The sequence below is a fragment of the Polyodon spathula genome, chromosome 10, assembly GCF_017654505.1.
Source record: "Polyodon spathula isolate WHYD16114869_AA chromosome 10, ASM1765450v1, whole genome shotgun sequence".
Taxonomy (NCBI): Eukaryota; Metazoa; Chordata; class Actinopteri; order Acipenseriformes; family Polyodontidae; genus Polyodon; species Polyodon spathula.
The window spans coordinates 31,574,730-31,718,908 of record NC_054543.1 but is presented as its reverse complement, the minus strand read 5'-3'; the positions used below and the strand labels follow the sequence as shown (position 1 = coordinate 31,718,908).

Genomic DNA, 144,179 nt, shown 5'->3' with positions numbered 1-144,179 from the left:
AGACCCAGAATATACCCTCCGTATCTTGAATCCTATGTAGACTTGCCTGCATTCACAAAGGGTATCCCGTCGTAGGGAACGTACTGAGACTTCCACATGAGCCTGGTGGCCGGTTTGGCCAGGCTGGGAGACTGCCGGGTCCCCCACACACTCTGAGTCTGCTGCTTGTGCAGCGTCAGCACCCCCTCCAGCTCAACTTCATTCATACAGTAACCGCGGTATGAGTCACCGATTTTCTGAATTCCAGCATAAAGAAAAACAAAACATTTGGGGATTATGGATAAACAAACAGAATGCAAAATGGAGAGTAGGGCAACAGAAAGCACAAATTAACAGCCAGTATTGTATGGTCTATTCATCTGGGCCATGAAGAGACAGCAAAGTGGTTATGTTATCCAAAGTACAAAGAAGAATATGACCTTCTACAGTAAATGACACTGTCAAATGTACATGTTTATTTAAATGAACAGCAGGACATATTGCTTTGATGCAGTGTGTGCATCCTGTCTTTTTCTCAGTTAATGGGAATGCATGTGAATCATGCTTTCTGGTTGTCTGAAAGGGTGTGATGAGGGCTTATCACAGCGCATGAAACTGACCTCACAGCTCCTGAGTCTCCGGGCCCAGGCGGGTGTGTTGGGGGGGAGAGGCTTGGGAGGCACCACGAAGCAGTTATCGGCACTGTGGAAGAAATCAAAGCAAAATGAAAAGGGAAGCACGGCCTCTTTGAACCTTTTGTTTGTCACCTGTTACCGTAAGTACAGGAGCTCATTGTGGGATACGCTGGCTTGGGGCCTCCATCATACCTGGAACAGACAGGATACTGTGGGCCGTATCTGCAAAGCATTTACACTTCTGCTTTTGGGGAAAACAGGACTAACTGAACTGTAACGTAAGCAAACCAGCACGAAACTAATTAAGGTGCACGTACGATCTGTTAAATTACCGCATATGTTAGTTTTTTAAGCTTTATAAGATTGTTAAAACATGGAATGGCATTATGGGGCAAATAGAAGCCATGAACATGTTGGAACTGGTTCCTTGTTATAAAGGAATGCCTAATAAAGGGGAAGCACTATATGCAATTCTGGGGCAGGATAGCAGAGTTCAACACAACCGTATGTACGGAGACGCAACTGTAACATAAGTGCTGACTTTGTTAGTAAAAGACATACAAAACAGACTCCCACCTGGGTGCTGTGTTTTTCGGCAGGGTAAGGGAAGGCTGGGAGAGCGCCACATAGCCACTTGTGCTATCTGCTATTGCATTCAAGGAAACTGTTTGCAATTCACCAACCGACGTCTTTTCTTCACAGGAATCTGATGAAATGAAAAAGGTACTCTTTAGCGACTATATAATATCTGTTATACATTATCAGAATCGCACTGCTGCACTCTTAACATAAGATTTTACTCTGTGTGGCCGTCACTTCCAGGAGCTGTCCCTGAGGCAGCAACACCTGCGCTGATCCTAACTGCCTGGATGGAATCACATGGAAGACCTGCCCATTCTCTGATTGGCCAGTGACAATCACCTTTAGCCAGAGAAACAAACAGACGCACATTAAAAAACAATTCAGAGAAAAATAATATAATTATAAAAATGAAAGTAATACAATACAGCAATACAGAACATTGGTTCACACCATTATATATTTAAAAAAAAAAATGTTAAAAAACTTTTTAAAAATGATAATGAATTGATTTAAAGTTCCTACATAGACAATGTACACAAACATACAATGTGCACATCTACAAAGTGTGTTCTTTGTAAAAGATTCCCACAGTAAAACCCTAGCAATGTGTAATACAGCATAGTGAAAGTTTGGCAAAATAAAGACGAGTGAGGTATAGTACAGCATATTAATAAGCATGACAAACCAGAGTAAACTATGATAAATGCAAAGTATAACCATGGGAAAAACAAGGGAAAACTGCAGTAATACTGTGCAAACTTTTATAGGGGGTGTGTTCTATCCACTCTACATGACCATCCCATCCTGACCTTCAACCTCGCATGTACCCCTGGGTACACTTGCTCTTACAAAACTCTCATAAAATTTGGTAAAAATGCTTCTGTGAAATGGCCCCCAGATTTGCTGTGCTACTAACCATGCGCTCGTATTGGACAGGCTGTCCATTCTGATCGAAGATGTGGAACTGGCTGCTGGCGCTGGGCTGGCTATGGGATGCTTGCTCAGGCACATTCTCACACGCTGGGGGATTGTCTGTTATTTGCAGTGTGATCGGCAGGACTGCAGAGGAGTCTTGGTGTTCCAGGATGCGCTGGCTGGCATTGATAACAGGCAGCTGCTTGAAAACACAGGGAATGTAAAAAAAAACAGCTTTTTTGTAGAACTGAGTGCCACGGACAGGGTAACTTTTTTTTTTTTTTTTTTTTTTTTAGAGCATTTACATCTGTATAATAACCCATCTCTACTCAAGTTGAAATAGTAACTTACTCATGTTTACACTCAAATAATAGAACATATCTGTAATGCTGTCCATCCAAATGGGCTTTTTACTAACACTGAAGGATGAGCTATTCCAAAAGCCACGTCCTTTTCACCCAAAATCAATATAAAATAAGTTCTACTGCCACAAGACAATGATTAGCTTTGTATGGGATGTTTAGCATTAGAAATCTGCACCAAGCCTGTTCTTCAGAAGTCACAGAGTAGTCACTTTGGAGTCTATTCCTTGTGAAATAATATGTGCAGCATTGACTGTGGAAGCACCTGCCAACCAAAAAAGTGCCAATTCTCATCCTTCTATCAAAATGTAACTTGAACCAGAGAGATGCAGCTTTTACTATCTATCTCAGTGAATCAATCTGAAGAACAAGATCACTAGTCATGGCAAGCATTTACATAAAAGTGTGTCCCACACATCACAGGTCTTTGTCCAGACTGACTGCACACCTGGCAAACCTGCGGTGCACTCTCGGGTTCCTCTGCAATCTTGGGCTCTGCCCCCAGTAATTCATTTGCTCTCTCCATACAGATTTCATGCTCACTTGCATTCTCTTCCATGTCCCATGAACCTGGCAAAGGTAAGCATGATGTTTGAGCACTGGGCACGCACGCACGCGCACACACGCACACACACCTGGCAAGCAAATATTGTTGACTGCTTTAAGAGTGCAAATAAGAACATTTATGAAGATTTGTATGCTTTGTGGAATTATGCTTTCTGCAAATTGCACATGGCTTGCCATTAAATATGCTTCACACAACCAAACATAAATTGTCAAATAGTCAATTTACTGGATATTTAATAGGGGCCTTGCAGAAAAAAAATCTCAAAGCCTAACCAGTATCTGTTAGGTGCTCTATAATGCAAGTCATTAAAACATCTCATTGTGCTTTAAAATATCCAATTATAAATACAGGTAACAATAGAATGCCTTTACACACCAATTCACTTTAAAATCAGTCATATTTTTAGTGTCACAGCTCAGCAACATTTTGAACCTTGACGTTTTAGACACGTTCTCTATCAATGCATGGCCCCTGGGAACCCCCCTGTGTATTTTAATAATGAAACCTCTTGCTGGTCTCCACCCTTTACTACACACCTGAAGTGTAGAGCCAGTACAACAATAACAATACGGTTCAGTACTTTGGTTTTATATCTTGTGAATGTGGAGACAGTTCTGACTACTTAGAAGTACACAGGGCCTCCACTAACACAATAGGGTGTGTGTGTGTGTGTGTGTGTGTGTGTGTGTGTGTGTGTGGGTGTGTGTGTGTGTGTGTGTGTGTATGTAACCTGCCCTGAGCATCCTCAATCCTTTTAATTCACTTTACCATGTATTTGTATTTTTAAGCTTCTTCAGTGTTTTATTACGTTAACCTGTAATAAATGACACGCACATTTAACTGTTACACTGTTCTAGGTAGCAGTGTCTCCCTGTAGTATGAAATGAAACAGCTATTGGTTACATTAATAACACTATGTAACACAATTTTTGTTCCTGGGTAGTAAGTGTTATTTCCTAATTGCTTATGCCTCAAAAGTATAGAAAATGGCTATTATTCCCCACAAACTTTGCTTTTGTGACCAGGACAGTGATATTTTGAAATTTACCTATTTCCAATGAGAAAACGGGCGAATTTGTGTCTTTTCGTTCACATAAAGTCAGAAAAAAACAACATGTGAATCATGACTACAAAAGATTTAGAAGTGAGCAGTTTTTTGAGATTTACGATTATACTGTAAATCACTTTCACGAATCAGCCCCCAAATGTAGTCGCCCATCATGTTCTCGTTATACTGTCCTTGGTAGCGGCGTTCAAAGTCCAGTATATCCTGGTGGAAGCGCTCGCCTTGCTCCTCCGAGTACGCTCCCATGTTCTCCTTGAATTTATCAAGATGAGCATCAAGGATATGGACTTTGAGGGACATCCTACAGCCCCTTGTGCCGTAGTTCTTCACCAGAGTGTCAACCAGCTCCACATAGTTTTCGGCCTTGTGATTGTCCAGAAAGCCCCAAACCACTGCGACAAAGCTGTTCCAAGCCGCTTTCTCCTTACTAGTGAGCTTCTTGGGGAATTCATTGCACTCCAGGATCTTCTTTATCTGTGGTCCGACGAAGACACCGGCTTTGACCTTTGCCTCAAACTAGCTTAGGGAAGAAGTCTTGAAGGTACTTGAAGGTTGCCGACTCCTTATCTAGAGCTCTGACAAATTGTTTCATAAGGCCCAATTTGATGTGCAGTGGTGGCATCAGCACCTTCCGGGGGTCCACCAGTGGCTCCCATTTGACGTTGTTCCTCCCCACAGAGAACTCGGTCCGCTGTGGCCAGTTCCACCTGTGGTAGTGCGGCTTGGTGTCTCTGCTGTCCCAAAGGCAAAGATAGCAGGGAAACTTGGTAAAACCGCCTTGGAGACCCATCAGGAATGCCACCATTGCAGCCTCTTGATGCCATCTCAGAAAAATGCAGATATGTATCCACTTAGGCAGCTGGAACTAAACTGAACTGGTGGGCTTAAGGCCCCTGTATTTATACTACTATTTATATTACTGGAAAGTTCTAGAAGTTACTCCAAGTTTACTCAGCACTGAATCTATCTGGAATGTTCTGGAAAATAGGTAAATTTCAAAATATCACTGTCCTGGTCACAAAAGCAAAGTTTGTGGGGAATAATAGCCATTTTTTATACTTTTGAGGCATAAGCAATTAGGAAATAACACTTACTACCCAGGAACAAAAAAAAAAAAAAAAAATTGTTACACAGTGTAACCAGTAATAGTTTGGTAAAGCAATGGAGCCTTTAGGAAAAGTAATTATCTATGCAGTGGATCTAGTCAGCGACTTAGGCCTACTTACACAAAATCTGTATAAAATGAGAACCCTCATAAGCGCACGTGCTAATTATGCACTGTAGTCTAATTGAATCTGAAACCACGAGGATTATCACTGTGTCTATATCGGTTGTTAAAAATATCCGTATGACCTACAATTAATAATAGTAATTAATAATGAGTCAAATACTAACCCCTGAAATATTGTAGCAACATACCGGTGCAAACTAAATAACTCTAAACTATCACCTTAATTACTGTCTTTAATTGTATTCTGCAGATTTTCTTTTTGTATCATACTAAATAAAGGAAACAAAAGCATCACATAAAAGGGAATTTAAAAAAAAAAATCTATAAAATACAATTTCTATACAACATTCTATTTGAGGGGCAGATTATTACAAGGTCTACATAATAACTCAATCGTGGATTCAAAGCTAATGAAACGCCTTCCTTTATTTGCATTTAATACACCACACTTTTACAAGAACGCCATATTGGATGATGCAGGAATAAAGACATTCTTAAACACTTAATTTAAAACGAATTCCCCCCAAAAAACAACAGCTGTTTTTTTTTTTAATTATTATTATTCAAACCACGTTGTGCCTGCCCTGCCTCTTTAAACTGCTTCATATCTGGAGTTCAGAATGGAATTAAACCTAGGAAGGACAGAAAATTCAAAACGAGTCTACTCAACCTCGTCTTCACCCCGGACTTCACTTGTTACCACCATGGAGACAAAGCGTAGTTCGCGTAGTACCGTACCGCTGGCAAAGTAAACAACACTGGCACTCGCAAGCCACCGTAATTCGACCCGGAAAGTTAAAAAAAAAAAAACCTACTACAGCAGTCATGATGCCCCTTTCGTTTGAAGCAGAGAAATAATCATACCTCACTATCGGCATAAATAGTTAAGTCGTGGATGAGATATTAGACGACCTGCATAATACTAAAGGTCAGAAATTGCACCAAAAAGTTACAGACCTCTCTGTCAGACTTTAGTTGCACTTTCTTACCGTTGCTCAGGTACGTCACCTGTCAAGTTGTCTTTACACTTAAAAAAAGGGGGGCTAAGACCATGCAGTGCTATTTTTACAGAAAACGTGACAAGAAACATGGTTAAGCTCAGTTTAACCCTAACCCAACCAAGTCCTAAAAATGTATATTACCCCTTTAAGACCAGAATGTACTAATCAACCGCCATCAATCGATAGCTCTGTGCTTGATGCATATTCGCTTGCAACGCATGCTGGTCAGGGAACCACATGGCATCACTCACTTCTGCTGTGAGCAGTGTTATTTTGTACCATAAATAGGTATAGTTAAATAAGAGTCAATTTTAAACAAGAGGTTTTCATCCACGTAGCGGAAATGTCGCAGGTACAAGCTAGGTTCTTCACAGAGAATAAAAAGTAAGTGTGTAACGACAGTGTTTTTTTTTTTTTTTTAAATGGTAACCTTTGCTGTCCTGCTTTGTAAAATTAATGTTGTGATTTAAGATGTATTTTGTTTTAGCATCATCTCCATATTAGTACGTATATTGCAAAATGTAAATTCAGGCATATTTTACAGTGCAAATTGAACTGTGACAAACGTATACAGTCCAGCAAACAGGTAGGACTGTACTATGATCACAGCGATTCAATTATGCAAAGTTTATTTTTATTTTTGTATTACGTTTTCTTTTAAGGTATACAATAGATGATGTCCCCTTCTCAATCCCAGCCTCCTCTGAAATTGTTGATCTCAGCAACGTCATTAACAAACTCCTGGAAGCTAAAAATGGTAAGATTTTACTCCTGTAGAGCTGTTTCTTTGTGCTGACCCAGTGAATGTGCACAGGTCAGTATGTAATGTAATTCTAATCAGTTTTTACACTGAAATATACATTATAGTTTGTGACAGTTTACAAGTCTTTTTTTCATAGTTAAACCTCCAATGCACTCCACTTGTCTGGACATTTGCCAGCGCTGTAGGGACACTAGTTATGCTCCTGATAAAACTTTCAGTAGTAGGAATTATATTTAAGCTCAAAAGAAATACAAACTAGGATTGTCTTTTTGTTATCCAAACAGTATTTTTATTAATACTAAATAACGAGAAAGTATAAAATACTTGTATAACTTTTAATTAAAATCGTGGTGAAACAATATATTAAACCAGGCCACCATGCGCATCAAGATTTAAAGATCAAAATAAACGCAGTGCTACATTGTATGATGTGAAAAAAGATTCACAATTAGATACAATGATCATTAATGGTGAAACACTTGGAGCTTAACATAAGGTTAAACTTACATGAGATAGAGGGAGCACATCTTCATAACAACTATTATTTTTTGCTTCAGAGGTCCACCAACATGTGGAGTTTGACTTTCTCATCAAGGGTCAGTTCCTGCGCACAGCTCTGGCTAAACACATGGAGACTGAGAGCATGTCAACGGTATGTTCCTTTACACAGATTAGGATGTGATCTTTGCATGGCGTCATGGAGTCTTTCCAGACAAAAACACCACAGTTAACAACCAGATGTTAAAAATCATTACATGGCAGATTAATCAAAAGTTCCCTCCCAGTGAAAGCTAATTGGTTGAATTTAGGTTTTGCATAGAAGTCAATGGGCTTGCCGTCTTGGATGGAGTTCACCTGGATCTTCATCTAAGAGACTTGTTGTGCAGTTAATTGTGTGGTGTGGTGGGCAGTTGAAATAGCTGACAACCAGAATGCACCCCAAGGGTTGTAAACTTCTTTTATAGAACTGCTGGAATCTCATTCACTTTTATACTTTTATTAGGATTCAGAATTCTTTTATCCTGTAGTAATAAACCAATGCACAGATCCCTTTGACAGTATTGAGGTTAGCACAGCAACCTGTCATTGAATGACCGATTCAGTTGAAGTCAGACTCGGAGCGCACAACTTTTGAAAAAACTAAAATGCAGAATGTAAGAAAAAAAAAGAAAGATCAAAATGCATGTTAACTAGAGGACACATCAAGTATATACAGGTAAAAAAACCTTGAGTCCATCTCAGATTTTACAAGACAGTGTGGTCCAGTGGTTAAAGTCCAGAGCTTGTAACCAGAAGGTCACTGGTTCAAATCCCATCTCTACCACTGACTGACTCACTGTGTGATCCTGAGCAAATCACTTAACCTCCTTGTGCTCCATCCTGCAGATGAGATGTTAAATCAGCGTCCTTTTGTAAGTGACTCTGCATATAATGCACAGTTCACAGCCTATTTTATCCACTGTTATTGCTTTAGTGTATGTATCTGAATTTTTCACTGAAGAATTTCACTAATTTCAAATGAGAGGTTTGCTATTGAATACTGTATGTGATAACCGACCTAATGAAGTGTTGGATACTGTGTTACTAGGAGGGCTACCTTGTTCTGTGCTTTGCTGTTGCAGGAAGACGTGGTTGAGATCGAGTATGTGGAGAAGTACACAGCCCCTCAGCCCGAGCAGTGCATGATGCACGATGACTGGGTCAGTGCTGTAGAGGCTGATGGAGAATGGTAAGTAGTCTTTATATAATTGGCCCCAGTTTACTGTTAGTAATCAGTTTGCCCATTTAAAGGAATACTAACAAAGTATTTAAAATCCATTAGCAATCTAATCACCCCTCCCTTCTGTTATTTTTGTGTTTAGTACAGCAGTTTGGAACTCCTCTTTCCTTCAAACTCACAGCAGTAGAAATTTTTAAATGTGTCCATTTTTTTCCAGGATTTTGACTGGCTCCTATGATAAAACTGCCCGAATCTGGTCATCAGAGGGAAAGGCTATCATGACTATCGCTGGGCACACTGAGGTTGTGAAAGATGTGGCTTGGATTAAACGAGGCGAGATTCGTTGTTTTATTGATTTTTTTCTTTTATAAGCAGCAAAATGCAGGCGTTTGCAAAATACATGCAAAAGCCTGTATGTGCTTCTGCAACGCAAACAAGTGCATATGGCTGCCAAAAATGCATTAAATCCCATTAACTGGTGTTTGAACATCCTGAGTGGAATTTACTATTTGTTCAAGAAGACCCCACTTGTTCACGGTGTATCGTATCTGTCATTACATTTCCTTAAGCAGTCACTTTGGTGCTGGTATATTTTCTGTTGTAAAAAAATTCCTCTCAACAGTCTATAAAATAATGAAGATAGTGGGTTTTAAAGTAATTCAGGCAAGGTAGCATGCAATGTCAAGGTGTGCATTTATTTCCTATTTCCCATTCATTTGACTTCATAGCCATATTATGTTATTGTGGCAGTGTGCCCCACCCCTGTGTGTGTGTTGTTATTTTGTGTGTGGAGTATTAATGTTGGTGTGTATGTGTTGGTGCATAGGATATAATGTGTTGTTATGTAGCACAAGTTATACACAATATATTTGTATTTAGACACGAGGATGGCACAATCACTTCACATGCAGATTAAAAGGGGTGTTTGTATGTAAGCACTGGAAGTGCACAAAGTAGTTCATCTGCAGATGTACCAAGATTCCAATTGAATGATTCATTAGCAATCCAATCTTGGTACAGCTGCATGAAAGGGTGAATGTTTCACTCACTCACTCACTCAGAGAGAGAGAGAGAGAGAGAGAGAGAGAGAGAGAGAGAGAGAGAGAGAGAGAGAGAGAGAGAGAGAGAGAGAGAGAGAGAGAACAATTGCTATTGTGCTGGAGGGCCGTTACTTTTGGGTTGGACGAATTCAAAAGTAACGGCCCTCCAGCACAATAGCAATTGTTAGTTTGTTAGTGTCTGTCTGTTTTGGCCAAAGTGACATTTTGTATCAGTGTTTGTGTTTTGTGTTCAAACCTTTTGTTTTATTCATTTATTATTTACAATAATAAAAGCGCAAGCAGCACATTTATTACTCCAGTCTGCTGTGTATTTCCCTTCCTTTCACCGTATCACCTCGCAGTGCTGTATCTCTTCTGCCTCTGACGTCATTACACAGCGTGGCTTGCCACAGTTATATACAATTACCATAGTAACTTTTAAGGTGTGTTCGTCAAGTAAAACAGGTGGATCAGTTTCGTAATGCGTGATAGCAGTCTTTCTGACCCCTCCCCCTATCTCTACCAGACGGCTTCACTTCCCTGCTCCTCAGCGCCTCCATGGATCAGACCGCTATCCTGTGGGAATGGAATTCCGAGAGGAACAAGATGAAGGCTCTGCACTGCTGCCGAGGGCATGGAGGAAGCGTGGATTCCATCGCCGTCGACAACACCAGAACCAAAGTAGGTTTTCTATGTGTATGTATATATATATATATATATATATATATATATAATATATATATATATATATATATTTATTATGTTTAAAAATCCTAATACTGAAGATTTTCTTTTCCTTAGTTTTGCAGTGGATCCTGGGACAAAATGCTGAAGGTTTGGTCTGCAGGTATTTTTTAAATCTGTTTATTAAGTCTGTCGGTCCCAAATCAGTTTACATTTTAAGTCAGCATGGCACATTAAGTGTAATTTGCAGCTTCTGGGGTTTTATTTTATTTACTAGGAAGGGGGGGATGGGACTAATTAATTAATTTCCTGTAACAAGTGTTGTCACAGTTGACTGTAGGACAAGGGTGGTGGGTGAAAAGATCTTGTATACTGTAAAATAAAGGTGTCATTTCTCATTGCTGGTCTCCATTCTCCTATCGCCTTAGTTCCAACAGATAAAGAGGATGACATTGAAGACGCAGCAGCCAGACCAAGGAAGAAACAGAAAATTAAACAAATGGGGTTAACTAGGGTAAGGATGTAGAGTACTTTAACTGCCAGAATGGCAGTGCATAGCATTTTGAAATATTAGGGGTTAAGGGTTTTACTAAGAGCATTATAAGGTCCACCTGATATTTTTTTTTTGATCGTGTGGTTTGTCTCATTTAAAAACCCTGAAATAGCTCAATTCAGATCCGACAGACCAAAATTATTAAAGTAAACTGAGCTCTATTTAGTTATCTGGTAGGTTTTGGCGCACATGTAAATAGACAGTGTTCTTCTTTTATAACCTTGCCAGACACCCCTGATGACCTTGTCTGGCCACAGCGAAGCCATTTCCTCTGTACTTTGGTCTGACACTGAAGAAGTATGCAGTGCATCATGGGATCACACCATCAAACTGTGGGACGCAGAGACTGGAGGGCTTAAAGCCACATTGGTGAGTTACAGAAATCCTCTCTTAGCTTGCTTTACTTGAACAACAAATTTTGTGTGTAAGAATTTGGCACTGGATAGAGATGCTAAAAAAAAAAAAAAAAAAAAAAACACTGGCGCCATCATAAACTTATTTAATTACAATAATAAAATCCAAACTGAGATCTGAGATCTGGAAGGGTACCTACCTAGTTGAGTTTTCATTCCATACATTTTGATTTCTGTTTTCCATCAAAATCCTGTTACTGTAACACTTGTGTTTACTTTCTGTTCCAGACAGGAAACAAGGTGTTCAACTGCATCTCATTCTCTCCACTTTGCAAGAGGCTGGCTTCAGGCAGCACAGACAGGCACATCCGGCTCTGGGATCCACGCACAAGAGGTTTTTTCTTTCTTCCCCCTCATTGCTACCAGCTTTGCATTCTTACACTGTGTCCAGCAGTACAAGGCAACACCATACTGCAGGACAATGTTGTCTCATTTAATTATTGCACTTAAAATTCGATAAAGATACTGACCAGTAAAATTAACAAACCACATATTGGGACTTTGCATTTAATACAGTGCTGCCGTCTGTATATACATATGTATGCCACACTTTAGAGTTTTTGCATATATGGTTAGGACATTCTTAACAGAAGTCATTGAACATCATAATCTGTGAATTTTGTGAAAGGACATAAGTCTTAATTAATATACCATATTACTTTGTTGTAGACGCCACTCTCAGTAATGAAACATGTACATTTTTTCCCCTAACCCAGCTCAAATACAGTACTTAATAAAGAAATGCATACAAATCACAGTATGACAAAGCATTACAAATAGAAACAAAATTCTGTATTTAAAGGAAACTCGAGCATATTTTACTGTAAAGTTTATGGAACCCAAACAAAAAAGAATAGGTACCCAGTACTGTACCCCACGACTTCTTCGCCGTCCAGATCAAATTGCATCCTCAGAAATAAACTTCAGTATACGCCTCCCTCAATTTAATTGAAAGTAATACAGTATATTGCCATCACTGAGGGACTTTTTCCGATCTAAAAGTTATGAACGTGTATATGATTTTTTTTTTTTTTTTTTTTTTCAAAAACCATTTTGATCTTGCTAATCTTTAATTGTATGTTTCTTTAGATGGCTCCCTGGTCCTGCTCTCTCTCACCTCCCACAATGGCTGGGTTACAGCAGTGAAATGGTCACCAGCACACGAACATCAGCTTGTATCAGGATCTTTGGACAACATTGTTAAGCTGTGGGATACAAGAAGGTTTGTAGCACCCGCTCTTCTTCAAGTGCAAATCCTGGGACAGCAGCCACTTGCATTAAAGTAACATAAAATAAAATGCAGTGATAGAAACGTCTTTGAAGCAGACTGAGAATCAGCTCATTGTACCTACAGTAGCAGAGTTCAACGGCATATTGAAATTCCAGGACAAATTTTGCAAAATTCAGTGACAAAGTGAAGACATTGAGAAAGAAATCCGGCATTGAATTTTACAAAGCTTCTTTAGGTATTTCTTGATTTACCACTGTTTTGCTGGTCCTGCAACATTGTTAATTTTTGGCAGAGGGTTAGGGTTAATAAAAACCTGATTTAATTTGCTAAACATTACTACAGTAACAATTTGAACCGATTTCAATCATATGATCGACTGGGTATTGATCATCCATAGGGCTCTGGTGTTTGATTGATCATCCATAGGGCTCTGGTGTTTGCAGTTTTAGCTGGCCTATTATATATTATTTACTAACAGTTAACAGAAAATAAATAATGTACATTAAGATGTTTTGTTAGTTGTTTGTTAACAGTTAATAAACAAAACAACAAGCAGCGGCCCTTAAAATAAAGCGTGACCATTTTGTTTTATAGTTATGGGTGAACTCTAACTCCATGTTGCTTAGGCAGAAGCACACTGAAGGACCTGCCAGGCTATTGTAACCACTTACTGGTGGCAACACTCCTTACTTTATTATGGCTGGCTAATAAAAGGAAATGTAGCAGGAGGAGGAATCAAAATGCAACCCCAAACCAACAGCAATGAAATGGGTTGAATGAAAGTTATAGCAATTACCAATACTCATTCTCAGTTCTAGTCTTTATGTAATGAAAGGACAACTGCAAAGCAAAAAGTCAATTCTGCTAAACAAATGATTAGTTTCAGTGTCTTCTATGGAATAGAAAATGTACATAGGGGCATAGCCAAGACTGGGCTTGGTTAACTGGTCTGCTGTCCTGAGTTATATTTCCAAGACCTCTTCTTAGGTCTGCAATATTTAAAGTGTTAAATAACTTTTGGGGAATCCATTGTGTGCGATATGTACTATGAGTAGGTATTTGTTATAAGATGCTGTTCCAGGGTGATCTACCACAGCGCTGACCCCTTTGTTTGCTGCGATTTGTTAAGAGTTTTCTTACTGTTTCAGTTCCAAGGCTCCTCTGTACGACCTGGCAGCTCACGAAGACAAAGTCCTCTGTGTGGACTGGACAGAGAGAGGGGTAAGGACCAGGGCCATAACCAGAGCTGACATTTCACCGAGGTCACACTTCGCTTTTCAAGCCATAGCTAGCAGTATTTATACGACTGCTAGGTATTTACTATTCAACCTCCAAATCTGTCACACGGCAGACCAACAGAGAAAATTAAGAATTTCTACATGAACATCAACATTGGTGATGCAAAAAAACAAGAAAGGACATGACCTTAGTGTCCTCATAGCTAGTTATGGCCATGGTAAGGACACAGTGTTTTATCAGGAGTTTTAGCTAGTTGAAAGTGTGTTGCAATCGTTTTCTGGAGATCCTTAGTTTGCACTGCATATATCTCCTAATGACTAGAGCAGCTTCAGATTGCCCTTGAGTCTTTGTCTGCACAAGACCAGTTACTAGTCTAATGGCTGACTTAAACGTTTCTTAAATACTCCCTTATACTCTGATCAATACCTTACCTCCCATGTGTGAGTGCTATCCTTAATATCGGTCCACCACGGTAAATTGTTGGGAAATATGAGAATGGCCTCATCCTTGGGTATACACTGTTTTAATTTGGTTTCATATACAGTATAAGCCATTGCATCCATGTTTGAGAATAAGTGCCCCACAACTGAAGATAAGTGCACATATATAGCGGTTTAGACTGGTAATATGTGTAGAAGACCATATTAAAATCTTGCATGTGGATTTCTAATATTTTTTCACTTTCATTTTTCTATTCAACTCTTTACAAACTAGTCCAGCACATTTGCTCGATGGTAGATGGTGTGAAATGGATTATGAAATTTCTAACAAGCCTTTTCTTTTCTGGTTTTTAGTTGTTGCTAAGCGGAGGAGCAGACAACAAATTGTACACCTACAAATACTCTGCTCCCACTTCTGACGAGGGCGCGTAAAGCAGTCAGGAGGTTGCTGGGAGGCCCATGTCTTCTACATTTCCAGCTGTGGATTTTATCCAGTAGGAACTGAAGATTCTAGAACACATTAATTTTTAATGAAGCCTGAAGTATTTACCCCCATAAAAAAAAAAAAAATATATATATATCAATATATATATATATATATATATATATATCTATATATATATATATATATATATATATATATATATATATATATATACTATATATATATATATATATATATTATATATAATCATATATAAGACCCTTCCAAACAAAATGAGATTGGATTTCAAGACCCATGTGATTTGACTAACACATTTCTGATTTATTTTTTAATTTTTTTATGTACTGTACCTGCTTCCGAGTGGACCAATGGTTATTCAACCTCCTACATCAATTAATTATTGTTTTATTGTTGGAAAGTCTTTAAAACATTATTTCAAATGATAGTTATAGTACTGTATTTCTAGGTCATCACCAACAGTTAAGGCGTGGTCAAAATCATCAAAATGGGCACTTTTACCACAGGGATGTAAAAAAGACCCGTTGTATAGCAGTTTGATCCATTCCTGGTTTCACTGAGTTTAATAAGATCCACCTGATCTTATTCCTCTATGCTGATGCTAATCAGATTTGTAGTAAAACCTAGAATGGGTGAAACTGCTATGCAATATGAGTCTAATTTCAATCCCTGTACCACTTTCAGACAAGTTCTCACCATTTTTTTTAAATACATCTTTGCAAAGCTAACTGAAATACATGTTTGTTTGGGTTTTTTTTTTTGTTTTTTTAGAATTAGGCTTTTAGTGATCGCATCAGTAATGATGTGTGGAAAATGGTTGTTGTTATTTTCACATTAACGTGAGTCCGGTCTGGTAAATAAGAGATTTTTTTATTTCTACATGTTGAGTAAAAGCTTGTGTTGATTATGCAAATGTCTCATTAGTAGACAATTTTTACAAGTCCCTTAAGATTTTGCAAGATGTTTAGTGTATTTTCATTTTTAAGCTGACATCTGGCAGTACTTTTGGTTAAAGGAAGTACAGTTTCTAAGCCTTATTCACAAGTTATCTGTTTGCACTTGCACTTCCTGAGTAATTTCACCTCAGCAGTGTATTCTGGGTCAAAACATGCCAATCAATAGGGGAAAGCAGCTGATTGGTTATTGACAGGAAAGAAGCAATTTCTTCCTGCAGATGAAAAGACCCTGGGAGTACAAGAAGGTCTAAAAGCATTACTTGCAAACAGATTTCTTTAACGTAGAGAAGTACCAGGTATCATTCTTAAAATAAAAAGATATGTTAAAACATGTGTTTCTTTTTAAAACTGCACATTTGAGACCTATAACATGAATGGATTTGCATGTCGGGTAAAATGTATGGAACTGTTTTGTAGCTACAATTACATAAGTATTAAATAGTATTTTTTGTAATGTAACCTTTGTGTTAACTATGGTGTAATAGTTACATCAATGTTATTTGTATGCCTGTATATGCATTATTTATATAGTAGTGTGTTGGTAAAGGTTCATTGTTTTACCATTTTAGATCTCTACTTGTTATATAAACTGTGTATATAGTTGTGTGAGTATTCATTTTGTGGCTTTTATAGTGCTGCTCTGCTTTGACTCTTACCCAGACATGCTGCTTCTTGTGTTATCTCTCTCTATGTCTATTGACAGTTTTCATATTGCATTTCTAAATTATTTGCTAGGTTAATACTATGGAGAGAGAGAGAGAGAGAGAGAGAGAGAGAGAGAGAGAGAGAGAGAGAGAGAGAGAGAGAGAGAGAGAGAGAGAGAGAGAGAGAGAGAGAGAGAGAGAGAGAGAGAGGAGAGAGAGAGAGAGAGAGAGAGAGAGAGAGAGAGAGAGAGAGAGAGAGAGAGAGAGAGAGAGAGAGAGAGAGAGAGAGAGAGAGAGAGAGAGAGAGTAAAAAAAAAAATTAAAAAATGTCTTTGTGGAACTTTTCTATGAATGCAGGTATTGTATCTAGAGCTTAATTTCTTGTTAATTGACCCTGTTCCACAATTCAGTTATGTTTTTGAAGAATTGCAGTTGAAAATGAGCTGTATGTTATATGTGCGTGGCTCATTTATTGAATGTTTAGGTGAAAAGAAATAAAGGATTGCATGAACCAATACTGTATATCTATTAAAAGAAAACAATTTAGATGTTTATTAAATATGGCAGGAGTGCCTTTGGAAGATTAAGCATGGTTCTGAAAGGGAAGCTACCCTTATGCCTCAAGAGGAACGTCTTCGACCAGTGCTGCCAGTGCTAACCTACGGATAGAAAACCTGGACCCTCAATGCAAACATGACTCAATGGAGTATGGAAAGATACATGCTGGGAATAACAAGAAGAGACACGAAACGGAAGGAAAGGATAAGAGCACAAACAAAAGTATGCAATGTTATTATAAGAGTGAAAAAACTGAAACTGAAATGACAGTGGGCCAGACGAGTAGCAAGAGGAACAGACCATCACTGGACCAAGGAGATACTAGACTGGATGCCAAGAGATACAAAGCTACCAAGAAGACCCCTAGGCAGATGGCAAAATGAAATTAGGAAACACACCGGAGCAACATGGATGAGGGACACTACAGACAGGCTTTTGTGGAAGAATCTTAGGGAGGCCTTCATCCAGCAGTGGATTTAAAAAGGCTGAAGATGCTGAAGATGATTTTATATATATATATATATATATATATATATATATATATATATATATATATATATATATATAGAGAGTAACATTTCAGTGGCACTGCCATATAAGGGGTAGTGCCAAATTCAGTAGGTTCCAAAACCTTTTATGATTTTTTTTTTTTTTTTTTTTTTTTTTTTAACTACATGTAGGACAACACTCACAAAGCTTAAATTCATGAGTTATTTAAAGACATTTTTATGAATTAAAAAGTTTGATATTCATGAAACTGTTCTAGATCAGTAGTAGGCAACTGCTCCTGGACTGATGTTTAATAGCAAGTTAATCATTTGGTTAAGTACCTGTTTCCTGGGTACCTGCCTGTGCTTATTTATCTACCTAAGATATATCTTCCTCAGACCTGAGGGTCCCCTGTTAGTTTTTTTTCCCCAATAAATGTTACTTTCTTGAGTTTAAGTGAGTTGAAAGATGTGTCATTAAATGTATATGTTATTTTTTAGGGGGGGAAGAGATCCCTAAAATCAGGGACAGGTAACTTTGGTTCTACCAATCTATTCCACTCCAGGACTTTGTTCCAACAGACCCTTAGTTGTTTAATGGATCCTGTTGAAGGTCAATTCAATCATTAAGGGTCTGGTTGGAACAAAGTCCTGCAGTGGAATAGATTGGAAGGGTCATGGTTACCTGTCCCTGATTTAAAGGGACAAGCTTGCCATACTTCAGTCTATCCAAAGATTAACACAAACACTGTTTAATACAATATAAAACCTACAGTTTATAATTTATACTTAAAATCCAATCTTCCATTTAAATCGATACAGAGACTGAGGAGAATAAATAACTTGTCATACTTGCTGGACAAGATAATTCTGAACGTTCTTCCCTGCTCACAGCAATTCATCTGTTTGGATGAATATCAGAGCCAGGGCTCCAGCTAGTGGTGTGGAAGAATCATTTGCTACAGCCTGTCACTGGCTGGACAGGATACACAACAGACAGGTGTTGTATCAGTTTACACAGATCATATCTTTAAATATTATTTTGCTTCAGCCTTAAATGTGAACATGTAATTAGCGATACAACAGATAGCGTGTATGTAGTTTATTAATCTTGACGTTAATCTGTCAGATTTGGGTTAGTTACTGGCTGGTATGGTATTGTTTTCATTCTGAATAACACCTGCATTTTGTACAGCTACATTTTTCCTTTAAAAAATTATGTACAATGTAAACATTGGTTTTATTTAATTGGGTAACTTAAATGTTAGACAGTTGTATTTCTATGTTAATTATTTAACGTGTTTTTTTTCAGTGGGTTGTAATCAAAATGATAATTTAAATACACTGTGGGCCTTTGGAACAGGTAGTTTTTATATACGCCGGCAAGACGCGAAGTTCGTTGTGCAATAAAATTAGAGAGAGAGAGAGAGAGAAGGAGGAAGGGAGGAAGGGGGTCATTTTTCGTTTTTGAGCCGAGGCCTTAATCATCGACTTTTCCTGTAGCCTTTTCAGCGTTGCTAGGCTCTTATACGGTTGGCAAGTTACATCATTTTCCTGACTCCTGGGAGCTGGTTCACCTCTGATAAGTCGTCTATCCGATACGATCATTGAATCCATTAAAAATTATTCGCAACAATACCTGTCGAGTGGCAGGCCATTTTCGCTATTTATTTGAGGTCAATGATATTTTCCGAACCTCCTCGCTTCTCTCGGAGTAGTATTAGAATATGGATATTAATGGACCTGTAACTAATCTTTTACTTAACGACGTGTTTCTGCGATGTAATTGTTACTTACTTTTTGTTACCAGATATGGTAAAAGTGTATCGCTGTTGGTGAAGTATTTACAAAATTAATATAAATGTTTATTACTTTTAAGAAGCAAATATAATAAAATGCGACGATTTGTAAAACAACAATATTATTGTATGTACAATTAGATATTTTCCCCACCAAGTCTGAAATGCCAAAAGTTGGAAGTATGGTAATGGAGCTGTTGAACATTGTTTTCTTCAGAAATAAATATTTATTCATTTTTTGCATATAATGGAAATTGTATACAAATAAATAGAAAACGACTGCACATTAAAAAGCCGGTGTAATTTGATAGTTGAATTCAGTTTGGATTTGCTACACTCAATATAATTCTTCTTTATTTTTAGGAACTACGTAATGTGTGACGATATAAAGCTACTTTTGTAGGTAATGTGTGGTACAATTATTCCTTTTTATGATTTAGGGTTTCTTATTAGCCATTCAACAATTACAGTAATACTGTTTTTCCTACACAGAATCGAAAAACTGCAGTTCATAGAACATGGATAATCAATATGGGTAAGTTGCTTTTGGTGTCTTGCATTTGTGGAAGAAATTTACAATTTTTCATCAATTTGCCTTAACTATAGTAGCCAAATGGTGGAAGCAACGTGGTCAAAAGGCTAAAAAATAAAGATTGGAATCCAGAAAATCATGTTCTTTAATCTAAATTCAAAGTTGTCCAGCAAGTTGCTGTTCAAGCGAGTGAACATTGCCCTACAACCCATGGCTTGGTGACTGTCTCAGCCCTGGGGTCACTTAGTGCTGTCTAGTTTAGAAATGTAAAGCAATAGGGATGCTTCTGCTCTTTACAGCCTGTGATCAAGCCCCTGTCCGCCTCTACTTCAATGCTGCAACTACAGGGCAGGGAGTGGTCTAAGCAGGAGGAGAATATGAGGAATCTCCTTGGTTCCCCTGGGTGATTCATCTCTTATTCCCAACCACTTGGTTTGATCCCTGCCTCCCATAGTTAAATGTATTTACAATTGTGTATCTTTGCTGAATGAAAGTTATTTGCTTGTTATGCTTCAGACCAAGGTCTACAAACTTTTTGCTTTCAATGTTTTAGGGAGTTTGTTTGAATCTTTACCAAAGATTCTGTCAAAACTTTGGTGTCTGCTCTATTTAGTGTGGTACAGTCAGCACTCGGATATCCGTTACCGAGATATGTCAGTCGTGTTTTCCCGCCCTTCTATTAAGAATAAAACCAATCCCCATTATATATAGATATATATATATATATGGTATATATCCTTCTTATATATATATATATATATATATATATATGTGTGTGTGTGTGTGCAACAAATTAATGCACTTACCTGTCACACTAGATTTTTGTCACCAGTTTTCTGATACAAAGCCCATCTCTTCAGTGTTATATATTGAAATATCCGTCACAGTCCGCGTTTTTTTTTGTCTGAAGCAGTTGCCATTAATTAATAGATACAGACAATAAATCTACCCGCTACTAAAACACACCCCAGTCTTGACTGTTCACGAATATGCATGACAGTTGCAAATTTATTTATATTTTATCTTTATCTTCAATTAAATCTTTGTTGTATTTTGCTTTATATTTGACTGTGGTTTTGTTTTTGCGGTAAATAGTGAGACTGCAATTACATACTGACAAAAATGCAGCCAAAACAAAACTACAAAAGATTTAGAAGTGAGTAGTTTTTCGAGATTGTAAATACAGTATAATTGTAAATCTCGAAAAACTACTCACTGCTAAATCTTTTGTAGTCATCTTTGTATTACTTTAGTATAAATATATGTTAATTTGGATTCATATGTTGTTTTTTTCTGACTTTATGTGAATGAAAAGACACACATTTGCCCATTTTCCCATTGGAAATAGTGATATTTTGAAATATCACTGTTCTGGTCACAAAAGCAAAGTTTGTGGGGAATAATAGCCATTTTCTATACTTTTGAGGCATAAGCAATTAGGAAATAACACTTACTACCCAGGAACAAAAATTGTGTTACATAGTGTAATCATATCGTTCAGAATTAAAGTACTTCTGTTGAAAATATAGTACTGTACCAACAAAACCAATACAGTACATCTAAACGGATGCCTACTTATTTTAAAACAGTCTTTTCGTTTATGCGTTTTTGATATTGTTATATTTTTGTGTTCCCTGAAAAAGTCAAGGGTTAAACGGGCCAAAATGAAATAATCAGATATGCGTCACACACGTTTCCACCAGTGTAGTCAAAATTTTATAGGGTCGGATATGTGAGTGCTGACTGTAAATACAATGTATTAAACATAGGATCCACGTGATGTTTGCTGCTTCTAATTTGTAATACATTTTCTCAAGGTATTCCGGTGACACGTACAACCGGCATGTTCTCGGGGAGGACAGCTCTGTAATGGCTCGCATGCAGAAGAAGTTCTGGAAAACTAAGCAGGTTCTCATCAAAGCAACAGGGAAGAAAGAAGATGAATATGTGGTGGCATCAGATGCAGACCTAGATGCAAAACTGGAGGTTAGCATTTTACTAAATTTATTTATATTGCAGAGTTGGTAATGGTACAAACTACTACTTTGATTTGAATGTGTTGATATCATGAAGGGATGCTCCAGGCAGTGTAAAAGCAGCAGCAAGAATTCTCATCCGTATACTGCATTGTCTGTTGCTGCAGGACCTCGCTGTATACAATTCAACTAAAAAAGGCAGCAACAGTAATTATAATTTTTTTCTATACAAAAAACAACAACAATGGATCACATTGTGGAAGAAAACTGTTTAAAAAGGTCACCGGCATTATGCTTAAGGAAATATATTTTAATTGTATTTATTGTACATTCAGATCACAAATGAACATATTTCCCTTTTTTAAACATTAATTTTTACAAGTTATTAATTGTATCCTCCTGTGCACATTGCCCTAAAATGCACCCCAGCTCAAATTCTGTAAATTTCATATATTTAAAAAAAAAGATCTTTAAATAAGAAATCTAAAATAAACATTACATTTGTTTTTGCTTTTAGACCTTCTACAAACCCATCGAAGTCAAAATCTTGCTGTTTTTACAAGTTTCTTTATTTTATTTTTACTTCTTTACTTAGATATGTTTTTTTGTTTTTATTATTTACATCATCAGCACTTTCAATTTAATGCAGAGTGCATCAATATAATTTTACAATGTTATTGTAAGTGGAAGTTTCTGAAGCAGTTACAATGCGCAGCCGCACATGGCATTTTTCACACCAGACTGGTTTGCCGGCTGGTCTTTCACATGCGGTGTATCCCCGGAGATATGTACAATTAAACTTAATGTAAACTAAATAAGCATATTTTTTATTGTCTTTAATATGACCATGTGTACTGATTGCTTAAAAATAGAATTTGAAATGTATTGCACTTTTATCATGTGAAAAAATATATAAAAAATTTCAGCTTATCACTCTGCTGTCCCCACATGGACGAGAAGCAGCCATGACATTAGTCGATCAGGCCTGATGAGTCGATAACTGAGAAGCAGGTGCTAGAGACTTTGCATGGATGCTAAATGGAATGTATATTGTGGGATCCAAATCATAGTTTGTGTTCAAACAAAGATACATGACAGAGAGTGCACTAAGGAGGGTGTATCCTGTGGTGCACAGAATCCAGCAGAGTACACTGAACTGAAATGTAGACTGCACAAGGCAGTACAGATCAAGGTTAGAACAGGAGAATGGGGTGACATTGCTTTGTGTACAAGCTTTGTCCACATGGGGGAGCTCTGTGATTTGGACCACGTTTTAAGGATATTTTTTAATCCAGTCAGACTACCTGTAAAAGTTCCAAGTTGTACTGCATTATGGAATATAGCCTATTTAAAACTTGACCTGGTGTATCAAGCATAAGTGAGTTATAGCTGTTTAACTAAATATGTAGCTAATCTTCGGTTTGTGTGGAAAACTGACAAAACTACACTTCTGGTCAATTTACTGTGTTAACCTAAAAGCCTTTTAAGAAGGTTACCACATGACTAGTTGAGAAACAGAAGGGCAAAGGTCTAAATTAAATTAGGATTTAGTTTATATGGGAGTTGCATTTGAAATGTCATCCATAACAACCAGTAAAGCAGCACAGCTTTATATTGCCATGCATATTGCTCCAAATATAAATAAAATAAATACTGGACACACATGGGATTTTGTTCTGCTTTAACCATTTTTTTAAAAATAAACTGTGTCTGCTGTAGTGGTATGTTTTCCTTATAGGTTAGAAATAGAAATGCAGTTTGTGTTTTTGTTCTACCAAGGAGAAGTGTGTACCTTTTTAAGGCTAGTTTCTGTAGCACATGGTGATTAATCGTAGATAATTCCACCAGACAAATAATGGAATGATTCCAGGAAGTGACGGAAAATCGATTTAAAGGCCAAGAATTATGGCTTGTTGCAAAAACATTTAACAAACTTCAAACAGTGCCTCGGGACGACATAACAAACAGCAGCTGTTTAAAAGAAATCCAGAACTCTCAAACCGTCTCGAGGTCTTTCTGTTCCATTAGATAGGCTGGATAACATTTCAGTGTACTAGGAATATCTGCATCTACTTCACCCATTTCCTTCCTAGAGCTCAGTTTTAAGTAATAATAGTTGTGTTGCTGTTAGGTACACAGCCTAAGTGTCTTGCCCTAGATAACAATTTTGCTAGCTGCAACATAAGAAGTGCAAACGCAACTGTTTTAAAATGTTATACTAATGAACAGAATACTTTTAATGGCAGTAGTTTTCTGACCAGCTGATCAGCAAAAAACAAACAAACAAACAAAAAAAAAAAAAAACATTTTGGTCTTTCAGTTGTCCCCACTTTTTTTTATTTTTTTTTCATTATTTTTTTTAATGTTGCCTAACTACTAGTAATGATCCCCAAGGGTTTCTTTAGGGACTTAGTTTTTTAGTTTTGTAACTGAGGCTGTAAATCTGCCTTTTAAAAGAAGAAACATTTAAGCCTTTTGAATGTATTGCTGTTTTCTGATTACATTTCATAGTAGTATTCATGTCTTGCTTTACATTAATTTACACATACAGTATTAAACTACAGTGGTGTACAAGAGCATATCAGGATTAATTCAAGATCATATATAATTTTTTTTACAAGATAAAGTCCACCATCATTTTTTTAATTAAAGGCACAAACAGAAACAAAATCGGACTGTAATGCTCAGTTTACACTGTCTAATGATTGAGGAAACGAATGGCTGCTTGACTAGAAAAGCAACAACATACCTGTAGTGTGCTGTACATTCACAGTAATAATAATAAGGTTATTGGGAGTTTTTTTCAAGTGTACTCCCAACCTAGAAAGTCAAGTGTAATTTAATACCACCTGAGATATATATTGCACACAAGGCAGACATTGTTATGCATACAACACCTAAAACATTGTCCAATAGCAATATCATACCATGCTGCCAAAGCAGTACATATTATATCACCTTGTATTCTTGGCCTGGTGTCGGAGTTAGTTTTATAAAGACAAAGGTGATGCAGTGTGATTGTTATAAGACTTCACTTTACACCTTCATTATTAAGTTTTTTTTTTTTAAGAAATACTGTATTTTAATTTTTGAAATTGTATTTTTTTTTTTATTTTAGTTTTTTGGATCTGTTCAGACTACTTGCACAGAACTTCTGAGGGTTATTGAGAAGTACCAGCAGAGAATAAACTGTGAGTATTTGTATTTTTTTGCTTCACATGTGCATCATCAGTCCTTATAATGAGGCTAACACATAGGGTAATGCAACTATATGTTTCTTATTGCACATGCTAGCTGATGTTATCAGTTACATTTTTGTGGGGAAAACTGTATAATGGCAAAATGAGATGGTTTAGACCAGGTGCAGTATAAGCTTGGCGTTCTGCATTTCCGGTTTATTCAGAATTCAGCCCTGCACTGTACCCTAGGATACAGCAAGTATGTTTAGAGGTCAGGGCTGGGTTGCACCAGCTGTGCTTATGTTATTACTTGGCTTAAAGTGTAAGTCTTTCCTAATGTTGATTTTAAACCCTTGTTACACGAGTCAATTTACTAGCAACTTTTATCGCCTGCGACCAAATCCCGTGAGGATTGCCTCATGTAACAGCCCTGACAACGTAGTGTCAACGTTCTGGCAACGCGATTGCTTAAGTGGACAGCAATCCAACTACAGGCAACAGGTTCCAGGCAATATCCAATCAGAGCACTGGGGTGTGTCACGTGATTCTGCCTGCCAATGTGAAAACAATAGTTGAAATGGACATGAAAGCCAGTTACCTAGACTCGGGAGAAAGAAATACTTCTCATAGAGTTTTATGAAGGTTGGTCAATTGTGTTCAAGCTCTGTGTGATTTTATTGGAAAGTGTTAATCCTTAACATTAAATTTCACGTTTATAAAAAAAAAAAAAATGCATTTATCGTTTTAATTCGAATAAATAATTACATATTTTGACCTAGCTCCAACACCGTACTTCCTGTCCTTTTTTTTTTTTTTTTTTGAAAGAAAAAAAATTCTGAATTGAACTAAGCTCTTCGATTAAATGGTTTTAAAAAAAATGGTGTTGATCCGAAACCAAAATGGCTGTTTGATGCATTTTTTTTTTTTTTAACTAAACTCGCTTCTTCCAGTAATTGCTTAAGTGTTTGGTACTGGTACTGGGGCTTGGAAGCCGTAAAACTGTCTGGCAGTTCTAGTTATTATTATTATTATTATTATTGTTAGTTATATTGATCAGTAATTTACAAATTTCACTAAAACTTTGACTTTTTATATCGATAGATAGATAGATTCATAAAAGAAACGCAACACTCTGGTCAAATGGATTTAATCAAACAGTCAAACAAAAAATACAGATCAACTGTCAAAATGAAAACATTACAACGTTAGTATCGGGTATGACCTCCCTGAACATTAACACAAGCCTCTGGATAGACTGATGTGGGATGTTCCACCACTCATCCTGTGCAGATGCATTCAGATAGTGAAGGTTGGCTGGTGGTGGTTTCATGTGGATGGCACTGGTGATTTGGACCCACAGATAGTCTAATGGACTCAGGTGAGGAGAAAAAGCTGACCACAGCAAGACCGTGACATTGTTTTCTTGAAGTCGTGCAGTTGGAATCCTAGCACTGCAGTCTTGCATTGTACTGCTGGAAAATCGACACTTGCATTGGCTTGTAGGAACGAGAAAACTGTTGCCTCAAGGACATCGTCAATGTATCGTGAGCAGTAAGGTTGCCCTCAATCTGCATCAAAGGCTAAAGGTGTTAAAGGAGATTCCTCCCACATGATCCCACTTCCACGCCCCCACTGGTTGGCTTGAACATCGCAGCAGTCAGTATAACGCTCGCCACGACGTCTCCACACATGTTGTCTTTCGTCAGGTCTGTCGACAGCAAAACATCATTCATTGTGAGTAAAACGCTCCACCTCTCTCTCTGCCGCCACCACAGATGTTCTCAGATGCATCATATCCCTCTGACCCCTACTCACCTAAGCCCAGCTTACTTACCATCCTTTACATCAACATTGCTTTCTTTCTGCTGTGCATGAAATCCCCACCAGAATCTTTTTTCTGCCAGCATTTTCCAGTCTCTAGCAGCTTCCACTTATCCTAGTCGAGTTTTAGTTTTAATACCTTTTCTTGGCGGTTGCTCCCTGGACGGAGGAATGTTATTCTTCTTGGTGGCAACATGTTGTTCATTCTGTGCCTGTCTTCCAATGCTAAGGCCAAACATCGCAGTGCCTGGTCTTGACACAAAGTAAACCGTTTTCAACACGGGTGCTGCCTCCCTCAGACATTTGTCCCATGACTCTGCCAATGTCATTTCCAATCAAAGCCTGGTGCACTTAAACTCCTCGGTTAGAGCTCTCACTGGCAGCTGCAGTATCCCTTTACAGTACAGTCCCACTCTGCTGAGGCAGCATGGAACTCCTAACCATTTCCTGACGTATGAACTGATTTAACACTTCCAGCTTCTCTACTGTTGTCAAGGAAACCTCGTACACAGTGAGTGGCCACAGAAGTCTTGGCAGTAGACAAAACTGAGATCACCAGAGTTTGTTTGCCCAGTAAAGCGCTGCTGTCTAAGCTCTTCAACCCTTGCACTGCTTGTGTTACTCCTCCCACATGAGCTAAATGACTGCCTATCACCGACAATCTTACTCTTAATATTTGACAGAAAGTGATGATGCTTTAGTTGATAAACTTATGCCGGGATGCATTGTGTTCAAGGTGGTTTTTAACGCATCTCCCGATGCTTTGGACTGTCCAGTTCTGTCAGTTTTTTCTTTCTTTTTATAATTTAAAGGTGAATAAACCTGCCTTGTTTTGCGCTGATGTGCTGCTTGCTCAAACGTTTGCAAAGTATCAGCTAATGAGGACATTAAACTTAATCAGAAACCTGAACTGCTACACGTCCTATTCCACAATGTAAAGTGTGTATACTGTGAGATTTTTTTTCCCCTATTTTTTAATTCAATTAAACTAATTTCTACCTTTTTTTATTTAATCCGTATTAGAATGTTAAGATAAACGAAAATGCAGAATGCTAAGTATAGGTAATGATTTTGCTCATTTCTTTTGCAGGTTTATCCCAGGAGGAGAACGAGCTGGGGTTGTTTCTCAGGTTTCAGGCAGAGCGGGACAAAACCAAGGCAGCCAACATTATGGATGCCACCAGCAAGGCATTGTGTGCATCAGCAAAGCAAAGGTACAGCTTTTTACTCGTAATAATGTAATCTTTTAAAATTGTACATCAGTGCACTGTTTTGGACAAAGCATAATTAATTCAACTTAATGGAATTTTCTGTTCTAAGTAAAAGCTTATTTTAATTTTTAAACATTATAAAATGGTGCTTTAGACTACTCCTTTCAAGGATAATTAATTTAATAATAATAACGGTGCTTTGTCTAGCTAGGCTTGTATTGTTTTAGATGACTTTACATGTTCCAACAAGTTTTCTTTTAAGCTTCTTTTTCTTCTGTAGCCACTCAAGCATTAAAACACCATTGTTGTTGTATCCATTAGTTTAATGATAGGGCTGGAAAAAAGACTTCAGTCAGGCTTAAATTAGCCCCCCAGTGATTCATACTGTAAATAAATACAGTACATTTGTGTTCAGCTGCAAAATACATCATAAACAGTGCCTTTAAAGGAGTACTAACCAAAGTATGAGAATCCATTTTCAAATACCATATTAGGACTAGCAATAGAAACACATTCCAATGATCATTGCAGTTAGACCATGTTAGACCTGCAGTAGTTTATCTATAGCATTGTGCAACACAAATGTTGTCACTGTACAAAAAATATGTAAACGTCATGTCTTTCTTACAAAAGGTCTTTGGTTCGTAATCGGAGGATTCGGATAGACATTGCTTCATACACCACCTTACAAAATACATGTGTGCTTGAGTTCAAAGCATTATTCTGTAGTCCAGATTGGTATATTAGTGTTGAGGGCAAATATAATTTGTATAATTAAACGCTGTAAGATGACGTTTTACCAAGCACATTATCTCCAAGCAAAGCGGAAAGCACACTTGTTGCCTTTTTACATACAAATTCCACGTTTTGGCACTGCTGCTCAGGGTCAGATGGGAGATAGATGCTGCCGAGCCTCAAAGCACAGCAATGATGTGGCAAGGGCAGCAGCTCCATTGGAAACAAAGAACCTAACTTCTTTTTTTTCTTTTTTTTTTTTAAAGCAGGAGTGACCCTGTTTATATAATATAAAATAAAAAATGTGTGTGTCTCTATCGATCCTTTCAATGGAACTTTTTTCTTGAGGTGGTACTGAGAGCACACAAAGAAAAATAAAGATAAAGCTAGCCTGCCTGTTTTAAAGGCTCCTTGCCTGAATAAGCATGTCCTGCTTGCGTTGTGACAGGATAGCGCTGTGCACTTCGCTGCACCGGATGGAACAGGAAGTGGAGACGTTCCGGCGACGCGCCATCGCTGACAGCCTGATCACTGTGGAGCGCATGGAAAAGGCCCGCACGGAATACAGGGGCGCCTTGCTCTGGATGAAGGATGCCTCTCAGGAACTGGATCCAGACACTTATAAACAGCTGGAGAAATTCAGGAAGGTAAGCACTTCTGTGCTATTGTCCGCTGAGAAAGTGTAGGGTTTAAGATTTGGGTTTGATTCTCACTTAGGACCGTTGTTAAATGAGTTCCTGTGTTAGCCAACCTCAACATTGAGACTTTGGGATTGAAAAAAGCTATCAGTAAAGGTATAGTAGGTATAGGTAAAATGAGGTTTTCCATTTTTGCATCTTCTCAGTTCCAGTATTTAGCATTTATTTGAATAGCATTAAACTAAAGTTGCCTTGATAATGTTTGACCTTTTCAGTTTTGCAGTCCGTATAATGTGCTTTTTTTAAAAAAAAATTTAACGTAGTGAACAGAGGAAAACAAAAACATTTTTCTGATTTGTTTGTTTTTAATTAATTACTTTTGCCTTTGGCCCTGGTAGATTGATAAAGGCCTGATTTTTAAATTTCAGTTATGACCACCGGCCACTAATTCAGACTTTGTAAGAGATTGCAGTGTTTTGTTTCTTGGTAACAGTAAACTAATAAACTGATTTTAAAAAAGCTCCCTTCCTAACCAAGAAAGGGGTCAAGCTGAGAGAAACTGACCGGTAAGAAATGTATACTAATCAGTATTTATCTTTCTAAGTCAGTTATTAGCAGTTTGATGCCGTACTTTATTGCACAACATGCTGGAGTGTTTTAGCCCTAAGGGAAAATGCAGAAAGGTTGGTACAACACTGTGGAGCCACATTGAGCAATAGTATTAATTAGAGGTTTGGGATCCAGAAGAATTTCATATCATCATAACCAGGGTCCCAGGGCCTGATGATGTCACTCATGGATGGGGAGGGTTCTACAATTACCCCACTAGGTGGTGCTGTGAAAAACAAAATGCCTAGCATATGGGCTGTTTCTGACTAGTAAAAAAAAAAAATGCCATTTGGTATTTCGAACTGTCTGTGCAAAAAAAATACTGTTTCGTGTTGACATGCTAAAGTTATTTAGTGTTTCTTTTGTACTTTGTCACATTGGTGCAATCTCTCAAAAGCGCAGTATGGAATAGGAGAGGGGTGCTTCATGTTTTTTGCATGTCAACAAATGTGTTAATCTGTTTAAATAGCTGCTGTTTCAGCCCTTCTGTGTGCTGAATTCTCCTTCAACATGGTAATCCTCTTCAGCTGGAAAATATGACACGTCCCCTAGGTTCTTACAAAACACAATGAAATAGTTACCAATTCACTAAGTATACTCTATGCACTTGAACTGTCCTTTATGTTCATTCTTTGGTCTGTTCCACAAAATGTATCTTTAACCTCCGAATGACTTAATGTGACTGTTGGTAGACATTTAACCCTATATACTTACTTTTTCTATGTGTTAATAGTCAGAGGTGTTTGAAGTTACTCAGGCCATTCAAAAGCAAAATCCCTCCCTCCAATGGTACGGTTTGCAGTGGTCAGATTCCACAAACTTAAGTAGACAGCTTTATAAAAATGTATACATTTCCTCTTCCCTCTGCAATCATTTAATTTCATCATGTGTGCTAGTAGTGGGGAGGAAATTCAGTTAGTGCTTTAAAAAAAACTTTATTCTCATTTGTGTGGTAATGAAACCAGCAAAACTGAGCATCCCAAATCCTGCCTGTTGTGATTTTTATACACCTATATCAGAAATCACTTGAGAATGCCTTGACCTAATATAGTTCCACAATTCTTTAATTCAAAGACTATTTGCTTCAGGTCAGACATCTCAGATCTCAGAAACCGTCTTTTATAGATTCCAGTGCCGTGTCTGAAACCATATTTTTCGAAGTGCTGTACATATTTTATATATATATATTTGTGTACATCTCTAGTGTTTTACAGTATATATTTATTTCACTAATTTAACAAAGAAAACAATAAAAACACAGGATGTAATTTGTATTAAACCTTGTGCAGTAGAACGAACAGCCTGTAAAATCCGGTTTTACTTCATCCGGTTGTGCAAGACTCTCTCTCCCTTTCCTATTCTCAGAATGGCAGTGTGGTGCACCATATGAAAACACAGGGGGAACTCATTGCCCTGTGGGATCTTTATTCCACTCACGCTCCGTCTGTTTCATGTTTTGACTGAGCTTTGTTCCTGCTGCTCCAAAGCAGGACTGCACTCTCGTTCGCAGATATTCCCTTGGAATTCCCTTTAGGTGGGAAATATGTACAAGGCTGCTGCAGATTGCTAAACATGAGTGCAGGGTATTGCTGAGGTTAGCTTCAGGCACTGTTTTGTGCTTTGGCTGTTTTTTTATTTTTATATATAAACCTTGTTTTTTATTTATATATATATATAGAATGTATGTGTGTGTATATTATGCATATAGAAAGACTAAACCCCCTTGAACTTTTTTCATGTTTTGTTGTGTCAGTGCCTCAGAGTTTCATGCATTTAAATGAGGATTTTTTCCACTTACATACACACCATACACCACACTGTTAAGGGGAAAAAAGTTATGTTAAAAATACAAAACTAAAAGATCATATTTGGATAAGTCTCCACCCCCCTGAGTTAATACTTGGTGGAAGCACCTTTGGCAGCAATTACAGCTGTGAGTCTGCTGGGATAGGTTTCTACCAACTTTGCACACCTAGATTTGGCAGTATTTCACCATTCTTCTTCACAAAACTGTTCAAGCTTTGTCAAGTTCCTTGGGGGGCATTGATGGACAGCAATCTTCAAGTCATGCCACAAATTTTCGATTGGATTTAGGTCGGGGGTGCTGACTGGGCCACTCAAGGACATTTACCTTTTTGTTCCTTAGCCACTCCAGCATAGCTTTGTCTGTGTGCTTTGGGTCATTGTCATGCTGAAAGGTGAACTTCCGTCCCAGTTTCAGCTTTCTTGCAGAGGGCAGCAGGTTTTCCTCAAGGACTTCTCTATTTTCCTCCATTTATTTTCCCTTCTGTCCTGACAAGTGCCCAAGTCCCTGCCGATGAGAAACATCCCCATAACGTGATGCTGCCACCAATACTCTTCACAGTAGGGATGGTGTTCTTTGGGTGATGCGCTGTGTTGGGTTTGCACCAAACCTAACGCTTTGCATTTAGGCCAAAAAGTTCCATTTTAGTTTCATCAGACCACAAAACTTTTTGCCACATGGCTACAGAATCTCCTGAGTGTTTGTTTTTTTTTTGCAATGTTCTGACTGTTCTGATCAGTGCCTTTCAACAACTTTGTCCCGGAGTTCTTTTGAAAGCGCCTTGGTGCTCGTGGTTGAGTCTTTGCTTTTAAATGCAATACCCAGCAGAGGGAACCTACAGGAACTGCTGAATTGATCCTGAAATCATGTGAATCGCTACAATTTAACACAGGTCGAGGCCACTTAAATTGTGTGATTTTGAAGGTGATTGGTTACACCTGAGCTAATTTAAGATTTCTATTACAAGGGGGGTGGACATTTATCCAACCAAGCTATTTCAGTTTTTATTTTTAATTCTCTACAAATTTCTAGAATATTTTGTTCACTTGGAAGTTGTGGTGTATGATGTGTAGTTAAATAAAAAAAAAAAAAAAAAAAAAAAAAAAAAATTTATGCATTTTAATTCCAGGCAATAAGGCAACAAAAGGTGAAAATTTTGAAAAGGGTGTAGACTTTCTATAGGCACTGTATACTGCAGTAGTGACATCACAATGGAATATTTGTCTAGAAGATTATACTGGACGTTTGACCCATATGACTCCTGTGCACCCCGACCACTTTCAAACTAAATATCTTGTTTTAAATCACTTGACAACACCCACAATTTGTGTTTTTTAGGCACTCCTAACAAATCTATCTCTGTGAAGATTACAATCATCCTCCACCAACGGCAGCAACCAACCAAGCGAACGAGACAAATAATCTTCAACTCTGACAACGACAGAAAATAAAAAGCATACCCCATTGAAATAACTTTTCCTTAACAATAGGTTCATTTTTGCAGTTCAGTGTCTATATAATATCAGTAATGTATTATAAAAAAATAATAGATGGGCTTCAGTGAGTTAAAGGAAAATAATTCCATCTCGGGATTCTGTAACAGTTTATAAACTACATGACCTAACGGTCTCAGTTTATGAAGTCACATAAACCTTAGACAGAATTATTTTCCTGTTAAACCTTACTGGAAGCTTACACTTTACACTTCCACTTTACAGTCCTACTAAAATAAATTAAATAGATTTAAAAAAAAATATATATATATATATATTTAAAAATACACAACTTTTATTAAATGTTTTTAACTGAGAGCCTACGATTTGAAGTTTTATAGTTGATTGCAGCTGGGACTCCAGTGAAAGGTGTGTCCATCTCTTAGGTCCTAGCCCTTGGTTCTGTGTATTCATACATGTCTGTAATGTATTTTGTACTGAACAGTGCTGTCTGAAATGCCACCTGCTCCATCCTGTACCCTCTGCCATGCTGTACACTTGTCCGGTCCAATAATTCTGATAACTCCTCTGCTAGAGAAAATGCCCTCCGAATTAGGGGAGAGGATCCTGAAGATAAGATTTGCCTCATGAATGCTTACTATGTCTATTTTTGTAATCCTGGTCTTCTGCCTTCAGACATTTCTACCCTTCCTGCACTTTTAAATGTCAGTACTGCATAGGAAGGTAGAGTAATGGAATACATTCTAATACACTACTACCTATTCCACCTTCCACAGATGTATACTGTAGTCTTCATACAGCATGAGACCAGTTTAACAATTTCTGTTTTATGCTTTGGTACATCAGGTGGTATTGAATGCATTGATTTTTTTTTAGGGGGTGCTTCATTACAATTTCTAAAGGTTGTCTGAGAGATGGGTTAACCTATAAGGTTCTGTAAAAAATGTAAATGAAGCTGATTTTATAGTTTTTATTTAATAACATGGACTATTTATTTATTTTTTTAATTTTTACTAAAGACACTCGCAGATACTGTTAGATTTTAGTAACCTTGCTATACAACAGTTATCTAAACAGCAGCAGTATTTAGATCTGACAGCATTTGGATATATTTAAATAAATCTCACGTCCCTTCAAGCTTTTTTGGTTTAAAGGCTTACTGCAACCAAATAAGCAAATAAGACAAGAAGGTGTTGCTAAGAAGCACCTTTGACTTTGGTCTGTTTTTCCATACAGGTCCAAGCACAGGTGAGAAACACCAAGACACAGTTTGATAAACTGAAGAACGACGTGTGCCAGAAAGTGGACGTTTTGGGAGCAAGTCGCTGCAACATGCTTTCACATTCCCTTGGCACCTACCAGGTAATTAACATGGTGGTTTTCATTTCTTCAGTTATTTTTGTTTGCGGCTCAGTAAATTGCAAGCTTTGTCCTCTTGGCCGTAAAGTCACATGCGCAAACTCTGCCTTGAAACAAACAGGATCAAATAAAACCATCTGCTTTTGCGAGACTTTAAAAGCCCTGTCCTAATCTGATTTGTAAAAGGACTTGTTGAATAGAAGTATATTACTGTCATTAGGTTAAATGTCTGTCACAAAGAGATACCTGGTACCCACACAACAGCAGAATTGTTAAATAGATTTTGTCCACCAAAACAGTAAACTGATTAAAATTCTTGGTGCTTCAGTGATCTCTTCCATTTATTTAAAGCTTTTAGGCAACAGACAACTGGAAAATTCAGGAACGTCTACTAATCATTGAGCACCAAGTTTAAATATGTTCCATATCATCTGCTTTTTTTTTTTTTTTTTTAAACTATATCTGACTACAAATTAAACCAAACAAAAATTATATTCAGTGACCAAATTCTAAGTGTGATCACACTAGTTTTTATTGAAAATTTTTTATATATTATATATATATATATTAAATATATTATATATATATATATATTATATATATATATAAAAACCATATATATTACAGGTTTTATATAATTTTTTTCAAGCACTTTGGAATACTATGCAGCTAGCTTTGAAAAATGTGTCAACCATCTGGAAGTTTTATAGAAAAGTTTGAAACTTGTCTGCTGAGGGAGATTTTCTCCAATGTGGAATCTTGTGCAGAAAGATGTATTTTATCCCTATGTTGCATACTGTGAAACCAGAACCGCGAAATACTCAAACTAAATCATATGAAAATATTTTTTATAACCAACTAGAGTGTCTAGTATACTGAACAAAAGCCTGAAACAAAAAAGGTATGTCAGTAATAGTACATAGTTTAGTATGTCCCTAGTTTCAGGATATTAACATACTTTCACCACAATCTGCAAAACAAACCTGCAGTATAATGTCCACTATATCAGATTCCATTTTACTTAATGTAAGGGTCTGGAGACTTTGTGCTTGTTTTATTGCATAACCTGATGATCACTCCTAGTCAACCTATGATGTGGTTTTCATTGCTGACAGCAGCATGGCTAAGGGGGCAGAGTGCGTAAAGGAAGCTGCATGTCTGCAGATCTTCCAGATAGAATGTACTGGTACATATTAAATACGTGTTGTCTTTCTTGCACTCCTCCTCCCCCTCACAGACCGCACAGCTGCACTTTTGGGAGAAAACTGCCCAGATGATGTCAGAAATCCAAGAAGCATTTAAAGGTTACATACCGTATGAGTTCACTACTCTGAAGGTAAAAAAAATAACTACATCATTTGTCTTGGCTGCGGCTGGTCTAATCTCTTGTGGGTAAAGGACAAAATTCAAACAGTTTGATCTGAAGGTTGCATGCACATGGGTCGATGTCTATTTTGAACACTAAAAGCAGAACTTTTATTTTCCTCAGATGAAAAGTTTCATTTCTGTGTTGCAATGAATGTCTCGCCTTCTCACGTGGACCTGATAAATATAGCATTTTCACAATCATTTGTATTTTAAAATTAGGAAATTGTAGCCTAAGGGTTAATACTGTAGAAAAAAGTTAATCAAACACTTACTCCAAACTTGTTTCTCCAGGGTATGGGTTCTGATTGTTTCGGGGGAAAGTTGCTTTCACTATATAGCTTGTTTGTTTTACAATTGCACCAAAAGTGCTTCATCTTTTGATTTTTTTTAACTGATTACACAATTGTTTTTTTGTGCAAATAGGGTCTTAATGACATATTAATGTATTCCTCTAAACTATTGTATGATGCAGTATATTGCATTTAAAACTAGTTTTTGTAACATCGTAGTAGGCCTACTTTCTCTTGCATTAAGAGTGAATGAAAGACTATTGGCAAGGGCTCAATTGGCATGTAATTGGGTTTGCTTGTATAGAATACCTGTAACATGATTGATATGACTTAAGCCTTACTGCTCTAGATCTTTGTATTGGAAGGGGGAGGGAAGCTTCCACTTTACACTTCCACTTTACAGTCCTACTAAAATAAATTAAATAGATTTAAAAAAAAATACATATATGTAATGTGTGTGTGTGTGTGTAATTGTCTTTTTGAAACCCTGCTTTAATTTCTGATAATATTGTTTATTTTGCCATTGTCACCATGGGTTAGTTTGCAGGAAATCAAATAAAATTGAAAGATGTTCACAGGAGAGAGCTAAAATATTATTCAGCTTGCTGTGAAAAGTAACCGATAAGCACAGTATAGTCACTTATTGTAACCCAAAAACCATAAATGCAATTTTCAGAAATAGCAACTTTTATTATTCTCTGTAATAGCCGATATACTTCTAGAATGTGTGCATTTTAAAGAAAACATTTTCATGACTGACAGTTTCCTGGTGTGAACATACAGAATTTAAGTCATTGTGAATCAGCAGTGCTGGCTGAGAATTGCCCTCTGTGGAAAGCTGTCAATGTAGTGTTGGTTGCTAAGCAGCCCAAACTTTATTTAGACATTCTGTAAATAAACCATAATTAGACATGCTGCAAATTGGATAAATGACCTTTTTCTTCTTCTTAGTGTTTCTGGGTTGTAGCACACTGTTGGAGGCATTTTTCTGGGCTTGCTAAATGTCTGCATTAAATACGCTGGAAAGCGGTTTAGTTTTTGTGGCTGTCTGAAGTAAAACTCAAGCTATTCTTCTGACTTTTAGCGTGTAGCATCATGTCTCTATCAGGGTTGATGTGGCCATCATGTTTTAATCTATGCTGTTTTGAAGCACAACGTTGGTATAAACTCTCTTTCTGCAATGTTAACTTACCCCCATTGTTTGTAGACAAAAATGGCAGGTATCTGCGTGAAAATAATGCAGTGTCTTACAAAACTGGGCTCCATTGAGTGCCAGATAGTTTTTTGTTGTTTTTTTTTTTGTCCCATATTCAATGCTTGAGTGTTGGGATCTCACACAAAGGTTTTTTCTCAATTTGAACAACCATTTATCTGGCACACTCAAATGTTACTTTAACCCTTTCAGCCCTGAATTATTTTTGTCGAGCTGAAGAATGTGAAATGAAGTAATATAATTAAAATGGGAACTTTTATTGCGTATACATGAGAACAGTACTTTAAGAATTCTAAACGGCGCTTAGATAAGGCAGGACCTTGAGGTCCCACCAGGACTAAAAGGGTTAATGATCGTTGGACTGTGGGTTGAACCGAAGTGGCTTGAGTTAACATTGAGCCATGGCCATGCTTTAAATGTGATATGACCAATGGCAGAGAAATGACAAATTAAGTGTTATAGTACATGTGCTGAAACTAGCCTTCTAAATCTATTATCCACCTAATAAAATATGTCTGATGCTGCCAAGCAAGCCCTTTGATGTATGTAGTGCCTGGGGTAGGAGCCTCCTGCTTTCAGCGAGCATGCTTGGTGCATCCATTGCAAAGCAAGATTTATTAAGTCAGATATCCAGCGTCTGAAATTTTAATGAATGCTGTGAGTTTGTGTGTGTGTGGAACCTGCTGCGATGGCACAGTAAACCACATGAAGTTATTTTCTTAGTGCTAGCTGTCAGTTTGTGCACCTCTGGTCTGATCAGAGTGCACTTATCCTGTTGTCTGAGTTATCAGGGGCCATCCAATGCCACAGTAATGCATTATTAACAGTAGAGACATTTTAAAACATAGGTCATTATGGTGCAGAGAAACTTGTTAATCTAAACCCTGGTAATCCCAATTGACCAATATTAACTGTGCATTCGTAATGAAATGCATGCTGTGTGAAACGTTTACAGCTGTCTTTGTATGCTTTACTAATTTGTGCATGAAATATAAGTATAAAACCATTTTAGTGCAAGTCTACTGCATAACTATTTTTTGGCAAATAATTTCTTGAGTGATAATGAGATTATATGACACTGAATATAAATATAAATTGTCATATTAAATAAATAAATAGATCTTTCTAAATGCCCTGTACAACACTACACTATCACAATACTGCTGCCTCTCCTTAACAAACCCTGACTAAAAGCAACTTTAGATTGAAGCTATGAAGATCCATGTTTACTCTGCAAGCCAATGCTATATTACCTGGTGCCTGTTATATAGTTGGTGTTAATTTAGGTATTGCTTGGTTTTTGAAAATAGTATCGGTGACTTTAAAAAAAAAAAAAAAAAAAAAAAAAAAAAGTTGACACCAGACACCTTTTTTTCCCCCTCTCCTAATAACAGGATTTACAAGATCCAATGGACCAGTTAACAGAAGAACAAAAAGATGAGAAGACGACCGAGGAGTCAATAGCTAATGACCTAGATAAGTAAGTAACTAAAGCACTCAAAAATCTTACTATTTTAAGAATGGCTGTGAAAGTTAGCTACTTGCATGTTAATGACAGAAATTTCTGTTGAAACCTGAAATTGTATGTGTTTGCAATCCCCGCCACCACCACTGCTGCACCTGCCAATATCTCATAAAGCATTTCAAGTTCGATCGTGGGTATCGTACAAGAAAAAAACAACCTTTCCTGCACGTTGTTAGGGTTGTGACTTTATTTGCATGGTTTTATAAATTGCTAGCTATACAGTATATGCTGGTGACTGTGACAGGATAGCTGAGTCGTGATGACGTACCCAGATCAGAAAGCTGACAAACAGACAGGTGCTTGCAGGTGAAAGTGTTGGTGCGCTGTTTTCATTCAAAAAAATAATAAATAAAATGTTTATACAAAAACACTGCTTGCAGAGCAAAATAAGTCACATTCTGCACTGGGTTTTTATATCTCCGTGGTCGACAGTCGCTTTGTCAATAATCGCTGACTGCCGACCACGCGTTCTCACGAGCTGTCCAGCAGAGACGAGCTGCTAACAGCATCTCTGCCAGACCACACTTAAACAGTACAATGATAACATCAAACCACCACCTTTGAATCGCCCATTCTAAAACCAAAACAATACAGTATTTACAATAGATTCACCCATGCTAAATAAACACAACACAATGGTTTATTTACAAGCAGGGCTTTGGCCTGCCCCCTAATTATGTGCAGGGCTTTGTTCTACCCTGCCACAGTGATCGTTTACCACTTGCCTAACGTGACTTTTTAAGTTTTTGCTCTATAGAGACAGTATATTTTAAGTTTAGTCTTACTGCTTGGTACACAGCTCTCTCCTTTTGAAGTTCCGTTATGGGTGGTGTCCAGTAGAAATGAACATTTCAGAGCAATTCAGATTGCACAGTGATGATATACACATTTGAATTCATGTTTACAAACCAAGAAGCTTTTTTTTTTTTCTTTTTTTTTCCACAAAACTCCCAATTTCTAGATTTATTTAAAATATTCGTTAGACCCCAAGCATAGATGCTTTAGCATGGTAAAACCGTAAAACTGCATGTATGAGAATCTGATAACATTTTAGAATTTTAACCGTATATGTTCATTTTTTATTTTTTTTTAATTGTGATGGACTGTGCTCTTCATTAAAGGAGACTTCATTGTTCGTTGTCCCATTTCTCTCACATGGCTGCTTTTTATACATTCAGTAGCCTGACTCTCTTCATCCCTTCCCTTTGCTTTTATGTCTTTCCAGTTCTGTGTTCATCAAAGATGATGTTTATTTAAGAGCGCTATTTAATCAAATGTAAGTAGCTTATACCATTAGCTAAAGGGCTGTCCATAAATGATTCGGGAGGGGCCGTTGTCTGCTGTGGTACGCTTAACCAGACAACCTCTAGGGATCTTTTTTAATTGTTAACATTTTTTTTTTTAAAAAGATTTCTTATAAACAAACTAAACTGCCTGGATTCTATTTTAATGCACTTTAAACTTTTTTTTTTTCACTTTGAATAAATATTAGCTGAAGGTATAAATAATTGGATTAATAAAGTAATGGGTGATGATATTTGCATTCTCCACCATTTTTAGATCAGTGTTTCATAAAAAGTTATTTCTGTGCGCCCGATGTTTGATGGACAACACAACTAAGAGACATCTTGCATGTTGTATTTCAGAGTTATTCAGAGGACTTCCAAAAACAGATTTTCAACCATAATATACTCTGCATCAGATATCCATTATGAATGGCCTGTAAAGCTGTTTAGCACGATGATGTTCTTTGTACAAAATTAGCTGGGGTATCTTCTATAAGTATGCAGCTATGGCCAAAATTTTTGCATCACCCATCCTCCTAGAGAATTAACACATTTTGCATCAATAGTTGAATGAAACCTGCTGACTAATGTCACGTTAACATGTTGAATTACATACTGTAGTTTTCCATTTAATTTTAAAATGTGACATTTTCGAAATCTAACATGAAGTACTGTACTGCTATTATGGTTTCCGGTAGAGTTTTAATTTTTGTAGTTTCTTTGATTTCCATGATGAAAAAATAAATAAAAAAATGTGTGTGTGTGTGTGGTGTGTGTATAATATATATATATATATATATATATATATATATATATATATATATATATATATATATTTATTGTTAAATTATTTTTATTGTCTCTGTCCTAAAATTTTAGCTGAATATCATAGTTAGCTTTTGGCCATATCTGTAAGATACCATCGCTCTCAAGTAAGATTGGGGTAGGAGACCCCACCACTGCACTTCATTATTGGCACATCATGTACACTTATTATGTTAAAATAAATCTAGGTCTGAGACTGTATGAAAACCCATAGTAACTAAATGAATGTACTGTAGGGACACTTTAAAGGCATCTCTCAACCGGAGTAATGTTTCTTTGGTGTTTTGTATTCCACTCCTACATTTCCTGTTTTCTAGAACAGATCAGATGATCATACTATGCAAGTGTTACGGTGTGGGACAGTTGGCCGAATATTTCCATTGAGCTTTTTCCTGCAGTTAAATCCAGTTCATACTATGCTGGTTGGTCTTTTACCAGCAGTTAACCTGTTTAATAGTGTTATTGGATAAATCAGTTTTGAAAATGATAGTTTAGAAAGAGAAACTGTCACTGGCAGGCTGTCATGAAGGCTTCTTTAACAACTTTAAACTCTTCTTTTGCTGGTTGTTGCCTTACTGCCAACTTCATCCCTGGGACCAGGGCATGAAAATAAGCTAATTAACTTGAAATAACCTTTATGTTGACATTTACATTTGCAGATTGATTTCACTGGATGAAGAAAATCCCATGAAATCTGGAACCAATGAAGGTAAGAGGAAAAGCACCAAGTTTTGCCTTTATGTATTTGGACTAGAGAATTTCAGCAAAAATATAGACCACTTTATGACCGTTTTAATATTGCTTTGCTTGTGTGTCATTTTATCTTATTTGTCCTTCTATGTGTGCTGTAGCTCAAAGTGCCGACACCCAAAGCAAAGACAGCGACAGTTCCTTATTCCCAAGCCTTGACAATGGTAAGTGACTGACAACCACAATATCTGTATGCAAAAAAAATGCATGGCCTTTTAGGTTGTGTATAGAAAAATGCCAAATCAGCAATGCAACAAAAGCCAGAATTTATAGCGGACATAATCTTGCTTGCTTTAAATAGAGTACTCGCTTACGTGTATGTGTATTTAATTTCACAGAAGTGTTGAAGCTATACAATAATAACTGTTATTGCCAGGCAGTTTTATGGCTTCCAAACTCAGTACCAGTTGGAAATTCTGGCAAGCTGTAGCATCGCAGCACAAGTGTCAGCAACAGATCATTTTTATGGAGCAGTTTCAATTCAAAATACTGCATTAGTTCATTATCTCACCGTGCTTTATAACTTTAAACACCATAGTAACCATGACCTCATCTACACACTGTAAGGAGTTATAACAATTACTCAATTACTGTTAATTTTACATTAACCTTAAGGAGAGGTCAAAGGTCACAGGCAAGGTGATTTTTGGATCAAGCACATATGGTTTCCTGTATGTGCTCCATAGTAACCATTACCCTATCTGCACTTTGTAAGGAGCTATAAGCTAGTTTTACATTTGACCAAAGATTTTGAAAGGTTTTTAAAGAAACATGTCAGGTGACCATATTGGTTTACACACAAACATCATTTTTGAGAAAGTAAATTCTATTGACAAAGGGCCTGGCGGCCATCTGGTTTTACAAAAGAACATTATTTTTCCCTGTCTGAATTCTGTTGTCCCCAGGATGATGCCTACCAAGTTTAGAGTTAGTTGTTTAAACAGTTTGCAAGCACAAGTAGTTTGATGTTTGGGGCGTGTTTTGGCAAATTTGGCGACAGCCATTTTGATATTATAATTTATTGCTCAACTCATGCTTCGCAACTTGAAGCAGGTTTGAACTGCAGAACTACACACCAAGCACTTGGCTCAGAATAATCTCTGTAAAATGTCAGTGTTCATACACAGTTCTGTTTTTATCAGTTTAGTATGGATTTGGTTCCTGTCTCTAAAGTTGTATAAAGAATAACATTTTCTTTTGCTTTTATTATCCTGGATGAAAGCCAATAATAAAATAAATAGATTATTAAGGTGGTTAATCCCGGTCATTAATTAACAGCATTCATGATTGAGGGTAGACAGGGGGTATTTTTTTAACTGAGTGTAATGTATAGAATGTGTTGCCAAGAGATGTTGTAGCTGATGATTTATTGGGACCTGTCAGGAAGCGTTTCTGGGAACTTAGTTATTAGGAACTGGAAAAACATTAATGGCCAAATGAGCTCCTCTAGTTCATAAACTATAGGCTTTCGGCTTTTAATAGCTCCCTGATGATACAGCTACAAAACGCATTTTGATACAAAGGAGATTTCATCCACCTACCACAGTGTGTACAGGTTTCAGAAACTTAGCACCAGTCTGCTACAACTGAAAACTTGCTTTGACTTCAGCAATTTGTCATTTTTTTTATGGAACAAAACAATAATTCATTTGTATAACTATTTAAAAAAAAAAAAAAAAATGAAATGCCATTTTTCTATACCAAAACTATAAAACTGTTAAGAGACACAACTTTTTAAGCTAATCAGCAGATAATTTGGCTAGGGCCTGGGGGTGGAGATTATTAATTACAAAGGTTAAAAATCTGTGCCTCTGCTGCTGTATAACATTGAAGCTACCACTCTTAACATCATTTTGATTTGTCTCTTCAGCCCCGAAGGACCATTTTGCTGACCTCCAAGAAGGAGAGGATTCCGACAGGAATGACATGTCCTTCCTGAAGGACCTGCTGAGCCCGGGACCTCTGGGGTCTGAGGAGTTCAGCAGGGAGTGGAATAATGCATTTGGAAGCTTTGAGCCCAGTCCTGCCCCAGCATCCGGACCAGCCTTATCACCAGAGCAGCGTTCGAGCCCGACTGGATTCCTCCCCTCCCAGCTCCTCGATCGCAGCCTCAGTGCAACCGGTGATTCTCCCTTGACTGCCTAGATTGTGATTTGCCAGGCTTGTAAACTAACAGTTTCTTCTATTATATAGCAGTCTGGCATCAGTAATATATTTAAAAATCAAATCTACAATGACGGGAATCAGTGAACACAATTTGCCCCTTGCCTGCTGGGATGTGCATGTTTTAGTGTTCACAGTGTTTATTCTTCAGCTTCCTTAAACACCTTTACTGATGCTAGGGGTTTTCTGCTATTCCCTTTCTGTAGGTTGGACAACACCTCCCATGTTTCAAGCACAGCCCATGCAAACCCCTCGGACCTCATCCCAGTCTGCGATCCTGCCAGTGCCTCACCAAAACTTACCAAAGATGCCACAAAAGGGTAAGAGCTTATTGATGACTTTAAAGTTTGTGATGGATGTCTAAGTAAGCTTGATGATGGTATTTTTGAGAGATAGATGTTGATTTAATTAATTATCAGGTATTGTTAAGGGAACAAAAGCTGTCCTCCATGCAAACAGCATCAGATGAGCTTTTCCTGTTAGATTTAAAGTAGTCTGATGTAAAAATAATACAGGCCAGATATGGCCTGGTAATCCTTTCAGTGTAATATGTTCTGATTAGGCTGATTTAAGCCTTTTAGGTTCATTATAAAGTGATTTATTGGAAAATGCTACAGTGAATATGGTCAAGAAACCATTATAATTTAATGATTGTGCAAATTCATAATCTTTTCTATTATAGTGCTTTGGAATTAGACCTAATATGCATAACAAATCAAATGTCAATCTATTTAAACAGAATACCTGGTTGTAGGGAGCCTGGGTTATACAATGAAAATGATGATAATAGAAGCATGCTGATGATCAGACTGGGCAGGGCAGTGTACTACTTGCACTCTCAACACAGAATGATGGTTAACTAATGCTCACAATTCCATTATTCTGTGAGGTTGGATGCTGTCTCACCACAAGGTGGCATTAGGGACTCTAGTTGGATTTTTATTTAGGGTGCACATGGCTGAGTTGTGGTATTAGATGTCATTAAGGTTCTCAATACTACCCTGTCGTACTGTATTTGTATCATTTAAAAACTTTAAAATAATTCCTGCTTCAGTTAGTTGGCACATTGTCAAACCATGCTCTCTTACTATTGAGCAAATTAGGGTCCATTGAGAAGTATTACTTCAAAGCTCTTTATCTAATGTAATGAAAATTGATTTTTGCTTTTTTTTCATGAAACGTATCAGTTTGCAGTGAGATATACTGTAGGTTGCACCAAAGTAATCGACTTCATTGTACTAAAAATGGTTTTGGTTAATAGCCTTGCTGGGAAGGCTGATTTTTGAAAGTCTGTTAAAAATAAATAAATAAATTGGGACAGACACAGATTTTTCATGTTTTGAATATTCTCCAAAAATTCTAATGAATTTTGAACTGGCTGGAAAAAGGTATACCTGGGGTACACATTGTTCCCTGAATTCTTTGGACTTTGAGCTTTTTTTAAAATCCTTATTTTCACCCTGGCACACACAAATCTCAAAGAAATCTTAACTGCAGTAAACTTTAACTAGAATATTTACACATAGATACTGATTGTGCCCAATTTACAAAAAAAGCACATATATTCCAGCAGACAAGACCACTGTTTTTTGTTTTTTTTTAGCCCAGCTCCTTGTGCAAGCGAGCTTGAAGTCTGTAAAGCAGCAAAATCTGTTACCTTTTCCAGGAGTGCAAAGGGTCAAATCAGTCTGTTCATAATTAAGCCTTCAGTTCATGTGTCTTAATAAGCAGTCTGTGTTTACATAGGCCTATAAAGTGGACCCCCATATTGCAGATTCTCTAAAATGTACCTTTTTGTTACCTAATGGTAACATGTGCCAACTGGGGTGAGAAATGACCCTTCGGTTTGTTATCGCTGCAAGCTATTCATAAGGCTAAGCTGTGAATACTGGTTTCAGCAAGGCCCCACTCAACGGTTCGTGTGAACATTTTTGTGCCACGTTCACAAAAGCACCAAGTTACTGGAGGAGTTGTGTTTATTCAGTGGCAACATTGCAGTTTGTGTTTGCTATCGGCTGCTTGCATGGCAGCACGGTTTCAAATCCCCCCAGCTCCTCATTCATTACATTTAAGTGAGCCTGCAGACATCACATGGCACTCTTTCAAAGAATAACAGGATTGTTATAATTAACTTTTCATTAATATTAGATACATGTTTCTTTGTCGGCAATGTGTGTGTTCTGAATTCAATAAACGTCTTCCTATATATATATATATATATATTATCTACACATCCAACCCCACAACTTCCATGTGAAAAAAATATTGTAGAAATTTGTAGAAAATGAATTAAAAATAAAAACTGAAATAGCTTGGTTGGATAAGTGTCCACCCCCTTGTAATAGCAATCCTAAATTAGCTCAGGTGTAACCAATCTCCTTCAAAATCACACACCAAGTGGCCTCCGCCTGTGTTAAATTGTAGTGATTCACATGATTTCAGGATAAATTCAGCAGTTCCTGTAGGTTGAAAGCAAAGACTCAACTATGAGCACTGAGGCGCTTTCAAAAGAACTCTGGGACAAAGTTGTTGAAAACCACAGATCAGGATGGGTATAAAAAAATATCAAAGGCCTTGAATATCTTTTGGAGCACGGTCAAGACGATTATTAAGAAGTGGAAGGTGTGTGGCACCACCAAGACCCTGCCTAGATTGGGCCGTCCTTCCAAACTGGATGACCGAACAAGAAGGAGACTGATCAGAGAGGCTACCAAGAGGCCAATGGTAACTTTGCAAGAGCTACGGGCTTTTATGGCCAAGACTGGTCAAAGTGTGCATGTGACAACAATATCCCAGGCACTCCACAAATCTGGCATGTATGGTAGGGTGGCAAGAAGGAAGCCATTACTCAAGAAAGTCCACCTTGAATCCTGTTTTGAAGTATGCAAAAAAACACTTGGGAGGTTCTGTAGCCATGTGGCAAAAAGTTTTGTGGTCTGACAAAACTAAAATGGAACTTTTTGGCCTAAATGCAAAGCGTTATGTTTGGCGCAAACCCAACACAGCGCATCACCCAAAGAACACCATCCCTACTGTGAAGCATGTTGGTGGCAGCATCATGTTATGGGGATGTTTCTCATCGGCAGGGACTGGGGCACTTGTCAGGATAGAAGGGAAATTGAATGGAGCAAAATACAGTGAAGTCCTTGAGGAAAACCGGCTGCCTTCTGCAAGAAAGCTGAAACTGGGATGGAAGTTCACCTTTTAGCATGACAACGACCCAAAGCACACAGCCAAAGCTACATTGGAGTGGCTAAGGAACAAAAAGGTAAATGTCCTTGAGTTCCCCAGTCAGAGCCCTGACCTAAATCCAATCGAAAATGTGTGGCATGACTTGAAGATTGCTGTCCATCAACGCTCCCCAAGGAACTTGACAGAGCTTGAACAGTTTTGTAAAGCAGAATGGTCAAATATTGCCAAATCTAGGTGTGCAAAGTTGGTAGAGACCTATCCCAACAGACTCACAGCTGTAATTGCTGCCAAAGGTGCTTCCACCAAGTATTAACTCAGGGGGGGTGGAGATTTATCCAATTATGATCTTTTCAGTTTTGTATTAATATATAATTTTTTCTCTTTTTTTTTCTTTTTTTTTCCCTTTAACAGTGTGGAGTATGATGTGTAGATAAGTGGGGGGAAAATTCTCATTTAAGTGCATGAAACTCTGAGGCACTGACACAACAAAATATGAAAAAAGTTCAAGGGATGTAGACTTTCTATAGGCATTGTATATAGTAGCAGAAGGATATGATTTGGTTTATCTTATGTTTTAAAGGGAAGTTATTTTCCCATTTCTAATGCTCTATTGCACATGGTGATCACGGTAACTGCCTTGATTTTGTATACTTGCCGTGTTTTTTGTTTTATAGCTTACTGCACTACAGCATGTATAGAAATCAGGCAGCTTGGGTCAAGCAGTGATTGTTAAAAATCATGCCTTTGCCTGTTAACTGTCAGATACCTAGAAAAGGTAAATTTTTGATATAGGAATAATTTTAAACAGATTAAACCGGTTCGGCGATTTGATCAATACCTATTCAGCTGACTGCCCTCTAGACAGTCACCGCTGGGAGAGGCTTCAGTTTTTTGGTTTTTGTTGAAGCTAGTGCTGTGTAGCATCTTGTGCCCTGGCTCCACAGTGCAGCTAGCTGTCTCTTACATTCACTGTCCCTGAGCTAGGAGTGTTACCTTCCCTACTAAATGGTGATGAAGATCAGTAGAAGACTGCATCTCTAGGATTAGGAGCAGACCCTGGGATGTGAAGCTGCAGTCTTTAGATGTGTGATCTCATCCCTCTGTGGTGAATTAGGGGCTTATTGGAGTTGCAGAGGGAAAGAGCATTACATAGGATTCCCTGGAGGTCATAGATTTCACTTTTAAAAGGGCTCAGCACAGTGCAGTCATGCAGATTGTTACTTTGTCTCTCAATCTTCATAATGGATTTGATGACCTTTAGAAACTGTTGAAGAATGAAACTCATTTGCAAAGGAAAGCTGGTATCCATCATATTTGCAGGAAATAATTCATTTTATAAAAATATTACATCACAAACAGCTATAGATAGATAGATAAATAGTGTCCTCATATAGACCTTAAATGTCTGTGAATTAACTTTTGTGCTGAAAGGTTTGCTATCAGTAGTTATTTATACAGGGCTCAGACCAGAAAGAAGAAACCCATGTGATGTGAATCGTTGAGGAATTGTCACATATGCCTTTTAGGCAAATTAAGGTGCAGTAGGCCTTGCATTTCACTGAATTGGTATCTTCTTGGCTTCCAATAGTAGGCCTGCAACCTGTTGACATTGTTGTCCTGACCCCATAGGTTTAAAAGGAGTTTGTTGTGAAGATGTGGTGAGCCAAGTGTATCTGTATAACAGGCAGTGGTGGGGTGGGAGAATGCACTTTACTGTGCCTGGCATAGCCTGCCAGGGAGTTCAGTTCAGCCTAAAGATATTCTGCAGTTCACCAGCTATCATGGAGTTGGGGGTATTCTCAGATTGCGCAGGAATAGGAGGTGATAGTATTTCAGAGTTTGGTTTAAATTAGTCAATGGTAAAACATTTAGAAGTAGTATTAAACTAAATGTTTAAATGTGATGCCACTAGTACACAAACTTTGCTGTGCCAAAAGGGTTAAGACTTGACTCAAGCTTTGTCTCAGTAATTTGTTGGTCATAGTCCTTTTGAGAATAACATCAGTTAGATTCCTTTTACAAGGAGAGAGTTCTTAACCCCTGAGAGGGTCATCCCACTGTGTGCGTAGGGATACCAATTTATATTTATAGTTTTGAAAAGATTAAGGTTCATTTTATTGCTGCATGTTATGAAAAGTAACAATAAAATACAAGAAGTCCAAATGCCAAAACCTAACATTGTATGGTGACATGGCTGGAAAATTTAAAGTTCATTGTTTTATAATGGCCAACTACATGTTCTGTGTAACGATATGTCTTCTATTGTGAATATGTCCAGACTTGCAAAGCTGTAATCGTTGCGTATTTTAACTGCTTGTGCAGGCAAATACTGTAATACAAGTAAACTGGGCTCATGCTGTAGGATTATGCAAGCAATTTTATCTGTTGGTGTCATGAAAACTTGGGTGAAGGTTTATTGTCTGTGATGTAAGTTTCCATGGCTATGACAGTTTTTTTGCAAATTTATAGGGCTCCAGCATGTTTAGGTAATTCGATATTACATCTGCCTGCTTTTGGTCATTTATTTATCTGATGAAAGACAGTTATACGCAGAATGGTGGCATGAACTTGAAGGCTCGTTTTCAAGGAGGCCTTGTCCCTTTGCAGGAGCGTGAAAGTGAAGCTGCTAAAGGGAATAGGGCCAGTAGAGCAGGATCAGTATCCTAGCATCTCCACATACTCTGTGTGGATGTTGAGCAGATTTGTTTTTAAGTCTCCTGTACTTATGCATTACTAATGATGTAACTGTCAAATCTTTATACCATGGCCATAAAACAAGTAACCTTGTTCTAACACACTCCTCTTTCCACCATATTTTTTATTGTATTTAGCAATGTTAATAATAAGTCATACATGCGAGGAGTTCTATATCTATCTATCAATATCTATCCAGCTATCTGTCTGATGCTGATTAGATCATTAAAATGGTCACCATCATCTAGAGCAGCAATAGGTCATTCCTAAATAAATTAAAATAAAATAATGTACAGACACAAAGGAATCCCAAGCAGTGTTGCAGATGTTGGTTGTTACAGAGTGTCAGAGGTACTATATAAATGGTCTTCATGTTTAGATCAATTTAGTAGACTCTTGGGTCTCTGTCCTTGGTAGGATTGAAGTGCATTCTCAACTCAACTCAACTGACCAAAAACGTGAATTCAGGACGTGTATATTTAATCAAGACATTTCTAACCAGCTTTTTCATCCCCTTTTACCACCCATAGCCTCAAAGAGTGCCCCCCAAGACATGTCGGCCTGGTTTAACCTGTTTGCTGACCTGGACCCCCTTTCAAACCCGGATGCTATTGGCCGCACTGATGATGAGCTGCTGACTGCCTGAAGAAGATTGTATCCCATAGTCAGGGGTGTGTAAGATTGCTGTTTTAACACCATCAGCTCTGTGTACCACAGGAATCACTGTTTTCCAGAGGGGATTACACAAATAGACATCAATCCTGTTGTGTGTGTTTTTTTTTTTTTAACACAATTGCAATCTAAAAGACAAACAGAAATGATCACACCCCACCCCCACCCCTCCCATAGATTACTACATTTAAGACTGGGAGCTTTTTTTAAAACCAGTAAACTGGTGTAATCTAGTAGATTGCTGTTATTTAAAAATAACCTTTTTTTTAAAACAAATTAACAACCTTCAGTATCATTCTCTACCTGTACTATCTTCCTAGTGGTAGAAGATATAATGTATAAGTGTAATGTAGTTATAGGGAAACCATTTGCTAATCAAGATGTTCAACCTTTCATTTTGCAGTAAACCAGTGCAAATAGCAGTCTCGCTTTCTCGAAGAGATTACGACAGTCTTTTTTTTCTGTTTATAAAGAAAGTTAACTTTTTTTTTTTTTTTTTTTTATCCATAGTCTGCCACTGAGAGAGTTTATTCTTCAGCAATTCACTTTGATATGTCCCACCCATCTGTAAACCTAGGAACAAGAAGGTGTCCCCCACAAGGGATGAATTTAACCCTCTGTCACTGAGGTCTCCTTATTTCTACTGATAATCCAAAGAAACACCCACATCCCTAGGAAGTGGTAGTCTTGGTACACAGATGGTGTATTGTCTGTGAGTTATTTACACTTTCATGTGTGTATATTATATTGTTTAGAGATGTGTTTTTTTTGGTTTGTTTTTTTAATTTTTAATTTAACGCCTTTTGGGTCCATGGGGTGCTTTGCTAGTGTGAGGCAAGGATATGCCAGCTCTCCAGGCTTCACTCACTACCACAGGGGTGTGATTCTTGATGAATTTGCCTGTCCGGTCTGTGTTGAGAGTCAGTACAGATTCTCGAATCTCTTACAAAACGTCTTTCTTTTAGGAAACCTGCCTTGATGCAGATGACATTTGTTGACTCACATTTTTGCCAGGAAAGTTTCCAGAATGCATAGTGGCTGGCTAAACATATTGCTTAGTATATTACTAACTTAATGTTTAAACCTCTCTGTTTGTAGATATATTCTATAAATCTAATTCAAAATAAACTTACCATAAATTAATCAATAAAATATTACATGCTAGGTTATAGCATAATGCATTAACTATAACTTGAACATCAAAACACACATAGAAACATTGGACTGGAAAGGCATACCGATATGTGTGTGGATCATTTGCCATTTAGGTTCTGTGTCTTCAGATAGAGAAACTGATTTTAGCTGAAATGAAGCAATGCACTAAAGTAGAAATTGGAACTTGAATAGCTGACATATTAGATTAGAAAAGTGGTGTTATTGTTAAAACTGCCCTTAAATGAACACATTTTTCTTGCAATCAGATGTGTTGGAATTTACAAAAAACAAAAAAAGCACACATCTGTCCTCCCAATTGCTTCCGTGGCCGTGAGAACAGTGGAAAAATAAGTTTGGGCTTTAGAAACGTTGTTTTGTTTTTATTGCCAAAATTAAAGAGATTCATTATTGCTAGGGGAGTAGGTCTTTTGTGAACAATGTTAACCGTTTCCCTGTTTGTTACCAACGGTACATTTTACATCAGACTTGGTAATAAATCTGCAGTTTATTCTTAGGACAGTAGCCTTACTTTTTGTGGGAATTGCTTTTTATTTCATGACTGGTATTACCTGGCTGCTGCAATCTTGAAATTGAATGTTCCTTCCACTGTGAAACAAGTAAGAGGGTGCAGCAGAAGGATGTGTAACTTACACAATGTACTCTTCTGTAATTTATTCCAACACTACCCATTCTGTAGATCATTATTAGCGTAAAATAACACAACTCTATAGATGCACACGTTAAAAAAAGGGATCTTAAATATCACACACACGCAATAAATGTTTGTTACTGCATTGAGTAGTTAAGTGAAAGTGACCAAGCAAGTAGAGAAACAATGTGATTTCTTCAGTATTGTGGACCTTGGATGAAAATTTTACTTCAGGCAAAAGACGTTTTAAAGAGTTATGTTTGGTCATTGATGCTGTTAAGTCATAGTTTTAATTTATAGATAGTTTTTTTTTGTTTTGCTTTTTTTAAGGCAGTAATGGATCTGAAATTAAAGTCATTAATGTTGTGACATCAAATTTGTGTCTTCTGCTAGATTATTATAAAACTGGCTTGCCTGTACTTAATACAGCTAGTCAGTTATGCACCGCAGTTCTGATAGTTTCCTGGCTGTATTACTGTTCAAACAGACAACCTAGAAGCTTGGTTACATTATATTGGTTAAAAAAACAGGGATGATTTAATTTTAAAGGATGTTGTTACAATGTGGGGACAACAACTTGTGTTTTGAAGTGTATATCGAAATGTTTCTTGTTGTTTTTTGTTATTTTGGTGCCTGAAGAAGAAATATTGAAGGTTACAGCATCTATTTGTAAAACATGTTCTGTAGCACTACCTAATCCATCGAACTGTTACAAAAGGGCATGTTTTCACTGTGTAACCACTAACTGTTACCTATACTTGTGCTCTGATGTTTTAAGTAAGACTGGGATTATGTCCCCTAAAAAGTATGACCAAGCGTTGCAAGTTGCTGCCATTTTAAATTGGCACATTTATCGCTTGGTATGCTGCAGCCAGGATGAGACCACCATATTAGAGACTCCTGACTATCCTAGGACAAGAAGTGCTAAAGCTAGTAAATAAAGATGTTTATTTTTGGGAGGATTTATGTACTACTACAGTGTATATTTGCAGGTACTTGCATTTATCCTGAACCCATTTCAAATAAAATGTGTGCGCATGTGAAGATTGACCCCAGTAGTTACCCTGCAGTAACAATTCAGAACTTTTAGGATTTAGGTGAACACAGAATTCTGGGTGTCTATGATGATGATGATGATGTCTATTCTCCTCATTTGATGCAGTTAGTTATTCAACACTGTCCTTCATATTGGAACATGTTTTACAAAGAGCTGACCCTTCATGTGTTTTGTTGTTTTACAATGTTTTGTTGTGCAACTGCAATTTTTAAAGCTGCAGTATTACTTTTCTTTTGTGTGTTTGGAAAGAAACTTTTTTTTTTTTCTTTTATGCTACTTGGTGTTTAGTTCAAATGAGAATTCTTGATGTGCGCCACATTTTGTTTTTTTTTTATGGGAAGGGGGATGCTGCAGTTTTCAAATTGCTGTTTTTCTTTTAACACTGGAAAGAATGTAAACTGTATTCTAACACTTTTGTATTTATATACCTATTTAAATCAAACAGTCCTTGTGTTTTATTTAGATATTTGACTTTGTAAATAATTCATCTTGGAATCTGTATGTGTGTGTGTATGTATGTGTGTGTGTATATATATATATATATATATATATATATATATATATATATCTAGTATTATTATATATATATATATATAAAATGTATATTAATAAACGTAAGCCTTTTCAAAAACGTAAGCCTTTCAGCAATTTGTCTCTAGCACACATTGATTTTGAAAATTATTTAATGTGATGCGACACTGTTTGATCTTGCTGTCTGTCCAATGTCCTTGCCTTGGTGTCTGACTTCAAGGATATTGTGAAATGTTTAATCTCACTCTGAAATGATCAGAGTACAATGATCCTTTGCCTGCAGTGTATGCTGAGATGCAGGGTCTCCAACCCGAGAGTGCTGTAAGTAGCAGGGTTTTTTTTTTTTTTTTTTTCCACCCACTTTTTAGAGTGATAAAACATAGAACAATGACGTTGTTTTTTCAATGTTGGGCTGCAATAAATTGCATTCCAAAACCAGTCTATCTTCATTTGCTGTTTATTCAGTACATGAATACTGGATCCAGTCTCTAGTTTTTTAGGAAATTTGCTTTGATTGTAGTAGGTAGTCAAATACAGATTTAGTATGGGAATTTAAATAAATAAATAATGGTGTATTTACTTTGCAAAATTGGCAATTTTTTATATTTTTGTTTTACAACCAGTAACCACAGATGGTATACTCATTCACTGAATGTTGCGAGTCCATTTAACCTGCTTAAAAGAAGATAAAAGTGAATAATTCTTTGCAAGTTTACATCTTTTGTGTGCGAGTGGTATAACACAAATGCATGCATGCATGCACACACAGATTACCTGGCAGCTTAATGTGAGAAGTAAAATCAACACTAAAAAAAATTGAGAGGAAAAATGTAGATGGTGTTAGGTCTTCCATAGCTGGTGCAGCCAAAGCTGTTTCTGCATTTTCCTTGTCAAAATATTTTCAGAAGACACTGAAGATATGAGAGAGATGGTTTGGGAAGAGGTAGAATAGGAAATCTCAATCAAAAACTGTAACTCTGCTGGCCAGACATCCCCGCCAGGACGCACTCTCTATCGACCACATGCTACACTGTGTGTATCTTTCTGTCATGTAGCTATTATTGGAGTGAAAAACACTGGATTTCTGTACATGTACCGGGGAGAGAAGTGACCTTTGACCTAAAGCAGCACGCTAGGGAGCTAATAATGACCAGTGCAGTTTTCACCACCAGAGATTACATTTTGTATTCTATGACGCACTGGCATTTTACACCGACACCTGCCTGCAGACAATAAATATGTGAAATCATTAATACGCCTTGCAGATGTGTTAAACATCAGACACGTTCAGTTTCCTAACTAGTCTACTTTCATTAAATGTATGTACAATATCATGCATATGAAGGTATTTTTTCCAGTTGAAAAAGTGAAATGTTTAAAAAAAAGTCATTCTCAGATTACACGTGAAAGGACAACTGAAACAGACTTTCATTGTCATTCTTTATTATTTTGGCAAAAGCTCCTTGGTTCACTCTGACTGCTGTGTTTTGAATTATATTATTGAGTTGTACTAGATTGGATAGTGGCTGGTTTAGCTCTCCCCTTTCAGTTAGGGAAAGCATTAGAACTGAGTGAAAGGCACGTTTTAAATGTTTGCATGCTGTACAGAGAAATATCGATTTGCAAGGTGACCTGTTTAAGCTCTCGTGATTTGTTAATATGCCGAGCATCAAAAGAAACATATCACTTAACATATTTATTTTCTGAAAAAAAAGGTATATAAATGATGGACATTTACAATGTTTTTGGTTTCTTTTTAATCACTCAATCATTGATCCTTGACTGTGACACTCTTGAGTGACTGTGACTGAAGCATATGCACTTAATCATGTAATTAGTGAGACAGTTAATTGGATATGGAGTGATTTCAGCTGTTGAATTGCAAGCTTGAATAAAAGCAATAAAGAAAATCAGAAAAAAAACACAAATATGCCACATCTGTCAAGAGAGCAGTGCCTTCATGCAATTGGCATGTTGGGGGCTGGACTAGGGCAATGTATTAAACCAAAACTATACTCAAAAATGAAGACATGCTACATTTTACTGTTCCTTGGTTTTTCTCTGACCCTACTTCTTGAAGAAACAAATTCTTTTTTAATTTGCCCCCCCCCCCCCCCCCCCCCCAAAAAAAAAATTTATTTATATTATATATATATATATATATATATATATATATATATATATATATATATATATATATGCGTGTGCAGGCATGTTGACTCCCACCGTACTATTTATTTCTTCTCGTAATCAGCATGACATTATGTTAATACTTGAACCTGGTTTTACTGTTATCACAAAACTTTCTAGATAGCCTCGGTTGTATGCTTTTTTTAATGTGTATTTTATACAAGGTACTATAAAATAAAATTATCATTGTTCAACATTACAATGTAAGAGTTCACAGGATGAATTGTCAGACTCATATTAGGATGATTTAAACCAAACTTAAAAACAGTTTCAGTTGTCCTTTTATAACAGTGATACATGTACAGTGACCAAGTCTTGGTTTATAAAAGAGGAAGAATTCTAGGTCTATTACCCAGTCCTGTGTAACATGTACACATTATATATATAATATATATATATATATATTATATAGATATAATATATATATATATAGATATATATATATATATATATACACACACACATACACACACACTTCTGCATATTCTAACAATATGATTTTTTTCTTCAAAATTTGAAAACATGCAAGAGGCAATTGTTATACAGATGTCTAAGTCGCCCTGCTGGAACTGTCTGTCTGTCGTCAAAAGTTTACATACCCCAATGGAAATTTATAATTTCTCAAACAAATCTTTTTGTAGCAAAAGTTTTGCTTTTGTGGATGAGGAAAAAGTTACGATGTAAAACGTATATAAAAACGAGTTATGGTGTAAAATATATTAAAATAATTTTTTGTGTCAGAAGTGGACCAGGGTGAACAGCAACTTTAAGAAAAGATAGAAGTTACAGGAGAGGAGTCATTATTTAGATATTGCTTGTCTGGGGACACAAACAATTACTTTTACGAAAATCTGCCTCCTACTTCATGAAAGAAAATTTAATAAAAAAATAAAACAATTAAAAAGCAAGGCCCCAGGACTGAATTTATGTTCTGTGCAGCTGGATGTTTTTGAGATCGGTGTAGTTTGTCATTTACAGTGTCTTTCATGATCTCAGACAATGATTTGCCACTAGAAACGCTAGTTTTAAGTGGTGTTTTTTTATATATATATATATATATATATATATATATATATATATTTTTTTTTATTAACTTCATTAGGGGGTACCTGCATCCCCCTTTGATAACAATATAGCAATCTCCGTTAACGTAGGCAGGCGCATCACACAGGGCAAGGCAATCCACACACAGGCGGAGGGTTTGGCGTGAACCCGGTACCTCTCACACTCTAGCATGGCACCAATACCATTGTAAAAAAGAGCCGGCTCCTTTGCAAGGAGCATATGTTGGGCTTATGTCCCTGTGTGTGATTACGTCACCTACCAGCCCTGCTGCTGCCTTCCCTTGTGCACGCTACAGTATTAACATTAATACAAACGAATTTATTAATGTGTGCTCTCGTTTTAGCTTTCTTCATTCTTAATGAGAAAGTAAAGACTCGGACGATTTAAAAGCTTATTTAGTTGTTTCACATTTAAAAAAAAAAAAAAAAAAATCAATGAAAGTGATTTTCCTGCAAAATGTAATTAAAAACATCCAAGTTTTACAGAAAAAAATGCATTGCAGCTGATATCTGACGGGTCAGATGGAACATTGCCATAGAAGGATATTACCACCTCCATGCTTGATAGTAGGTATGGTGTTCTTTATTTCTCCGCCTCACCAGACTTTCTCCAAATGTGACCACTATCAGCGTGACTAAATACCTCAATTTTTGTTTCATCACTCCACAAAACTTTTGACCAGAACTCATTTATCTTTCAAATGCTGTTTCGCAAACCTTAAGCGATTGTCCGTTTTCCTAAGAGTGGCCTTGGCCTATGAGCATGAGACCTTCACCATGCAATACTTGACCTGTGGTTGAAATGGAAACCCCAGTCCCTCTTGCAGCCAATTCACTGTGAATATCTTTGGCAGTCAGTCTCAGATCTCAGATTGTTATTAACCTTCCTCAATTCTTCTACTTGTTCTTGGTGAAAGAATCTTCTTTCTTCTAGAACGAGGGAGGATTGTGACAGTACCATATATCTTGTACGTGATGTCTTGATAATAGAAACAACAGTTGAAATTGGGATTCTTAAATGCTTGGAAATCTTCTTGTATCCTTCTCCAGCTTTGACAGTTTAATCAATTTTCTGCCTAAAGTCTTCAGATAGCTCTTTACCAATGAGTCAATATGGGAAAAGGTAATGACAGCAATCATCCTATGCCTAACCCTTTTATACTTTCTAAGAATGTTCCCCTACAATCCAGCATTTTCTAGACTTTTTAGAATTAAGTTCTGCATTATCATATTGGAATTTCTAGCACCTTTTAGACCTCATAGCATCAAACAGTGTGAATATTTTTGAATGAGCATTTTTGGGGTTTTGCACAAAAAAAAAAAAACTGAAATCTTATTTTGTAAATTTTTCCTTGCCCACAAAAGCAAAACTTTTGCTACAAAAGATTTTCCCTAAAATCTTTGAGAAATTTCTAGAAATTATAAATTTCCAGTGGGATGTGTAAACTTTCGACTACAACTATATATCACATACACAAGCGGTACTTATATATATAAAGTTAGTGTCTATAGAAAGTCTACAGCCCCTTGAATGTATTTCACATTTTGTTGTGTCAGTGCCTCAGAGTTTCATGCATTTAAATTAGGATTTTTTTTTCACTTATCTACACACCTGTTAAGGAGAAAAAAGTTTTTATTGAGAAATATATATATATATATATATATATATATATATATATATATATATATATATATACACACACACACACACACACACACACACACACAAAACTGAAAGATCATAATTGGATAAGTCTCCACCACCCTGAGTTAATACTTTGTGGAAGCACCTTTGGCAGCAATTACAGCTGTGACTCTGTTGGGATAGGTCTCTACCAACTTTGCACACATAGATTTGGCAATATTCCACCATTCTTCTTTACAAAACTGTTCAAGCTCTGTTCCTTGGGGGGCATTGATGGACAGCAATCTTCAAGTCATGCACAAATTTTTGATTGGATTTAGGTCAGGGCTCTGACTAGGCAACTCAAGGACATTTACCTTTTTGTTCCTTAGCCACTCCAATGTAGCTTTGGCTGTGTGCTTTGGGTCGTTGTCATGCTGAAAGGTGAATTTCCGTCTCAGTTTCAGCTTTCTTGCAGAGGGCAGCAGGATTTCTTCAAAGACTTCTCTGTACTTTGCTCCATTCAATTTCCCTTCTATCCTGACAAGTGCCCCAGTCCCTGCCAATGAGAAACATCCCCATAACATGATGCTGCCACCAACATGCTTCACAGTAGGGATGGTGTGCTTAGGGTGATGCGCTGTGTTGGGTTTGCGCCAAACATAACGCTTTGCTTTTTGGCCAAAAAGTTCCATTTTAGTTTCGTCAGACTTTTTGACACATAGGCTACAGAATCTCCTGGGTGTTTTTTTTTTTTTTTTTTTTTTGCATACTTCAAATGGGATTCAAGGTGGGCTTTCTTGAGTAATGGCTTCCTTCTTGCCACCCTACCATACAGGCCAGATTTGTGGGTTGCCTGGAATATTGTCGTCACATGCACACTTTTACCAGTCTTGGCCATAAAAGGCTGTAGCTCTTGCAAAGTTACCATTGGCCTCTTGGTAGTCTCTCTGATCAGTCTCCTTCTTGCTTGGAGGGACGACCTGATCTAGGCAGGGTCTTGGTAGTATATACCTTCCACTTATTAATAATCATCTTGACCGTGCTCCAGGGGATATTCAAGGCCTTTGATATTTTTTTTTTTATACCCATCCCTTGATCTGTGCCTTTCAAAAACCTTGTCCCGGTGTTCTTTTGAAAGCGCGTTGGTGCTCAAGATTGAGTCTTTGCTTTGAAATTCACTACCAAGCTGAGGGAACCTACAGAAACTGCTCAATTTATCCTGAAATCATGGGAATCATTACAATTTAACACAGGTAGAGGCCCCTTGATGTGTGTGATTTTGAAGGCGATTGGTTACACTTGAACTAATTTAGGATTGCTATTACAAGGGGGTGGACACTTTTCCAACCAAGCTATTTCAGTTTTTATTTAATTTTAATTTTCTACAAATTTCTAGAATATTTTTTTTCACTTGGAAGTTGTGGGGTAGATAAGTGTAGATAAATGATTTTTTTTTTTGTTTTAGTGCATTTTAATTCCAGGCTATAAGGCAACAAAAGGTGAACATTTTGAAAAGGGGTGTAGACTTTCTATAGGCTGTGTGTGTGTGTGTGTGTGTGTATATATATATATATATATATATATATATATATATATATATATATATATATATATATATATATATATATATGATAATTAATTGCTGATTTATATTTTTATATTCTGAAAACAGAAAAATATACAGAAGCAGTCACTAAGAATCAAGCAGACTTTTTTACAATTTTTTTTTTTTTTTTTTCACCTTGGAAATAACAGGTTTTTGTACAACAAGTAAGAAGCCACAGTCCATACTCTTTTCTGTAGAGCCATGGACCACTCTTGTAGTACTTTGTATCCACAAAGCACAACATAATAGCTTAATAAACGTTTAACAAAAAAAGAAAACACACTATTACAGTTCCTCCATCCTTGCCTTAAAATGCTTTTTCAGTTTGAATCATGCTCCCACACCTGAACTGAAGTTACTTAACACAGTACACATCCCTCTTTCAGAAAGACTGATCGCATGTTTGCCTTCAAACTGAAGCAGACTGAGGACACCACCAGTAACTCAACACCATACCAGACATACACTGAACATCGGCCCAAAAGTACATCTATCAAAACTGTCTTGTAAAGACACTGTCTGTGCATGTACTTGTACTAACAGATTTGAAAACTACTACTGCAGAAATAAAAATAATAAAACATTTCCAGTACACGCAATACCTCAGTAATGGAAACTACATACTCTTTGCTGGCAGGCAGATTTTAATTGTCTGATAAATTGAATTTCAGTTTCCCGCAGATACAAAACGACTGTTTATTCTTTATCCCTTCTGTGAGGTTTTGTTTATCCAGGGGCTCTCAGTAGTATCCAGTACAGCATTTACTTATTTTTTAATTTAGTAATCGCCAATTGATTTTACCTTTCTTTCCCCCCTAATTTGAAATATCCAATTGTATTTAGGCTCAGCTCACTGCTACCACCCCCGTGCTGAGCGACGAAGACGAACACACGCTGTCCTCCAAAATGTGTGCCGTCAGCCGACCGCTTTTTTCCACTCTGCAGGCCCGCCATGTAGCCAACCCAGAGCAGCGTCAGAGGACAACACACCTTTGGGCAGCTTAAAGGCAAGCCCGTAGATGCCAGCCAGTCTACAGGGGTCACTGGTGCACAGTGAGCAGAGGACACACTAGCTGACCTAAGCCAGTTGCACTTGATCAAGTAATATATTACATGCCAGTTTTTCCCCGAAATGATTCTTACAAGCAGATTATTTTACATTGGGTAGTATAGGAATGATTTTGTCCCACTGGTTTTGATCACTATATGCGGTTGATTCTTATAAACGGAGTGCACTGTATTATTTAAATCATCCATTCTGCAATATAACCGGCAAATGATATCTTTAATAAAAAGTAAAGTTTATGACTGTCCACCAAGGATCTTCAAAATTGCACTTATTATTTATAGAGGTTGTACCTTTGGAGTGCCACTTTTGGACCCTGAACCCCCCTCTTTGTTACAGTTTCAAAATTAAGATTCTAGTTGTTGCAGAAACAGTTGTTTGCAAAAGTTCTCTGTGGAAAGCTAGAAAATCAGTTGCTGATGGTTTTGAATTAACTCTAGTTAAAGCCTCAACATACTCATTTTTTCATAGCAGTAAGGTAAATTACAATGTTTAGCCAATTGACCCCCACCCACCCAGTTTCGATATCCTAAAGATGTTGTCAAGTTGGAACACCACTAGTGAAGGCAACATATTACATGCTAAAGTATTTATCTTTCTGGAGGCAAGGAACTAGTTTGTTTTTTTAAGGAGCAATGTATTTTATATACAGTATACAGACTATTTACTATAGAGAACTTAACATTTCATTTGACATGTTTGATGATAACCCTGTCAGGTCCACCAAAGAGGAACCCTACAACTATACTACCAACACCATAAATAGCTTAAAATGTAATCGTTTACGTTTATTGCTAATGTACGAAACCACAAGACCAAACTTGAACTTTGTCTGTCGTCAAGGTTACAGATTCAGCATTATAAATAAGCTATGAGAAATAAAAATCGACTTTTGGATCAGTATTCCCTTTTCTGGCCAGTATCAACTGAAATGTTCTAAATGTAATATAATTTAGAAAGCAGGAATGCTATTGTGTTTAAAAAGACTGGCCTAGCTGTGACTATAATGTGGACAATTGTAGCATAAAATGATAAGACCGGTATGAATGTAAATGATCAACTTAGGACTGGTAACAAACATTTTGGCATTTCCACTTCCAAGCTGTTGAAATTCACACACACAAAAAAAGAAATTCCATAATTGGAATAGGTAAATTCTACTTTCTGTTCACAAATTACACTCTGTCAAATGTATAAAAGGATCCAATTGAACATTTTAAATCCAGTGCATTTTATTGTGTTTACAGATCCGGATCAAGACCCAGTTTAGTCCAGTGTCTTTTTATAAAGAAATGGTACCTGATAGACCTGTCACTTTTATCAATAAAAGAAACAAATGGATTAAGTTCAGTAGATATTGGCTTAAAAATCTGAATGAACCCAAATATAATTCTGTATAGTGTACTTTGTTTAAACAGGTATTTTATGAAAATATTGGGTTCAAAATGTATCTGAAGCCTTGCATAACAATGGGTTTCACCAATATAGCAAAAACAAAGATGGTAACTTAGTAACCTGCTCCAAGTGCACTCATTTTACTCCCATACTGCCCTCTCTCATCTCAATTGGAAAAGATGTAGGAGCCTTTCTAGAAAATCTGGAAAACGCTGGTATAGACCAGTTGTTCAGGCAGCTGGAGAGACACCTAAATCATGTGCCACAGAGTGCATTGGAATCCTGGTATTTAGAAAGACCAGCTAGCTAATGAATGAACTTGGAAATGTCCACTGACTTTGTCCCACAGCAACTGATCCAACAAAACAGCTCCCCCACCCCCTCCCCTTCTGAACTGAAATCACTGAACAGCAAAGTGCCATAAGAATTTTTTCAGCAATTCTAAAAGGTGGGATGACTCTTGATTCCTTGAACGGAGTGTTACTCATTGTGTTGCTCATTATAGCATGGTTTAATTCTACCTTTCAGAGGCAGTCAAAAGGAAACAAGCTGCACTGTTTGTTTTTTCTTCTTTTTGTTTCTAATATATAATTTAGAAGTTATTTTAAGAATCCCTGTCACATCATAAGACACTTTATGAGGCTGGATTTCTGGTATCACAATTCCTCCACTGCATAATTAAGAAAAACCTGAATGTTTCTTCAGTACAAAAACAAGCTCTTGTGTACTGAGCATACAGTAATGGGGGTGGGAGTGATTGTTTTGTTTTTTTTCACTCAAGTTGTGAAATGGCCGCCTACCCTCAGAATCAAACTAACTGTGACCCTGTCATTATGACGGCATGCAGCAGTTATTGACTTAAGATTTTCTTTCAGAAAGACAATTTCCTCAGAACCTGTAACACACCTTTATAATATTTCCCTGTCCCAAATTACACCTACCATAAAAGAGCCAGGATTAAAGACCTTCTCTGCATTGGTTGTCAGAAGATCAGGTGCAGGTTTGTATGGGTCTAATCACCACATATTTACTCATAGTAAAACACTTGTTTTATGATAGCCAGGTACTGGCTGGGCTTTTTACTCTTGGAAACCACAAATACTGCTGAGTGGCATTCACTCATTTTGTAGCATTAAATATGTGTTTGTCTTGTTCTTTAGAACAAAATCGTACCAATTTCATTTTGGAGTGGAAAGTTTTGATAGCCTCCTACATTCCTATACCCTTGATGTGCTTTGTCACCAGCCTGATTTAGTCATGAATGGTTACAAATTGCCTAGATTAAAAAAAAAAAAAAAAAAAAAAAAAAAATATATATATATATATATATATATATATATATATATATATATATATACATATATATACACACACACACACATATATATATATATATATATATATATATATATATATATATGTGTGTGTGTGTGTGTGTATATATATATATATATATATATATATATATATATATATATATATATATATATATATATTACAAGTCACAGCAGGCAGATTATTTAGGTAGGGAATATTTAGAAGCACTACCTGTCTTCCTGGGGAGCACCAACACTTTAGTGATGATGGATTCTTTAGGCTGGCTGATTACCAAATTGAGTGGGCTGCAGAATGCTTGATTGCCATTTCTACCTAGCAACACCCAATGACTGAGAAAAGTTTTCTGTTTAGCTGAGAGCACTTCAATGTCAGGCTGCCATGACAAATGGATGTTATGTCCCCCAAACATCTTGGCCTCTTGGTTTAATTTACTTAGTTGGGGTGCTGGTATTAACAGGCCATATTGACAACAGGAAAAATAATTAAATACAGTTGAATTTGGATTTATTTTAATCAAGTGTTTGTTGTTGTTTTTGTTCGCAAATTAAGGTTATATAACCAACTATTTTATACAAAAGACAACTATGATTTGAACCCCTAACTGAAACATTCAATATTACTGTATACTTATTTGTCCATCTCTGCTATAGTACAGTACAACCAAACTTGCACATTATCAGAAAACCTGGCTGCATAAACAGCATAATAATCTTTTGGTTTTTTTTTAACCAGTAGCCTGACATCGATACAGTCATGTGGTACAATGTTTAAACTTTCAATTTTACATGGAAGGTTAATCTGCGGTCCAAAACTCTTCCTCTTGTTTCCTGTTTCATTATCTCATAGCAGCAAACTACATGGACTGATTTTCTGACAACCAGTGGCTCAACCTATGACTGACACATACTATACAAAACAGCTTGCAAAGGCAGATTCAGTAGTGGCTGGAAAGCAACTTGAACAAGATGTCACCTTTATGTTTGTTATCTTGGGATAGATCTTCCCCCAAAAAATGCAGATTCAAGGAGTGCTTTACCAATTCAATTGGTACCTACAAGCAGTTTAAAAGAGACAAGCAGTTGGCTTAGAGTAGCAGTCTTGACATGAAACTTGGTTCTCCATGCAGTTTGTTCATTTTTACAAAAAGACCATTTTGATTCATGGTATTCTATAATGTTTTAAAAGACAGTAAGTAGATTTATATGGTTCCGTGTGGTGACAGTTGACCCACTGCAGTATTGTGCACACACACACAAAAGCAAATACCTTACTCCCTGTAGTGGGGAATCCTCCAAGTGTATGCTAAACCAGGCTGAGTCAAATACCAGAAGAATTGTTTTCCTCAGTTTTCATTTTGCCTAAATGAAGACCATTCTTCCTAATACATGTTACTAAATGGTGATGTTGTAAAACAGTCCTTAGCGATAGAATTAGCGACATGCAGGTCAAAAACGAAGTCAAACTGATCCAAAGAATGCCCTACTTTAAAAAAAAAAAAATAATAAAAAAATATATAAACATGGCCGTAAAACAGAGAACCAAACCAATGCATTTCGAGACTAGTGTGTCGTCATCAGGTTCACTTTGTTCACTGTTAATGTTAACCTGATGAAGACATGTTAGTGTCAAAGCGTTGTTTTACGACCATGTTTTTAAACAAATAGATTTTTTTTGATGAATACAAATGAACACTATGAATGTCCCTACAGAAACTTTTTTGGTAAGCCATTAAAACTGAATGTTTGGCTCAGAGATTTTTTTAACTTTTGTATCACCATAGAGACTCTACTTTTGATTAGTCTACGGTAATTATATATATACAATATATATATAGATATATATATATATATATATATATATATATATATATATATATTTTTTTTTTTTCTTGTTAATTCAAAGTTTTCTTTTTGGTCTACCTTGCCCCTTTTACTTTTGTCTCAGTAACCATCCTGCACCCATCGATTGATGTACACCACTGCTAAAGGGCAGCTCCCAGTCAATGTTATGGTTGGAATAATGTTAACAGGTTTATAGTTCACATCTTCTGTTTTGTTTTCCCTTTATTTTAACACTATATTCTCTTAAAGACAACACTAGGCTTGAGGAACTTGAGTACAGTTCTCCTACTTAAGAAACCCAATGCTTTATCCACTTACTACTTCCTTAATATCTTCTGGCAACTGTACCTGTGTTCAAAAAGAAACTGCAGGTATCAGCACCTGGAAATGGAGTACATTCAGTTGAGTGATATGCAACATGTTGAGAAAGGAGAGGTGATGCTGATGAAACGTAGTTCTGGTGCTCTGCCTGCCAGGGATGCTAGATTTTAGCTCTCTGGCTCCTCGACGTGCCTGGGGAGCAAAGGCTGCTGGCTGGCTGTGCTGGTTCCACGGGAGATGCGCTCCTGCTCCCCGTTGCTGGGCAGAGTTGCCATGGGAATGGGCTGCATCACAGTGGGGATGATGCCTGCGGGGATCAGGCCGTGGCCGGAGCCCTTGAATGTCAAGTCCTGTGTGGGCAGGAGGGGTTTGAGGATGCTCACCAGGCAGAAGGCAGAGCCACTCTTGGGGATGAAGTTCACTTTGTTTTTGTCTGGACAGTAGAATGGAGGAATCTCATGTAGCTGCCTGGGTCTACAACAAAATAAAATTTGAGTCATCAGAATGTTATACTTAACTACTACATATGTACAAAGGAACCTTAGCAATGTACGTCCATATGCTACGAGAGAAAACAAAAGTTGTGGGGAGGGGAGGGGAGGGGAGGGGGAGGGGGGGGGAGGGGAGATATGGAAACCTTTAGAAGGATTTATAAATATTCTCAATAGGAGACAATGGGGTCTGTATGCTTTAATTAAAAGTTAATAAAGTTATCCTTTATAGTACATTATATGTATAAAAATATGTATCCTACACTATTATCTCAACAATAAGACTAGAACAGGGGGCAGAGCACTAGTTGAACTAGCTTGTGGCACTAATGGTGCCTATTCCCTCTTCTGTCAATATTGTGGTAGTGAGATTCACATTATGAAGTTGCACATTCATAGCAGAGTTTACGATCAAAATGCCAATACAGCTTAATTCAGCTTCCTTGAATAATGGAATTCTTAAGAGCTACTCACAGTGTTTCTTCAAAGACCTTTACCCTCTCACAGCCCTCCGGAGGTTCTCGTTTGAACATGTAGCTGTTGTTCGGCTTTGGGGATGAGGCGTACTTGGGAAGTGGGGAACTGTTTCCACAGTCTACAACATGAAGGAGAAGAGTACAGTGCAGTTTATGATAAGCCATTGCAAAGATTATACCAAAGAATGATTTAATAAAAGGTGGTAAAACATGCAGAGCTCAAGTACTGTGGGTCAAGGTGAGCAGGGCTATCATGTTGTTGTATTTATTAATTTGTTTAAATTCTTTAGTTCAGTCATGGTTCTCCTTTAACTACTATGGACCTGACGCACATGAATTCAATAATTGGCACATCCAGCGAACTATAGTTGGGAAATAATCTGAACCACTCAAAACGGATGGGCGGGGTGGGGAACAGTTATGCACTTTAAGCCGACCTTGTACTGTAAACAGCCGTGCTGGAAGATAGAAGCAGCCAGGCAGCTGGGATTTGATTGGGGTACCTTTCTCCCTGCCGTCGGTGAGCAGGTCGTCAGCAGAGCAGGGGCTCTCCTCACTGCCCTCGTTGGAGATGGTGAAGAAGGTGGGCGAGATGGACTGCGAGCGGCTGCTGCTGTTGCTGCTCCTATCCACCCCCGAGGGGGTCTGCGTGTCGATGCTGCGCGTGCTGCTGCTGCGCTGGGGCAGGGGGGGTGGGGCCCGGTGCCCATCCGGGATGTCCTGGGGCTGTAGGAGGAGACAGGGGTGAGTCTGGGAGCTGAACTCCCATTCTCACAAGGTGACTGAGGGCTTATGAGATACAACTTACAATAAGCTGCTCATCCTTGTCCCCAGTCTCCTTGATGATGATGCGCTCGATCTCCTGGTTGAGGCCCTCCACGCTGTTCCTGAATCTCGACACTGTTGACTTGGAAATTGGGATGGGGATCAAAACGGTCTTTGGAATGGGAGCCTGGTGGAATACAGAAGCGAGCAGGACCATTTAAGTAACTTAACACTACAAGCTGGCCAGTTCATGATCAAAGTCTGCATCATCATCTTATATTAAAAAAAAAAAAAAAAAAAAAAAAAAAAAAAAAAAATATATATATATATATATATATATATATATATATATATATATATATATATATATATATATATATATATATAATATTATGTGTGTGTGTTTTTGTACTTAGCTGTAAAGGTACAACATAGTATAACACAGCAGCAGATGCCTACCACACTTACCAGGTATTCTCCATTCTCTATTTTGAAAAGGGACTGTTTGGTTATTTAGCCCTATTCAGTAAAGGTAGATCCATCTTCGAGCACTGGTTCACAACTCAATTTCTTGTACTCATGTTTTTATTTCTAGAAGGACCAAAGCATCCATATGAAATGTACCCTACCAAGGTAATTTTAGACTTTCGATGTTTTTTATGTGGCAGCTATTCTTTTACATCAGAGCCTAATACAAGAATTTCAAGCACAGCACATTCAACAGTACCAAAGCTCCTGAACAATATTATGAGTTGCTGTTATCTTGCCTTCTAAGTCACACATACAGGGAAAAGTGACTTGACAGTTTTTGTTTAGTCTCTTGTTTTTTGTAAATACATTTGTTTTAACATGCAAGCATTGAGAAGTTTTTATTTGTAAAAATGCCAGTACAGCTTTCAAGGTGTTCACATATTCTTACTGGGGGCCCAGGTTTCTCATTCACCCTTTGTTGGAGGGAGATTGTTTATTGTGAAGGGAAACGCTGCAGCAAAGCAATTCACCTTGGAAAAGCAGTTTGGCGCTCACTCGCCCAAAAAAGTGCACTGCAGTACAGTACTGCAGCATCTCCAGGGAATGAAACCAATTCAACTACCTCTGTGTGTGTGTGTGTGTGTGTGTGTGTGTGTGTGTGTGTGTGTGTGTGTGTGTGTGTGTGTGTGTGTGTGTGTGTGTGTGTGTTTTATACATACTGGTGATGTGACTGCTGGCTCATTTACTGAACACTGAGTAATTACACTAAGGATGCACTGTGAAGGACAGTGAAGCCAGGTCACTACTTGTGTTAATGGGGCAGGATAAAGCACCCGAGGGAGGGGTGGGGGTGTTGGAGGGGACTCAGGCTGTAGGGGGGTAGTTCTGTTACTCTTTATTAGGAGAGGCAGTGCTGGTGGGTCTTTTTCAAGGGGACTGAGAGGCAGAACTGAATGTGTGACCTCTAATAAAATAAAATAAAAAGAAGACAGAGAATTGAAGTAAAGGAGCCATGGCTTCTCTCCTGCCATTAGTGGCATGCAGAGGGGGGTCTGTCATTTGTTCCCATGTCTCCCTACACACTATACAACATACTCATAATTCTAAGTAATCTTTTATAAGGACTGACATCTCAATGCACTAATATGTTCAGAGCACAAGCCAGGCTTCTGTTCTGTAAACATCTGTAAAAACCTACCACCAGATTTCAGTAGGAGTATTCACTTCAGCTCAGCTCTAATAACACAACAGCAGCCACTAATAAAACTCCTATTGTTCCAACACTGTATATAACATAACTAGACTCCTGGAACATAAAAGACCCCTAAACCACACTCTCCTTCTCTTGTTTACTTTGTAAACAAGGCATTCAAGTAAGAGGAAACATCTTGGCATCTTTCTTTCCAGTATTCGTTTACGTAATAACAAGGCAAGATAATAATAAATGAACTCCACCAGTACCCTGACTACAGCACACAGTACATACGACAAGATGACCAGACAGTCCTATTCAATTTCTTTTCATAATCTAATATACAGTAGTAAAGAAGTAATTGTGTTCCTACTACTGTAGAAATCCAGGATTACAATAATCCTCCTTTGAAGATCACCTCATTATGTAATCCTATTTTGATGAGGGCTGTGATTTTGTATTACAAGAACTAGCTATCTTCCCGAAATGATAAACAACGTTTTCTCTCTCCAGCCTTTCCTTAATTGCAGCCGCCACTTAACTGCAGACATCAATTATTCTTCTTGTTATTGTAACAAAATGTTACCGTTTAAAAAAACAAAACAAAAAGGACATGAGGAATTGAAGGCATAGCATCATACAGCACTCCATCAAAACAAATCTTTAAATAAATAATTAAGAGACTCCCAGCAAAAAACACCACATTTGCATGTTCCTCTTAGCTTCCAGCTGTCTATTTTTCTCTAAAGCAATTAAAATGTATTAGTAAGAAAAAAAGAAAAAAAAAAGCCTCTATAATAACGTTCCCCACCTTGCCTGATAGCCCGCTGCGAGTCATTCTGAACGCTGTTTTTTTCCACCGCTCCTTTAACAAGCTGACAATGTGGAGGAACAATATCCTGGCATTCCTGAGATGCAAATTTCTCCTGCCTGGCGTGCTTCTGAGCAGCACGGCGGTGCGTTCTCCTCTGTGAGCCTCATTTCCATATCAATGGAGGCCCGGAGTTTCAGCTGTTTTTCACCAGCAAAATGCAGCCTGCATATATCTATCTCTATCTATCTCTCTCTCTCTCTCTCTCTCTCTCTCTCTCTCTCTCTCTCTCTCTCTCTCTCTCTCTCTCTCGTTTTACTTCAGTAGTTTAATACAATGCGCCATGTGCCTTGCTGGAGTCTGCCAGACGGCCAAAGTTTCATCTCCTTTCCGGTAGCCGCAAAGGCCTGGCGTTGTTCCACCACCACCACCCCCCCCCCCCCCCCCCCCCACCCCCCCCCATATGAAAAATTATAAGCAGCAGGAGCCGCAAATCCCCCCCAGCACGTTAATGCACTGCAGGGTCCGTTTGGAGCGAGGGGCCACCTCTGGATCTTCAGTAAAGCCCTCCAAGGGGGTGTTCTAATTTCTAAGAAATCGTTAAAGATTTCTTTAAACATTTTTGTGTATGTGTAAAATGTTTTTTTTTTATTATTATTATTATTATTATTATTTCCAGGCAATGGTAGCCAGGTTAAGTTTTCTATCAGGTTCACCCCACTCCTGCATATATCACAAGTAGCCAATGCTTTAATTCAAAACACAGCTTTCAAAGGCCAATTTCTTTGTAGTTTGATTCTATTGTTTGGTTGTGGAACTTGCACACAGTATGTACATCCTGAAACTGTGGAAAAAAATTTGAAATAAGCCAACCTGGTTTATAAGTTAAAAAAACATATTTGAACAGTCAAAACATCTTTAAGTATTACAAAATATCGTTCTACAAGTGTTTGAAGTAATGGATGAATACGTTCAACAAAGCCAGTTCTTATTTGACGTTACACTGATGCTATAAGCACCCAGAGGCCTACACCTGGTAATGGATAATATTGATTGCCCTATAGATTTATTGAGTTCTTAAAATAGCTGCATTTAAAAAGGAAAGATCTTTTACAAACATCAGCAGTGTTTAATCTTTTTTCTTCTGTCCTTTGTATTTTATTTCAGTACCCACACAACATCAGTAAATCACACCAAACATTTAACTGATCATGTTCTTAAAAGCTGTGAAGGTGATTAAATTAGCATTGATTTGCAAAGTGCAGAATCACACCTACTGGAAAAGGAATGGAAGGGGGAGACACACTGAACCCCATGAACTCTTATAGGACCTGTCTTTTACATGCTTGTTAATGACCGACTGCAGTGTGTCCTCTGCTTTCAGCTTTGGAGTTATTACTCCAGCCCATTAATACCCTTTCACTGACTTGTTTTATGTTGTTATTTAAATATTGTACTCTTAAGGTACTACTGAAGTCCTCCCAATCCAATGTATGTTTACAGGCTGTTTCATGTACTGTGCAATAATCTTTTGGGGTGTTTTTTTTCCCCCTGGGTGTACTACTTGTTTTATGCAACAATACATTAACCTTTGAGACAAGAAAACTGCTACAGATTACTGAAACACATAAGACATTAAATGCACAACATGAATCCAGCTGCAGGTACCATGCAGACATTATTATATGTCTCTGAATACAAACACTGATTCTGAAGCTCCATTCCCTATCACTAGCAATCCTGAACAATATGGACTAAGCCAACAGTTTATATATATATAAACCACATGACGACAATAACAACGTATGTTTTCAGTGTTCAGTCTGAATAGCAAGAAGTACAAATCATGCGAAAAAATTGCAAACATAGGACGTGCATTGTTTTACAATTAATTAAATTTCATGTAGTTCCAGTGTCAGCCATCCCTAGTCTTGCAGAATGTGTGGAGAAACAGATTAAGTGATGCATTGCGCTTATCATAGTGCCACTAGAGGGAGCACTACTGCCATGAGGTTGAAAATTAATGTGCAGCAATGGTTGCTATTTCAGTTAACAAAGACATGCTGGAATTTAAACTTTCTGATACAACTGACTTACCTTTAAAGCTATTCCGAAAGAAAGTTTTTCTAAAGTGCTGAATCTTAGTAAATGGGGGGGAAAAAAAGTTGTCGTCATCAGCAGCTATAGTTTAGGCACATCGGAGTAAAAAGTACATTGTTATCAGACCTGTGGAGAAACCCTATGTATTGTAAAATCAGTTGAGCCAACCCCTTATAAAAGTTTCCCATAGTAAACTCAAAGCAAACTGTATTAAAAGCATGGTAAAGTATAGGTGTAAGCTTTGCAAAGCACAAAGAGGTATGGTAAAGTATACAAAAAGAAGAAAAATGCAAAGTGTAACCATGGGAAAAACTGCAAGTTACTGTGGTAAACTTTTATAAGGGGTGGTACATATAAACCTTTTTTATGTTTTATTACAAATGTTTAACATTAATTCAGGTTGAGTTGCTGTAAATCCTGCATAGGCCACAGAGTCATGAACCAGTGGTATATTGAAATGCACAGAAGGGTCCATCCTTCTCAACAAGTGACTGGTGGCAATCTCATGGACGGGTGTCACTCCAATTTGATAACTCTTTGTTATGCTCTTCAAGAAACTTGTAGCAACGGGGTGGGAGAGTACTTAGGAACGAATAATTCATAGAGATAGGCGCCTTCCTCTTCATACCCAGTTTAGGATGCAGACACATAGGGAGTTTTGACATTAAAATTGGTAAGTCGCAGTAGCTTGGTAGACATATTTTTACTTTTTATTTTCAGACTTTTTTCTTTTTTTTCTTTTTTTTTTTTTTTTTTTTTTTTAAATATTATGCTTGGTTGAAAATCCTCACAAGGGGCTAATTCCGAGTAAGGATATGTGTGTGTGTGTGTGTGTGTGTGTGTAAGCAGGCATACTTAAGAAATAAACACTGAATTTACTGTACCTCTATACAAGTTGAATTCCATGGCCTTGCATACACAATACTTTAGCCATGTAACTAAGACCTACAGCCAGATATGCCTTATTATTATTTATTTTAACAACTAAAGAAATCAACAAAAATAGCTTAGAACAGGCTAGTAGTCCAATAGTACCTGTGGATACACATTACCAAATACTGGAGGACACTATTTTTGTACAGATCCATCATTAGGGTTATTGTACTTGCATGTTTTATTGGGATAGCTCAAGACAGTATTGGTCCAGAGAAGATAGTGTCCGAGGTATTTGCGAGATTATAGGGTACTAAATTGAATTGGCTGACTTTTTGTGTTCACTGGTTGCCTGCCAGGGTAATATTAAAAGAAAGAATATACTTTAAATAAACTTTAAAACTAATGGCTTTTGGTTTTGCAGTGCTCTCTGAAAGATAAACCCTTTGATACAGATTTTCCAGCAACTGCAAGTCATACTGGAAACAAAATGGCTACAGTCTCAAAGGCACAATGTATGTTTGAGTAGGTCTAGATTTTCAGCTCAAAACACAGCTAGATGTTGAGATCACAATCTGAAGACGCCTTTCTGAAATCAATAACCGTTTCTTCCTAAATCCATATTGATATAGTGTAGATTATATTTAGAATAAATGCTACAGTAACTGAATTAAGACTGCACTCATGACAGTGTCTGGCACTCTTTATTTATACATTGTTGCACATAACACTGTACATGTTACAGCTCAAGTTAATCAGTGAAACAGTCTGCAGTTCCAAACAATGGGCTACAGTAGTAAAGAAGCAACTCTAGAGTTATTTTAACTGTTAACTGCTGTTTAGTACAACCAACTTTGCAATGCTAACAGTTTGATCAATCCCTTTCAACTGAACTTTGGTGTGAAGACCTTGATAAATATGGGCCACGGTGCCTTGTTTTTACTGGCAGGACAGATGTGTTTGGTAACAACACAGTTATGGGTCTTTGCTGTATAAGGCCAAGAGGACAAGCCTATGTTGTCTTGAGGAAAAGCACACCGTGCAGAACACCTATAAGCTACCGAGCAGAAGCCTGCATCAAATTCCCTGTTGAGCGAGGGGAGATATGGAATTGCAGGAATGAAGTCTTTTCTGTCTCAGAAAAGAGGGCATCTCAGGGCTCCTCAGACTCTTTGCAAGAAAAATATTTATATGTAGTGCATATTTAATTGTCTTTCCATACTTAAGAATGGTAAGGAATCTTTGGTGCTGACTGCTCTGTAAGCAGCACATTTACGCAAGATCAAAGGTTCGAGTCCTGATTAGGGAGGACACTGGCACTAGGGTGAGAGAGAGAGAGAGATTATTTTGGGTGTTTCTGGGCATTTGAATCATTTTGAGTTTTGCATGTTGGCACGTTTCAAAATGTAGACACAAGCTTAATCTGTCGTTCTAACACCTTTCATTTGTGCGATTGATTGAGTTTGTATACCGGACTAACACCCCCTACAATCAATGGGGCTCCAGGATATAAAAAAAAAAACAGTAACTACTATATTTCCAGGTCTGCATCATTGTGGAAGAACACGTTATAAAGCTAGCTGTGTTTACTTCTAAACCACAGAATCATTTTATCTGATTATTTGAGAAACCACAGGTTTTATTTTGTTATTAGCTGTCACCCCCATATATTATGCATAAAAATCAGACAGTTAAGTTGACCTCTTTATCATAGAAAAGCTGAACTTTGTGAAATTTAAATGTAATTAAAACACAAGGAAAATTGTGTATTCTTTTTAATGTACTGCACTATATTTGCATAATACCACACTGACACTGTGATACTGCAGCAGTACGACAAGAACAGCCAACTGAAAATCACTGGATAACATCTGGTAAACAGGTTTATAAAACATACATTCCAATAACGTTCCAGCAAGTGTTTCTTTCTAGTTCTGATTTAGTGTTTATTTTTTTCTGTTTTGTCACAGCTGAGGGACCCCAGAATTCCCAAGTTGGCCAGGCTTTTCTAACAAGTGTAAGAAGCTAACAGAGATCAAAAATAATCTAAAATATGTCAAGAGCTTGGTTTTCCAGTTCTCAAATAATTTTAAAAGGAATTTTCAATTCAATATGTATGTGTATCCGGTACAAAGAATCAATTCTAACCATTTAGTCTACAGTACCAGAAGGCACACTGATATACAGAAACAAAGCGCATTTACAGTATTTAACCAAGTAGCCAAAAAGACAAGTTTACTAAACTTTCTTTTGATTTTGATATGCAGTGGAAAAGAAAGCTTAGGACTCAAGCCTTAACCACTGTGAAGTGGTTCAGATACAGAATCAACAAAAGCACCAGAACAATATAATTCAAATAACTTCACAAAGGAATTAAGAATAAATTTAAGGGTCGCTTCCTTAGCCTGCAGAGTGTAAAGCCTAAAGCACCATTTCTACATCTCCCAGGCGGTTTCCCAGTTGAGCAATGGAGTTTACATACATACAGTACTGTGCAAAAGTTTTAGGCAGGTGTGAAAAAATGCTGTAAAGTAAGAATGCTTTCAAAAATAGACATGTTAATAGATTATATTTATCAATTAACTAAATGCAAAGTGAGTGAACAGAAGAAAAATCTAAATCAAATCCATATTTGGTGTGACCGCCCTTTGCCTTCAAAACAGCATCAATTCTTCTAGGTACACTTGCACAAAGTCAGGGATTTTGTAGGCATATAGTCAGGTGTATGATTAAATAATTATACCAAACAGGTGCTAATGATCATCAATTCAATAAGTAGGTTGAAACAGAATCATTAACAAACAGAAACAGCTGTGTAGGAGGAATAAAACTGGGTGAGGAACAGCCAAACTCAGCTAATAAGGTGAGGTTGCTGAAGACAGTTTACTGTCAAAAGTCATACACCATGGCAAGGCTGAGCACAGCAACAAAACACAAGGTAGTTATACTGCATCAGGCAGAAATTTCAAGGCAGCCAGCCCTGTCCAAGCTCTTTTGAAGAAGCACAAAGAAACAGGCAACGTTGAGGACCGTAGACGCAATGGTCGGCCAAGGAAGCTTACTGCAGCAGATGAAAGACACACCATGCTTACTTCCCTTCGCAATCGGAAGATGTCCAGTAATGCCATCAGCTCAGAATTGGCAGAAAACAGTGGCACCCTAGTACATCCATCTACTGTCTGGAGAAGTCTGGTATTCATGGAAGACTTGCGGCCAAAAAGCCATACCTCTGACATGGAAACAAGGCCAAGCGACTCAACTATGCACGAAAACACAGGAACTGGGGTGCAGAAAAATGGCAGCAGGTGCTCTGGACTGATGAGTCAAAATTTGAAATATTTGGCTGTAGCAGAAGGTAGTTTGTTCGCCGAAGGCCTGGAGCAGTACATGAATGACTGTCTGCAGGCAACAGTGAAGCATGGTGGAGGTTTCTTGCAAGTTTGGGGCTGCATTTCTGCAAATGGAGTTGGGGATTTGGTCAGAATTAATGGTCTCCTCAATGCTGAGAAGTACAGGCAGATACTTATCCATCATGCAATACCATCAGGGAGGCATCTGATTGGCCCCAAATTTATTCTGCAGCATGACAACGACCCCAAACATACAGCGAAAGTCATTAAGAACTATCTTCAGTGTAAAGAAGAACAAGGAGTCCTGGAAGTGATGGTATGGCCCCCACAGAGCCCTGATCTCAACATCGAGTCTGTCTGGGATTACATGAAGAGAGAGAAGCAACTGAGGCTGCCTAAATCCACAGAATAACTGTGGTTAGTTCTCCAAGATGTTTGGGCCAACCTACCTACCGAGTTCCTTCAAAAACTGTGCAAGTGTACCTAGAAGAATTGATGCTGTTTTGAAGGCAAAGCTTGGTCACACCAAATATGGATTTGATTTAGATTTTTCTTGTTGACTCACTTTGCATTTAGTTAATTGATAAATATAATCTATTAACATGTCTATTTTTGAAAGCATTCTTACTTTACAGCATTTTTTCACACCTGCCTAAAACTTTTGCACAGTACTGTATACATTACTCATTTTTTAAAAAAGGAAGTAAATAAAATGCATGACAATTAAATTGTTTAATTAGTTTATAGCTGCTGATACCCAGCTGGAGGTGACAGCAGCATCTCTTCTTAATAAAGGGGTGGTCCATGCCTGAGATAAATATCAAGACAACATAAAATAATACTCCAAAGACAAGAACAGAGTTCAAAGGGAGCACAGAGTGCGAAATGGCTATTGCTACATTAAGTACTCTCCTTGCAGTTTGCTCAGAGATGGCAGGTAGGCTTCTGTGGAAAGTCAACAAGACTTTCAAAAGTGGGTTCTGCAATATTTAACATGTAGGTGTTAGCATTAGGTGATAGCTGTCTTAATGTGTTCATTCAGTGACCAGTCTACACTTGACACCATACAGTAGGTGAGGTTGTCCTTTCTCTCGCAGAATAATACATTGATATTAGTACCATGTAATGGTTTATCAACCAGGCTGCAAATTACTAGGGAAATCTGTCCAAAATCTTTTCCCACAGAACAACTTTACAGCTTTGACCTAAATAAGGGGCAGCTATAAGCTGTAGTGCTATGCACTTGAGCTATGAACTGTAAACTGTCATCAAAGAGACAATTATTTTAATTTGTATCCACAGCTGCTACTTGCAGACAGCTAATCACAGCCACTCACTAAGTTCTACCTGGACAGTATGACATCTAAAAAGCCTCTTTAGTAGGTGCTCCTACATTTTGGTAAACCCCAGATCTTTCAATCAATCATTAAATTGACATTCTGGACATCAGATGTCGACATGATTTAAGGTGGCATGACAAGAACATGCTAGATTGTATTTGATTGTAATAATGCTAGATGCTCTATTACGTTATTTATCTTTATTCATTTATCAGTAAAGATGAGTCCTGTTGGCGCTGCAAAATCAATAAGTGAAATAACTGGAGAACATTGGACTGTGGGCATACTGTATCTGTAATTCCTTAACCCCACTGCAGTACACACTAAAAGTTTTTCTAATGTGTTTGATACAATGCTGATGTGACTTCATGAAGTTTCTCAGGAAATCAATGGGCATGAATGTGTCTGTTAACTAGCACAGCAGTTGAATGTCTCTTTACAGAAAAAAAAGAAAGAAAAGCCAGCACCAAAATATCACAGACCAGTATTACCTGCTAGTTATGTGATTTTTGAGCACTGAGTGGTGTGAGGAATAACCTGTGGAGGATTGCTCTAGGCAACACCAGACAGGTTGTGATGGCTGTTCAGAATTTGCATGATTTCATCTCACAGATTGTAACTTGTAATACAATTATGTGTGGTTTCCAACCTTAGGGTGGTTTCAAGAACAAACCAGTGCACAACCTTACGAAGGGCCTTCATAACCTTGGGACTACATTCATCTACATTATGTTTAAAAACACCACATTATCTGACAATACCCAAGTGCAATTATGTTATGAGGCTAGAAGTATTCAAGGCATTCAGGTACACTATGTGAGAGACACAGTCAGACAGGAACACTTCACATTTTACTTTAATCGTCGCTTCTAAATTTCAGCCCCCTAATTAAAAAATGTCAGTGCTTTAAATATGGAAAAGCATACACAAATTATGGACTTACCCATCACCGGGCCTGGTTAACCGGTCTGCTGTGTTTAGTGTTATTATTCCTAGATTGCACCAGCAGTCTGCAGTTTGTAGGTCTTCCCTGGACCTCAGAGGCAGGGTTGTGCTCAGACACTGAGTAAACAGTGTTTTATAAATGATGGGAGCAGATTTCCTACAATTTCCTAGGATTTGCTTAGTTAATTAAATAATTAACTGAAGTACTTTATGTAATATATTAATATTGTTTTTAATATTCTGCCAGTGCAACTAAGCATCAATGCTCCTAAATTAGAGATGTATACAGTAGAAATATAAGATAATAACAATAATAATCTTTATTTTTTATATAGCACCATTCATAGTGGACCACCATCACAAGAAACGAGACTAGGGTGTGTGAACTATGCATCATTTGCAGAGTCACTTTCAACAACGTCTCACCCGAAAGACGGAGCACAAGGAGGTTAAGTGACTTGCTCAGGGTCACACAATGAGTCAGTGGTTAAACTGGGATTTGAACTTGGGACCTCCTGGTTACAGGTTTCTTTAACCACTGGACCACACAGCCTCTTGGAAGATGGCGGGGGGATTGCATTTTTATTTGTAGGATATATACATTTCTACAGTATAAAAATGTGTTTCTATCAAATCCCAATCAGTGCATGCAAAGGTCAAGGAATCCGGTCAATAAGCGTTTGGCACAAAATTGTGTTTCAGAAGCCAAAATACACAAGGACCTCCACACCACAGGGAGCGATTAAAAACAACCATTCTCTCATGACATTTTTAGAGCACATGTGATGGTAGGTCCTAATCTACATAGTTAAAACACCATCATTATAAATCTGTCAAAACCCAGTCCCATAAAATGCAGAAAATTAAACCAAGTGCCTTATTTCCTCTTTTCCACCACACTGTCAGTTGTTGTTCTGCAATCGCAGGGAGAACGAATCATTTTCCAGATGCGTAAAACATAAAACTTATGAAACAGAAAAGTCAGAGTTCTGCAGGTAGGGTCAATGCATTTAATAAGCAGATTTTAATGTACTTAGTCATCATTACTGAAAGAAGTTGTTTACCATGCTGTGCTAACTCAAAAATCTATTCTCGTATATGCAACACTGCTCCTCAGTCTTTCTTTACACACCAACAAGATCAAAGCATATACTGCATTGTATGTGGGCAAATGACAGAAACAATGTATTGCTGTGTAATTAAAATGCTGTTTGTGTAATTTTTAAACAGTTGTCTATGCAGTGTCCCCACCTATCCTCTCATAGGCTTGCTTTCCAGACACTGTAGACCCAAACCCAGGCTATTATTTTTCCTGTAGACTGAAGAACACATCCAAGATGGAGGGATCTGGATGGTGTATACCAGGGGTGTCCAATCCTGGTCCTAGAGGGCTGGTGTCCCTCCTGGTTTTTAAATTACTAAATTACAACAATAATGGGTAATAATTGGTCCAATTAAGTAATTTAGGACACAGCTGGAACAAAAACCAGGAAGGACACCGGCCCTCCAGGACCAGGCTTGGACACCCCTGGTGTATATTATGAGGTCAAGTAGGCTTAACTGGTTATGCTTGGTGCTCCTCATGCTTGACCACAACCAGATGTCAAGGAGGAGTCACCCGATTGCAGTAACACATGGTCTAATTATGCTCTATCAGTGCAGATAAATGGTAACAAATCTACTAGTTAATCATTGGCTGCTGAAATAAAAATTATTAACGCCACAGGTTATACACCACATTGCACTCCACTGGCCTTGTATGGAAATGAAAAACAAATAATTAAAAACCTTTTTAGTCTGTATTCTAAACCATTGGTAAAAACACAGGCGTTCAATCTTCTACTGCTATAAAGCTGCCATGGGCTACAGGTTTAATCTATTTAATTAAACTATTTTTTAAAACAGATTTCCTCCATTTTAGATGACATTATCTTAGAGGTTGGACTAAATCAACCGAATGATATGCTTTTTTCATCATCAAGTCACAAGGAAAACATTTCATAACAACACATACAAAAAGACAACCTCAGTAGTCACAATGACTCTTTTTACACTAAAAGAAGTGACCTTATTTAAAAAGTAAATACATTTTCTAACCACCAAGACCAAGCTAAGCAAAACGTTTGCATTTACTGTACTTGCTTAACGTTTGATCTCAATAACTAGTCTGTCTGCATGGTAAGAGTTATAGACGATACTTCAGTCACAGCCCCAAATAGAATTTAGCCATAAAAAACTGCACTTGTTTTTTATGGCTTGTGCGGGGAGGGTGGGGGGGTTAGGTAATGGCCTTGATGTCGGTGTTAAATTAAATTCCAGCCATGTTTCCCCCTTCACCTTTTACAATTAGTGCAGTTTGCGGTTGCCTCGTTCTCTGTACATAAAAGCACCATCCATAATCACCGATGCCAAGCAATGACTGCCACAAAGGTTGCAAGAGGCTTTTGTCATGTTTAGATCAATGTTATCCCCTTTTTAAAAGACTCGCACAAAGCGCGTCGCTCCCATTGAAAGGGTTAAAAATCGCCTGCCATCGGAGCGCCTGGCCTGCTGGTAAATAGGAGTGTCATTCATGCTTTCTAAGCTCAAGTAAATGATCTTCTGGCAGCCAGACAAGGGGATAAAATCCTAGCTATCAAGGCTTCAATTTAACATTGTGCTTATTTTTTTTAGATTATGAGGCCATTGTTTTTTTTCTATCCTCCCTCCAAAGCCACCTCCTGTGTTAAGTAAAAAGGTGCTTCTGATACTGTCAAGGGTGGTAGGTTTGGATATCGTAAGCTTTACAAATACAGTTTTGTTTTGTGTAGCTAAATGGACTTATAATTAAACTGAAAATACTCTTTGGACTAACAGACATGGGCAAATTAAAGTTTTGCTTTAGGCTGACCAACATCATACTATTCCATGATCAACTCAACTGGCTTACAATCTTCAACTATTGCACGATTGGAAGTAGTGCTGGGACGAACGCGGGGTTTTCATGTTCGGATATTCGCTCATAATTGAAATATTAATTTGGATATTTGTTCGTTTTTCAAAAAGTAATAAAAGCCATTATATTGCTCTGAACTAGTGCCTTTTTGTAGCTGAACAAGCAAACCAAAACTGAAATTTAACTTTAAACACTTTAAATAAAAAAAACGTGGAAAGGCGCTGTAAAGTGAAGGGTGGGAAAAAAAAAAAACAACTCACGTTTTGGTTCTCGTTTATTACATTCCACATAACAAAGTTGCAAAAAAAAAAAAAAAAAAATATATATATATATATATATATATATATATATATATATATATATATATATATATATATATATATATATAGACACACACACTCTAAAAAAAAAAATTCACATTTTCAGGAAGTTGGGTACTGTTTAAGTGAGGCATTTCAGAATGATGTGCTTGCCTATTTTCTGTCCCATGAGATTCTGGCTCACTCTAAAGCAGCAAAACACATTTTTGTCCCAGATGGCTTTCCATAGAGATCACTATATGTGCGTGTGCATAATATGGTTTGTATACTTTTTGCTATCTAAAAGTTTTAAATAGAGGCTCAAGGGCTGCTGTGTTGAGTCTGTGTTTTTTTTATATATATATTAAATCTCTCATTTCACACGGAGCTCTTTTTCATTTGCCATTTTTTGAAACTGGTCGTGCAAATTCTGGTGAGACGATAAATAAGTGCAAGGTATTTTTGATAATTTGAACATCTGATTTTTGTATGTGAATAATTGTAAAAAAATAACTGTTTGAATATTCAGTATTTGTCCCAGCACTAATTGGAAGTGGCTTGCTGTAATGTACTGTACTGAATAATCTTGCTCTGCACTTGCAATAATGCATGTTACGTTGGATTAAATTATAATTTACTTACCATACTAAAAGCATTTAGTTTGATTGGTAGGCATTCACCTACAACAGCCAAAAACTGGTGAAAGCTTTTTGTGAGCTGAAGATAACGAAAACAAGTTTAGTAGTTGCCCACTCTCTTTTTTGTTCACATACAGTATTTATGGGCGCCTTTTCTAAAGTCTTTTATAAACCCAAATGAGATTCCCTCTTCGGCACCTGGCCCAGATGACCAAACAACCCATCCTGCAAAGCAAGAGCTCCTTTTCTTTTCTCAGAGTGCAAAGCGGCTCCATTTAGTTTTGTTTTGCACAAATGGGTTTGTTTAATGAGTGGCTGCACTTGCTGAGCCTTTTTTCATGCGTGTCATTCTCCTTGGGGCCAAGGCCTCTGCCAGTTGCCCGCCATCTGCCTTCTCTGAGCCGACTTGGGGGGGGGGGGGGGGGGGGGGTCCCCCTTCACTGTACAATCCTCTAAAGATTCAAAAGAGAGGGGTCTGTCTAGATACTGGACTAATCCCAACAGCTCCATATAACTTATAAAGCTAACCAGCAGGGGAAAAAAAAAAACACCTCTTATGTGCTTGAAGTTAATGTTTAATTACCTTGATGGTAAGAAATAGACACCACATTTCAATGTTATTTTTTATTGCCTTATCAATGATGATTCAATTGTTTGCAAACACCTCCCTACTGAAACACCCAAGGTCTTTACTGGCAATATTACTGGTACCCTTTAACTGTTCCTGAAAAAATAAATCAAACTAACATTTATTTACCTGGACTAAAAAATATCTTAATACATTTTGTTCTTACATACTGTACCACAAATTTGAAAACTGATGTAAAAAAGCACATAAAAGAAGTAACATGCAGTATGTGAAGTGGAATAACCTCCTCCAAACAAACATACTAATACCATACCCAATTGCAACCAAAATGACATCCGTATGATTGATGTTAAATAAATACACAAAATGAGAAATAAAAGTAGTCCAAGTACAGCAGATTTAGAAAAATAAAAAAGAAAGATTTAAAACAGAAACTATCTATTTGACAAAATCTACAGGACAAAGAATAACACACAAGACCATTTTACTGTATGCTGTTTGCAAACCGAATGCACAATACATTTGTTGGGTAGCTGAGGGCCAAAGCCTGCGCCTAATGTTTTTAATCCCTTATGATACATGTCCAAAAAGTACAGCATGTTGATAATGGAATGCAAACTACAAAGTCTTATCTGTGTACAGAGGTGTCAATAACAAATGACAAGGACAACAGACCACTAATCCCTTTGTGAAGATCTGCCCACAATAAAGAACATCAATGAACATTTTTCTTTTCCTCTCTACCCCCTCACCAGACACTGTGCCCCTGCCATTTGCTTTCTGCACACACTCCAGGTTCTTATTTGACATACTGTGTAACAGGTTAAAACAATGAGGACACTGAATTATTCTTTCCCTCTATACATGGGCCTCAAATTCTAATGCAGTTTGACACCCAGATGATGAAATAAAAGCAGTGCAGATGACATAATCCTTTCTACGTTAACCACTTTCAAAAGAGAGACGTTTGAGTACCCAGTATTTTTCCAATTACAGAAAAAAACTCTAATATTGTAGGCACACAAGACAAATTATTAAGAAAAAGGTTTTGCATATGGCAGTAATAAAACACACACACATTCATGCTATACTAGTTGTGCAAGTGAGAAAAAGTACAAGTAAAACCCTGGGAAAGAGTATCACTGTAGTACAGGGACTACAGTACAATATAATAGATTGGAAACATCCTAAATAGCTCAAATTTCAGTATAATGTAGGCGCATCTTTGTAGAGTATGCTTTTTCCCCCCAATAGTTAATTCAAATGATTTCCCTTTGCTAAGTGTGCCATATTAAACTCTTGTTCAATAAAACAGCAGTTATACCATTGTACCACCAGAACTGTGGTAGAACAACGTATTTCCTACCGTTGACCCTCCGCTGAGTGTCATCACCTGCTTGCTGTGAACAGTGCAATGCAATTAATTGAACAATCAGTTTGTGCAGCTCCATTCTCAAGCTCCTAAAACTTTCCACATTTTCGTGGTTTAGTGATAGCAAAGTACACAAAACACTTAACTGAGCTCCGCTTTTTAGGGAGGCAGAAGTCTAACTGGATTTCCAGTAGCATTGTTACGGATTGAAAGCTGGTATTTATTCCAATCTGCATGTGGTAGTAATGTGTAGGAGCGACACTGTAACAGTGAGAAGATTTTTAAGATGAATAACTTGCAGTAGCTTTATGTAAACCTTCTAAAAGATCACTACCGCTTCCAGTATTCAAATGCTGCCAAGAGATCCTGCTGTTTCAAGATTATTGTTTCATAAGGTCTGACATCTGGAGATGCTACAGACCCACAGCCACGCTGAAAGATGTAGGGCAAAGAGGCAGATCTGGAGGTATACATCAGAATCAAAAGAAAGTCAAAACCTGCCAGCCCATTCAAAAGACAAAAACAGGCAACTGCCTGTCCATTGTTCCTACAGATTATGAGTGGAAGACAGCTATTGGAGTTGGCTGCATTTAGGAAAGACTGAATAGAAATACATGTAGCAGACATGAAGAGACAGAGCATTTCACTGGAATGGTTTGTATGCAAATAAATTAGCATATGCATTATGCATTTTTATTAGCCAGAGTAGAGCAGTGGCTTGAGAGTATGTTCAAATTGTTTTAAAGATCAATGGCTTTAGCTACTGTGAGATTAACATTGAAGTACTATTAACAAAGCCTTTAAAACAAAGTTATACTCTTCAAAATTAACAACAACATACAGTATATGTCAAGTCATTGAAACAAGCAGGAAATCACTATTGATGTTTGCACACAGAACGTAATAAGTATATCAGAATTGTGTCGCAGAAAAAGATCTCTCTGCTATCAAATCAAATATAGTACTACGTCTGTTTTCCACGAATTACACATAGAAACACCCCTCAGGCTTCTAATATACAAATAAGTGACGCGTGATTGGTCAGATGCTAAGAGTGCGCGTGTTGTTGTTGGAAATGGCTACTTGTGTGAACTCGCTAAGCAATAGTTACTTGCTAAGTTTCTTTAGCTTTGAAAATATATTTGACTTGAGTGCATGGAGCCATGGACTATGTAGTGTGAATACAAACTGTTGGGATGCATTAAATACCTAAAGCAGTAGCGCTGCTATCCCAGTATTTAAAGAACACTGTATTATTCACTAGTTTACACAGGAAACTAATTCTAATGTTAAACTTGAAATGTAGGGAACTATAGTTAATTTTTCAATTACCTACACATTTTGTTAAATTTTTTAAAATCATTTCACAGGTCCTGTATTATATCGTGTTATATACATGTGTCTTGTTTTATCACTTTTTCCTTTTGAACAACTTTATTCTGCAGCGGGTCGAGTGTTTTTTGGTAAGGAAGGTTGCTGAGGTTGCCTCCATTAATAATGATATATGTTGTTTGCAGGTATTACGGTTCTCCAAATAAAAGAAACGATTTAAGCGCAACTATTGTTATTTAAGTTTTGGGAAGGAGGCCGGTGCAGAGTGTTTTTGTAAAGAGCAGTGGGCTAATGAATGTGGGTTTGTAATCTTCCTGTTTTTGTATGTGACAAAATCAAGCTGTTTCATTTAAGCACAGTATATTGTGATATGATTTGCTTTATATTAATGCAGCAGGTAAACGTTCTACAGGCCTATTCACACATTTTACTGCTGTTTTAATGGGGGAGGGGGCAATATTCTTTGTGCCCCAGGGCCCAAAGAAGTCTTAATCCGCTTCTGCTAGCATACACAAACAATTACGCATGAAAAGGGTTTTTAAAGTTGAATACACCTTGCTGTAAACCTTCATGAAAGCCCACCAGATTGAAAATGGGCTGCTTTTCAAGTGTGCACAGATTAATGAATTATTTACAAGAACCAGCAAAAACGGACATGCCATGTCTCATTAACGACAGCATGCTGCTGGATACAATTTTACAGCCGGGCAATTTGAGACACTGAGGTGACTTACCTTGAAGGTCAATGGTTGATCTGAGAATTGTAACTGGGATGGTCTGGTCCACAAGACCAACAACTAAGCTACAGCAACTCTTAATTTACAGACAAGGTTTTACAAATACAGGTACTTTATATGCTGTAATGTTTATGTACCCAGTAGTACCACTAAAACAGTGCATCATCTGAAATATGCAAGCCACTGTGGAAGCAAATGCTGTGCAATATACAGTAGCAACCTATTAGGCCAAAGGTCAAGTCACCAGCACATGGAGGTATATAATCTCTTTATTATTTTGACATCATATTGAAAGTGGTTTTGCTATGCGGGGGTCTGCTTTTCTAAAATGTATTTCAATCTTGGTATGTGACAAGAGTTAAATGTAAAGTCTACTGAAGTGCAAAATTGGGCTTTACATTTTTTACCCTTTTCTAGAAGGCATTTAATTTATTTTCCTCTAATAATCCCCTCATGTAAAGCAGTAGATTGAGAGCACTGGTGACTGAAGATTTCTGCTAAACTACAGATCAGGTACAGTATGATGTAGGCAGCCAGATGTAGATACACTGCAATCCTTATGTAGCTCTACCCTGACCCAGATCGGTAAAAACAGTCTGGTAAAGGAGGCAGGTGTTGAAATGGCAAATAGTGCGCAGTAAAAAAAAATAAAAATTGAAGGGTCATGTGGACCAAAGGTATTTCATTACGTTTGTTTAACCAGTCAATGGGAAGGCATGCTGTTTTGTCAGCCTTATCCTTCTCACTCTCTGTCTGAATGGGTTATTTTTGTTGCATGGTAATGCACTGCCCTTTTGAAGGCTTAATAAAACAGTGTAGACATTGTTTTTGTTCACAAAAAAAAGATGATTTTTTGTTTCTATGTGACCTGCTGTAGAACTGGGTTGGTATCAGCTTCTTATGAAATCCAAAACCAACTACTTTAGGAGGCCTAACTACCCATGACTATCTTAAAGTGAACTGTTTAAAACACTTGCATGCGACACAGGGGCAGTGGCATGCTGTAAGGATTTTCTTTGTGAGCCTTACCAACGTGACATGGGTCACACACAATACAGTACAGTAAGAGGAACTATCTAGGGATACATTGCCATTCTGGACTCAGGAAGACAAAGGCCTTACATGGTTGTGACCTAACATGGGGAGTCTGAATACTAGGACGAATTAAAGACAAATTGGGAAAAAGTCCAAAAAAATGGTAAAATAAAAGCTACAGAAGGACATTAAGCAAGACAGTTTCCCACACTTGACTCCCTCCCACGCCGTCTTGATTTAAAGCAGCAGTGCCTCTTAAGCGTGTTCCACTTTAAACTAAAATACACTGTTATGCCTTACACTGAATATTTTTATTCTTCCACAGTTTAGTCTTCTGTGCACACTATTTCAGAAACCACAAGCTTCAATTCCCCCTTAAAACCAGCCTGCCACTTTATCACTGTGTGAACCAAACAAATACGCTACTACTTGCAACAACAGTTATTCACCATCCTCCATCAGGAGACCAAATAAACAACCCACAGTTCTAGCAATACAAAAATAAAAGACTGTACGACTCTGAAGAACTAGCAGATATTCCCCATACATAGATGCCTGTTTGTTTACAGGATGAAAGCAGCATCCTGTCACAGCAAGCGTATAAACAGTTTATTCAGATCTTCCTTTAAGTTTTAAGAAGATGCTTCTCATACTAGTTTATTTTGCGTGTTTAACAGCAGTTAAATTAGGCAATTAACAATTGGAACAAAAAAATCCCCAAAAAAACCCATTAACAAATATTTACAACTGTGCTGCTGCACTGGTGTTGTAAAACTGTAGCAGATGGTTAGGAACAATGTAAGTAAGTTATGTTTTGAACTGGTCTCACTGTTAACACTCTAACTTCTATTCAAAAATGTGTTTTTAAAAAAGTTTCTTCAAAATAGTCCACACTAGAACAACTGCCAAAACTGATCCGTCTTGCAGTTGCAGGATATACGAGGGCAGTGATATTTGGTGAAATTAAAACACACCTACTTCCACGGCCAGGCATTAACAACCAGCAGGAACAACTGTTCCCAGAGTAAGAAGAAAGCACTTGAAATGCGCATGAGCAGTTCGGCCCATTTAATAAGCAGCTAAGGTTGCCAGTACACACATAAATCAGATTAAACCTGAAACAACATTTCAGCTTCAGCTGTCAAGTGTAAAAAGCCAAGGTAAGTAGATATGGCCATAATCATTATATTAATTGGGAATCAGTTCTGCATGGATCATGGAAAATAACTGCTGCCAACAGGACATTAAAAACAAATCTAACACTACCGAATTCAGACAAGATCCTGTGCCACCTGTTTATCACTGGTAAGAATGATAACCGAGGCTTAAAATTCACTGCATTACTACCTATTAGTATTATCAGCCTAATCCTTGGTCTCTTCTTCATTGTCATGATAATGCTTTTGGTTCTTTGCTTTTTTGTTTGACTTTAACTTGGGATATGTATATTGAACTTGAAATGTTTTACATATCTGTTTATTCTTAAATTATATTCAGTCTCTCTCTTCTTCAAAAAGCTGCAATGGCTCAATGGAGCATCTGCTCCATAAACCTGTTCTGGTTATCAAATCCCTCCAGTACATCTGATAGCCAGGCTGCACAGTTCATAGTCCTCAATAGAAGCCCTGCTTCTCTCAGGCTCATTGAAATCATTACCTGGAAGGCACTCCAGATTACCGTGGTTACAGCTAACATGATACCTCAGAAGAGTGCTGTGTCCTCACCTGTGATTGGTTGATAGCCGTGTGGTTGCCATGGAAAGGAGACTGACGGTCTTTGTCACGGTGGTGTCGGCTGCTGTGTTTGCTGCGCTGAAGTTGCTGACGCAACTTTGCAATCTGCCGGAAGAAACAAGAAACTGTAATTAGGTTTGGGAGGCTGGGATTACAAAACTCTTTAACAAAACTTCATGTCTCTTTTTTTTTTTTTTAGCGACTCCATTTAAACTCTTGGAAAACTGCTGATTGTGAAACACACTTTAGTTTTTTCTCCCGTAACTTGATTGTGACTATGATTCTGTTTCACTTATAATGTTGAGGAAAAAAAAAAAAAAAAAGCAGCGCCTTATTTTTAATTCAAACCGAATGGAAACAGCGAGTGAAGTTAAATGGATTTATTTAAATCTTAATTGAGAGGACATTAAAAGGGACATCACATGACCAAAAATAAACACCGAAAACAAAGAGCCCTACTTATTTGTTATCGCAGGTGTGTGAGTGTGTGTATCCCCAGTTACATCACCATCCTAGGGGATTGCCTGTTTAAAAAAACAAGTTCTCTGACTGTTTAGATGAGAAAGCTAGGTCAAATCCTATGAGGCCACAGGAAGCAGGTGTAGCAGCTTCATATGGCACAGCTCCTGCTTGAGTGGAGACAGGAACTGTTAACCTATAAAAACACAGCAGGTAATGGTACTAAGACCTTAGATTCACTCTAGATGTGGGGAAGCATCTGACCTACACACTACCAAAAATCAAACTGCATATTGGTACCTGTTTTGTTCAGTATGGAATTATGTTGCTGCCCACTATTTCCCCAGGAGTTAGGGGTTTATTTTACACACTCACCCATGCCCTTAATCTGAACACAGTACCTCACACCCATCTGTTCGACTGGTCAAGAATATTCACTACACCACGATTATATGTCTGGAGATAAATCCACAAAAAAAACTGCAGAAAGCAACAGTATGATGTGATTTGGTACCAGAAGCAAAATCAACTTGTAATCTAGGGTTTTATTTAAAATATAAAAAATTAGTCATGTTATAAGGTTTATCAGCATAACACAAGACAGACAGATGTTAAATTCCTCCCTTGCTGATTCTAAAGTAGCCCAGGAGGAACTCGTGAACACAGTATAAGCGCTTTGCACAAGTGTCCTCAGAGAAGGTAATATGAGAAAGGAACAGTGATTTTGAACAACAGGTGGAGAGAGTGTTCCTTCTTACAATCCAGGTTCACAGAACTGAAAGGAGACGTATATGTAAAAGACAATTAAATAATACATTTTTAAAAAAGAGAAAGAAAAAACTGAAAATTGGTTTCAAGGAATGACAAAGATTAAAACAAATTCTAGATGCGTCTTTCGCAGGCAGCCCACTTGTTATCAAGCCAGGGAAAACTAGCCCACGCCTTTTCCGCAAGGTGTACTGCAGTGTACCGTGGAGAGGATTTCATGTGAATAGAGGTGGTTATTCTGGTTATTCTTGGAGGAACTAACTGCATAAGACCACAGCATTAGGTGAAACAAACATCTACAATACATTTTAATACATCCATCTACTAACAAATCAAATATTTTGTTTTACGTCCTGAAAACACATTATATTTCCACTGGGTACATCTCTGTCCCCTATTTTAATTGTTTCATGCTACTGCGTTAAATAAACAACAGGTATTGATACTACTGGGTCCCATTGCATAACCGGCAGAGCATTTATGACCATGGCACGTAAAGCTGCAGTTTTAGCTAGTGCAGCCACAAATGTACCTTATACCGTAATTTTACTTAACACACTATGTAACACAATTTTTGTTCCTGGGTAGTAAGTGTTATTTCCTAATTGCTTATGCCTCAAAAGTATAGAAAATGGCTATTATTCCCCACAAACTTTGCTTTTGTGACCAGGACAGTGATATTTCAAAATATCAATATTTCCAATGGGAAAATGGGCAAATGTGTGTCTTTTCGTTCACATAAAGTCAGAAAAAAACAACACATGAATCCAAATTAACATGTATTTATACTAAAGTAATATCTACAAAATATTTAGAAGTGAGTAGTTTTTCGAGATTTACGATTACACTAATCGTAAATCTCGAAAAACTACTCACTTCTAAATCTTTTGTAGTCATTTTTGTATTACTTTAGTATAAATATACATTTTATGTATACAAATATACAAATATATATTTTAAAACACTCGTGTAACATAGACCTGTTTATATCCCGTGTAACAATGACTATACACCAACATTAACACACAACACAAAATACACACAGGGTCGGGCACTTTGCCACATACCTTTAAAGATTTTATTAAAGATTTGTTTAACAAAATGTTGTGCCCTCGTTTGCTTGTTTTCCACATTCTGCATGCAGCAATTCACATAAATTGAACTAAAAGTTTAGCCACCCCTACCTATTTATAAAGTGAAGATGTATCTAAATTTAGATTTTTATTTTATTTTATTTGTGAACAAAATGTATCTGCTATACTTTCAAATGAAGGAGGGCTGGGCGATAGAGGAGCTGAGCTACAACAGTTCTGAAACACAAGCTCTGTGGACAGGGGTTGGTCAGATTAAACGCAATCTCTGCCTAGATAATTGATAGAGTCAATCTAAAACATCTAAAAAACACTGTTCTGAGCGATGGCAAAATGTTGATACTCTCTGTCATCTTTCTAGATTGCTTTTTGATACAGCACATGCGTAGACCAGATTAATCAATCAATTATTTTGTTTTAAATCGATCAACACCCACAGGCACGATTAATCGATTAATCTTTAATCGATTAAACCCCCTAATTAAGATGTCTGAAAAAGAAGGAATCAAAATTGAGGAATAAAAACAGCTGTAGCTGCAGATTGCATAAGGGGGGGGGGGGGGGGGGGGGGAGAGAGAAGTACAGTGGTTTGGACACAGAATACAACAATTCCAATATGAAGGGTATGAGAGGGAGTGCATTTCAAAAAATAAAAATAAAAACCTCTCTCAAACGCGTAGCACAGCCATTGTGAGCAATGTGTTTCGTTCAATCATAGTGTATTAACTTGTAAAACGTTTGATGTTTGTTTATGGAGAGAACCCCTTTTCAATTTACAAAATCAGCATTTAAATAGAAAATTGAATTCATCAAGTGGTTTCGGTATGAAAAGCAGCCCATATGCCAGGGGTGGTTACGGTGGTGGAGAGTTCTGGGTCTTAAGCAACTGCATGAAAAAATTATTAAAAAAAAACCCCAACACCACCACATTCTCATCTGGGTTAAGCCATTAGCAAGTGCAATATAACAGTTTTAACAGGGGGTCTTAATTTGACAAGACACCGGTACCACTGTGGTTCACTGCACACCGAGAATCATATGATAATGATTCCAAATCTGTAAAAGCATGGGCATGCTGAAATGTATAGAAGCAGCGCTAGGAACTGCCCTGACCCCCATTTGAATGGAACAAAGCACTGGGGAAGAAAATCGTTCCTGACCTCTTTAAGCTGGTCGGTGCTTCCCCAGGATGCCGAGCGCTTGTGAGAGCCTTTCTTCTTTTCGGAACATTCTTCTGCCCAGGCACTGGGAGTCTGCAGGGAAGAGAGGCACAGAATGAGCTTTAACAATTTCAACTGACACTTCATTATTCTCGCTTTATTTCAGCATGCCAGTGTATGTGCGTGTGCATGAGCGTGTGGGTTTGCATGTCTGTGAGGGAATCCCCCCACACAAACAGAGCATTTACTAAAGTGCTGCCCCTTCAGACCCTACATGTAGCTCTTCGTCCTGTTGTCTGCAGTTTCGTTTTAACCCCTTAACCTTTCCAGATGGCTTCTGACAGTCAGAAGTCAGGAATCAAGCTTGATTCGACACAATTAATTATTACATCACAATCTTTATTAAATATAGTAAGAACTTGTTAAAATAATGACCAGGCCATAACCCTAAGTAGGGTGACTGTCAACCTATAAAACTAGCCTGCAATAACCACTTCAAATCAGCCCCCCTTTGGTAGCTTTCCACTTTCATTTAGAGCTATTTTTTTCAATTATTAATGCATTACTACACATTCCAAGAGAGAAAACGGGTTTACATCCATGTAACACAAACATGCATAATTGTGGACGCTATATTGGAACTCATTACGCTCAATACATTTTTGATTTCGTTTTTAGCAATCCAGTATCAATATTACCTATCCTGTGGCACTGTCCTATTGCTTTGCAATAAGCTGTGAATCTGCTATGTACTCAATAACAAGTAAGGATGGCGAAATGAGTTTGAGAGCATGCCTCAGTTTTATAATGCATAGCTACGGGTAAAATCAATCATAAAAATACAACATAGCATAACCTACCCAATTAAAATGCAACTCAAATTGTTTTATTCCCAACCCCGGTTTGGGCAAAGGTCTTGGAAATATGAATATTTTTTGTGTCTATAATGTATTATTCTTTTTTTTTTTTTCTTAAAAATCAAAAGATCCCTCTTTTGGGCAAACTAATCAACATTGTGTAGAGAAAAGAATAATCTAATCATCATACCCCAGGGAGAAAAGAAAAAATACCAAAACAATGGATCAATGTTGTTTACTTTGAATTAGTTGTATAAAATCCCTAGTCAATCTGGACACGCATGAATACGAGGCAACCTTAGAAACAGCGTCTATTTACAGTGCACAACAGCACAGAGCTGTCAGATGGGATCGTAGTCAACCACTTTGTAGAGCCAAGTCATTACTACGTCAGATGTTTCAACATTAGTCCCCACTGAGGCAGCATCAAATGACAAGAAGGGGAGACCAAAAAGTCATCATAGTACAACGGTACAGTCAGCTGCATTTTAGCCAATACACCAAGGGCTTGGGGCCTTCCATTAATTGGTTTTCCTTATTCAAAGAAAACAGGATAAACCAGAACACAGTTGTTGCCAAATTGACTCTGGCGTTTGAAATTGGTCGTTCAGCAGAGCTTAAACATTGGAGGATCTAAAAATACTGCCACCCAACAGGTCATTAAAATAGTCCCTTTTGTGTTCCATACCAAAGCTATGAAAGTCAGTCTCTTACAGTGCATGATAGTCTCTTTAGTGTATTTTGGACTTTAAAAGCATGTAAAGCAATGAGAGATCAGTCACTGTTTATCAAAAACAAACTCCATGAAGAGCCCATACTCTAATGTCCTAAAAAAAAAAAAAAAAAAAAAAACACATTGAGGGAAGCACAGTAACTAGTATCATTGTTTAAAATACTTGGGCTAAAGCACTTTTGATCACTATGCTCAAGAGTCACGAGTCTGAATCCCAGAAACTGAACTCACTTACAGGGGATGCTTGTTTTGCTGAGATAGTGCAGCAAGTTCACTAAGGGCTGCACTTTCAACTGCCCTTGGACTGCATAGTCCCTTTAAAAAAAAAAAAATAAAAAATAAATAAATAAATATATAAAACACAGCTCAAAATGCAGGGAAACAGGGACGGCAAACCAGAAGTTGGTGGAAGGAAGGTAATATTCTTCACGTTGATGTTATGCATTGAAAATGATGTTGCCGATTGTAAGTGGTTCCTCCCCTATGCGTTATGCTAGACCAGCTTATTGCAAGTGTTTTACAGTATTTCTACTTGTACATGTATTGTCATAGGGCTGAATGATTTAACCAGGTTGTACCCCTTCATGGGCTTAATGGCCACTACAGAACTCTATAAGGAATATATGTGCCCACTGCCAGCCAGAATGCTAACAACTGCTGAGCCAAACTCACAGCATTTAACCAAGATGTCAGAGCAAGCTTGCAAGCACTGGTTATGGTAGCTATTGTAACCTAGTACACTGCCTATCCTCCATCTGGAACCAATTCACAAGTTCCAGTTTTATACCAGGGCATACAGCCATAAATCATCTTGAGAATTGAGTTACTGCCAATGTGGAAGCCCTAGACCATTATATATACTGGACAGGTAGCCGTAACAAAGACACAGCCTATCAATTCTATACAGAAAGAACCAAAAGATAACTACAGTAATTAAACAGATATGATCTGAAACAAAATATCTGGGATTTTTATACAAATGAAAATATTCGACAACATTACAAAATATAACCAGGACTGCTTGATGGCTTCCCCGAATATGACATGCATTCACCAGCTGAACTTACACAGTCGCCTATTGAATATCTTATTAGCATTAGTGTGGGTAGGTAGGTGTAGGTAGAGCTTTAAATCAGAAAGCTAGTGTTTCATGAACACAGACCCAAATTTGCAATTTTTCTTTACTGGTACTTTTGACGTAGGTCATATGGTCTGATTCAGCTACAATAGACCATTAGCAAGCGGTAAAGTTATTAAGTACAAAGCCAAGAAGCAGGAGAAACTTTTCATCTATAGTGTTAACCACTGAAAATATCTTCAACAGAATATTGCTTGTGCTAATGAGTTGGGAGAAAAAGAAAAGAATACAAAATTAAATTTGCTCTACTTTTGTTTATAAAAGGGTGTTTGATATGCAGCACTGGAGGTCTTTTTGGAAGCTTCTCTATTTATCAACAGAGCAAGGGTATGGCAAACAGCATCAATCTGCCATTGCTCCGCAAGTCTGCAGGACTGCCTTTCTAGGGGCTGAAGGTGCAGCTCAGTTCTGCACATGCAAATCTTGCTCTTTTTTATTGCTGGGCGGGAGTCCTCAGTTCTAACCACCACAGGCTTCTTCACTCATAACACAATAAAATGGCATTTTCTATTACAACTATTCTCTATCATCTCATTCTTTAAACCACTTTCTAACTTTGTGTAATTTTCCTTTCCTGAAAAACTATTTAGATTTCAAAGCAGGGCTGTCTTGTGCTGGAGAGGGAAACTCGACATGAACAGTTATCTGTGCCAACTTAACAAAAATGCAAAAAAAAAAAAAAAAAAAGAATGTAAAAGGATGCAGACACTTTATTAGGTATACCCCTTTACAAGGTCATGGTATTCCATTCACAGTGTAGCATGCAGGCCTAGATCATTTACAGTACTGGTTATTTAATTGGTTGTAAAAAATATCAAATCAGAGCTGATGCCTGACTGTAGAAATCAAGCAGCACTGTGCCATGTGTTTAAAGAATAGCAAACCTCCCAGAAGACAACTACCAATGCTGATCAATCTGTTAAACTCTGATAGGCGTTAATACCCAAAATAATCCAAACACTGAAGGTTGCGAAAACGTTGTACAGACGCTGAGTAAACCATAGGTAGTTAGACAGATGAGTTTTAACCATGCAGTAGCAGGCGAGACCACACCCTTTTTTCTCAAAACTATCACATGTTTTATTTATTTATATATATATATATATATATATATATATATATATATATAAACACTGTGTAACAATTTTTTTTTTTTTTTTTGGTTCTTGGGTAGTAAGTGTTATTTCCTAATTGCTTATGCCTCAAAAGTATAGAAAATGGCTATTATTCCCCACAAACTTTGCTTTTGTGACCAGGACAGTGATATTTTGAAATTTACCTATTTTCCAGAACATTCCAGACAGATTCAGTGCTGAGTAAACTTGGAGTAACTTCTAGAACTTTCTAGAACTTTCCAGTAATATAAATAGTAGTATAAATACAGGGGCCTTAAGCCCACCAGTTCAGTTTAGTTCCAGCTTCCTAAGTGGATACATATCTGCATTTTTCTGAGATGGCATCAAGAGGCTGCAAGCATCCGGCAGACGCATTTTGCTATGTCTGCGGCCAATTTATCAAGACAAGAGCGAAAAAGTACTCCGTGGAAGCATCTGCTAAGATGTGTGAGGCCTACAAGGCATATTTCGGCATGCCTGTCGGGGATCAAGACAAACCCTGGGCACCTCATTTCACCTGCGAGCACTGCAAAAAAAAAAAAAAAAAACTCTGGAAGGTAAGATGGACAATTGTTGCTCGGAATTTTATGTTATAAAATTTGTTAATTTTTAAAATTGTAAAATTTTTTAATTTTAAAATGTTTTACATTTTCAATGTTATTGAAAAAATATATCATGTATTGAAAAATGTTGCGAGAATCTCTTACACATTAGTCATGGGTGAAATAAATGTATTTTTGTAGGATGGTACAGAGGGGAAAAGAGAGCCATGAAGTTTGCTATCCCAAGAATTTGGCGGGAACCCACTGACCACTCAAGCAACTGCTACTTCTGCATGGTGGACCCTTCCAAACGTCGGACTGGCAAGAATGCACCTGCTATCACGTATCCGGACCTTCCTTCATCCATCGCCCCGGTGCCACACTGCCATGAGCTCCCCGTACCCACTCCTCTGGAGAGAGAGCAGCCGTCTTTAGAAGAGAGCAGCAAGTCAAAGAGCGAGGAAGACGTTGTAGATCCAGATGACAATTTCAGAGGTGGAGCTGAGGAGAGAAACCCATACCACCCCAACCAAAAAGAACTCAACGACTTGATTAGAGATCTTGGTCTCGCCAAGTCCAATGCTGAGCTTTTGACAAAGCTCAAGCAGTGGAACTTGTTGGATGAAAGTGTGCAAGTCGCAGATCAGAGGAAGCATCACCAACCTTTTTCCAGCTTCTTCACCCGTCAAGACGGGCTCTGTTTCTGCCACAACGTGACCAGTCTGTTCGAGGCAATCGGAATCGCCTGTAACCAGAATGAGTGGCGCCTCTTCATTGACAGCTCATCCAGGAGCCTCAAAGCTGTGCTGCTCCATAATGGTAACAAGTACCCGCCTCTTCCCCTGGCTCACTCAGTGCACCTCAAAGAGGATTACAACAGCATCAAGACCTTGCTGGACGCCTTGAAGTATGATGAGTACGGCTGGGAGGTCATAGGAGACTTCAAAATGGTGGCATTCCTGATGGGTCTCCAAGGCGGTTTTACCAAGTTTCCCTGCTATCTTTGCCTTTGGGACAGCAGGGACACCAAGGCGCACTACCACAGGCGGAACTGGCCACAGCGGACCGAGTTCTCTGTGAGGAGGAACAACGTCAAATGGGAGCCACTGGTGGACCCCCGGAAGGTGCTGATGCCACCACTGCACATCAAATTGGGCCTTATGAAACAATTTGTCAGAGCTCTAGATAAGGAGTCGGCAGCCTTCCAGTACCTTCAAGACTTCTTCCCTAAGCTGTCTGAGGCAAAGATCAAAGCCGGTGTCTTCGTCGGACCACAGATAAAGAAGATCCTGGAGTGCAATGAATTCCCCAAGAAGCTCACTAGTAAGGAGAAAGCGGCTTGGAACAGCTTTGTCGCAGTGGTTTGGGGCTTCCTGGGCAATCACAAGGCCGAAAACTATGTGGAGCTGGTTGAGACTCTGGTGAAGAACTACGGCACAATGGGCTGTAGGATGTCCTTCGAAGTCCATATCCTTGATGCTCATCTTGATAAATTCAAGGAGAACATGGGAGCGTACTCGGAGGAGCAAGGCGAGCGCTTCCACCAGGATATACTGGACTTTGAACGCCGCTACCAAGGACAGTATAACGAGAACATGATGGGAGACTACATTTGGGGGCTGATTCGTGAAAGTGATTTACAGTATAATCGTAAATCTCAAAACTACTCACTTCTAAATCTTTTGTAGTCATTTTTGTATTACTTTAGTATAAATATATGTTAATTTGGATCATATGTTGTTTTTTTCTGACTTTATGTGAACGAAAAGACACAAATTCACCCGTTTTCTCATTGGAAATAGATAAATTTCAAAATATCACTGTCCTGGTCACAAAAGTAAAGTTTGTGGGGAATAATAGCCATTTTCTATACTTTTGAGGCATAAGCAATTAGGAAATAACACTTACTACCCAGGAACAAAAATTGTGTTACATAGTGTAATCATTATGTAGAATTACAGCTCTACTGTACAACTGAGACTTAGAGAAAAAAAAAGACAGCTATACAGTATTATATGTATCTCAAATGACTAATTAGGGAAAAAAATGCAAAAACCTATACCTACGTCAGAAAAAAATGCATAGCCTTGAGTTAAGACTTGTTAGTGACAAGACTTGGGCACATTTTTTTTTATTTTTTATTTTTTTAAAGAATCTGGGTTAGTGTCTGAATTTCACAGTGCTTTACTGTAGCACCTAACTCACACATTCCACAGATATGAATCACGACGATGAACAGAGCTATATATTCTGTCAGCACACGTTCCCTTGGTATACTCTCTCTCTGCCCAAGGCTGGCGTAGGTGGGTATGATAATGGTTAGCCAATGGCAACAACATTAAGGGCATGAACTACTAGGCAAAACTGAGGGGGTGGCAGCAGGCACTGCTATAAGAAAATCCTACAGGTGTTTTCTATCCAAAGGGTAAACATAAAACGGTCTCTGTTCAGTAGTGTCGTTGCATGTGATTCATTTCACTGTCTGCATTCTCTCTGTTTCGGTTTTGTAAAAAATTACAGGGATTCATGATGCTGCTCTGAGGAACCAAGGAGAACCCCTCATCTTCAATGTCAGGTACTAGCCCAAATCTATTAGTTTCTGAATGCAAATCTCTATTATCTACACAAGTAGATAAAGGTTGCTGTATCCAGGATAAACATATAGAATACATACTACTAATCTTTACTTTAGTGTGTGTTCAACAGCAAAACATCATTAAAACACCTACAGCAGGCACGTCCATGTGCTAAATGATGAATATCGCTTATGTGCAGGTTCACAATCATCTCCCAGTTGATGTTCTTCAAGAAAAACGCACAATAGTCTGCAATAAATAAAATGGGATTGTGACAAAGTGCCCTCCCCTGTGTATATTATCTGTTATGTGTTGCGTGTGGTGTGTTTAAATGTTGGTGTATAGACATCGGTACACGGGATATAAACGGGTCTGTGTAACACAAGTGTTTAAAATGTATATGTGTAATTAGGCACGAGGATTGCAATGCACTTCACGTGCAAGTAAAATGTAATAATATGTGAGCACGAGGAATTGCACTTTATTAATTCACGTGCTAGGATTCAAGTGAATAATTAATTAGTAATTGAATCCCAGCACAACAGTATATATAGATGCACGTTTTCACATACTCGCGGTTGGGTGTTCGGTGAGTGGAGAACGGGATAGTAGATGGAGGTAAAAGGAATCATAATAATAATAATAATAATAATAATAATAGTAGTAGTTAAAGTATCTGCTCACCGTGTTTGTCTGTCTAGTCCGTTTTGTTTGTCTTTTTGTTTTGGCGACGTGTGCCGTGTCCTGTGTTTGTGTTTGTTTGTACAACCTTTTTATTTTCTGTTCTGTTTATTAAATGCTGAGCAAAACATTCGCTCAGCTCCACCAAACCACACCTCTCTGTCATTATTCCTTTTCCTGCTTCTGACGCCGCCCACTTGGGCCGTCTCTGTGACAGGGATGTAGGGGTAGTGCAGCCTATTCAACATTCGTTTTTACATTTGGAGGAAATAAGAAATCTACCTAGTTAACAAGTTTGCAGAAGCCAAAGACATCACAATCATACTGAGAAAGTGATTTACTCATTAAAACAGTATCTCAGGAACTAGGCAAGCACTTTAAAATGTAATAGTCACGCAGCAGAGCTCTTTATAGTGGTGTGTTCTCAAACTGTGGTAACCAGGGTTACTAAATGCCAATGCACAGACCACAACATACTACTGAATTGTTGACAGTGCTGCTGCTCTCCATACAGTATGCACTCCAATTGTAAATTAAAATTAGGCAACATGTCCTTGCACAGTAAACAAGATTTAAATATGATCCTCATAAAAAGCATTCTAAAAATAATTTTTAATTTACCAGGTCTCTATCAAAAGGAGTTGCAAGGTTCAGGTTACAGGTTCCTAGTGTGTACAATTCCTTTAAACATTTCTTACTGGGTAATATCCCTTTTTTTGCAGAATAGCTGGTCCAGAAATGAGAGGTCCGAGTATCTGACAAGTACAATTTAATTGATATGCATTTAAGATTATAATGTGTCTTTCACCAACCAGTTGTTTCATGCCAAACAGGAATGTTTGCTTTGATCTCTATACATACTTTACAAATCTCATGAGAACATCATACATTACACCCTCAGGAGCAGCAATTCTTGTCTTGATTATGTTTGATCTTATTCAGGGAATAATCCGGATACCACTAATCCAGCATTATATGGATGATAAATCAAGGTTTTATTAGTTGATGGAACCTGCCCTACCCATCATTTAAACCGTAAACTGATATTTTAATGCACTCTGCTGTATTACAACAAAAGTGATGTGTACAGCCTCCCATAAACCTCGAGCAAAAGTGTGCCGGTATGAAGGAAAACCTGAACTTTGTTCAGCAGAGGGGAAAAGAAACCTACTGTACTTACCATGCTTTAGAAGCGAGAGCAAGGACCTTACCTTATAATTGCACACATAAGCGTACAGCCTTATTACTGGTAACTTATTACTGGCTGTTTTTTTGTGAAAAGGTGGTTACTCTCCTTTGGTTTCATAAGCCTGTGAGCCTGTCTCTGAGTAAAAGAGACAGGGACTAAGATGTTCATAAATGTTCACTGTGTCAGCATGGTGGGCTTGCGAATGTAACATTGGCTTTCTAATTGATCTGTATCACTTTTTGCTTTCTCGTCATCGCTCTTCTTTCTGTGTATAAGTACACACCCAACACATATCTGCTGGTTTGCAAAATGATATGGTTCAGTTGGAATTGCACCTACAAAATACATTTCTTTAGCAGACACAAGATATTGATCTCACATTTGTTTTGGCAAACATTAAAATGATAGTTAATCATATCAGGTCGGTACAAATACTTCAATTTCAAACCACATCCACAGTTTCAGTGTCATTATCTGACACACCTTAAATCAACAAATAAGAATGTGAGCTTGACTTTCTACCAGGATTATCTTTCTACCAGGATAACTGTACAAGTACAGTTACAGGTACCTCAACTCACTGCCTGGCCTTGGCAAAGTATTATTATGCTTTTGATGCAGATTGTTTTTCAAACTAGAATACAAAGAAAGGATGAAAGAAAGAAAGAAAGAAAGAAAGAAAGAAAGAAAGAAAGAAAGAAAGAAAGAAAGACCACAACATTCAATACCTATAAATAATGTGTGCACAAATATTAAAAAAAAGAAAAATATTTAGCTTTGCCACACCAAGCTAAAATCTGCAGTGCTGTATGATGTAGTGCGTCATTCAGTACAAACTTCGCCTCCCTGACTGTTTTCATAAAACTGCAAATACAGCATGAGAGTGTGCTTCTACAAAATTTTTCACATCATTTGGAAAATTCCTGGAAACAAAGTCCTACGATTTCTTGGGAGATTTTCCACCATTCGTCTCCCTAACAACGGCCTCTGCTATACGAAGCATTAGAGTCAAGTAAAGCCACATCTGGCGGAAGAAGTCATCCTTTCTTTTCATGTGCCAACAGAGCTGGAAAACAAGTTCATATAAAAAGCAGGGAGTTTTTAAAGACTATGTTTTAAATTAAAACTCTTTACGAAATCTTGACAAAACTATTCGATATTTCTGTGCAGTCTGAGTGTTTGAGAGTTCCCCATTATCTGAATACATGTGACTCAAACATGTCACTCTGTTTTCTATATAGATCTGTTGTGTAATAGCTGTTAAGGCGCATATGTACTACACTTCCCCAGAGAAAAAAAAAAAAATCTATTCAATAATTTAACAAATGATCTTCAGCATGTAGCGTGACTACAAGGGGAAGCTAGACTACATCATTTGTAGAATGGTACCTCTTAAAGAGTAAGTAGCGGGGTTCTGCAAAAATAGTGTTACACGTCCCCATGTGTTGCTACAACCATTTAAATAACGTGCTTGCATTTATTTATTTTTTTATTGTTAACATCCTGACAACTTTTTACACTTATAACTTCTGTTTCAAAGCTCTTTTCAAAATTGCCGCTCTAGTGCGCTGATAGTGTAAGGATTATTGCCTGCATCATGAAACAGGTAACACTGCAACGATGTGGTACGGAACAGTTTTCCACTTGTTATGATGAGGGTTTTATTTATTTATGTATTTAATAATTCGCTCTTCCTGCAGTGATTTAGGAAGATCTCAAAACCCCAGTGCACTAGAGTGGCCATTTTGAAAATAGCTTTGAAACATACTTTAAAGTTATAAGTGTAAAAAGTTGTCAGGATGCTAATGAAAAGAGAAAATGACAGGTACATTATTTAAACATTGTAGCAACACGTGGGGACGTATAATGCTATATTCTTTTGGAATCCCGCTACTTACTCTTTAAGCGTACATGTCTTTAGGGTAAAACTATTTTAGGTTAAACTATGACTGATCACTTCGGCTGCTTGAAATTCATGTTGTAGTTTAAAGCAAGTTTCAAGATTCTAAAGTCCTGACAGATTTTAGGAGGGTGTCTACCATGGAATAATGACAGCTTTACTGGGGAACCTGGTTGCCTGAAGGGATCAGTAAGGTTTATAATATACCATAAGCTCAGGAGATCAAAATAATGGAAAATGAACACAATCCTGTTGAAGCCACGGGACAATAAAAACATTAGATTTCACTGGTAATTGCAAGCACTACAGTGGGCCTTTTAGAATTCTAATTTCTCCTGTTTGATGCCACAGAGTACAAAGAAAACTCTCTTTTGGCAAATGTATCAAATCTATGTGTAAAAGGCTAACCAAAAATATGATTTTCTATACAGGGGTAAATTCCCCCCATTTACTGATGAAGCATGTGTAAATGTGAGGGAGAAGCATGTTCAAAAGTATTTTCAAGTGAATCTTCACACATCAATGGACAGGAATGTTCTCCTGTTTGGACACCTCTTTGTTGAGTTGTACAAAAACTACTGTCAACTATTAAAACAACCTTAAGCAAAGCATACACTGGTACATGCAGGTGGTTGCACAATAAAAGGTGAATCTAATCTAGCAGAAGGAAAAAACAGGCCAGCATCTTTAAAAAGTTAGGATAAGCCACCCTTCAGTGGTAAAGCAATAGCTTCCTGTTATGACATCTTGTGTAAGAGGTTTTAGTGTACGAACGCCACTGTATATTGTTGTATGCAACACAAACCTTAGACTTCAGCTGTTGCAGTAAATAGAGCATACTGCACTCCTCCACTATGAAATATCTGAACCATTTCTCTGATGACTACATTTAGGAAGCTTTTTTAGACAGAATGACAAACTTAAATTCTAGTTCAACTTAAATGGTTTACTGTACTAGCCATATCTATTGTATCACTATTCCTACTCGGGAGCAGTCAAAGCAATAAATGTGTTCCTACACCTGGCAAATACTGTACCGGTATTGGCGCCTTTTAAATTTAAACAAGTTTCAGTTGTTCACTGGAGCTTGAATGTTAGCTGTAGTACTTTCAAATGGTACAAGATGGTACTATATTGGACTAGTTAAAAACACTTGCACTGGTACACAGCAGCAGTAAATGTGTCCTTCCTGTGCCTTTACAGCATTTAAGGGATCACTAGTTTCAACTCGCTGTGCCAAAGGAAGAAGAATAACACGACGAAAAAGTGATTTATCTTAAGCTGCTAGGGCCAAATTCTTGCATGATAACCCTGAAAACATTTCACTTGTTCATCCAAGAGTACAGTTTAATAAATTATTAAACTACTGTAACCATGTCTGGCAAAAAAAAACCAAACAAATATACTGGTGCAGTTTTGGGATAACATGATGCTCTGTGTTTATTGGAACTATTGGAGCACTGCAACATAGCGAATGGAATTAAAAAAAAAAAAAAAAGGGAGTACTGTACTTGAGTAGCACAGATTTCGAGGACTCCAGTACTTGAATGCTTGTCCTTGCATAGCCAAAGGAAAACCTGTGGGCTATTGATTTGCCTTTTGTAATTTTGCTGGTACGATTAACAGGCTGCAATACATAAACTATTTCAAAACACATACAGTAATAAGGGCACGCAATAAACTAAGTAAACCAAAGCCAATGGGATACAGAAGCAAGGGGAGTGATTGACATGTTGAACTATTTTATTATTATTATGTAATATAGCAGATGCTTTTCTCCAAAGCAACTTACAGAAATTAAACAAAACCTAAAATTATATGTTATAGGCAATAAAAATGCAAAACAAACACATATCTAAAATATAAATAAATATAATACAAAAATATATATAAATTGGATTTTATAAATGAAGGTTAAATAAGTGGGTTTTGAGAAGACAGCGGAAAGCAGTGAAAGACTGAACAGTCCTAAGGATAACCGGTAGCTGGTTCCACCACAGGGGAACGAGGGAGGAGAAGGAGCGAGCACGGGAGTAAGGAAGGAGAGTGAAGAGAAGGCATAACAAGTCGGCCAGGATGAGAGGAGAGGGCGAGATGGAATATAAGGAGACACAAGGGGTTGAAGATAAGAAGGGGCAGTATGATGAATAGAAAGATAGGCAAAGCAAGGGTCTCAAATTGGATGCGAGCAGAGAGAGGTAGCCAGTGGAGAGTGCAAAGCAGAGGGGTAGTGTGAGAGTAGCGTGAGAGTTGAACTCGCTCAACAAATATTTATCAAAGTACTTAAAGAATGATTCCATTTCCAGAACTCAAGTATCTGAGTACTTCAAATCACCCCCTACTGCAAGGCTGCACAATTTGCTGTATACTAACAAGCGCTGCTGGTGTATCTCAGCAAAACTATTTATCATTCACTATTAAAAGTCCAGCAGAGAGTCAATACAGTAGATCTTGAGCCCTTATACAAAAAATAACTCAACCACACACATTGGGCAGCTGATTTGTGCTCCAGTCCTTATCAAAGCGTTGCCTAAGTGTGTATGTGGGAGGTAAAGCAATGGTTTACAGATAAAGTGCAAACACATACCAGTTGGAGCTGAAGTGAAATATTTTCCGACAAAGAGATCATATAAATGGAGAAAGCTTAGTTGACGCAGCACTTTGATCTCCTAGTTGAACACAATTCTACTAAAAATGTAAGTCTTCAACTAAGAAACTACATTAAACAAACAAACAAAACCACGGCAGCCACCTCTTTCTAATTGCTATTTTTCTAACCAAAAAGTCAGTAAGTTCCAAACATACACAGTAATTCTATTTTATTTTTGGGGATAACAACAATTAGTTTTAATATCACTGTATTGCTTTTCTTCTTTCCCCAAAGATTCAATCTGTCTTACTTGTTTTGAAAGCTGGTTTGAGGAAAACGCACAAAAACATGTCTTGCAAATCTGTATAGCAAGTATCATACACAATGAAGCCATCACTTTTTTTTTTTCTAGGGAAAAAGGTTTTTGGAAGACAAAATTACAACTATATTTCCCTTTTAGCTGCCTACTTCACATAATATATAGAAATATTAAAAAAACAATACATGCTGGTTTTATTTTTTAAATTACAGAGGCTGCTGGAGCTTGTGAATTAAACGAATGGGGCTCCACAGAAAACATTCACACCCACTGCATAGCGGTTTAAGCCATTCCAGGCTTTACTATGATCCTAATTTGTCACACAGGCTTTGGTCTGACTACGTAAACCCACAGTAATGCTTGTAATGGCTTACACTGTTATGCAATGGCAGTCTTATTTCCAAAACAGGAGTCTTGTTGGCAGATTCGGTATATACTTGGAATACTGATAAAAGATGCACGATCAGGAGTACTAGGGGTGCACAAGCTTGAAACATATTGTTTCGATAAGGTTTAAAAGACTGGAGTTAAGCATGGTCCCAGTAAGTCACTATGGCGGCCCTTTCAGCATGAAAAGAAAGATTCAGCAAGAACTTGTAAATTAATTTAGGATTAACTTGACTAATGTTCACTGTCACTCTTTGTGTTCTTCTAAACACTGTGCCACTTTAAGACTAATTATCCATTCTTGCCTGTGGACAAAACATATTTTGAGGTTGTGTGCTGCATGTGATTTTTCAACTAACACATTGACAACAAAAATAATTTCATTAGAACCTACTTGATTATTTAGACAATGTAAACACCCATTTTGTGGGTCAAATGAAAAATGACCCTTTCACATGTTAATGGTGAGGAAAACTAAAAAGGGACGACTGATCAATTTAGATAATTAGACAGATCTGAAATGGGCCCCCTAATAGGCACAGACCACACAAGTGGCTACATTGCAGAAGAACTGCTGTGAGCAGTTTAAAGATAAAAACAAAAAATACTTTAAGGACTATTTCAACAAACTGCTGAACTACTCCTGACCAGTCTTGCAAATTGCAAGAAGCAAAACATACAACATTTGAGCTACCAGTAACATAAATAAGTAGATCACCATTTAATCACAAGCAACACAACACCTGCTGTGCATACATATACAATGGGACATAAGGAAGGACAGAGTCTGTCAGACAGGTTCTTTCATATACCCCCAGATTTTCATATTTCATTAACTTGCTAAATTAATAACTGAAGTTATGTAAAAGCATCCATAAGCTTACATACTGTAAGACCACCCCACCTTCTCATTGAAATGCTGACATGGAGGAACATCCTGTAGAATTACTGCTTAATAAGTATCTCTGCAGTTAAAATAATAAAAGGCATTTCAAAATCACATGCCTGAAATAATCTGCAAGCGATGCACATAGGCTCCAGTTCCAGAATGCCAGATTATCCTTTCGATAAAGGTTACATGTATTTCAAGGTGTTCTGAAGGAAACCTGAGAAGTTAGGCAATTACTTTAACCAAATTGACAATCCCTTCTCGGAATGCTGCCTCTGCTCTTCTCTTATCAGATGTACTGTACACCACTGTTATAGCTGCAGTACTGCTCATTTCTCCTTCAGATTCCTGCAAAGGTCAGCTCCTAATTATCCTCTGAAAAGGCACGGGCAAACAAGGAATTGCTAGCATTTCAGTGCTTTGGATTTAAGGTTTCTCTGAAATCAATTAATGAAACTCCATTCAATCTCAGCGAACAAAAAGAAAATCACTGTAATCATTCGATCACTGCAAGAGAAGGCATTTGTCAGAAAGGATGAATGGATAATGCCAGACACCAGACAATCACCCTGGCCTATCCCACTGCTTCTACCCCGAAACACTCAATCTGAATGTTTTATATAGTATAACCTATTGGCTCTAGCATTTTTTTTGTTCTTCATCCACTAAAGAGCATTAAAAGTGATTTAAAAATCAAAAACGAACAAGAGCTAAGTGCAAGTGATTGCAGCAGACTAACCACTCGATATGCACATTTCAATAAACACATTTCCACTCTGCCACCCAGTACAGTGCTTAGTGGGAAGCAGCCAGGGTGATAAATAAATAAATAAAAATGTGCCTTTAACATTTTCAATGATGTATGATCTGTTGGGAAATACTATTATTAACAATAACTGAATGTACTGTACAAGTTAATTACCTTTTCAAATAAAAAAGGGTATTCACTATTGTGACGTCCCATTTTAATTGATTAATTCTATGAATCGAACTAAAAGCATCAGAGATAGTATTACACATTTAAAAATGTAACACTTAGAAAAGAGCTTGCAATTTTAGTTTAACAATTGTTCAAACAAGCTTATAGGCCTTACTTCTTGAAGACCGATCGTTGGCAATGATGTTTAGGTCTTCATCAGTTTTAGGTTCGGTAGAACGATCAATAAAACTTTACTCTCCATTCCTGGTTCACATTCCTTTGTTTTTTGCATTTTTATTTTTCTAATGCCACTGCCATGTTCTACATCTAAAACACAGTCCTCTCTACTATCTCTTACTTACAGTGGGATTTCAAACTCATGACAACATTCTTACAATATGAGGCATTAACAACTCAAAAGTGTTGAAATTAGTTTTACCGATTCAACAGATATTGTTGTTTATCCCAATCCTCTTTTAAGATTTACGTACTTTGATAAACTGAATTTTGGAGGGAAGTGTGGGGGGTGGTGGGTAATAACAGTCTTATGCATAAATCTATACAGCATTTTGCATAAACCTAAAAACACCAAGATAAGGATGGTCCTTTCTGTTATTGAGAAGCAGCTTTCTTAAATCACAGCAGGCAATGGCAACCGTCTCATCTTGCTCTCTGAATTACAAATCAAATACCCTCTGCATTGCAATAATATTGACCTTAACCTGGCCTTGAAGCACTCCTTGCTTAGCTCCAGAAGAGCAAATAAAGTCATTGGGTACGCTGTCACTCACTCTATGTCATGGCATTGTTCTCTCTCTAGCACTGTATCCATAGTTACATGCCCTGGCATCTCCTGCATCACTTAAGCCATCCTTTATGTGGAAACAGTGATAAATTCACAACACTCCATCAACTGCAGCATATGAACCTTTTTCTCTCATTAATAAGCTCAAACACAAACACATACATACCTCTGGGCAGCTCTAGTGTATTGTTGGTAAAATAGAAGGGGGAAAAAACACAAATGTCTTGATCAAGTGTTCTAATTGTAAATGTATATTACAAATCTAGTCTTACAGGAAAAATCTAGGATGTGGGTGTATCTTGAAATGAACAAGGTGAAGCTTTGACATTGACGAACAAATGCACAATACAATTCATCAAGTTACTTCACGTCTCCAGATGAATTATTCATTAAAACACAGTTGTCAGGAGCATGTTAACATCCACCTTATTATAATAAGAATACAAGAACAAGTGAAAAAGTATTAATATGGGCAAAATAAGAGCTACCAATGTTAAACCTCCAGTACCATGCAATATTGAACTCCAGAACAATCCTTCCACCAGCGTGCACACATTTACTGCCGACACAGACCATAGTTTGGGCACCGAAAGCCTACTAGTATCATACTGGAGCCCACCCTCCTCTTGTCTAACTGGATCTTGCATAGAGATTACAATAGTTTTGTTCTACTCAATTCTTTAAGCTGAACGTGATTTCAAACTCAAGTTACAATCCACTTTAAAAAACAGGTTCTGAAATGAATGGGTTTCCTTCCTCTATGCCTCAATCAGACGAGCCTGCACAATGAATGTCAGACACACAAGTTTCGCAGAAGATTTATGCAGCTTTGCAGAGCCCACTGATAAAATCAGGATTTATTTATTTATTTGTTTATATTATATTGAGAATTTTCAACATACAAAAAAAAAAAAGTTTTCAGGCAGGCTTGTATGACATGAAAAAAAAAAAAGAGTCAACCCAAGGAAAGCCAGCCAATTGCAAATCCACTTCAGCCTTTCAAATAATCAAATGGAAGAATTAGCACATCAGCTCCCTACTTCTAAAGATTTACAGCATTAATCCTTGAATTGCTTTCAGATGTCTAATCATTTGTCTCTAAACCACTTGTGTATATGAAAAAAAAAATAAAAGAAAGATTTAGCTGGATATTTGGAGGTGTTTAATTTCAGCCAAACTCAATAAGAACAATATCATAAAATGTTATAAAACTTTTGACAGTGATCCACACACTTCATTGAAAACTTTTATTCAAAACTGCTCATGAGAGACAGGATGTAAAACATTAGCAGATCCCAAAATCTTTTTTTTTTTTGTTAATCATTTGTTACACACCAAATCTACATTTGGGTGATCTAATAAAATGTTCATGATGGAGAAAATAGTTGGTAAATTCAAAGCTGGAATTAATAATGCGGTATACCAAAAGAAGCACCTTTTTAGGCCAGACCCAGACTTGGCTGTGGATTAAATGTAAACCTTTTTTTTTTTTTTTTATGTTTTTCAGCTGTTTAGCAATGTTGCTTCACACTTGATAATATTTGCTATATAAATGCTTGTGAATTGCTCCTTTAATTTGGCGACAGCACACACACTTTAGTGGTTCGAGTTCTATTACCCCAATACTGCGTTTTTAAATAATTTGTTGTTACTGCAGAATGCTACCACTACCTGCTTTATAGTATTCACAGCCAATTGAGCGCTGCCTCCTGAGAACTTGGCTGTGGAATAGCCCAGACTCAAACCGGGTACGTCCAGGCTATCGGGCGCATCCTGCCCTCATGTAGAACACCTTTATTGGATGCGCCACTCAGGAGCCCATCTATTGTCATTTTTTTATACACAAATAAGTTTACTTGATTTGAAAAACGTCATGAACGATACAAGCAACTTCTTACACTACTTGGTTTGATTAAATGAGTAGTACACAACAAAATATGAAAGCTGAACATTAATTTCAACAATAAACAACAGCATCTTTTTAAAAACACACTGAAGTTAACAACTACCTATCCTAAGTTTAATTAATAATTTTTGTAATCTACCAGCAGCTTGTGCTGCATGCTGATAACAGTGCAAACCGTGGGTCATACCAATCATACCGATTTTTGTGTTGGGGTGCGTTTTTTCATGAATGTAGTCCTTCTGGGGTGCCTCTGAATGCCTTTTAATTTGTTTGTTTTTTAAACCATTTAAATGCAAAACCATAACAAAACATGTATACAGGCTTTTTTTAAAATTATTTGTCCTGTGGTGGCCTTTAATTTCTCTGCATGCACTACTACTTTGTATATGATGTAGAATATGTGATTGTAAACATCTAACACAAGTACATACAATACTCTTTCAAACAAACATGTTATGATTTTGAATATGCGCTTCTTAAGAGTTGGTATTATTGTCATTGCTTGCGCCCGGCACCTCTTTACAAATTAAGCACTGCATGCATGTGTTAGGTCTTTTCAGTGTTTCAGATTGCACGAGAACAGTCTGTTGTTTCCATGAGAACAACCTGTTGATTAACAGTTTTGAAAGTTGTACTCTTGCTCTCTCTTTGGCTGTGTGAAAGGGTTATTACAGTATTACACCAGAATAGATTGCGCGATTTCATGCTGTGTGAAAGGGTATTTTACACACTCGTTAAAACATTTCAGAGAATGCACAGTAGCTGCATTTCTGTGCGCAAATGGTACAAGAGAAACAAATGGCAAAATCATAGACAAAGAGAAAAAAAATAGCAAATATATTAAAGGATTACTTTTCACAAGTTTTTACAAAGGAGAATACGGGCAACATTCTCCGCATGCCGACCTGTTCCTATCCAGTTTTAAATAACTTTAGCATAACATAGGCAGAAGTGTTAAAAGGACTAGGAGCTCTTAAAATAAACAAATCCCCTGGGCTGGATGAGATCCTCCCAATAGTACTCAAAGAAATGAAAGCTAACCGCTAACCAAGATCATACAACAATCTTGACAGGGGTTGTACCAACAGACTGGAGAATTGCAAACGTAATACCGAGCCACAAAAAGGGAGACAAAATCGAACCAGGTAACTACAGACCAATAAGCCTGACTTATATGTAAACTTATGGAAACTATAATAATATTCAAAATGGAAAATTACCTATATGATAACAGAATCCTGGGAAACAGTCAGCATGGTTTCAGGAAAGGGAACATGTGTCTAACTAACCTGCTTGATTTTTTTGAGGTTGCAACGTCGAAAATTGATAATTGCAAAGCATATGACATCGTTTATTTAGATTTCCAGTAAGCTTTTAACAAAGTCCTATATAAAAGACTGATTCTCAAACTGAGCGCAGTAGGGATTCAAGGAAATGCATGCACATGGATTAGGGAGTGGTTAACATGTAGAAAACAAAGTAGTAGAGGAGAAACCTCAAAATGGAGCAAGGTAACCAGTGGAGGGATAGGTATCAGTATTAGGTCCTCTGCTCTTCCTAATCTACATTAATGATTTAGATTCTGGTATAGTAAGCAAACATGTTAAATTTGCAGACGATACAAAAATAGGAGGAGTGGCAAACACCGTTGCAGCAGCAACAAAGGTAATTCAAAATGATCTAGACAGCATTCAGATCTGGGCAGACACATGGCAAATGACATTTAATAGAGAAAAGTGTAAGGTACTGCATGCTGGCAATAAAAGTGTGAACTGTAAATATAATATGGGAGATAGTGAATTTGAAGAAAGACTCTATAAAAAAGACCTAGGAGTTTGTGGACTCAGAAATGTCTTCATCTTTTGTTGTGGCAGTGTGGTCCAGTGGTTAAAGTGCAGCGCTTGTAATCAGAAGGTCACCGGTTCAAATCACACCTGTGCCACTGACTGACTCACCGTGTGACCCTGAGCAAGTCACTTAACCTCTTTGTGCTCCATCCTGCGGATGAGATGTTAAATTAATGTCCTATTGTAAGTGATGCTGCATACAATACACAGTTCACAGCCTACCTCTGTAAAGCGCTTTGTGATAGTGGTCCACTATGAAAGGCGCTATATAAAAATAATGATATTACTATTATTATTAATGTGGGGACGCTATAAAAAAGGCCAACAAGATGCTCAGATATATAATTAAAAGTGTTAAATTTAAATCAAGGGAAGTAATGTTAAAACTTCACAATGCATTAGTAAGACCTCATCTAGAATATTGTGTTCAGTTTTAGTCACCTCGCTACAAAAAGGTGCTGCTCTAGAAAGAGTGCAAAGACGAGTGACCAGAATTATACCGGGTTTAAAAGGCATGTCATATGCAGACAGGCTTAAAGAACTGAATTTATTCAGTCTTGGACAAAGAAGACAACTCAGCGATCTGATTCAAGCATTCCAAATTCTAAAAGGTATTGACAATGTCGACCCAAGGGACTTTTTCAACCTGAAAAAAGAAACAAGGACCATGGCTCACAAATAGAGTTTAGATAAAGGGGCATTCAGTACAGAAAATAGCAGGCACTTTTTTACACAGAGAATCGTGATGTTCTGGAACCAACTCCCCAGTAATGTTGTTCAAGCAGACACCCTGGGATCCTTCAAGAAGCTGCTTGATGAGATTCTGGGATCAATAAGCTACTGACAACCAAACGAGCAAGATGGGCCGAATGGCCTCCTCTTGTTTGCAAACTTTCTTATGTTCTTATAACAAGCAGTTGTTTAGATGCTGTATATTTAAACTGTTATTGTGAAATAAGTGCCTACATACAGAGCTGCACCTTCACTATTGTATGTGCCTTTTTCCGAAAGATAGTCTTATCCCCCACTGGGATGATTATGTCAAATGTGAAGCAAAAGCTTCAATGTATTCATAAAGGTTAAATCTATTTAAAAGTAATAAACCAGGAACGCCTTCAAACCACCAATCTCAAAATAAATTGCCACAGAGTAAGGAACACAGGTGGACACTGCAAACTCCGGTATATAAAAAATGTCTCTGGTGCTTATTCAAATGCCATTTAAGAGCTGTCTGTTTAAAATTAAAAGGCATACTTTGCATCTGAACCAACGCTCACACTTGTGGGTGTTTATTGTCTAAAGCTGCATGCTACATCCTCACTGGAAGGTATATTATTATATTTGACTGATATCTGTGAGGTGGTAGCCTGCTTACAAATCTGGACGCACTGGTTATACCTTAAATAGCATAGCATCTGAGCCTACAATAGATACAAAATGTGTGTGTGTGTGCGTGTGTATAAACATACATACACACATACATAACTGCACTATTCTTTCAATATCTACAGTAAAGCATCACATGTATACCTCAGGAAGAGAATGACTGCTGATGGAACTTCAGCCCTGCAGAGAGGGATATGATAGAACGTTAGCTAGAAATATCTGCAAAAATAACAAGACAAATTGATCAACACTTTGTCTCTGAAATGCAGCCTCAGCAATAAAAGCAATCAATTTGCATTCCACTTGCACAGAGCTACTTTCTCCAGAGAAGTGGGGCAGAGTGTGACAGCCCTTGACTTTACAGGTTATTGGGAAACAAGTTCCCCCAGTCACTAACAATGGATGTTCTTTCAAGTAAGGACTGTGCAGCAGCCAGAATAGAAGACGATATGTGGCATCTTTCCTCTACTTATTCAGGCAAGTTGCCCCTTGCACTGTGATGCATCGAAGCCTACAGCTTTTCTTTTACAGCTCCCCATTGAAAGTTTACAAAAAAAACATAACAATAAACCAGTATTTGGATGGCCCAGTTTATCAATGTTTGATAGATGACACTAGTCAACTTAGTGATCCCATCTATAAAATGACTACATTCTTTCCAAACTTGACGTGTTAAAACAGGTAGGCTCATGTTGTATTAGGCAGCGGTCTTGACATGCCTTTGTATCGTGCCACACTGGTCTATTTTAAGAAGCCAGTGTGCAACATAAAATAACTAAGCACACCACACACACCATAACGCTCTCCAAAATTTTATATAAAGTGCTATTTTTTCAAGGTGTTTACTTGTGTGTAATTAAAAGCAACAAATAAAAACAGACAGTATCATTCAAGGTCTTTAAATTAATCTTAAGCCATTTCTTTAGTTGTAATAAAAATACAGTAAAAAATAGTGCATACAAATATTTAGTATTACAGAAAACCAATCTATTTTAAAATTAAATTCAGAAGGAAACATAATAAAAGAATAATATTTTAAAAAACTATACCGGTGAAGACAAGCTGTCCTTGTGTCTGTAAATCCAATATAGGCAGCTTTATAATAATGTGTAAAAAAAAAAAAAAAAAAAAAAAAACATTTACACATAAATATGGCTTCCTAGACCTCTTGTACTACGGAAGTGTATCAAAGGAGGACCGGAGTTAAATACACTGAAGGAAGGAAGACCCTCAGCACTACAGGTCACAGAGGTATAAAAGTACCTTCTGGAAGCGACACACACTTGGCAGGCAAGAATTCTTGCTTTTATTCATTAGAAATGCCAGAGGATCTACATCCACCTTGTGTTCAAAGGCTGCACGGTGGGGAAGGCTGGTTCTGGGCAGCTTACTGAATTCAAGTTACAGATACATTCATATCTGGTGTCAACTGAATACAAGTTAAAAACAAGAACAGCTGGCCTTTAGCAAAAACACCTCCCAAGTCAATGCTAACAGAAGGCAGTGTGGTTGAATGCTGTAAACTGAGGGGGTGCATGTAGACACAAGGTTCAAATCCCAGTTTAGCCCCAGATTAACACTGTGATCTTCAGCAAGCCACTTATTTTCAGCCTTAGTTTTTTTTTTCTTTTATAGTTTTCCTTGTTCAAAAGGAAGATAATTAGACAATAAAGTAGCCACAGTATAACAGACAGATAAAGATACCCCTTTTTTTTTTTTTTTTTAAACCACTGACAATTTAAAAACAAGCACCCAATTACCTTACCTCCTCTACCTGAAGACTTTTTAAATTAAGATACCTTGCTCCCCACGGTTTGCCAGCTTGCCAAAAGAGGTCACCCTACTTAATAAAGTGAAGCAGTAAAGCATTCAGCACCACCCGCCAAAAATAGTTTTCACAGCCATATAGATCTTTGAAAATTAGAGCCTTGTGCTGCAAAATGGAAATGTAGCCCTGAAAAAGATGCCAAGATGCTGACACACAGACATTATTCTCTGTTCAAGATGCAATAGTGCTTCAAAACATCTGAACTGAATTGGAAAATTCAAACATTTTCCTAGTTATTTGGTGAAACAGACAAGACCGTGTTGGGTCTGCAACGTGCAGTAGGGCAGCACATACTGTATTTCTGCAGTAAAAAAAAAAAAAACAACATAGTTTTAATAAGGGTTATGTCCTAACTTGGTAATTCCATACAATGGACAAAGCTTGTCATAAATGAGTCAGATCACCTTTGACCCTGAATAGACGCACACCCTAAAAACAATACACCAGCTAGCTCAAACCAGTAAAAAATATCCCAGAGAACTAGCCTTTGGCCTAGAGACTGTGTTCAAAACAGGAAGAGTTACAAATGCATGAATCACAAACCTCTTATAAACCTATTCACAGGATCTGGATTATGTTTCTACACTTCAGGGCATGATTTATTGACACAGCTTTCACAGTCATTCACTGTCCCCAGTCAGTGGTAGTTTCAGTCTTGTCCACACCCCAAGGGGGCCAGGTGGATGTACTGATGTACTGAACGGATTATAGAATAGTGGCTGCAGCTGTATAAATCATAATATTGTTTTTATTGCTACGGTCTGGTGTGCATGTGCTAGTCTATGCAAGTTTAATTGATCAATGTGTGCATTATTTTGTGGACTAAGAGAAGGCAAGTTCTGACCTATTTGTAGATATTTGACTGTCTAGCATATCACAGATGATATTATTGAGGTGCTTTTGACATAAACCAAGAGAGATAATTTAGTCAACAGTTGCCCCCCCCCCCCCCTCCGGAAAAGGATTAGGTCTTGGAAAAAAATCATCTTCTTGTTTCAAACTGCTAAACAGTTTCACAATAAAAAAAAAACACCTTGTTTCATCACATCACACTTCTTTGAAGAAACAGTATTGCCTTTGTATTACAAATGATACATTTTCTCAGAAAAGTCACTAAATGTGTCAAGATAAGAGCAATTAGGAAAGGAAATATTGTAACTAACTTTTTAATAGAAGCAGCTGTCCATTGTGTACTTTGCCAGAGTAGGAATTAACACATTTTTTTTTTTGATCAAATTTTTTAAAAAGTTGTCTTCCCAGAACCAAGGAACTGTAAAATGTAGCATGTCTCTATTTTGTGAGTATAGTTTTGGTTTAATTTCCCCCTGTAACATTTCACTAGTTGACTTCAACATTTAATCACTTAATTAATCATTTATTCAAGAGGGGTGAAAGGGTTAATGTGCCCTAGCAAGACGAGCTAAAAAGAGGATCGTCACACAAACAACCTATTTGGCAGACCACTAAAGCACAATTTCTTCATTTGAGGAGAGCAAAACCTGCAACATTTTTTTTTTTAATGAAACATTAGCTTTCAGAAAGAAGGAGCTCTGCCAGTGCTGACACTGCACAAACTAATGACCCCCATCCAAGACAATGTATTACAAGCCTCTCAAAAGGCTGGTCTTTTTTTTTTTCTTCCCTGGCCTTGAAGTGAAGGTGGTATGTTGCAGCCGGTATGATACCCAAGAAAAATGATCACTGCAACATTCAAAGTGGCCACAGGGTCACTGTACAACAAGGACAGGGAAATGGGTGGGCATAAATCAAGCATGCTACAGAAATCAGAGACATGCTGCAGAGAGGGGGAATGCATTCACTGAGCCTTCAAACCGGTGACAAAACGGGCTATTTAACTGTCAGCATGAGCCCTTTTGCAGCTGTCTTCCAAACAGAATTATTCACCAAGACTAAACATTAAACTCATAGTCAAATATGGTATTAAAAGCTTCAAGATGTTTTCCATCTTATTTATCCCCAATCTGTTGCTCTCAATGCATGTGAGTCCCATTCCCCTCTCCCCTCCTCATAAACACTTTTAGATGTTCCCCTTAGGTTGGCACCCATAAAGTCACCTTTTAGAAAAAAATGACAACTTTCACAGAGATCAGAAATAGCAGTCTCTATTGACGGATTCTGTTGGGTTTTGTTATGCAACTCTAAAAAGCTTTTATTTATATTAGCATTCCTCCCAGACAATAAGAGTACACTATTCACAAACAACCGTCACAACTGTGTTTTATGGATGCACAGCAAAAGAAACTTTTTTTTCTTAAATTGTAAAATGTGCTCCAGTGTTGTTTATCCACTAACTTAAAGTATTTACAGTAACATGACCATCCTTTTGTTTTACTACAAGATATTCTCATTGGGAAATACTTACAGTAGCTGGGCCTGGTGGACTTTCTACTGTACTTTACACAAAAAGCTCAAGGAAGTCAGCACTGGATATACTGAATAAATCTGTTAGCGTGCTACAGATTATTGAAATAACTTTCTTTTAAAAGTAATATTCTGTGTCATAAAAAAGTCTTAACGACAGAAGTTAACCGGTATATATTTTTTATAAAATATCATAGCATGCAACTATGTCCTCTTCTGCTGCTTTGCGTGCCAGGACAACAGCTCATATTACAGACATTTGATAGTTTTTTTTATAATTATTTTGTGTTCAAGCTTTTGTATCGTTTCTTCTCAAGAGGAGGGGAGTTAAATAGCATATGAATCCAAAGTAGTGAATAAAATTTAGCATTTAATTTTATCATTTTCGGTGCCTGACCAGATTGGACAAGAATGCTATTTACATTGGCGAGTGACCCACTGGGGAAACATTTCTGGGTTTGGTATAATGTCAACTGGCACAGGAATACTACTTTGGTTTACATACCTACTTTGCAATTTGTTTTGAAAAAGTGTTGATTTTGCTTTTTCCCTCAGAAGAGGAACCAGCCGAAAATAGTTTCTCTGTCAAAACTCACCCCACTTCCCTTTAACAACCCAACCCATCCCTTACAAAAGAACAAGATGGTGAAACATACTGTATTGGATGAGCTTAATCTATTTCCTTTAAAATACCATTTGCAAATAGTGTTACATATTTTCACAGCAGCATTTATATTAGTCATTTGGACAGACAGAAACATACAATGTAAGTCTTTCTACTGCGCTAAGTAACCACCAGTTCTAAAACACATTTTGATCTGAATAAATGAACTGTGAAGGTGGCCCTTGTATTATTTTCCTGTGACGTGCTTTCATTGCAACTGTAAAATTACTTTTGTTTTCAAAAATTAATTACATTTAAACATATCTAATTTACAGTACAGTACTAATGAGATTTATTAGCTAAACCAATTCAGCAATGCATCCTCCAAATAACTATTAAGCATGAAATTGCTTTTTCTCTTCTCTTCTTATAACCAGGTCTTTATTTTTTTCCCCCCACTCACCCATCAAAAAATTTAAATATATATATATAATGTGCTACTGATGACTAGTGTCAATAAGTGTACATGCACATTTCATGCACCTTTCATGGAATGACCCATCTATTTAAATGCAGAATTTATATTTGTTATTTTACACTAATCAACGTACCCTGTACGGAGAACTTAGCTTTTTAATTCCTTTAGAATTTAAAACAAACATGCTTACAACATGCAGACTTGAGACATGGCTGCAAAAGACTTGGACTCCAACATATGGGCTCTGTGACTCTGAGATATTAACAATGTGTCCTTTTTTATTTTCTATTACACAAATAACATTACAGTTACTAGGAAACCTGTCCATAATAAAAACCCACCCAACAAAACATTACCCAATCACTGGTTAGCCCTGTTGTCTTTGCAGCCAGTCATAGCAAGAATGAGAAATTGGACACGAAGTAGGTCGCAGCGTACACTACCCACCCCATTCAAAACCAACTTGCTGTAAAGGACAAAAGCATCCCATTATAAAACGCTCTTTCATTTTTCGATTTATGTACATCTGCTTTCACCAACATAGTTTTAAGATTAGGTGCTCTTTTGGAAGAAAACCATAACATTGATACTTTAAGGTGTATTGGAATAGAAAAAGTAAATCAATCAAGGGCGGCACTCTTAATAAGAAATTTTTACAGAGAGAATCGTTTTGAATTTTTTACTTAAATACTGTGGTACCCATGTATTCCATTTTTACCTTTGCATTTTATAGACAAACAAACCAAAAAAAAAAAAAAAAACACAAGACAAACTTTCTAAAAATATTCATGGAACCAACCAGTTCTTATATTTATTTTCAGTCTACCAAGATTCGGAGTTTACATACTTTCCCATGTTGCCGTTTCTCATTAACTACTGGGTCTGAGAATGCACAAGTGCACAAATAAATAAATAAATAAATAAATAAATTGAACTTTTTAAAATGCGCCTGCGAAACTGCGATTTCAGAAGTTCGTTTCGGTTACATTTCCTGTGAACATTAAATCTATTTCTACAGTAAGTTGTATTTTTTCTTTCGTTTAATATTTTTTTAATTCTGTTAACTTTTGCTTGATTAAAATAAATACAAATAACAAATAATGAAAATAAACAACCCATTCATTAATGCCTACATTTTTATACTGTGTATCTATGTTTGCACCATGCCTTTTAGCACCCTAAAGGCCCTGGACACACTAGCGCTTCGCGTCACATCGCTTTATATCTATTTATTTATTTGTTTTATTTATTTTGATGTGCAGTAGACAGTTGTACAAAGCACAAATGTAATATCTTCCACAAAAGTAATAACTGCCTGTTCACATATATGTGTCTCCCACAAATGTTGCATCCATGGTAAGTCCACTGAATTACTTAGCACATATTTATTTATGTATTTAAATAACTTACAATTAATAATATTCATTAGTGCCGGTTTTGGATATAAAGATTTTTTTAAAAAGCCAATCCCATACCCGCAATAATGCCTGCCCAATGATTTAAGCATATACTCTTCCAGTTAATTATGACAAATGTTTCTTGTTTTTGTTTTTGTAATAAATAATAACTGAAAGTTGGTAGATGGGTATAACATTTTTGGGAGAGATTATTACATTTGTGGCCAGATGGTTATTACATTTGTGGGAGACACTACATTTGCGGTAAGATGGTTACTACATTTGTGGGAGACACTACATTTGTGGGCAGTTACTACATTTGTGGTTTGTACACAGTACCACACCAGTGCGTCTATACCCAAGCGTCAGTTACCTTTCCCGAGGAAAAAATTAATAAAAATAAAAATACATTTAAAAAGTACTTTATACTAAGCATTACATTTAGCGCGAAAATACCCTCCCGACCCCCACTGTTGCTCTTGCCTAATATACAAGGAAAATATGTCTGTGTTTTGGGTTTGGGAAGACATCAACAGAAGAGGAAGAAGAGATTTGCACTGTACATACGTTTGAACATACATTTCCATTTGACTTGAACTTCTTAAAAATTGAATTTACATAGGTCTACTAAAAATAATGAACTTATTTAAACATAGATAATCACAGTATGTGCTTATGTGTATTTGTACGTGGGTGTTTGTGTGTGTGTGTGTGTACTTTTTATCTGCATTTTCTGTCTAAACTGTCAATAATATTACTTGACCACAATTTTATAGCAATTGATTATGCAGAAAAACATCTGACCAGTACATCTTGTTGCTCATACAGTGATATTTTTTATTTAATAAAATACTGAATCAGCAAAACAAAGGACTTAAAAATAAAATAAATCAGTTCTATTCATTCAATGTGAATACAGTTTCCTGAATTAATTCTATATGCTAGGTTTCAGATCGATCTTCTAAGTCAGTGCATAAGATATCAGAGAAGGCTATCAAATAACTGACGTCATATTTAATATAAACCGCCCTACCAAAACAATGATCGCTAGCAAACATGATTGTCAGTAAATAAACAAAATTACCACTTTACCACAAACATATACTCACTGTATATTGCACGCTTTGAGTAAAAAAGACGATCTTACATAGAAAACCTAGGTTGTTTGTTTATTTTAAAAAAATGCTATACAATGTCATAACTCTGCTCTATGGTTACTGGCTCACGTATATGATTGTACAGTTCGGCCTTCATCACCAACATCGCTTGTAAACTCATGGTGTCCATGGAAACATAAGCCCAGTAACTAAATGCCCTCGGAGAAGGAATGTTTTACTCAACACACATATGTAATGAATTGTGGAAAATGACGCTTATTTTACTGTAACAAAATAAACTGTAACTGCACTGTAAAACTAGTTTTCTTTCTTTTGGAAACAACTATTTTAGCCGACTGCCGGCTGGAAATGAGAAGGCTGGTTATGAAATAAACTTCATTTTAATACCTAAATTTATCACCCTTATCATGTGATCGGGCTGTAGCATATAATGACGATGTCTATTATGAGTTGCGCACGCGGCACCACCCCATGTGAGCTACCCTGCGAGAGCTACGCTGTGGGAGCCTTCGTTCTGCACCTAGACCACTCTCCACCAGCCGCCACTGGGAAATACATAAACACAATGTTTTTGTGTAAAAGAGAGAAAAAAAAAATACATCATCCGAAATCAAATGAACTGAAGCACACTCTCATAAATGCATCACTGTATTACCTGAACTGAAGTCAAAGTAGCTGCTATAGTCAGAGGTGAAAGTAACCTTAATTTCTTATCTGTCTAGTGTTATTTTCAGGTAAGCGTTAAAGTGGTACTTTGCGCACTGAGCTTGCTTGCACATGCCTTAAGAAAGCAGGGAAGCGCCCATTCAAATATGGTATGTTGTGCTGTTTTTGATTGTTTACATCTTTAATTGAATTTACCATATGTCAGTCTTACGTCATTTTTTTATGTATTTTTGCAAATATTTATCATTTTTTCTTTTTAGAGAAATGAATAGTCTGTTGCCAGTTTAAGTTTGCAAAAAAATTATGTACAATTAATGGTAAATGTACCTCTTTAGACAATAGGAAAACACCCATCAGATCGCAATTGATTGCACATGCACCAAAATATTACATCGTACCACTTTCTGCCATTACATGAGTCAAGTTGTGGTATGCATACCACATTCTGACGATGTACCACTTTCTAACACTACACTGCACTATAGTCCAGATCACGGCGTCTATTGAAGTGAAAACAAACGTGAACTTAAAGCTTATCCATAAACTTCAGCTACATTCAAACAGTATTCCAATTACAATTCCAAAAGAAAAGAAGACAGTGACAGAAGTTGAAAAAGGCATGCAAATAGAATAATATAGCTAGAAAAAATAAATAATTTTTTTTTTTGGTATTTTTATTTTTTTATTATTTGTGCATTTTTCCTGAGGGATATCGGACAATGTTCGTTAGGTAAACTGTTCAGCCTACTATTACCACTAGTTGAATGAAAATTGATTTGAGTTTGTTTCAAGTACTCAGACTTGAATGATAGCGACTCGGACTGGAATGATAGTGACTTGAACTTGAATGATAGTATCTCGGACTGATGATAGTGACTTGGATTTGGATGATAGTGACTCGGATTCGGACGATAGTGACTCGGACTCGAGTGACATTGCAGTAAAATGTGCAGTTTTGTCACACAACACAATGCCAGAGATGTCTCAAGTTTTGAGGGAGCGTGCAATTGGCATGCTGACTGCAGGAATGTCCACCAGAGCTGTTGCCAGAGAATTGAATGTTCATTTCTCTACCATAACCCGCCTCCAACGTCGTTTTAGAGAATTTGACAGTACGTCAAACCGGCCTCACAACCGCAGACCACGTGTAACCACGCCAGCCCAGGACCTCCACATCCGGCTTCTTCACATGCGAGATAGTCTGAGACCAGCCACTCGGACAGCTGATGAAACTGTGGGTTTGCACAAACTGTCAGAAACCGTCTCAGGGAAGCTCATCTGCGTGCTCGATGTCCTCACCAGGGTCTTGACCTGACTGCAGTTCGGCGTCGTAACCGACTTCAGTGGGCAAATGCTCACCTTCGATGGCCACTGGCACGCTGGAGAAGTGTGCTCTTCACTGATGAATCCCGGTTTCAACTGTACCGGGCAGATGGCAGACAGTGTGTATGGCGTCGTGTGGGCGATTGGTTTGCTGATGTCAACGTTGTGAACAGAGTGCCTCATGGTGGCGGTGGGGTTATGGTATGGGCAGGCATAAGCTACGGACAACGAACACAATTGCATTTTATCGATGACTATTTGAATGCACAGAGATACCGTGACAAGATCCTGAGGCCCATTGTCATGCCATTCATCCGCCGCCATCACCTCATGTTTCAGCATGATAATGCACGGCCCCGTGTCGCAAGGATCTGTACACAATTCCTGGAAGCTGAAAATGTCCCAGTTCTTCCATGGCCTGCATACTCACCAGACATGTCACCCATTGTTTGGGATGCTCTGGATCGACGTGTACGACAGCGTGTTCCAGTTCCCGCCACTATCCAGCAACTTCACACAGCCATTGAACAGGAGTGGGACAACATTCCACAGGCCACAATCAACAGCTTAATCAACTCTATGCGAAGGAGATGTGTCGCGCTGCATGAGGCAAATGGTGGTCACACCAGATACTGACTGGTTTTCTGATCCATGCCCCTACCTTTTTTTTTTTTAAGGTATCTGTGACCAACAGATGCATATCTGTATTCCCAGTCATGTGAAATCCATAGATTAGGGCCTAATGAATTTATTTCAATTGAACTTGGAATATATGAACCGAGTTCATATATTCCTTATATGAACTGTAACTCAGTAAAATCTTTGAAATTGTTGCATGTTGCGTTTATATTTTTGTTCAGTGTATTTTATTACCACTAATTAGAACTAGAAATACAATCACTGGCCCACTGTTGATCTGTTAGCTATTTTAAATAATGCAAATTAAAACACAAAATATTAGCAAAGACAATGCTACAGATCAGAAGCTGATGTTTCCTGGTACCTAATCACTTATTGTGCTGTAGTTCAAACTCACCCAAAAACATCTATCAGATGAGAACATTGCCCACAAGTGACAGCCAAAAACAACTAAAAGTTGCTTAGCAGAATGTTGCTTAGCATTATGTGATAATTATTTAAAGTACTTTTTTTTTTTTTTAAAAGCCTGTAGTTTCGTTAAAAGGTAAACCTTTTTTGGCCAGCACTTGTAGGAACAATGCCGATCTTACAGACCTGGCCCATTGGAGAGTGTACTATGTAGGGGCTGCAGGTACCTGTGTGGCTTTGTCCCTCATGCAGGGTGCGCACTGCCCCTGGCTGTCCCGCGGCCAGTGTCCGGAGAGGTAGGGGGCAGCGAGGGTGTCCAGAGAAGAGGTGCGACGGATATTATTATTATTGGAGGGACTGACAGAAGGCTGGCGTGGTCTTTCTATAAAAAGAAAGAAAAGAAACTAATTACATTTACAAATCTTTTCCATGATGCTATCTCCTGTCCTTTTTATGCTGACAGATGAGCACATTAAGGAGGCAGTTATGGTCATTGCTCTTACAAGCACTGTGATCATTTTATTACCAAGCAGATTTTTTAAATATTTATTTAATTTTTAAAGCTCATGCTCTTATATAGCTCATATATTTTAACCAAGTAAAAAAACACATTGCATAATTTCAACATATGGGTATATTTCCGATATTTAGTTTGTTCAGTTACAATCTCCATGGTGCAAGCAAGTACTGCATGGAATAACAGAGGGTACATTTATAGGCAGAGATGTTTCTCCACTTTATTAAGTGTCATGGATGTGCAATTATCTTGCATAATTTAAGAGCTTGTACAGTAATAAACTTTCTTTAGCCTGTGGTTATGGCTTCTTTAGCATTGCGTAAGTGCAGGAGTGATACGATGATCAACGAGACAGACAGACAATGATAATCCAGCTGCAATAGTGTTTATTTATAATCCAAAGTCACTTGACAAATGTAAATAACAATGAATGATAGTACACAACGATGTGTACTACACTGTATAACCCAGGGAGTTCAGTCCCGAAATAATAAACACAGTATAAAACACACACAAAACGCAACACGGTCACAAGCCCAAAGTGAGTACGAATGTGCAAGAGGTGAAATACAATTTATTAGGTTAACAATGGTGCAGTGTCGTCCAGGTTTGTGCTGGCCTTTAGGAACAGCTCCTGGTCCGTGTTTAGCCAACTAAAAATAACAAACGAGCAATAATTAGACAAGAGAAAACAAACAAACAAACACTCACAGTATAATTCACGGCCCTTTGGGTACAACCGTAACCATAACAAAGGAATAGATCAACTCGCTACGTCCCCTTTTGTACCCCCTTGGTAAATGACTGCAACCGCTCCTCCAGTCCGCAGCTGCCACATCGGTCCCTTCCGGGTTGATGACTTGGTTTACCGTAGCTCCTTCCCCTTTCTAGATGGCTGACTTCCACCTAACCCTGGGAATTAATTGTCTGACTCTCTTTCCTTTACGCAGCACCCTCACAGGTCAGGAGGGAGATTTAATCACCAAGAATCAATTTGTGTCTGTCACACGCCCCAGAAACCCCCTGGGTAAAACTGATCAGTGCACTTCCTGTCTGTGTGCCAGTGTATAAGTCATAAATAAATACAATGACATAATTCTATATCATTAGATAGATAAATACATAGACAGACAGACAGATAGATAAATAGTGACTGACAATGTATAACATATAATGGGAACATTTTTTATTAAATGACCATCATTGGCATGTATGTATCCTACATGGACTAACCATGTATAACAAATTAATTGTTTCTGTGTGCGAGCCCCTTGCACCGACAGGAACGATGAAAAACTACACTATGAGTATGTACAATTATATTGCAATGTTATAGACTGCTCTTTCCATGATCTTGTCCTGTCAAACTACTATTTTTTTGCATATCTGTTGTTCCTTGTAGTCCATCCCATTACTTTAAAAAAGGGCTTGTTAATTGTCTTTAAAACTGGATTAACAATGATCTGCTTTGGCAGGCACTGTCTTAAATGCAAATCGGATTGTCTTGACCTACTTTCTTGAGGTAGACACTCTGGTAACCTCCCTTCCCCCTCACACACACAGACAGCCTGGGACTACACCAGTTGGCTGTCATGTTCCCTGCATCTCTACAGGCCCTTTGGGTACAATCCTTTTCACAGCACACAATCTGAATACAACTTGACATTCTCGCAGCGCTTTCATCTGCTCCCACTTCCAACATGTTTTTTTATGTGATTATTTGTTGGTTTATTTGTTGTACTAAAGCTGAATGTCAGGCTGCAATTGCTAAGTTAGGGAATTGAACAGCAACAATTCTCCAAAATTTCAGTGTTAAATTTGACACTAATCTTCTTTTAGTTGCCTGGGTGGGATTATTATTATTATTATTATTATTATTATTATTATTATTATTATTATTATTATTATTGTATTTCTTTTAAGATAGTCTTCCAGATAATCCCACCTATGCAAGTAGTGTACATTCAGCATCAACCACAACTTAATACAGCATGTAAAAATAAATGACATGCATTGGAGTGGATCAAAAAGCTTGTAGTACAATGTGCTTTTCTTTTTTTTCCCCCACGTGGCCAGTCTAGGCATTCCAATATATTTTCTTTCCCAAACTTAGTGTTACTGTAATTTGGATGCATTTATAATATGTCTTATTAAAATGTACACATAAATAAACACATTTGTGGGGTTCTGGGCTAGTAGGGCTGACTCATGTGGATTGCGACTAGTTGCCTGGTGTATTAGCAGAAAAGAGTGAGGGGTAATGCACCACAAGACACCCACCCAAAACCTAGAAGATATTAAGCTTTGTACATTATTGTAACTGAAGACACTGGCAGTGTGCACCTTGCCAAGGCAGACTCTTCTTGAAAGGTCATCTATACAGTTTTCAATTGTCAATTATTTTCAATGTCAGCTCCCATTTATGAATGCGGTATGCCACTCATGACCAATTTAAAACACACAAGCAGAGTAAAACATGAGTACACTTGATGAGGTCACCCTCAAAAAGGTCAAGAACGGTTCTCAAATGCGATTCAAATCGCCTGAGCAAAAGCTGTCCTGCAAATCACACAAAAGCACCCAAAAAGAAATCCAAGTTTTATTTTTTTTCCCTTCCTGTTATTACAATGTACGAGAATAAACTAAAACTGGTATGCTCACACCTATATAAAAAGATTTAAACAAATGTGTTCTTTAGAGTACACAGTGGTGCCAACTGCAGACCGCTTGCTACACTCACTTGCCATTCCTAACTGTTATAACTAGCCCAATAGCATATTCGCCAACAGCAGGCAAAGAAAAGACTTTTCACTGAATTACAAACAAATGTAGCCACAAAAACAGACGATGTGGTCAGTGCACCTTGTAGCAGTTTTATTTTTTAAACCCCCAGCTCACTGGCTAGCTTACTCTCTGTGCAGTTTCTTGCTTGTCATGTATCTCAGAGTTAAAAAGAAAACATCCTTTTACCTTGACAAAGGGAAGCTCTGCCCTTACTTTTAGGAACAAATGGTTTTGTGCAGACAATAACATCTTCAGGATGTAATGTATTCAGCATCCATCTTTTGACCAAGGTAATGACCCCATGTTTTCACATTAAGGCTTTGTGCCTTAAGCCAAACAAGAGAAGTCTCTGAGGCGTTGGTCTCCAACACAGATAAAACAGAAGGACAAAAACGCCCCGCTCAGGTGTGCCAGATATGGATCACTTGTCTGAAAGATGAGCCTGCAGATATTAAAAGGCGCCAGAGGCAGGGTTAATTCATACCATCTCAGGCCACTACTGAGTACTGACCATGACAACCACCACTGAGAAGTCAATAGGGCAACACCAGAACAAAGCAATTCTTGTGTGCTTCCTCTAGTCTGAATGGAGCCAATGCATAAAATTACAGTTGAATGTTGAAGATTACCCAGACTCATTTGTTAATTCTACTTCTTAGTCAATAATAATAATACTCTGTATAGTTAATTTGCTATAACCTTTCCATTTTAATCTCCCCTCTAAGCTTTTCATATCAAGTCTCTGGGAGGGGGTTGAGACTGTTTTAAGAGTAAACAGGGGAGTCAAGTATGATCAAGGAAACTAACACTGGAAAACATGATTCCAACAGGTCACGATGGCCATCTCAGGTCACAGGTCAAAGTGAAGGGTGTTGTTAGATGCAAGAAACAACATACTTTAGGATTTAAATTCAGTTAAGCTGCTTGTACAGCTTTTCAAATATTGAAAAAGATAACTGATGATTTTTGGCATTAAATAATTTTACACTGTCATAGTTTTTGTTATTAAACCACTGTATAAGGTTAACAGCAACATAATTCAATCTTCTGATTAGGTACAGGATTGCACAGCTAAATTACAAGTAATGCATTATTCAACCTTTGCTGTAGCCACTGCTAAAGAGCCCAGATAGAAACAATATTGTTCTTCCTTTCAGAATCAGGGCCTGAATATGCAGGAACAACTTCTTGTATAAGTGTAATCCGCTGTAATCCTATTACAGCAAAACAAAATAAAACTAAACTATTTAGTTTTTTATGATTCTGGTTTCTGCAATCTTAAAAGGGTGCTGTGCCCTGATTTTTCGACACTACCACAATACAATTTCCTTCATGTGACAAGCTGACGTAAGACAGCTTCCGTTTTATAGAAGCAATTAAGAAACAATGCATAAGGCTATGGTTTATTACACATGCAGTACCTTTTTTTTTTTTTTTTTTTTTAATTTAGTAGGACGGCAATTGATTTTTTACCCCGTTTTTCTCCCAATTTGAAATAGCCAGTTATTTTAGGTTCGGCTCACCGCTACCACCCCTGTGCTGACTGGGGAGTGGTGAAGAAGAAAACACACTGTCCTCGTAAGTGTGTGCCGTCAGCCAACCGCTTCTTTTCACTCTGCAGGCCCACCATACAGCCACCTCAGAGCTACAGCATAAAAATCTGATTTTTTACTCTATAACAAGTGTAAATGAGCTTGTTACTCTGCGGTTCATTGCCCCTTTCAAACAGGACCCAGGACACAGAACTGGATTTTTCCAGCGCTGACGCGCTATTTTTAATATCACACAAAAACCAAAATAAACAAAACCAACACCTAGCTCTTACGAGCACTGACTAACACACAACACAGGAACCTAACTAAAAACAGGACAGCTAAGCAGTTTACCTGTAACACAAAATAAACAACCAAAAACACAGAGTTCCACACACCAAAAGGTTTTTACACCACCGTTCCTTTTTTCCTTCACTTGAGCACACCTTCAAGTGGGCTTTTTCACACACAGCCCTGAACAGACTGGCTGCTTCCCTTAAATACCCTGGTCAATTATGGGCAACTTGACATTTTTTTGGACAACCAAATGTCTACAATGGACTGCCCGAAGGGCAAGTACCATTGCCAAAATTTTGCGATCCCCTAAAGCTATTTAAAGCGCTACAGTAATTGCGCAACAGAATCCCGATCAGAAAGCATTACCATGTGGTAGCTGACCATGTTGGGAAGGTACAGTAAGAGCCTGAGTCACAAGAACGGACGATAACTACCAAGGCAATGGACAATAATCAGGGTTTTATTGTGATTAGAAACCAGTAAACAGTGCCTTAACTGTTATTTTAATCTTACATTTGACACATGTATTTAAATTTTGCCAATGTTTGTCTTTCCTGCGGTTTCCTTTTTTAAAAAAGATTTTTATCTACAGTATCCACAGTCGTCTGGTGTAATAGATAAAAGTTCATAAATGTAGGTTTGTAATTGAAAGTAAACTGTGTACAGGAACTGAAAGATATACTTGCAATGTTTTTAATGAACAAAATATCTTTGCACTGTTTTTATATATCTCAAAATAGATATTTGTACTGAAAGCCCTTTATGAATGATGCTTAGATAATTGTCATCGTAAATGGCAAACACATAGCACAGGAACACTTGCACTTAAGTGTAATTGAAGTTTAACTTTCTTTTATTAAACAGCAAATAAATGTTTAAAGTGTAAAGCAAATAAAATGAAACACAAAACTTAATAACAAAAAAGATTGTTACATCAGCAAGTCTGAATGTGACTTTAGCAGAAGCAGCACCATTTATTTTTATGACTTGGTACAGTACCAAGCTACCTGTAGATACGAAACTCAACAAAATGACATAACTTGCACTCCAATGTGAAAAAAGCATTCATGCAGTACAGTAAGCTATTTATGGCAATACTGCAAACTGTTAGAGATGTACCAGAGCACAACAGCATCTGACAGTTGTGTCATCTTTAAATTCTCTTTTCCCTTTGTCTGGTTTTGTTCTTCCAACAATAAGCCAGTGTGTCTCTCTCCACAGGATTAAATAACATTTCAGAGGTCACAAAAATAAACACAGTTGCATGATCTAATGCCAACTTCCCGTCCTAACCAAGAAACAAAAGCCATCTTATTTTAGCTATGTACTTAATTAGATCAACTTTAAAATTTTCATCACTAACCACATGAAGACATAAATATTTTTGCTGTCTAAGTTTCTACATATTAATTTTGTCAATCGTAAACCTACTCTGCATGAAAATAGAGAAGATGGTCAAACATCCACTAAAATGTATTTCTTTATTCTACCAGACTGGATGTAAAATACATTGCATGAAAATCTTTTACACCATGGTCAACCTTTATGAAGTGGATTTGTTGTCACTATCTGTTGAAATGGATTTTGGTTCACATTGTTGTATCTCTTGCTCACCAAGTGTGAAAGTCTTTAACAGTCCCATTACGAGCACTGAATGCATGCTTGTTTTTGCACACACGGCATAAGGCATACACTGTATAGTCATGAATCAGTCAATTATCGCTATGTACAAAAACCAGCATGTCTCATTCTTAACATAAAGACCATTAAGAGATTTTCACACTATAGCTTTGGGGGTGAAGACCACACCAAACCTTGGTATATAAGAATTAGACACAAAACTACTGAATCCACTAAAGCTTCTTTTAGTACTAATATTGCACACCATTGAGTATTTTTAAGTTACAGGCCTGGATGCGATATCAAACCAAGTAGACAAATCTATGGTGCTAGTTTACCGATTTGATCACACTTCTGCTGCCGACACTGTACTGTGATGTCGTGCATGTGTAAGCTCTAGTCTATACTGTACACTGTATAACACATTGCTGCTTAATAGGGTGTATTCAATTGATTTAAATGCAAATGGATGCAGACATGGACACCATCAGGATTTAAATCCTTATAGCTCCTTACCCTTACATTTTCCCAGACATACACACTAAAAGAAACTTGCATGCACCAATGCACATTCATTCTGCTGACCAGTTTTCCCCAAGCTTTCTTTATCAACAATCATTAGAACAGGGCCACCTTAATTCATGTTAATGAGATACACCTGTTTAACTTCTACAGCAATTCAGGAATACTGTATCCTGGAGAAAAAAATGTATTTAGATTTGTCATGTTGTTCTTAAAATTTACTTTATGAAATATAAATTACTTGTGAGCTACTGTACACCAGAATGAGTCACAAGAGAGCTTAAAATTACAGCACTTGCCATCTTTTCAAGGGATGCCTAATGTCTACTTCATAACAGCACTGTCAAGTACAAACAGCACTTGCACTTGAGTTGTGCTGGTAAAATAGTAAGCAATTCCACCTTAAATCTTCAATAGATTTCAGTTTGAAGGAGATTCCCTCCAATTCAGTAGACACAGCTGTTAAGTTCCCCTTAACATGTGTAGTAGTCGGCAGGGGCATTCCCGTAGAGATACATTAATTGAAAGATAGCTTCATTGTACCGAGCCAAAAGCAGTGCATGGGAAAAGCTCTTAAAAAAAACACTTTTTAAATTCAGTCTCCTAGATACACCTGTTTGTGTTGTCTGTGGCTACAGCTGCACTGTTACACACATCTCTCTAGGGATCATTGGTTTCTAACCACCCCTTCCCCGGGCAATTGGGAGCATGCTGTTCAAAAAATGTCATCTTCAGGAGCTTCAATTCCTCAGTTTCAATACAACTACACACCGGGTGAACCATGACTGAATTCAGGGATGATTCGGACATTGGTTCCAACTGGCTTTCACTGTGATGAATGCACATCTGGCATTTTTAGCAGTAATCAAAATTCTTGAGGGTTCAGTTCATTAAGGCTATGATGACACAGTGGATACAATGTTGAAATCAAGGGTTTGGGGAAACTTTATCCAATAACAGTGTGCAAGGAGTTTTAAATTGGAGGAATATGTGACCATTCATTAATGGTTAAACTGTACAGTACATAGTGTACTGTAAGGTTGGTTCATATTGCATGTTAACACTAGCACTTCGTAGTTTTTTCGTACCCCTCGCAAACCAACCCCCCCCCCCCCCCCCCCCCCAAAAAAAAATTAAAAAAACATAACAAAAACAAATAAGTTGTGGCACAGCCTTCAAACATTTGGAAATTTAGCACAAAGACATGGTCACTGATGTGCAATTCGGGAGAGAAGATTTTAGGCTGAGTCACTCTCCATTGTGGGATGTGTTGACACAGTTCTCCATCCTAAACTTGAAGGTTGAATCATTTTCCATAACGGAGCAGTACTGAGCTCAGTGCTGCAGACATGGGAAACATATGGAAGCAGTCTGTGCCAAAAGCAGGCTGAAATATTTAACCCATTCATAACTTCAAAACTTATAAGAAACCAAGTAGACAGAAATTTTGTCTAGTGCAGTGGTTCTCAATCGTGGGCATCGGGGACCCCTGTGTCTGCTGGTTATCATTCCAATTGATCTCTCAATTACTTAACTAGACCCTTAATTGCTTAAATTAGACATTGTTTTACTGTCTTCAGCTCTTAAACAGTTGCAGAGTTCATTACTTATGAAATGTTATAACTAACTTAATCTGCAACTGTTCAAGAGCTGAAAACAATTAAAGGCATAAGCAAATTATCAATGCAATTAAGGGTTTATAAAATTAAAGCACCATACCCATACAAAGTAAAGCTATGGAGCCTCTGTAGCAACAGTATACATTGTAACGGCTAGAGTCACAATTTTTATATGGTCTGACCACATATATATATATATATATATATATACGTCAGAATCACAAAATCAAAATCATGAACGAGATCAGAAAAATAATGTAGCTAACTATAGATACATAACAAAAAACAAAACCCTTATAAAATTGTGTTCCTGTTGGTTGCTACAGAAACAAAATGATGAGGAAACAGCAAGAACTGAAAATGGTCATAACTTTCCAGTGTTGACATTCCTACAGCCTTCTGGCACGAATTTAAAAAATACGACAATAAAGCTTGCCATTTCAAGAGGAAGGCATTTAGCCTGGAAGGCGCAGTCAAATTCCATTTCCCAGCCTCTGATCTAAGCAACAGCATTGACCAGCACCCTCATATTCCTCTTCCAAAATCAATATACCTGATATTCTTTTCCAGGATAAAACTTTATATTAAGACATTATATATATATATATATATATATATATATATATATATATTATATATATATCTATATATATATATATATATATATATATATATAAAAAAAGGTAAAAAAAGGTGATAACTTGTATCCTCTACTACAGGGGTTCTCAAATTCGGTCCTGGGGACCCCCTGTGGTTGCTGGTTTTCAATCCAACCGAGCTCTGAATTACTTAACTTTACCCTTAATTGAGCTGATCATTTGCTTAATTAGACCTTTTTACATGTTTTCGGTTCTTAAAAAGTTGCAGATCGAGTTACTTACAACATGTTATAGCTACTTTGAAATATACAACTGTTTAAGAGCTGAAAACAAGTAAAAAGGGTCTAATTAAGCAAATGATCAGTTCAATTAAGGGTCTAGTTAAGTAACTGAGAAGCCCTGCTCTAGTATTTTTGTTGCAGGCGTCACTTATAGTATGCGACACGTTAAGCACGTCAGTAGTAATCTGTTTGAAATACAAACCAGCACTGTTGAAATAGGCACTTCTTCCGAAAATTGTTTTTAATTTTTTTGAAGAGCAAGGTTTAAAATAAATAAATAAATAAATAGATTTTTTCAAGTGCCATAATGTTAAGTCCTACCTGCAGATAACGTCACAAAACAGTGAAAAGGCGTTTAAAGTCACGTAATTCAGTGCATATATATATATATATATATATATATATATATATATAGTATTAGCCGGGTTGCCAGCTGCCCAAACATCTCGATATGTTGTACATATCTTCTCACAAACTTAGTTTTGTACCTCCAATAAATATCCACAAACTACCGTACCTGTTGATGACAAAAAAAATATAAGTTTATGGTACTAAATAAGATGCATTTAGGTTACTTTTCTTACATGATGTAATGGTGTTCTATATATTGTGACATCATTTTTACTTATATCTTTAAATCTATATTAATTATAATTAACATTATTTTATATAAACTTATATTTATATTATCATACAATGCTGGCTTTCAGGATCAGCCTTGATTTGGCCTCCCCTGTGCATCAACATGCACAACTTTTGAATTATTTTGTTTATTTAATTATTTTTAACTTTTACATATTTATTGGAATTAATCAGTTCATTCTTTTCTGTTGAGTCCTGCTGGCATAATCGTGTCTATTTATCCATTTACTCTCTTTTATTCTTCTATATGTTGCATTGTCTAATTTTAGCTGTTCTAATACTACAAACTTTACATCAATTATGTCATGTCCTTGACTGGTGAAGTGCTGTACTATTGGTTCATTCATTTTTTTATTTCTAATTAATGAAAGGTGGTTCTGAATTCTTTAATATAAAGTTGTTTCAGTCTCTCCAACATATTTTATTTCATCACATTTTTCACAGGCTATTCCATAAACAACATTGCTATTTTTACAGCAGATATTAGTATTTAGTGGATATGTGGTGTTCTTATGTTTAACTATATTTTACTTTGCATGTACTATTTCAAGTATTTGTAGAACTTATTCTGTCAATTATTATTTTATGTTTACTGTGAACTAAAATATCACTTAAATTAGCATCTCTTGAATGTTGTAACTGGGGCCTTAAATACTTTTTTTTTTTTAATTTTCTGAATTATGTAGAATCCCAAAGTGTTTCCAAACTATCTTAGAAATACTGGGCAAAAGTTTAGAGTAAGTCGTTACTAATGGGACTCTTGACCTTTTTTATAATCTAGTAGATCATCTCCTTTTAGTTTATCCACTTTTCTTAACTCTGTCTCTATAATTCTTTCTTTGTATCCCCTTTTTTAAACTTTGTTTTTAGTACATTTCTTTGTTTTACATAGTCACTCTTATTCCTAGACCCTTTGGGATTGCCCTTTAAGTGTGTCTGGGATGTGCAGAGGACATGTGTAAATACTGTTGCATGTCAGTAGGTTTACAGAAGAGGTCAGTCTCAATTGAACCTTCGTCAAGTTTTGCTACGGTATCTAAAAATTCTATTTCTTTTCTTGTCTATCGAAGGTCAACCTTAATATTACTGTGTATTTCATTTGCCATTTTATGAAACTGGAAAAGAGATTCTTCTCCATGTGTCCAAACCCCAAGAATATCTTCCACAAACTGAATGTATTCTAAAAGTTCTCTTTCCGATTTTCTAAGTAATTGTTCTTCCTATTTCCCCATGTATGTATTGGCAAAATGCATTCCTAATTTAGATCCTATTGCTGTACCATCGTTTTGTTTGTAATTTTTATCAACAAATGTAAAATAACTGTTTTCTAAAACTATATTGATCATGTTCAGCACCTCTGCTGTTGGTATTGATTTATGTAGTCTATTATCTAGTGCTTTTTGACAAGCTTCTAAAGTTTCTTTATGAGGGACACTTGGGTACAAGGATTTTACATCCATGCATAACAAAACTGTATTCTCTGAAAGGTTGTGCTTTAGTGATTCAAATGCAACATGTATACTTCAAGCATTTCAGAAGAACACTATGCGGAGTGACACCAGTTTAATGTAAACTAAATATTTAAATCAAAACCAAACTGACACAGAAACCATACAAGTCTACCACAATTTTGAATGCTCCCACCACAAAACACTTTGTGGGCCTTCAAGAGTCTGTTCTAATCCAAGCCCTAGCTCAATGTCTACTAGAACAATGACCTCTGTAGCAACAGGTCGCGAGTTGGCATCCCAGCATTCCAGATTTCAGCCACGTAAGCCAGGAAGGGCAGTGTCTCCTGATGAAGAGTAGCTGATCCCTTTAGTAAGTATGAGGGGTTTTTTTTAATTATTTTATTGCTATTGAGGGCTACGAATGAACAGCAGCAGCAGACTTCTGGCAAATACAAATACTTAGTGGAGTTTCTGTCCCTGTAGGCCATGCAAAACAGAGAACAATAGAACAGACAATTTCAGTTAGTAGTAAAACAAGATCAGGAAAAAAAACAATTGCAACTCTGGAACAGAGTACTGTAGCTTAGATAAGACAGTGAAAGCAAAATTAAATACACAAAAATCTTTTATACTGCAGTTAACCTTTATGCAATGGTTTTGTTATCAGCATTAAACCACTGTTGAAATGTTTTGTCCTCCACCCCCAAATTATAAAAATATGTAAGGCATTTAGGACAAATTTAAGCTAACCTGAAAGAGGGATTGGTCAGTATTGCTGAAAGATGGGACGAAAAGGCAGTATTTCAATAAATGTGCTGACTGGCTGTACGTAAAAGTTGCCTACTTTGTTGAGTAAACAGTTCACCTTTATGAAAACTACCAGTAACATTTTCCTTTTGCCCATATCTAGACAAATCCAGTCCCTCGACTGGATCATTGTGCACCATCAACATCTATCTGTCTACAACACTGTATAGTGTGCTACACCACTTACAATAAAATATATCTACTAAAAAGCCAGAAGTAATGTGCAGAAACCTCTGCTTTTTCTTGCAGTAAATTTAAGGGTTTCAAGCAGTGCAGAGGATTGATGGCATTCCAACAGTGGAAACTGTAGTCTTTGTGACCTCATCTCATTTCTAGCTTGCAATCAATCACCAGCATTATTTATAATCTATCCCTCATTGCCCACATATACAATCTTTTATAGAGGGGAGTGTTGAAGGTTTTTATCTTCCTGAATGTGTATAACATTGTTTGCTATCCCCAAGATATGTGTACATACCAATGTAATTTGCTGTACACAATGCAGATTTAATTGTAGATATACATTTACTGCTTAGCCACCACAATGTAATAGTCTACTAAAGAAAATTAATACAGTACATGTGATTAAAAAGTGTATAATTGTGTTGATAAAAGGTACCTCATCAATTAAAATCCCAACATTTCAATACTGTTATTTTGGCATAGGATTTGGATCTATGTTTCCTTTACACTGTGGTTAATGAAATATCATACTGTAAAAAAGGCATGGTTGAAACTGTTTCGTAATGCAAGCTTTACTTAGGCCTATATCCCATACAGTAAATCAGTGATTCTTGACTGCAGTCTTGCAAGACAGACCAGAATCCTATTTACGGATTCATTAGCAAAGCATAAAGTAGTTGTCATGGAAATGTATTTGCTGATCACTTAAAACTGATTAGCACCGTATGACCCCAATTTAAGCAATACAGTAAATCTTGAGCTGTAACTTTCATTTATGGAAACACCAACATATTCAACTTGCACAGTAACATTTTACTCTGCCCAACCTCAGCTTAGTGTCTAAGCCAACTGCGACAATTTCAAAAGATTTACCGTGACAGTCCAGCGGCATTGGTATTATTAAAACGGTCACAGTAGGTCTTTGAAAACAATCCAAGATGTGTTGATAAAAAATGACTGCTTTCCAACTGCCACTCATTAAGTGGGCGCATCTTTCCAGTGCAGAACCGACCTTCCTGTAGCTTGTTTAAAATGTATTTATTAATTTTTTTTTTTAAATTCAGGAACAGATCTCCTGATAAATAGCCAAAGACAAAACGTAGAAGCCAGGTCCACTCTGGAAACACAGTATATTTTAAGTTGGGCTTAAGCATGAGCCATTTATGAGATTTGTTCAAATGGCAATTGTTTACAAAATTTGATTGGCCAGTTATTCGTCTGTCTAAAAAAAAACCTGTATGTCTCTGTTAGAAAAGTGTATGGTGTGCTATTTCCCTGCTCTTTCAAGTAAGCCACTGAGGAGAAGCATGAAGTGTAAATACTATGCCATGTGAGTCTGCACCTCCAGATTGACCCCCGTGGGAGTGATACTGAACTGGAATGCATATTCATACAGCACTCAGATTTCTGTACTGGGTTTCTGGCCACAGGTTACAGCAGATTACAGGAATAGTCAGGTCGGCAACAACCATAACCTCAGAGTAATGTGCAAGTTGACAAAATGCTTTTGAAAATACCTTTCATTCCCATGGTTTGATCAGTTTTGTTCTGTTTCAGATCTGTTAAGAACCAAGAAAAGAAGCGACCCTATCCCAAGGGCTATACCCTGACCAATTACAACTAATCTATTGCAATTAAGAAACTAGAGGGCTGCACGCCTATTTATCCAATGGCAAATCACACCACTGTTTGCTCACTAATGATCTTGCATTGCATCTAATAACAGCCAGTGGGGTAGGTTTTCAGGGCTTTTTTGGAACAACATTCAATTGTGCGTGGTCTGTTCCCCCACCCTTTTGAAGAACTAGATACAGATTTAAAAACTCTTCACAAGTAATATGAGTCTCAAGCTCTCACTGAAACAAACGTCTGTACAAGAAAACGTATAAAAGTGTGTTCTGCAAGCATGTGTACATAAAAGACACATTTTAGAATGAGGATTGATCTTCCGAATGGGCTTTTTAACACAACAGGTATTAAAGAGTATTGATCAGAACAAAATTTACAAATACAAAAAACACATTTAAAAAATATATATAATAAAATAATTGACAACTGATCTAACTAGGTCTTTTTCAATTGCTTAGAGCAATAATTCCTGATTCCGGAAGATACCTTTGGGGTGCATATCAAGTTACATGGTGCTAATCCGATTATGCAGCATAGTTTCCCCATGTTTTTTCTTTCAACTGCCATAGAAATTGCCTGGGGATATCACAAGCACATATGATCCATGCAGACAGGTTTTACAGCTTTATTTCAAACTTTTCAAATACCTGCATGGGAAAGGATTTTTGCCACTTGCCATTTAACTGACAATGACTAAATGGATAATTCCACATGTCACTTTGACCTGTGTACTAACACTGAAAGAAATTAAGCCATAATACAAAAAAATAACAACAAAAAACAACAACAACTAAAAGAAACAGCCTTCAACTATAAACCTGAGTCAAGTTGCAGCAAACCAACATTGTTTCTGTGGGCGGCCCTAGTAAAACTGACTAAAGTTTAAACTAGAATTATTTTTCTATGTTGCTTGTTTATCAAAGAAATAACAGTTTCTTATAGTTCTGCTCCGTATTTGTGTCCTCCCTGCTGAGTTGCACTGCTGAGTGAACCACATGTTGCAACTCGGAGAACAATCCTGTATAACTGTCAATTGTAAATAAGCTAAAAAAAAAATTAAATGCGAGTGAGAGAGTTCTTCTGACCCTGTAAATCAATCAATCTTTATTTTATATAGTGCCTTTCATACAGGACCACCATCACAAAGCACTTTAACTGGTTAAGGACTAGCCTTATCATAGCTCCCAATGGAAGCGCCAACTCCAATTCAGTCTTACAGTTCAGAACGATCCAGACCCAACAGACTGCCTCTCCGGGTACTGATGTGAAAAAAAAAGTTTATTTGTTGATGGCAAAGTCTTTGGAAATTCTGAGATGTTTCAAGAGGAATTAAAAGTGATGTATTTTTATACTCCAGAAAATAACCTGCAACAAAACAATATCCCACCCCCAACCACAATTAAAGCTGTTGTCAGGCCTCCAACTTTACTATGTGGATGGTGCTGCCTGCTTTAAAAACAGACGTTCTGGGAATGAACTGAGATAAATTGAGCTGAATGTGATCGGCCAGTTGCTGCTGCATATTTCTGCTTCGTGTTGCAATAATGGAAGTAAGGGTTCAAGGTTTAATCTTAATCAGCATTTGATGCCAGTATCCATATTTGATTTAATAAAAAAAAGGAGTTTAGAGGCAATGCTAGCAGTAATCTGCAGGCATGCCCTTTAATGTAATGAAATCAGCAGACTGTCTTGTAAATGACAGCAACGTTTTCAAACCAACATTTTTTTTTTTGTTCAGCAGTGGCTTTAATGCTCTATCATTAGTGGGTTTAGACTTGGTTAGTCACCCCAAACCTTCCACCTATTAAACACACACTGGTTCATTGACTGTGCAAGCAGCACATGCTTGGAATTACCAAGAGACTAGGAGTGTCAAATCACCCACTCTTCCAATTAACAGGGTGCCTCCAAATGCTGCTTGCTCTCTCGGGAGGCATAAATGCCTGGCACTGATTTCATTCCTGACAACAAGGGAACCATTCATAGCATATAACGTTACAGTACTAATAACTGGAAAATTACCACAGGCAGCAAATCAGCGCAGTAGTCTGCTCCCTTTTGCTTTTGACAGCATCCTTTAGAATGCAATATTATGTTATCGCGTATATAGATAAACCCAGTCTAGCGGAATGTTACAATAACACGACAGCAGCATGTCACACGCTAGCTCTCACTTCCACACGTACCTTTGCACCCTGGCGAGCTGGGGCTTCTCCTCTCGGGGGAGCTTTTGTGTTCGGGAGACCTCCGGTGATGTCTGACTCTTCCACCTGATGATGAGGACAATGATGAGTTTGATGAGGAGGAGGAGGACGCCGAAGCAGCCGACACCGTTGATGCGGCCAGCAGTGTATCCGGGACCCACAGTAATTGGGTGGGAGAAGAGCAAGGGGAGCCTTGAGGCTGAACCGAGTGCTGAGTCTGCTGGTGCAACGATGTATTAGTATTGTATTGTTGCTGCTGCTGTGACGGTTGTTGTTGTTGTTGTTGTTGTTGTTGTTGTCGCGTAGGGCTACCCCAAGCAGAGCCTGACGTCGCATGCTGCGTGGGACTGCCCCGAGAAGTAGACCCGCCCCCTCCACTCGTGCTTCGCGTGGGGCTGTTGCGCGAAGACGTCCCAGTCTGCGTGCCAACTGTGGGGCTGCTGCACGAGGAGGAGGAGTTGTTGGCAGCACGAGTGGGGCTTCTGCTGTTTCGCGAGGACGTGCGCGTGCCAGTCTCTCCACTGTTGTTGTTGCGCGTGGGGCTGCTGCCTTGTTGTTGCTGCTGGGTTGGCTGCGCCTGCTGTTGCGGCTTCAGTTGGAAGGGGACCGTCGCCTTCATGGGAAGCAAACGGCTAACCGTCCCCATTCCCGCACACCCAGAAGTGCCCCCTCCGCCACCACCAGTATTACTACTAATGGTGCTACTAGCTCCTCCACCACTGCCGACTGAAGAAGATGAAGTACTACCTGAAGTGGGCGAACCGTTTCTTCTTGCTCTCTGAGACATTTCTCGACGATTATTACGCCAGTTTTGGTATGTTTTGTTATTTCATAAAATGAAATAAAACACAATTAAAATAAAAAACAACAACAACAAAAAAAAACACTTAAGGTCTTAGAAATTAGACTCGTAGTTAATCCAAAATATGTCTGTATTGGGTGCTCCTCTTCCTCTGTTATTACCTCCAGTTGTATAAACCTGTGCAAGTGGGTTGCAGTGTGTCTCTAACCCGAGACTGAGCAACTCTCATCCTCCACCTCACCTTCACTACAGAGCTCCAAATGCCATCCCCGCTAGCCTGACCCTCGCCTAGCTTTCTCTATTAGTTAAGCACAACCCTTTGCCGTTTTTACCGCTGCCTCCGATTGGTCAGCGACCGTCAAACAGTCCAACCTCCCTTCATTTAAAGGGACAGCCGAGTTTTGATCGAGAGAATTGAGAGGAGGAAGAATTGAACTGGTCTTGGTAAAGTGATATGCTTGGTGCTGAGATTGGAACAGTGCAGGCTGTTTCTAGTTCTTGGTTCCATTTTGTTAATGCTACTTACAATACTTACGTACTTGCTATCTGGGTAGTAAAATTAATAGCCACCTGTCGTATTCGAAGAACTCATTTCTGTAGTAGATATGATTTATGACTGAAGCACAAGCCATCTGGGATA

General features: G+C 37.6%; 4 protein-coding genes across 8 annotated transcripts in view; 2 read left to right on the top strand and 2 right to left on the bottom strand.

The window, feature by feature from the left end:
* The window catches only part of LOC121321490 (calcium-responsive transcription factor-like), a 12,544-nt gene extending 6,471 nt beyond the window's left edge, over positions 1-6,073 (bottom strand). Inside the window, exons 1-7 of one of the 2 annotated variants that reach the window (XM_041260463.1) lie at positions 6,009-6,065; positions 2,922-3,043; positions 2,113-2,310; positions 1,415-1,535; positions 1,191-1,320; positions 600-681; positions 47-236 (exon numbers count right to left, since the gene is read on the bottom strand). In XM_041260463.1, coding sequence (XP_041116397.1) covers positions 47-236; positions 600-681; positions 1,191-1,320; positions 1,415-1,535; positions 2,113-2,310; positions 2,922-3,032 — 832 coding nt within the window. In that variant the 5' untranslated portion in view covers positions 3,033-3,043; positions 6,009-6,065. Of the gene's footprint in view, positions 1-46; positions 237-599; positions 682-1,190; positions 1,321-1,414; positions 1,536-2,112; positions 2,311-2,921; positions 3,044-6,008 lie in introns of both variants that reach the window. The other variant, XM_041260464.1, reaches the window with a different exon arrangement.
* Positions 6,074-6,535: 462 nt separating this feature from the next.
* Positions 6,536-14,976, top strand: LOC121321514 (ribosome biogenesis protein wdr12). The gene is made up of 13 exons (XM_041260498.1): positions 6,536-6,723; positions 7,002-7,096; positions 7,660-7,754; positions 8,725-8,831; positions 9,040-9,155; positions 10,389-10,543; positions 10,664-10,709; positions 10,975-11,060; positions 11,328-11,468; positions 11,741-11,846; positions 12,602-12,734; positions 13,892-13,964; positions 14,777-14,976. Exons 1-13 carry the CDS (start codon positions 6,683-6,685, stop codon positions 14,852-14,854), a joined length of 1,272 nt encoding a protein of 423 aa, XP_041116432.1. The 5' UTR covers positions 6,536-6,682; the 3' UTR covers positions 14,855-14,976.
* Positions 14,977-18,476: 3,500 nt separating this feature from the next.
* Positions 18,477-54,009, top strand: ical1 (islet cell autoantigen 1-like). Of its 4 annotated transcripts, XM_041261633.1 has the most exons (16): positions 18,477-18,531; positions 19,694-19,733; positions 19,823-19,865; positions 21,680-21,848; positions 24,957-25,029; positions 27,929-28,052; positions 29,233-29,431; positions 34,526-34,651; positions 35,886-35,984; positions 38,914-38,999; positions 41,815-41,864; positions 42,007-42,069; positions 43,776-44,027; positions 44,275-44,388; positions 50,485-50,625; positions 51,137-54,009. In XM_041261633.1, the coding sequence occupies exons 3-15, from the start codon at positions 19,849-19,851 to the stop codon at positions 50,598-50,600; spliced, it is 1,488 nt and encodes a 495-aa protein (XP_041117567.1). In that variant the 5' UTR covers positions 18,477-18,531; positions 19,694-19,733; positions 19,823-19,848; the 3' UTR covers positions 50,601-50,625; positions 51,137-54,009. The 4 variants fall into 4 exon arrangements, with proteins under 4 accessions (XP_041117567.1, XP_041117566.1, XP_041117568.1 ...); XM_041261632.1 differs by lacking the exon at positions 51,137-54,009 and having other exon boundaries at positions 50,485-51,086; XM_041261634.1 differs by lacking the exons at positions 19,694-19,733; positions 51,137-54,009 and having other exon boundaries at positions 18,483-18,531; positions 50,485-51,086.
* A 12,168-nt stretch (positions 54,010-66,177) lies between these two features.
* Positions 66,178-143,832, bottom strand: LOC121322278 (protein FAM117B-like). The gene is made up of 8 exons (XM_041261998.1): positions 142,720-143,832; positions 126,278-126,432; positions 93,429-93,521; positions 89,942-90,055; positions 68,242-68,385; positions 67,937-68,159; positions 67,432-67,552; positions 66,178-66,940 (listed from the first exon to the last, which is right to left on the bottom strand). The coding sequence occupies exons 1-8, from the start codon at positions 143,522-143,524 to the stop codon at positions 66,634-66,636; spliced, it is 1,962 nt and encodes a 653-aa protein (XP_041117932.1). The 5' UTR covers positions 143,525-143,832; the 3' UTR covers positions 66,178-66,633.
* Between the last annotated feature and the right edge of the window lie 347 nt (positions 143,833-144,179).

Bases quoted from the DNA above. Each gene is read 5' to 3' on its own strand.
- ical1 (XM_041261633.1), top strand. The intron at 29,432-34,525 runs GTAAGCACTTCT...TTTTCCATACAG, and splicing joins AGCTGGAGAAATTCAGGAAG to GTCCAAGCACAGGTGAGAAA. The intron at 35,985-38,913 runs GTAAAAAAAATA...TCCTAATAACAG, and splicing joins ATGAGTTCACTACTCTGAAG to GATTTACAAGATCCAATGGA.
- LOC121321514 (XM_041260498.1), top strand. From the start codon at position 6,683: ATGTCGCAGGTACAAGCTAGGTTCTTCACAGAGAATAAAAA. The intron at 8,832-9,039 runs GTAAGTAGTCTT...ATTTTTTTCCAG, and splicing joins GTAGAGGCTGATGGAGAATG to GATTTTGACTGGCTCCTATG. The intron at 10,710-10,974 runs GTATTTTTTAAA...CTATCGCCTTAG, and splicing joins GCTGAAGGTTTGGTCTGCAG to TTCCAACAGATAAAGAGGAT.
- LOC121322278 (XM_041261998.1), bottom strand. From the start codon at position 143,524: ATGTCTCAGAGAGCAAGAAGAAACGGTTCGCCCACTTCAGGTAGTACT. The intron at 93,522-126,277 runs GTACCTGCAGCC...TCTTCCCTGCAG, and splicing joins TGAGGGACAAAGCCACACAG to ACTCCCAGTGCCTGGGCAGA. The intron at 68,160-68,241 runs GTAAGTTGTATC...CTCCTCCTACAG, and splicing joins ACAAGGATGAGCAGCTTATT to CCCCAGGACATCCCGGATGG.